The 115,968-nt window shown below is 38.9% G+C and overlaps 1 protein-coding gene across 2 annotated transcripts; it reads left to right on the forward strand.

The window, feature by feature from the left end:
* The first annotated feature begins 17,094 nt into the window (after positions 1-17,094).
* Positions 17,095-84,486, forward strand: LOC111156897 (meiotic nuclear divisions 1). 2 transcript variants are annotated; one of them, XM_022518034.1, is made up of 8 exons: positions 17,095-17,196; positions 24,655-24,720; positions 28,970-29,027; positions 32,647-32,795; positions 64,013-64,087; positions 66,872-66,986; positions 77,131-77,175; positions 84,279-84,486. In XM_022518034.1, the coding sequence occupies exons 1-8, from the start codon at positions 17,194-17,196 to the stop codon at positions 84,383-84,385; spliced, it is 618 nt and encodes a 205-aa protein (XP_022373742.1). In that variant the 5' UTR covers positions 17,095-17,193; the 3' UTR covers positions 84,386-84,486. The 2 variants fall into 2 exon arrangements, with proteins under 2 accessions (XP_022373742.1, XP_022373746.1); XM_022518038.1 differs by lacking the exon at positions 66,872-66,986 and having other exon boundaries at positions 17,167-17,196; positions 84,279-84,341.
* Positions 84,487-115,968: the final 31,482 nt, after the last annotated feature.

A 115,968-nucleotide genomic window follows, 5' to 3' on the forward strand; every position in this document is an offset into this window, starting at 1 on the left:
GCAAGCAAACAAGCAACTAAGCGATATGGAGTAACCACACTCCAATTTCAAGCTAGATGACAAAGCTGTTGTCATCAAAACCGTATGGTACTGTCAAAAAAACAGACACTCAGGTCAATGGAACACAACAGAAAGCTCAAAAACTGATAATCATACTACTTTTGGCAAAGATTATTCATTCTTATATTAAAGGTATGTTTAAACTTAGCTCTGATAGGATTATTAACTCTGAATGGGAATTAATAATATTTAATGTCCTGTTCCAACGTTTGTTTCCAATAGATGCATTTTTAAAACCCGCTGTTTTATATACATATATATTATAAAATAAGGATGATTTAGAAACCACACTTTTAGGAAAAATTAAATGCAGTTTAATAAACTTACCACAGAAAAGGAATATAGATATCCATCATCACAACTGAGATCATCACAAAAGAAGTCAATCAGACACAATCTGGTATCTGATGGAAGAATATAATACTACTTAAGTAGTTCTGCCCAAATATTCAACATGTTGAAAGCTATAGATCCTGCTACTCATTTACAAAAACACAGTTTTCAGACTTAAGTCCTAACAAAGAGTATGAAGATGTTGCCAATGAAGTCCACAATGCATATGACTGACAGGAAAAATATTTTCCAAACAAATAAACAGTAAGACCAAAAGGAAGGAAGGAGATAAAGAAGAAAAAAATAGAAATAATGAAAGAAAGAAAGAAAAGAAAGAGAGAGAGAGAGAAAGAAAGGGAGGGAAGGAGGGAGAGAAGGAGGAAGGAAGGAAGAAAGAAAGGAAGGGAGAAAGAAACCTCAGAAACTAACCCACACATGTATGGTCTTAACTTATGACACAGCAACAGAAAATATACAATGGGGAAAGGACTGTCTCTTCTGTGAATGGTCCTGGAGAAACTGGACACTAAATGCAGAAGAACGTGACTTTCTTAGACCATACATACAAATTATGAATGGATGAATGACTTGAACATAAGAACTGAATCCATAAACCTCCAAGAAGAAAACACAGGTAGTAAGTTTCTCAATATTGGTTTTGGGGAAGCGTCTTTTACATCAGACACAAAAAGCAAAGGCAACAAAAACAAAAACAAACAAGTGGAAGGACATCAAACTGAAATTTCTCCATGACAAAGAAACCATCAAACCCTAAAAGGCAACCTCCCCAGTGAGAAAAAATATCTGCACATCCTATGTGTGATAAGAGGCTAATATCCAAAATACACAAAACACTCCTTCAAATCCAAACCAAAACTGAATAAAAACTGGGGAGAATATGTGAATAGATACTTCCCAAAGATGGCGTACAGGTGGCCACCAGACACAGAAAAAGTTGTTCAACATCATTAATTGTCATCAGGAAAACATAAGTCAGAAGTGCAATCAGCTATCACCTCACAACTGAGGGAATGGCAGTCATACCAGAGACAGATACCAGGTGTGGTCAAGGGTGCATACACAAAGGAACCCTGTGCACTGCTGGTGGGAATGGAAATTGGTGTGGCCACTGTGACAGATGCTGCAGAGGTTCTGGGGAAAAAACAAACACAACTACCATATGACCCAGTAATTGCTCTACTGAGTATTACTGAGTAAACACTCCCTCCAAAAGAGAGATGCACTCTCATGTTCACTGCAGCATTATTCATAATAACCAGACATGGAAACATCGACCTTGAGAGCATTATGCTAAGTCACTCAGACACAGAAAGACAAACACCAGAGGCTCTCATGGACATTCCACATGTAATCCAAAAAGTACTGAATGCACACATACTGACAACAGATTGGTGGTTGCCAGATTCAGGGAAGGGGGGAAAGGGGTGAAGGTGGTCCAAGGTGCCATGTTTGAGTAATAAAATCTGCAAGTCATGGAATGTTCTGTGCAGCATAGATATAAAAGCTAACCCTGCAGGATGGGGTACAGACTTCCTTGCTACTTGAATGTACAGTGTTCCTAGGAAACCTTGCACAGCAGAAATGATGTACACTGAAAAGGGAATGACTATTCATTTCTACAGAAAAATGAGTGAACACGTCAGACATGAAAAGTTCCTTCTTTTTGGCCCTTCTTAGGCCTCAAGACACAACATCCTAACGGATACCCAAAATAAATGGAGATAAAGCACAGCAGATGCTCACAGACAAAATTCAAAGTTCTGGTGGCCGGTTGAGGAGACCAATGCCCAGGAAGGAGCTGGTTGGGTACACACCACCTCTGTAGTGGTTCCCCACAAAACAGATGCTGAATGCGATGACCACTTTTTGACTTTTTTCATAAGAGGGAAATCCTCTTCAGGTTTCTTCCTGATACTAGAGCTGGGTAATAACATATATCTTTTCAAAAAGCCAAGTGTCTTACCATGATCTTTGAGAAAAGTGTGAAGACTTGTACATGAAAGTTGCTGAGGGAGTAGAAGTTCAACGTTCTCCCAGACACAAACATCAGCATGTCCACTGTGAAAGGCAACTTCCTCAGCAGGTGGAACATGGAACACCTTCTACCCCCAGAAACCTCCTCCTTCACCTCGCTGGGGACAACCCACAGGAGCTGGGAGTTACCGCAGTTCCTCCTTTCTCCCATTCCCAATATCGAACCCATTGGCAAATCCTGTGAGTTCCATCTTTGACAGGTACCCAGAATAGGATTCACCCCTCCTTCCAAGGCCACCTGTCTGGTTCACACTGGAGCCCATCTCTTGCCCGAGTTCCTGGAAAAGCTTCATCATTGTCCTCTCTTGGCCATCCTCAACCCTTTGGCATCTGTTCTCAACACTGTAGCCAGGATAGCCCAGTGAAACAGCGTCCCGTGGGGTCACGGCCCTGCAATGGCTCTCTGTCACCCTACTGTCACCTCCCTGAGGTCATGTCCTAAGCTGTCTACTGTGGCCAGAGGGCCTTCCTGCTGCTCCTGGATATATCTGGTATGCTCCTGCCCCAGGACCTTTGCATACAATTTCCCTTCCATTTAGAAGGTTCTTGATGTGACATCACTCACCTTCTTTCGAAGCTAACTTAAGCTTCACCTCCTAATGAAGTCCCACCTGGACCCTTCATGAATAACAAGTACCACTGCCACTTCCCCATCAGCACCACAGCCCTGTCTCTTGCTTTCTATTTCCAGAGCAATTATCACAGTCACCAATCTATCTCGGCAAGGGAGAAATGGAGGCTTACTTGGGTGGTTTAACCACGAACTCCCTCCGATTTCCCAGACCAGAGCCCTGAGGGAAAATGTGATCAGAGCTCTTCCACAGCCAGGATGCCCGGGACAATGGGTCCACCCACAGAACCCTGAAGACCATCAGGGAAATGAGCCATAAGAGGAAACCACTTGCACATAAAACCTGAAAACACCTTCCTCAATTCCATGTGAGCACACACACTTCCTACCTTTGCCTGATGTGCTCATCTGATAAAGCTGAGCAGAGAATCATCCCAGGGTCCAAATCTCCCTCTGGCCAAGGAAGGGATGCCTGGGAAACAGACATTTCTCCTCCCTGCACCAGCTACCTGGGATAGGCATCTGGCATCCTCCTGGGGTGGGGTCAGAATGGTGCACCTGTCCCTCTTTCCTGGGATGTCATCAAAAACCAGGCTTTGCTGTGCATATTTCAGGAAGGAACCTGCAGCAGCAGCAGCAGCAGCGGGACTCCCAGGTTCGGTCTCAGTCTCACACGGCAGGCCCCATGTGGAACTAGAGCTTCAAGGAGACTGGTGTGCCATGTGGTCTTGGAACCTAATGGCAGAAGCTGAGATTTCAATTCCAAATGAAAAATGTCCTCTTCCACACAGCACAGGAAAGTGGAGGATTTCTCAGAGGTGTGGCTCTGGAAGAATTGCTTCTGCTGGCTGAATTCAAAAACACCAGACAGAGGACACCTGTGGTGCCTCATCTGAGGAAGCAAGGGGCACACTAGGCAAGAATCCATAATGCTGCCTGTGGGCTGCTTCCCACCAAGCCCTCTGCTGAGAGGCGGGCTTGAGAATCCAACAGGAAGCAAGTTTTGTATCACAGGGGCAGCAGAAGAGTTGGCCAGGGAGCAGAGCCCTGTCCCTGGAGCAAGTTGACCTGTGCATCAAGAGTGATGGCCCACTGCCATGGCCTCACAGTCTCCCAGCTATCTGATCTGACTACCCTGCCAGGCTCACACCTGATAACACAGTGACTCCTAAGATCCAGAGACTGCTTTCCACCCCAGCTCAAAGCTACTCACAGAGAAGCAAACTCCAGTCTCAGAAACATGTTCATCATTAGCTCCAGAATTCTCTGGGTTTGTCTACACTGGCCCACCCAGGTGTCCCTTCCAAATCATTCCTCCAGTGTCCTAGGGTTTCAAGCCACCTTGGAGCCACCTGCCCTTCAAAAGTCAGGAATGGGTCTATTTAGTCAGAGCAGCCAAGTGACTCTGTGCAGGAAACTCAGACAACATCCTACCTGAACACCAACGCTCCCAAGTCCAAGCTTCAAACCCTCACTCCCTGGGCACAGAGCACCACATCAGCATGAACCCTGCTCTTTTAAATTTCTTGTTTCCCATTCTTTAAAATAAGAAACAAAGCTCCAGTCACCACTCTATTTTTCCTTCAGAAAAGTAAGGAAAAAGACAGAATAAAACACTACATGTGCTCAGCACACTTCTATTCAAATAGAATTCCTTGTTCTTTCGCATATGGGCAGCCTGACATTACCCATACTAATGAGAGATACCACAAGTTCAGTCCTCATATATATATTGGACCTTATATTTTTCCTTTTGATATTGGTATCCCAAAGTCAATGTCTACATTGCTTTCTAAAATAACAAAAATAATAATGGCATGGTCACATAAATGTCTGGATCTCCATAACCAGGTGACATGGAACTGGTTCAGATAAGGATGAAGACAAAACCTCCTCCCATGAAGCAAAGCCCACAGCTTTCTGGACCCTGACACACCTCACAGGTGAAGAACTCCTTTGCTCCATGGAGTTGTCTGAGTGCAAAGAATACAAGCACCCTCCAGGGTTCCTTCTGTTTTCTTCATAAATTTCCCAGTTCAACTTCTAAGTGTTTTACCAGGTCAGGTTTCAGAGCCCAGGATGGGCCACCAGGTGAGCAGCAATCACTCCCTACCCCACTGCCAAGGAAGGCTAACAGAGGTTTGTGTTCCACTGGGAACAAAATGAGCCACTCCCCAGGCTCCTAAACAATGTACACTCCTCCTTCATTTCTCCCCCTCACAAAGGGCACTGCACCCTGTTACAGCTCTGAGGCTGTGCTTTTAAAAAAAAAAATTCCTTTTTAAAAAAGATTTTATTTATTTATTTGACAGAGAGAGACACAGCAGGAGAGGAAGCACAAGCAGGGGGATTGGGAATGGGAGAGGGAAAACCTGGCTTCCCGCCAAGCAGGGAGCCCAATGCATGGCTCAATCCCAGACCCTGGGATCATGACCTGAGCCAAAGGCAGATGCTGAAAACACAGTCACCCAGGTGCCCCTTAAAAATAATTTTGAATATCAGAAAGTGGTTCACGGAAGAGAAAAATATGAACCCCCACAAAGGATTCTTTGACTATTTCAGAAGGCTGTTTTCCCATTGTTTAATTAAAAGAGGAAAAAGAAACACACAGATGCCCCTTCCACTAGCAGGTCTGATCCACTTCAGTGACTGGAAGAAAAGCAGGAAATAAAAGAGGAACAGATGTTCTGATGACCTGTCATTTCCACCATCTAACTTTTGAAACTTCACCCACACACAAAGAACGAAGCACAAACCAACATCTTGGACTGGTAACATGGACAAGTCTGAATTGGAGTGACAGGGAGAGACGATGAGGTCATGTGTGTTGGCTGAGGCTGGTGGCACAGAAGAAGGTGCTCTGCCAACTCCCCACCTGTGCTTTACCTGTCTTCAGCCAGGAGCATACTTATAGCCCTAACCTGTCACAACTGTCACACAGAGGACACACAGCCACCCCCGGAGCCAGCCCTGCTCACTCATTACTGCAGAATGCATTCCACTCTCCTCCAGAACCCATCAGCTCTACCCAGACTTGGAACTCCCCTATCTGCTACAAAGCTCCAAGATCCTCCCCCCACTTCTTCCAAATTACCCTGGCCCAAGTCTTTCATGAGAAAGGGAGAAGGCTACCTCCTAAATAAATGGTTAACACCTCTATTCCTCTTCTGTCATATTTCTCTCCATTTAACTTTCTGCCTGGGCAAACTGTAAGTAACATATCAATGGAACATGAACACGCTCTGAGAGCTGAATCTTTCATTGCAGCTTTCTGAGGACTCAGTATGCAGTAAGACACTAATGTATCCTACATCACTGTGTTTGAAAACTATCATCTACATAATAGGAGAGTGAAAAATCACTCTATTTTTGCCTCACTCTTCATGAAACAGAACATCTTTTTCTTTTCTTCATTGACAAATTCCAGTTAGTTTCCATGCAGTGTTAATTCCTTTGCTTCAGGGGTAGGATTTCATGATTCCTCACCTGCATAGAATAACCAGAGCTCATCACAACAAGTGCCCTCCCTAATAGCCAGCACCCATTCAACCCTTCCCCCCCAACACCTGCCTGCTAGCAACCCTCGGTTTGTGCTCTGAGGTTGTGTCTGTTTTCTCATTTGCCTATCCTCCTCCCCCCGCCACTATATTCATCCATGTTCTTTCTGAAATGCCAGAGTAGTGAAGTCAGTGGATATTTGTCTTTCCTTACAGAATTTGATTAATTTAATCCACTCTGGATGTATCCGCATCCTTGCAGATGGTAAGAATTCATTCTTTGTGAAGCTGGGTCCTACTCCATTGTATATCTATCTCCCACATCTTCTTCCTCCATTCATCAGTGAACAGATGCTAGGGCTTCCTTCATAGTTTTGCTATGGTTGATAATGCTGCTATAAACATCACGGTGCTTGCTGGGTGGCTTAGTGGTTAGGCCTCTGCCTTTGGCTCGGGTCATGATCCCAGGGTCCTGGGATCGAGCCCTGCATTGGGCTCTCTGCTCAGCAGGGAGCCTGCTTCCTCCTCTCTCTCTGCCTGCCTCTCTGCCCACTTGTGATCTCTGTCTGTCAAATAAATAAAATCTTAAAAAAAAAAAAATCACAGTGCTTGGACCCCCCTGAATGTGCATTTTTGTGTCCTTTGGGTAAATACCTAAGAGTGCAATTGCTGGATCCTAGGGTTGTTCAATTCTTAGCTTTTGAAGGAACCACCATACTCTGTTCCAGAGTGGTTGTAGCAGCCTGCATGCCCACCAACAGTGCAGGAGGGTTCTGCTTTAAGTAGAACATTACCTGCCAGCAATTTCCTAAGGAGGAAAAGGAAAACCTGGGGGATAACCTGATTCACCAGCATCAGGCAAGTAGTTCCAGAAATTCACTCAGGGTTCCTGACGCCAAGCCCCTTGAAGCCACCAGCATGCCTCTATCAAGGAGAATTCTCAAAGATCTCCTTCTGACTTCACCACCAATGAAACTACAGAGAAAATGTGGCATATCCAACTATCTAGATGATCCATTTAGTGAAACTAGAAAGTCAAGCTTCACTTTTAAATCGTCAAAGGCTCCCTGGAATCATTTTGACTTTTGTCTCTGGCATCATTGTAACTCTTTGGATGAAAAGACTAATCAGTTAGGAAACTTCACCTTTGACAAATGACAAGACATCATCCAAGTCTCTATCGACCTCAAAAAGCCACCTAACTCTAGATGCTGGCCACTCCACCACAACCTATGCCCAGTGTAATAAACACTGTTAGATGAAAGAACACATTCTATGTTAAAAATACACAATAGTCAATCTCATCTTCCCTTTCCAATCAAAGTGATTTCCTAGGAAAGAGATGTTCCACATACCTTCATAAACCAGAAATGAGCAGAGAAAATGGGATCCCCTGTAATGTTCTCTCTGCAGGGAAAATCAGGAACTCTTGCACCCACTCTAAATTGCTGACAGCTACTTCAGTTCAACTTTGTGGCTCCACTAGAGACAAGAGAAAAGCCCAGGAGGTTTGGGGTGAAAGAGAAGTTTTACCTCCCATCTTGACATGGATATGACATTGCGTCCAGTGTACCTGCTGATTTCTCTGAATGTTGACGTCCTGTGACAAGCTGCATGACTGACTCAAACGCTGATGTTTAAAACTTTAGGTCTCATGAAGCCAGAGTGGAGAAGTGTTGTCAGGTGGGGATAAGAAGGTACCTCTGACCTAAGGCCTGCACACCTGCTCCAGTTCCTGGAGAAGGGGAGACACATGCTTGTTTCTTAAGTAGTAATTAGCTTCATTCTAAAGTCGACCAATGCCATTATCCTTTTTTGGAGTAGTGAAGCTACTCTTCCAAAAAAAAAAAAAAAAAAAACTCAACTCATCTGTTCCAAAGGCAACATGAGTCAGGACGGTTTCCTCCAGGCTCCAGACCCTCATCTGGAGGCCCCTCCTACCTCATCCTGACAACTCATTACCACCAAACTCAGGGCCATGGGGCACAATGCTGAGTTGGTGGATGGCTCTAGCTCACTCCTAAACTTGGGGAAACAGGATATAAAGCTCACCACTGCCTCCTGGAGAAACAAGCTCCAGCACATTGCCTCTCAGGGTCTCTCACCCAGCACCTCACCACTGCCCTCAGTGTGAACAGGCTGTACGGAATCATCTTTGAACATCTTTTGCACTGCAGCTCGCCACTGCCTTCAGTGGTGGCAAGCAGCATTGCCTTGCCTTCCAGTGACTATCTGTAGCTCACCACTCCCTCCAGTAACATGAACCTGCACTGTCAGACCTTCCAGCGTCCTGCAGTGCAGCGTGCAACATCCTCCACTGGTCTCAAGCCACACTGGCATGTCTTCCACCATCACTCAGACTGCAACTCAGCACTGCCACCAGTGGTGTAAATCCTCACTGCCTTTCCTTCCCACGTCTTACACTGTATCTCTCCACTGTATCCATTGTTCGGAAGCGCCAGTGATACATATTCCAGTGTCTCACCCACTGCAGCTCAGCACTGCCTCCCTTGGTGGCAAGCTGAACTGCCCCATCTTTCAGCATCTGTGGCAATGGAGCTCATCACTGCCTCCAGTGGTGGAAAGGTGAATTATTAGAGTTGCTTGATGGCATAGCAGTGCAGAATTATGTCACTGGAGGCGGTGCTGAGCTGCATTGGGAGAGCTGCTGAGAGACGTGCCAGTGCAGCTTGCAGGCACTGGAGGCAGTGTTGAGCCACAATGTGAGAGCCTGGAAAAAATGGAAATGTCGGTTCCCACCTGTGGAGGCAGTGGTCAGCTGCAGTGTGAAGGATGCCAGAAGGATTTGTAGCTCTTCTGACAGCCAGAAGAGGAAGTGCTGAGATGCAGTGCGAGAACATGGATGGTGTGCTTGTGTAGCTTGTTGCCATCGGAGGCAGTGTTGAGTTGCCACTGGATGGAGTGACAGTGAAGTACCTCGCCACTGGAGCCACTGGTGAGCTGCAAGGAGTGGCAGTGCAGTTTTCTACCACTGGAGGCAGTGGTCAGCTGTAATGCAAGGCAAGACAGAAGGTTTTGCAGTGCTCATTAACACCACTAGAAGCAGTGATGATCTGCAGTGCGAGACAATGAATGGCATGCCTGTGCAGAATATGGCCACTGGAGGCAGTGAGAGGGCTCCCACCTTGGGAAGAGTTCACAGGAAGTTTCTGGCCAATTCTCACAAGCTTTCTAACCAAACTGATATTGATTTGGCTAGAAAGCTCATGAAAATTGGCCCACATTATCCGGTGATTTGGGCGGCCCACTCAGTGTTTGGAATGAGTTCTTGAGAATTGGCTGAGACCTCACAGGATTATGGGCCAAGTCTGCGCCATTCCCCTAAGGGCCCCCACTTTCCGAAGAGAGTTCGCCTGAGGCTTCCGGTCAATTCTCACAAGCTTTCCACCTAAATCGATACCAATTTGGGTAGAAAGCTCGTGAGAAATGGCCCGCATTGTCCGATTTGAACCGCGTGCTTGCTTAATGTTAGGGTCCATGATCAAAGGAATGAGACTGATACAAAGCGAAGGTCAAGCAAAGCTTTATTTTGCGCCAAGCATCAAGAATCAAACTGACCGGTCAGGGCTGTCTCTTACAAAAAGGTGACGACGATGACCCCGGCAAGTCTGCTCCCAATGTGGCTGCTCTGGACGAGGCCTCTCTGCAGATGAGGCCACTCCGGACACTCCCAGGCCAGTCCCCGGATGAGGCCTCTGCTCGGTCGGAGCCGCTCCCAAGAAGAGGCCGCTCTGAACGAGGCCACTCCCAGGACGAGGCCGCTGCTAATGAGGTCACTCCCCAGACAGGGCCGCTCCCAAAAAGAGGCCACTCTGGAGGAAGCCTTTTCCCTGATGATGCTGCTTCCGCAGGGCCGCTCACCGAGGAGGCCTCTTCCAGACGAAGCCGCTCCCCAGAATGACGCAGCTCCAACGAGGCTGCGGCTCAGGGTGACAAGGCCGCTCGTGGCTCGGGGTGGCGAGGCCGTTCGCGGCGAGGTTGCTGGCGTCTAGGCCATTCCCCGTGGCATCGCTGCCAAGGGCCATGGTGTGTGGGCAGGGCCGCTGGCGTCCGGGCAGCTGGCGTCAGGACCGCTGGCGTCTCAGTGGTGGCGAGGCTGCTCCCCGAGGCACCGCTGCCAAGGGCCGCGGTTCTGGGTGGCGGGGCCACTGGCGTCTGCAGCGAGCGGCTGAGCTGCTCCACGACATGGCCGGAGACCCGCGGGGGATCGCCCATAGTGTCCTTGCCTGTGGCTGCCAGGCCCTGCGCCTTGCCGCCCGCCAGCCCCTCGCAGCGCTCCAGCGTATCCTTCTGCTGCATGATGGTCTCTGCAGCACCGCAGCCTGCAGCCCCTCCTCGGGGCTCAGCGCGCTGCCCTGCATGGGCAACGCGGGCGACGGGCAGCCGGCTTGCGCCGCCTCCAGGGGCAGTGCCGTGCACACAAAGCGGCTGCCGGGTGGCGGGCCGTCTTGGGCGCCAGCGGCCACGACGAGCGCCAAGCCAACGGCCAGCAGCGCTAGCATCCCGTCGCCACAGGGCTCACTCCAGCATCAGCTGTCGGGCGGGCGCCTTCGGGGTGCATGGTGGAGGCGCCTCCGCTGCGGGCTGAGGCCCAGCATGCCCCTCGAGGGCAGCTTGAGCGCGGGAGCTAACGGAACTACCTGCCTCCCGCAGCTCGCGGTCTCAGCTCCGCGTACAGCTCTGACAAGAGCTGTTACAGCTCTTATAGCTCTCCTTCTCTCTCCGCCGACTCTCCTTCTGCTCCCGCCGACTCTCCTTCTTCCTTCTTCTGCCTTCTTCTTCCTCCAACAGCTCTCCTTCTCCTCCCACAGCCTCGCAGACCAACCTTTATGGAGGTGGTTGAGCCCCACCCCTACACAGGCGGCCAGTTGAATCCCAATTCACCTCAGTGGATATACGCGCGCCCCACCAATTGGAGGTCTCCACCCGGCCTGCCCCGCCCCTACATCGGGGTGCACAAGCAAGTTCCTCTAGGGGAGGGGCAGGCCCTTGCACTTAGTGTTGGGAATGAGTTCTCAGGAGGTTCTGGCCAAGACCTCTCCGGGCAAGCCTGTGTTATAGCTCTGAGGACCCCCGCCATTGGAAGCGAGTTTGCCAGAGGTTTCTGGCCAATTCTCACGACCTTTCTACCCAAATCAATACCGACCCACATTATCTGGTGATTTGGGTCGGGAGCGTGGGGTGTTTGCAATGACTTCTCTTGAGGGTGCAGCAGAGACCTCTCGGGATTAGGTGCCTAGCTGTGCGATTCCCTTGAGGCCCTCCGCCATCGGAGGAGAGTTCGCCAAAGGTTTCCAGGAATTTCTCACGAGTTTTCTACCCAAATTGATAGCGATTTGGATAAAAGATTCATGAAATTTAGCCTGCATTGTCCCGCCATTCCGCCTGCGCACATTCACATCGGAAATGAGTTCTCGAAAGGTTCCAGAGGAGACTTCGGGGGATTACCGGTGAACCCGCGTGATTGCCAAGGGGTCACCCGCTGTTTGAAGAGAGTTTGTGGGAGGTTTCCTGCCAATTCTCCCGAGCATTCTGCCCAAATCGAAATCGATACCTATTTGGGCAGAATGCTCGGGAGAATTGGCAGGAAGCCACTGGCAAACTCGCTTCCCATGGCAGGGGCCCTCAGGGGAGCTGCCTGGGTCTAGACTGTGATCGAAGGCATTGCAACAAGAACCTCAGGACAAAGTGCTCCATACGCGCCCCCCACACCGCCTGCCAGCCCCAAATCGCCACAGAATGTCAGCCAATTCTGACGAGCTTTCTGCCCATATCAATTTGCGCAGAAAGCTCCTGAGAATTGGCCAGAAACACCCAGCGAACTCACTTCTGGCAGCGAGGGCCCTCCTGGGCACCACCTACCCCTGCCGGTAGTCCCGCCCAGTCATGCTGGAACCTCGTGAGAATACGCTCCAAACGCTGGGCACACGCTCTCACGGCCCAATTGCTGCAGAATGCCAGCCAATTCTCACGAGGTATCCGCTGATATTGAATTTCCGATATAGATATTCCAAATCGATATCGATTTGGGCAGAAAGCTGGTGAGACTTGGTTGGAAACCCCTAGTGAACTCACTTCCATGGGCGTGGGCCTTCAGGGGAGCCGCCTGGGCCCCACCGTGGTGGTCCAGTGCAGTCACGGCAGGAACCTCGTGAGAGCACGCTGTAAATACCACGTGGTCCGAATTTCTGCAGAATGCAGGCAAATTCTACGACTTTTCTGCCCAAATCAATTTGGGCAGAAAGCACGCGTGCGCTGCGCGCTTTTCTTCTTCTAATAAATTTTAATGAAACTTTGGCCCCTAGAAACAGTACTTACATGTGTGGCCTCTGCCGCCGGAAGCGAGTTCGCCAGGGTTGTCAGCCAGTTCTCTTTAGCTTTCTGCCCAAATCGATAGGCAAAAAGCTCTTGAGAATAAGTGCGCATGAGAACTAGAAAGGGACCGCACTGTAACTGCAATCTTTAGGGTCCAGAGTTTAATTAAAATTCATTGTAATAAACATCAAGCTGACGGCCAAGCATTTCCAACAGTATTCACAGCATCTAAAGAATATGTTGGACAGTCCTCTGGAGGTTCTGTTGTAAAAGAACCTGATGCTGGCTGTACAAATCATGGGTTATCACTACATCCTAGCTTTTCAAAGAGATTAATTTCTTTCTTAAGTCGAATAAAATTTAAATTGGTCTCCATTTATAATGTCAGATTTGTCATTTTAATGCCCCTTAGGCGCATGCCAGTAAGTTCCCTATGAGACTCGAGGATAGACAAGCTCTCAATCTTGAATGGTGTATGGATTTGGTATTTGGTCTTTGTTCTATAAAGGACCTTTGTCCTTCTTCATTGTGTAAACAAGTCATAGCCTTGCATTTATGTATACAGCTTTTTTTCCTGATGTATTTATAGGCTTTTTGATTTTTCATTAAGTCTGTGATTTATATTTTGCTCTGATGGAATGAATACTAAAATTTATCTTTTGAGTGTCCTTTCTGAAAACAATGGAGGGACACTAAAAATTTCTTGGGTTTGGGACGCCTGGGTGGCTCAGTTGGTTAAGCAGCTGCCTTCGGCTCAGGTCATGATCCCAGCGTCCTGGGATCGAGTCCCACATCAGGCTCCTTGCTTGGTGGGGAGCCTGCTTCTCTCTCTGTCTCTGCCTACCATTCTGTCTGCCTGTGCTTGCTCTCTCTCCCTCTCTCTCTGACAAATTAAAAAAAAAAAAAAAATTTCTTGGGTTTGGGTTTTTTTTTTTTTTTTGAGGATTAAAAATCTATAATAGGTTATAAGTCTAGAAGAGGACCCTCAATCAGTCTTGGAAGGAGAGCTGAAACAGAAATGAGAAATAAGCCAAATGGGACGCTACCAACTGATAACTGTGAATATTAGTATTTTTGAATCCTGCTTCTATTCTTCTATTTATTTTTTGTTTGTTTGTTTGTTTAATCAAGCAGGCACCATTGCCATTGTGGGCTCTTTGGAAGTTTCCAGAAGCAGAGATATGGCATTCTTGATATAGGCCAGTTGCCCCACATATAAGCATATTTCAAATTGTGCTTTGAGGACTCACTTCACGTAAAGCCAGACGCACCCTTTTCCAGAGCAGATAAGTTCAACTAAAGTTGTGGTTTATTATTGCTTAAGTAAAGAGGCAGGAAGGGCAGATGACATTCTATCTACCCAGCCCTAATGTCTTTTGTTATCATTGCTTTTGTCACTGAACAAAGGTCTAAGCACTTGCTATACACCAGGCTTTAGGGTAGGTGTAAGGATATAAGGATGAACCAAATCCTATAACCTCTAAGAGCTTACAGTTTGGTTAGTGAACCAGGCCAGGCAATTATAATACCAGGAGCTGCTTTTATATGTATTCACTGGCAAATATTTATAGAGTCTAATTGGCCACTGGGGAACAGTAGCAAACTAAAAACTCCCTGTTCTTATGGAGCTTTATTCTACTGGGGTGAGACTTAAATGAATATATATATATGGTTGGATATGTAACAATTTGTGGGGACTAGTGCAAAGTGGAAACACAGAGCCCTTCTTCAAAAAGAATGTTAAAAGGCTTTTCCCTTTTTCCTGTGGCCTCTTGACCTACGGTTACGGTTTTCATTTGCTATCTAATGTCACACACTCTTGGACATAGGGATACTTGCTAGGTAAGTAGAGACCCTCACCGGCACCTAGGGCCCCACTCAGACTCAACTCAGACTCTTCTGGGCTTGCACCCAGGTACCCTGCCAGGAGTGGAGGGTGGCAGAAGTTGCTGGGTGGTGCTGAGGAAATGGGTAGCTAAGAGCTCACCCCAGAGGAACACAGAGGAGGGGTGTTGGAGGCGGACCACTGATGAACCAAGGCTTGCTGAAAGAGGGCAAGAGAGCATAAGTTGTCTAGGGAAGAACAGATAGTTGAATGCTGTGAGACCAGAGAATGCTCAAGAAGAAATGAGAGATGAGACAGGATTACAAAGAAAAGGAAGTTACCTACTCTGCCTGTTCTCCCAGATGGAAAGATTAAAAGAGCATCAGTTACTCTGATACAGAGCAAATTAAGGTAAGAACCATTAAGTGTTATTAATATAGCACTATGGAAGTTCCAAGTTCTCACAAGATTGATGGGGACAATACTGATTTATGTTTGTTGTCCCCACATAATGGTAAATACAGTCCCTTTCGTCCAGTTTGGATGATAAATTATATACTTATTCTATACCAGTGTTTCTCGACATTTTTTTCCATTGTCATCCCTCTCAGGAGCTCTTGTAGACATTTTTTTATAATCCCTCCCACCCCTACTCCATAAAATTTGAATACCAGAAATATGTCATGTATCTGTTTAGGTACTATAGTCCTTTGGAGGGCCACAAACCATCTGATATTTTTTCATCCTCCAGGAACCAGTTTGAGTATTGTCCCTGTAGGGACGGCTGATCTGTGCGAATGACACAATAGCATTGCCATTTCTAACTCAGGGGATGCCATGTGACTGAAAAAAGTGATTATGTTGACTATTTCTTGTTGGAAAGTTTCTCCTCTCTTGGTTTTTTCATTTTCCTACTGGTTTCCCTACCTTACAGATTTTCCTGTCTCTTTTTAAATGGCTTTACCTTCTTTTCCTGCTTCCTAACAAGTTTCCTCTCAAGGACACACTTTCCAGAATTTCAAGGAAGAACTAAGAGAAGGTTCTTCAATTCGGGGTACATGTCCTTGATGGAATCATTCTGAGGTTTGGTACTCCAAAAACAGTTCTAAAATGAATGTGGTGTGCTATGATAAAACTGCAGAGTGCTGTAGGGTACCACAGAAGGGACCCTCTCTGCTGTGCCGTGGGAGTGGGAAAACAGAAAGATTCCTGAAGGTTACGTCTGAAGCGGGCTAAGAGTAAGCCAAGTGAAGAAGAACCACGTCTGATGGAGGAACAGGTATGGCAGTCTCAGAACCAAGACAAGCCTTCCCACAGACGTCACCTTTATGATTTTTGTCAAATCTAGATACCACCAGGGCAGTTAATATTTTTCTTAAATATCACTTTCATTTTTTCAGACAGGCGTGTTTCATTCATATCTGGAGGAATGTGTGAGAAATCTAGAGTATAATGTGTTGCTTATGTTTTTTCTAGTACATAGTAAAACATGTATTAAATGGCTACCCATTTACTATTTAAAATCACCTGACGTACCGTCGGTCATATAGTACTGTAATGCAATCTATAACAAACTAAAGTAATGGAATTCTATGCAATCAATATATCCCTTCTTCGCTTCCTTTTCTTAAAGAAGCAATAGGAGATACAAATTCCCAATTTAGATGCCACTCTTTATGCTTTCAGTAAAGTTAGAATATTTTTAAATGGTCCCCAATAACGTAAAATAATTTTCAAAACAATTGACAAGTCTGAGTTAATTTTGTAGTGACTTTAGGCAAAGGGGCCCAAGCTTTAGACCCAATCCCCATCTATTGTCAGGTCATGAAGGAGCGAGTTTCCCACAGCTTTCATTTGAAATTCATTCTCTTGGTTACTTAAAAAACAACAGACTATATATAAACAAGCCAAATATACAAAGGGATTTTTTTTTAAGATTTTATTTATTTATTTGACAGAGAGAGAAGTAGGCAGAGCAGCAGGCAGAGAGAGAGGGAGAAACAGGCTTCCCGCTGAGCAGGAAGCCCCGTGCGGGGCTCCGGGCTCGATTCCAGGACCCTGGGATCATGACCTGAGCTGAAGGCAGCCGCTTCACCGACTAAGCCGCCGAAGAGCCCCAAACCACCTCTTTATGTTATTTTTTTTTTTTTTTCTTTTTTAAAACAAACTTAGGCCGGCTTCTGCAGCGCGAAGAAAACACGCACTGAAGTGACGGCTCAAGACTTTCTCAGAGAGAGAAAAGGAGTCACGCACGTTCTACACAAGGAGAAGAGGTGGGACCAGTCGCGCCGCCGAACCCCCAGTCCGCCCCTCTCGGGCCGGCCTCTCGGAACCGCCACCAGGGGTCCCCGGGGCCGCGGGTCGGAAGTCAGCTTCGCTCCTACTTCCCTCCCACCTCGTCCTTGTAGCGGCTCCGCCCCGCTGCGCAGTAGGCGCCAAAATCAAACCCGCCTGAGCCCGCCCCGCCCCTCGCCTCCCGCTCAGGCCCGGCCACCGGAAGACCCGCCGCCCGAGCCATGGTAAGAGCTGAGGCCGCGCTCCCGGGTCCCGCGCCTCCCGTCTCCGGGCCGCAAGGCCCCTACGCAGCTTAGGGCCTCGGTGGCCTTGGGGTGCTTGGCTTCTCTATTGGGGCCGCCGGGCCGACATAGCTGGGGCCCGGGGTCCGCGACCCCAGCGACCCCCGCGACCCCTGGGCCTCTCCGCCCCCCTACCCCCGGCGCTGCCCTCGGAGCACACCCGAGAAGCGTTCGCGAACGTGGCCCGGTGTGCCTCACAAACTTAGCGACCAGTCAGAGCACGAGTCGCTTCAGAACCCGAGCCTCGGGCTCCCGGGGTTTGGCCGCCCAAGCTGCAGCCTCTTAGGAAGAACCGGGAAGGGTGTGAGCGGGACGGACCGAAGCCTTGGATCTTAATGGCTCTTGTGTTTTGACAATTGAGGGTTGCCATGTATTGTAGTTCTTAGAGCATGTTTCTGAATGGCTCACGATTTCAGCAGTAACCTAGCGAGTCTTTTATGCCAGTAAGATTTCTTTGAAGATCGCTGCTTTTTCCCTAAAGTTCAGGGGTCGATGTCCTTTTGTGCTTCGGATTGCTAGTTGTTTGGTCCCTTTATTAGAGAAGCACTGAGTTCGCCTTCCTTGCATACCATGATAGGTTAAAGTTCTGGTAAGATTCCAGATCGACCTTTTATCTTGGTGAATTTAATGTCTTACACCTCATCAAATCACTTTCATAAACCTTCGGTTTGGTGTCATTTTTTTTCTGCTTCTGTTGGCAGAGAATCAACATCTAATTAAATGGATCTAAGATTTTAATATCTTAATTTAGTTAAGTGGCCGTTATTTTGCTGGGCATGATCTAGGTTGTACGGTATTTATTTGAGGATACTTGCCCAGATGCGATTACAACTGATAACGGCTTCTTTGTGGTTAAACTAACAACGCAGCCACCTGGGCATAAAGTGGTCTCAGAAACAACAGGACCACAGTTAAATCTGTTGCCAGTGCTGCGTGATTGCATGTTTCTCATAGTTACTGGTCTAATACAACTGACAGAACTATGCAGCACAAATGCATTAACTTTATCCTTTACCTAATCTACCTTTACATTTGAATCACCTTCTAATACTAAATGGTAATATGCTGTTAACTATTTTCAGATGATTATCTCTGATAATGAAGAAACATGAAATAAATTAGAATAAAATTTTGAGATACATCCTATTTTTTATGTATGCTGAAGAAGTAAGTTTAGTGTTACCTTGATCAGAGACAAGACAAACCTTTGTTCTCTTTCCTGATTGTGAGTTAATAGCTGTTTGTTTTGATTTGGTTAGGCTTCGTGAATAAACAGTTATTATAAATCCAGTATATTTTTGGAATCGGAGAAATGCAGTGTACTCTCTGTTTTGAGGGCAACAGATATCCTCTATTTTAATTTTTCTAAATTTTATTGTAATTGGAAAACGGCGCTGATTTGAGGAATTCTGTAACTCCTAATTGGAGATTTCTTAAATGTATGGTTTTTTAAGTGGTTTAAAATACAGGTTTCCAGGGCACCTGGGTGACTCAGTGGGTTAAAGCCTCTGCCTTTGGCTCAGGTCATGATCCTGGGGTCCTGGGATCGAGCCCCACATCAGGCTCTTTGCTCCGCAAGGGGCCTGCTTCCTCCTCTCTCTCTGCCTGCCTCTCTGCCTACTTACGATCTCTGTCAAATAAATAAATAAAATATTTAAAAAACAAAATACAGGTTTCCCCCACTCTTTGAAACTAGCATTCCTATGAAGCCTTTCATAATCTGAAATGGCATGAGGTGAGGAAGCAATTATTAATTATTAATGGAAAAAATTTTTGAGCATTCCTAGACCCCAAAGAATAACTTCTTAGGCTTAAAAAAATTAATTTTTTTTCCTCTCAGGCTTTTGGGATACCTTAGGACAGAACTTGCTAACAGGGGCACAAAATAAATTGAGATACAGCCCACATTCTCACCGACACAGTTCAAAGCTGTGGTGGCTTATGCTTGAGGTGCTGAATGTGGTTCCCAGGGAAGGAACATGGTGGGCCCTTCGCAAAACAAATGCTCAACACTATTTTCCTATCTTTGCTTTTTGCCTTTATTCATACCAGTGAAAATACTCTTACGATTTCTTTTGATTAGTGAAAACAGGTACTAATGTAGGTCTTCTGAAAGGTGGGGATAGCTGTGTTGGTCAGCCCAAAGCTTTGCTGTCCTCAGGTCAGTTCTTGAGTTCCCTGACTTACTAATTTGAAAGCATCTCTAACTTACGTTGTCAGCATATTTTCTTTAATATTAAGTATTAAATGAGCCCCTGTTGATTTTTTGGAGAAATTTCTAAATATGAATTAGTATGGCATCCTTTTTACATTAGTTATTTTAATTCTGGCCATGATACTGTCCTACTGTGGTTAATTATAAAAACTATTTCCAGTCATGAAAGAGGCTAACAAATTAGCCTGAAAACAATTTAAATGGATGTTACAGCTCATCCATATTTCTTGAGTAACTATTTTAGCTACTGAACTGAATGATAAGAGCTTTCGCAAAACTGTGTGCTTCCAGGACTCTACACTGTCTCATGGTCTGTGTCTTGGTGGCAGATTCTTGTAGAGTCTGTGAGTCTCTCCAGGGAGCAGTTTAACAATACCAAAATATGTGGAGCTTTTCCTAAAGCTTTGGATCTGTCTTCCACTGATGCAGCCACAGACTAAAGCCCTAAAGGGATCCTCACTGCCCCACAGTGACATGACTCGCCTCTAGATTCTGGGGTGAGAAGAGCAGTATTCTCAATCCCAACACCAGGTAAAGTACCTGGAGAGGCTCTTAAAAACTTGCAGGCCCAGGCCTGGTCTCAGAGATTCTCTTTCAATTTCATAATAGCATGTGCCTTGGCATCAGTACTTTTTAAAAGCTCCTGAGATGATTCTAATGGCAGTTTGAAACCCACTAGACTAGAGAAATGAGCCAAAAGAGTCTTCTTAACTGAGTGTGAATTTCATGCTTGGTTATTCTGATACTGCTGAGGCCAGTGCGAAGGGGTACTAATTAAAGCAGGATTGAATGCTGGCTCTTGACTCTTGATTTAGTGACTAGGTCTATATGATTTCTTAGAGATTGCTTACTTGAGATTTCTGTGATTTATCTCTCCAAGAAAGGCACCAAGTGGTTATCACAGAATTTTTGTTATTAATTTACCCTGTATTGTATTTATGTGAGTGCAGTGGGTGTTACGGGATTTGGGAGATTGAATAGTCTCAAATTTTATGGTTAGGGCTTTAGATACATGGCCTTGAAGTCAAGGGCTGGCCTTTGTGTCTGCTCTAATCTAGCACTAAGCTCTAGGAAAGCATGGGTAGTGTGTGTTCTGAAGAAATTTACAGTCGGCTGAGTCGGTTGAGAAAGAGAAGTATACCAATTGATTTGATGAAGGTGTGTTCTGGGAACACATGGAATGACACTCAGACTGTCCTATGAGCTCACGGAAGCTCTTTTACAGAATAGTTGAACTAAGCCTTGGGAGACTTTGCAATTTTAAATAGGCAAGAGGAACAAGTGTTTTAGAACAGTTTTTTCTTTTTTTTTTAAAGATTTTATTTATTTATTGGACAGAGATCACAAGTAGGCGGAGAGGCAGGCAGAGAGAGAGAAAGGAGGAAGCAGGCTCCCTGCTGAGCAGAAAGCCTGATGTGAGGCTCTATCCCAGGACCCTGGGATCATGACCCCAGACGAAGGCAGAGGCTTTAACTCATTGAGCCACCCAGGTGCCCAGAACAGTTTTTTTAAAACACAAAGTTGGGAAAGAGCATGCTGGGAGTAGAGAATTACAAGTACAGATCTTCACTGGGATGCCTGGGTGGCTCAGTCGGTTAAGCTTCTGCCTTCGGCTCAGGTCATGATCCTAGGGTCCTGGGATTGAGCCCCACATCGGTCTCCTTGCTCAGTGAGGACCCTGCTTCTTCCTCTGCCTGCCACTCCCCCTGCTTGTGCGCTCTCTCTCTCTCTCTCTCTCTGGCAAGTAAATACATATAATCTTTAAAAAAAAAAAAAAGATACAGATCTTCCTCAGCCTACAATGGAGTTACATGGTGATAAACCCATTGTAAGTCAAAAATATCATTAAATCAAAAATGCATTTAATACACCTAATGTATGGAACATCATAGCCTGCCTTAACCATGCTCAGAACACTTAGACATTAACCTATAGCTGGGCAAAAACATCTAAGACAAAACCTGTTTTATAATAAAGTATTGAATATCTCATGTGACTTGTTGAAAACTGTACTGAAAAGCAGAATGGTTGTGTGGGTATGGAATGGCTGTAAGTGTATGTATGGGTTGTTTACATTATGGTCCTATGGCTGCCCAGCATCATGATAGTACCATACCACCTATTGCTAGCCAGGAAAAAGGTTCAAATTCAAAATTCGAAGTATGGTTTCTACTGAATGTGTGTCGCTTTCACACCATCACAAAGCTGAAAAAGTCAGATGATGGCAAGTCAGGGACTGTCTAGGTTTTGTATTACAGCTCAAGTTGCTTAACTCTCCATGTTATGGTAAAATTTGAGGTGGAGAGTGGTATTGGGTAGATTGGGGTCAGGTGGGAAAGGGCTTTGTGTATCACTGCAGAGTGATTGGATACTTCCAATGGTTCGGAGCCACTGAAGGCTTTTAAGCAAGGGAGAGGCTTGGTTAGATTTGGTTCTTGGCAGGGTGGAATTTGAACTTAGAGGGTGGGACAAAGTGTGGCCAGAGGGCTTGCCTACCGCTGGAGGCAGAACCCGTAATAAAGGCCTGAACTGAGGTCAGAGTTGTAGGGATGGAGCAGACAGGGTGGATTTGAGAAATAGTTCAGCACTGACCTTGGCAGAACTTGGTGACTGGTCTAATATGGAGTAAGAGGGATGAAGGAACCTGGGATGAGCGCCAGGCCTCTGGCTTGGCTAACAAGGTGGTATCTAACTGAGTTCAAGATCTAGAACAGCAGGTTTGGGGAGTAGATGTAGGAGAAGAAGAGTTCAGTTTAAACCCTCAGAGTTTGAAGTCTGTCCAGCAGGCAGGTAGACACTTGAGATTGAAGCTCAGGAGCATACTTCAGAGGCTGATGTAAAGATTTGAGGATTCATCCTAAGTGTTAGTTGAAACTGTAAAGGCAGAAGAGATTAAAGAAAAGGTGTGAGGAGATGAGGGGGGGGGATCAGTAGAGAACCCTGGAGGAACTGCAGTGTTTGAGAGCGGACAGACAAAAAAGAGAAATACCACTTTATGCCTCCTTTTTTTTTTTACCCATACAACTCATCAAGGAATGCCAGATAATTTTATTGCTGTGAAAATGAATTAGTGGAGGTACCTGGGTGGCTCAGTGGGTTAGAGCCTCTGCCTTTGGCTCAGATTATGATCCCAGGGTCCTGGGATTGAGCCATGAATCAGGATCTCTGCTCCGCAGGGAGCCTGCTTCCCTTTCTCTCTCTCTGCCTGCCTCTCTGCCTACTTGTGATGTCTGTCTGTAAAGTAAATAAAATCTTAAAAAAAAAAAATGAGTTAGTGGGTTTGTAGGTTGTATAAGTAGAATAAAGACTAATGTACCCTGGTATGTATTCAGAATGGCAACTTCAAATCCCTTTCCCCATCTATTTTAGGCTTTTCATTTTCTGATGGAGTATTTGGTTGGACAGGCTCAGTCTTTGTTTTTTATGTCTGCTTTTTTAGGTGATGTAAAGTGTTTCAGAGTTCTTACTAAACAGTTTATGTTGCCTCCTAATCTTCTGTGATTTTTGAGAAAGATGCAGGTCACTTAAACATTAGTGTGGAATTCTCCATTAGAGATGGGATTTCTCTCTTTTGTTATTTTCTGTGAATCTTCACCTTGAGAGAATTTGGCTTTTTTTTTTTTTAAGATTTTATTTATTTATTTGACAGACAGAGATCACAAGTAGGCAGAGAGAGAGAGGGGAAGCAGGCTCCCTGCTGAGCAGAGAGCCTGATGTGGGGCTCCATCCCAGAACCCCGGGATCATGACCTGAGCCGAAGGCAGAGGCTTTAACCCACTGAGCCACCCAGGCGCCCATGAAGGCAGAGGCTTTAACCCACTGAGCCATCCAGGCGCCCCAGAATTTGGCTTTTTAAAAAAAATTTTGTATTTCACCTTTGTGTATATATCCTGAATACAATATATAATAAAATTCATTATCAACGAATTTTAGTTATGTGTTAACTATCTTAATTTTCACTTGGCTAAACTATAGTTATAGAATAATAGTAAACTGCAATAGGCTTCCATTTTCTACTTGGATAGGTTTTTCCATTCTCCATCCTACACCCTCCACAATGCTACTAAAATGTCATCTTACTAAAATGTAGCTGTAATCTTGTCACTCTCCTGCTTTTGAGGTTGCTCAATAGCTTCTCACCATCTAGAATAACATACATTCCCTTGGGCTGGACAGTCAGCATCCCATGATCTGGCCCCAGACAACTTTTCCCCCTTACCTACCACTCCTTCTCTAGGCACCACACAGCAGTCATCACTGAGTTCTTGTCTTTCTGGAACATTCCACGTATTTCCATAACATCGTGCCTATGTGTGGTCTGCCCAGGACACCTACTCAGCATTTCTCAACTTGCCAAAATCCTTTTCATCTCCAGCCTTTCTAGAGAGCCCTCAGCCTTCCCCAGGGTAGAATTCATTCTGTCCTTGTAGCAATTTGTGCAATGATCTTTTCATCATTTATTAGTTATGTCTATTCTCTCCATGAGGTTGTAAGTCTTTTGAAGGTAAATACAGTGACATATCATTGGATCATTTGATAAATATTGAGTTTCTGTAAACTGCCAGACTTTACCTTAACCACAGTTCTTTTTGTTTGTTTGTTTAAAGATTTTATTTATTTACTTGACAGAGAGAGACACAGTGAGAGAGGGAGAAGCAGGCTCCCCACCAAGCAGGAAGCCCAATGCAGGGCTTGATCCCAGGACCCTGGGATCACAACCCGAACCAAAGGCAGATGCTTAACAACTAAGCCACCCATGCTCCATTTCTTTTTTTTTTTTTTTTTTTAAGATTTTTATTTATTTATTTGACAGAAAGAGATCACAAATAGGCAGAGAGGCAGACAGAGAGAGAGGGGAAGAAGGAGGCTCCCTGCCGGGCAGAGAGCCTGACGTGGGGCTCCATCCCAGGACCCTAGGATCATGTCCTGAGCCGAAGGAAGAGCCTTTAACCCACTGAGCCACCCAGGCGCCCCCCAGGCTCTATTTCAACCACAGTTCTTCTTACTACACAGGCAGCACTAATCACAAGTCTTGGCATGTAGTAGTTATAATGAGTCTTTAGAGTTATCAAACCCATTAGCAGACAAGACCATAACATTTCAGATAATGTTTCAGACCAAGTTGTTTTAAAATGCAGTCTTTTTTTTTTTAATGCAGTGTTTACTTTTTTACTTTTGTGCTATAGTCGAAGAAAAAAGGACTAAGTGCAGAGGAGAAGAGAGCCCGCATGATGGAAATATTTTTTGAGACGGTGAGTTGTTTTCTATAAGATTTTTAGCATTTTATGTAATTTTCTCCTTAAGTGTATGTCAGTGTTAAACTGTACCTTTTTCATTAAATATCAATGCTGATCAATTTCCTGAGGAATGGATAAAATTCTGCAAACATTTTTTGTTTCTGTGAAGCTATGGAGGAAGGAAGAACCCTACCCCAATGTTCACTTCTGTCCAGAATGATCTTTCTGAAGCGTATATTTGATTGTGTCCCCTTCCTGCCTGGAAATGATAATAGTTGACATCTACTGATTGCTTCCTAGGTGCCAGTCTTTGTTCTGACCACTTGGTGTATGTTATCTGATTCCTTCTTTCTTAACTCTATGATCCTCATTCTACAGATGAGGACCTCTGAGACACACCCAAGTGCATGGGATCTCAAAAATTAAAAGCGGTAGTACTAGGATTCAAATCCCGGGAGGACCATCTGATTTTTAGAGGCAGTGCTAAATGCTGCCTCTTTACATTGATAAATCTGTCTGTAGTGTAATATATATATATCATGGTACATAGGCTCCCTTAATTTATTCCAGATATTTGTGCCTGCCACTAAGAGGAAATGGGTTTGAAGTTTTAGGTCCTAAGTGGCAAAGCCAGGATTCAAACTCAGGCACCTGACTCTAGAGGCTGTTTTCTTTACCATGTTGCTTTATGTTGCTTTTTTTTTTTTTTTCTTTCTTCCAGGTTCAAGTCTAAATCTTTGGCTTACAAAAAACACTAACTTCAACTTCCTGTGTCTTAGCGTGATACTTGACTGTAACTTCAAAGTCTAGTCTGGCCCAAACCTATGGCTGCTTTCATTATATACAGGTGTAAAGAAGTTGGGAGAAAATGGCAAAGTATAATATGAAGTTAATAAGATAATTAGTGATAATACTTGACATTTTCATTTTGATAATGCAGATTATCAGTAGAACAAGCAAAACATTCTGGGGAGTATTGTTTTAAAAACCACCCTCTAAGTGTAATCTTACTAATGTTAACCGCCTGGAATGACTTACCAAAAGTCATTGACAATTCAGAACAGAGTGTCATATTAATAATGATGATTATTAATCATTAATGGTGGCTCAATCAGTTATATGTCTCTGACTCTTGATTTTGGCCCAGATCATGATCTCAGGGTCGTGAGATCAAGCCCAACATTGCTCTACACTCAGCTCCAAGTCTGCTTTAGATCCTCTCCCTCTCCCTTTGCCCCTCCCCCTGCTCACACACATTCTCTCTCTAAAATAAATAAATGGAATCTTTAAAAAAATAATGATTAGAAAGATAAATTGATGAAGTTTACATGTGAAGATTATGACTATTCTACTGAGTCTGAATATTTTTCCTATGATCTCAGCAAGAAAAGTAGACTTAATTCTTGCTAGGCAGTGGAAAGCTGGGAATAGTGGTGGGGGGAATGATTTTGTCCTTTATAATGTTGTTAATTTTCTCAAGTATCAAAATTGGCTGTTTCAGATTGAAAAATTTCAACCCTGAAATCAATTAATAACATGATACTGATGAGTATTAACAGCTTCCAGAAGTTCAGTAATCACTGAGTTTTTATGTAAAGCTAAAAATTGATACTGGTTTCAGTTCATTTATTCTTATATATTCATTTGTGTGTGTGTGTGTGTGTGTGTGTTTGAAGTTGCTAATGTAATAGAAAAACTGAAGAATGGCATGAGAACAATATAACTAAATGAGAAAGCACTTGCACCTGAAATCTATTTTACTGAATAGCTTTGTGAACTTAACCAAGAGCTTGACCTATGTCTCAGCTTCCTTGTTTATTAACGAGGATGGTAATAATTGTACCCAGCTCACAGTGTTGCTGTGAGGGTTAAATAAGATAATCCGTGTAAATCATCACAATGTCCAGGTCTTAAGTACTTAATTAAACATTATCTAGCTTTAAACTATGTGCCTTCCATGGTATCTTACACATGCTTTTATTTATTTACATATATAAGTTTTATAAATTATAAAAATGTGTGAAAAAATGTGTGAACACACACACACACACACACACACACACACATATAAAGAGCTAGAGCCCTTTCTGTTCATCTCTCCTTTATTACCTCTGTTTAATACTGTGGAGAACTAATATTTTCTTAAGGCCATTTTCTCTGTTCACTTAAGGTACCACATTTTAGTTCTGAGGATAGTACTCTGTAAGCCCACTTATTTACATAGTAACCCCACAGGGGCAGCCAGTATGTTCAGAGCTCTTCCTTGAGGACCACATATAGGCAGATATGTCAGTGAGTTCATGTTCTTTTTTCAGGAAATCTAAATGTTTGCAAATAGATTTAATTGATTTTTAAAAATGCATTAGAGGCCTGAAGGCAGTAATTTATTGCATGTTTTCTGAGATCCTGAAGTATTTTCTTTAAATGGTTTATTTATAGATGTGCAAAAATTGTTTTCACACTGTAAGAGCAATGACAATGTTTTTCTTAGTTTACTAAATCTTAAGTGTAATGAGATGAAGTTACTTCTTCCCATATTTTATTATGAAAGACGAAAGAATTTTACAGTTAATTCCTGGATGCCCAACACCTAGATTCTACCATTAACATTTTACTCTACTTACTTTACCACATATATATTCATCTGTCCTCTCCTTTATTCATTGGTATGTTCATTTTTGAGGGAGAGGAGAGGGAATACACTTTAAAAGAGTTCCTTATACATGCTGGGTACCTGTCTTTTTTCAGGTATGTTTCATGAATATTGCCTTCTGGTCAGTATTTGTCTTCAGTTTCTTTTCTTTTTTTTTTTTTTTAAGATTTTATTTATTTATTTGACAGAGAGAAAGAGATCACAAGTAGGCAGAGAGGCAGGCAGAGACAGAGAGAGGGGGAAGCAGGCTCCCTGCTGAACAGAGAGTCCGATGTGGGGCTCGATCCCAGGACTCTGGGATCATGACCTGGGCTAAAGGCAGAGGCTTAAACCACTGAGCCACCCAGGCGCCCCTTGTCTTCAGTTTCTTAACACGCCCTTGCATGAGTAGAACTTTAAATTTTTATGAAGTCTATTTTCTATATTATTGAAGTTACCTTTTCAAGTTTATTTTAGAAGAAATAGATCCTACATTTCCATTTAAAGCAATCACAATAATTCTGTTATAATTACTGAATACTTGAGTCTTTTCAAATATTTCACTTTGTTATTTAAGCTCTTTTCACCACTTCAATCAAGGCTTAGTACAAGAATAAAAGAGTGTTCGGGATGCCTGGGTGGCTTGTTCACTTAAGTATCTGTTTCAGCTCAGGTCATGATCCTGGAGTCCTGGGCTCTAGCCCCGTATTGGGCTCCCTGTTCAGCAAGGAGTCTACTTCTCCCTACAGGAAGAGTGCTACTCTGCCTGTTTGTGGGTACTCTCTCTCTCTCTGACAAATAAATAAAATCTTAAAAAAAAAAAAAAAAGAATAAAGGAGTGTTCTACATAGATTTTTTCCAACTACAAGTAAGATTAAATAGTCTACATGTTTATCTTCTCATAATTTTTTTTTAAGATTTTGTTTATTTATTTGACAGAGATAGCGCATAAAAGCAGGGAGAGCAGCAGGCAGAGAGAGAGAGATGCATGCGTCCCGCTGAGCAAACAGCCCGATGTGGGGCTCCATCCCAGGACCCTGGGATCATGACCTGAGCCCACTGAGCCACCCAGATGCCTCTCTTCCCATAACGTTTTGCTTTGCATGTGGTGCACGTGCCACCTGTATAGGTGAATCATTGATAGGCGCCCATGAATTGTATAATTTTCCTATTGTTTAGGTATAGCTCTTCCATGAAACCTTAAATGGAAACAAATCTTGACAGTTGTCTGTTTTGTTTTTATTTAGAACTGCTAAGTCTGTGGCATATGATATATGCTAAGCAAATCACTGTGTCTTAAAGTGTCAGAGAAGATGATTATCTCACGTTAAAGAATTCATTATAAGTAATTTTTATATTTCATTAGGAAGATGTTCTTAACATTCTGCTCTCCAGTGACTTTAAAGAACTGTATGTTCTTGCAAAATCTGTCCCTTTTAAGTTCTGTTGAAGCTATCAAACAGGATAATTGCAGTTTCTTCTAACCCTAAAATACTTGATTTCTGTTGCACTGTTCATTATCAGACACAGCTTTTATAGTACAATGTTTTATTAATATATGATGGTAAATATAAATATATGGTAGAAGATAAATACATGTTTTTCATCTCTTTTTAAACTTTTTTTAAACAGAAAGATGTATTTCAATTAAAAGACATGGAGAAGATTGCTCCCAAAGAGAAAGGCATTAGTGAGTATCAAAGACATGCTGAGACATTTTGGGAAATATTGGTCATCTCTTCTTCAATGGTCTTTCCTTTATGAAAATATAAATTTCTAGGGATGAAGACTGTAAAAACACTTCCATGATGTCCCTGGGCCATGGCCATGATTCACATGTATGAAGTGTCTGCTTTAGAAAAATTTAAATGGAGTATGCATGCATACTTATACCTACACACACATGGACACACACATCCATGCACAAATAACACACATTTATTTATAGGCAGAATTTACTTCAAAAGAAGTAAAAACTGTTCATGTATGTTCTGGTATTTCTTAAATGTGACTTCATATTTTTACATGGTGTATTAGTTTTCTATTGGAGTTTTACAAATTATCCCAACTTGGTGGCTTAACACAATAGAATGTATTCTCTCATAATTCTGGAAGCCAGAAGTCTAAAATCAAGGCTTTGGTAGAGTTGGTTCCTTCTGGAGATTCTGAAGGAGAATCTATTTCATGCTTTTCTCCTAGCTTCTGGTGGCTGTCAGTAGTGCTTGGCATAATAGACACATCATTCTTATCTCTGCCTCTGTTTTCACATAAACTTCCCCCTTTGTTTTCTCCCTTTCTATCTCTTATAAGGACATATGTCATTGGATTTGGGACCCACCCTAAATCTAGGATGATTTCATCCTATGATCCTTAATTGTACCCTTTCTCCAAGTAAGGTCACATTCACAGGTTTTGGGAGTTATCTTTTGAAGGGTCACTGTTAAACCCACTATGTATGATATATTTATTTTTTAAACCTTGTTTTCCTTGTATAAACTATACATGTTTATTTTAACAGATTTGAAAATTATAAAGTATATAATCAAAGTAAAATTTGTTCATAAGCCCTCTTTTCTGGGATCACCTCTATTAACATTTTGGTGTATTTTGATTTCCAATTCTTAGGTTCTCTGTGTCTGTGTATGCATTTATCTGTCCTTTTTTTTCCTAGAGGGAATCATGCTGCAAATGCAGTTTTGTGTTCATGTATTTTTTCACTTAACATTATATCATCTACATTTCCCTATGTCATTTACTTTTTTAAAAAAAGATTTACAACATCTGCATCTCTAATGTTTCATTCTGTGACCTCCTACTGTACCATAATTTGTTTAGCCTGTTACTATTATTGAACACCTAGATGGTTCCCAAATTTTGCTGCTAAAATTAATGTGTAACATGCTATCTATAATTTTTTTCTTAAAGAGCAGTTTTAGGTTTACAGCAAAATTGAGAGGAAGGTACAGAGAGGTCCCGTATGCTTCCTGCTCCCCCTCCTCACAGGCATAGCTTCTCCTGTTGTCAGCATCACTCATCAGTGGTACACTGCAGTTGACACATTGTAATCACCCAAAGTCTATGGTTTACATTGGGATTCACTTTTGCTGTCATACATTCTATGGTTCTGGATAAGTGTTTAATGACGCAGATCCATCATTATGGTATCATGCGGAGTATTTTTACTGCCCTAAAAACCCTCTTTGCTCCATCTATTCATCCCTTTCCCTCCTCACCCCTAAATTTTTTCCACATCTCCTATTATTTCATTAGGAAATGTTCCTAGAAATAGAAAATAGAGACTTGGGTCACCTGGGTGGCTTAGTCGTTAAGCATCTGACTCTGGATCCCAGCTCAGGTCTTGATCTCAGGGTCATGAGTTCAAGTCTCACACTTGGGGAAAAAAAAAGAAAGAAAGAAAGTAGGGCCTTGTGTAGTTTTAGGCATTTAATACGTACTCTCAAAGTGCCTTTAGGGAAGGTTATACCAAGTTATATTAACGTTCATTTCTTAGAACTGTGTTTTCATTTTTAGAATCCTTGATATTTCATTTCACTTTGTACTTTGCAAGTGAGGTTGGATGGTTTGCACATTTGGTATCAATTTTTTTAAATTTATTAGATCTTTAGTTTTCTAATAGATTTTATTATATTTGGGGATTTGCTGTAGGAAAAATTGAAGCTGACATTAAAATATGGATAATTTTGGGACGCCTGGGTGGCTCAGTTAGTTAAGCGTCTGCCTTCAACTCAGGTCATGATCCTGGGGTCCTGGGATCGAGTCCCACATCAGACTCCTTGCTCAGTGGGGAGCGTGCTTTCCTTCTGCCCGCTGCTCCCTCTGCCTGCTGCTCCCCCTGCCCCCTGCTTGTGTTCTCTCTCTTCTCTCTGACAAGTAAATAAAATAATAAAATATGAATAAATTCTTGGTACATAATAGAAAGTAAGAATAGGAAAAAAAAGAAAGTAAGAATAGTTTGTGAATTTCAAACATTTATGAAATGACTTCACATTTTTATGTTATTTTTATTTATTTATTTATTTTTATAAGCTTTTTTTTTTAACATTTTATTTATTTATTTGACAGAGATCACAAATAGCCATAAAGGAAGAGAAGCAGGCTCCCCACAGAGCAGAGAGCCCGATGCGGGGCTCGATCCCAGGACCCTGAGACCATGACCTGAGCCGAAGGCAGAGGCTCTACCCACTGAACCACCCAGGCGCCCCTATATGTTATTTTTAAAAGCTTTCTGATTTTTTAAAAGATGTTATTTATTTATTTGGCAGAGAGAGAGAGACAGTGAGAGGGGGAACACAAGCAGGGGGAGTGGGAGAGGAAGAAGCAGGCTTCCCACTGAGCAGGGAGCCTGATGCAGCGCTCGATCCCAGGACCCTGGGATCATGACCTGAGCTGAAGACAGACGCTTAACAACTGAGCCACCCAGGTGCCCCTCTTTCTGATTTTTTTAATCTTACTCCTACCCATAACATTCAGTTCACAAGGTTTTTTTCTTTTTTAGTTTTTTTTAGCAAAAAAAGGCAATACATGTTCATTTTTGGAAAAGAATTAAGAAAAATGAACAAAAAAGAAGGAAATAAAAACTGTCTCTTACCCACAGTTTAAAGATAACCACTGTCTAATTAATGCCTGTTGTCTTTTAACTTTATATTTTTTTATAATTCTACAAAGTACATTTTAATGCATATATATATATATCCATGCCATTAAATACTTTATAACATAAATTTAATGATTACATAGTATCCTGTCACAATAAAATACTTTGAAAAGTCCAGTTATTGGACTGGCTTCCGGATTTTTTTCTGTGGAAAACAGTGCTTTGACAAGCATCTCTGTGCATATCCATCATTATTTTCTTTGGCTGAATTTTTAACAGTGGAATTTCTAAATAAAAGGTATGCATATATCTAAGGTTTTAGATACATATTGCCAGATTTTCTTCCCATATTGAGAGTACCCATTACCCTGAATGTTTTACTATATTTTTTAGATATATTTAATTTAGTAGTCAAGAAATCATATCTCACTGCTTTACTTTGCATTTCTTCAATTATTAATGGAGTTGAACATTTTTGTTTATTGATTGCGTATTTTGTAGATGTCCATTGATATACTTTTGTTTTTCTGTTGATGTGTTTTGCCTTTTTTGTTGTTATTTTTAAAAGCTCCTTATTTGTTAATTTATTAACCTTTGATCTGTAATATTTGTTGCAAGTGTTATCTTCAGTTTTAGCCTTTTAATTATATTTATGATGTGTCAATATAGCATCTTTAAAAATGATCTCTTTTAGCTGCTATGTCAGTGAAAGAAGTCCTTCAAAGTTTGGTTGATGATGGTATGGTCGACTGTGAGAGGATTGGAACGTCTAATTATTACTGGGCTTTTCCAAGTAAAGCTCTTCATGCGAGGAAACGCAAGTTGGAGATTCTGGAATCTCAGGTAAGCCATCACAGTTAAAAATTACAGATCTGCTTTTTAGAAAAAGATTTTGTTTCATTTAATCTTCTTTTCATTTAGTGGTTTCCATTAAATTTTTAACATGCATTATTTGAGTCAAAATCTAAGGATAATCAAGATCTCTTTCTCTTAAACAGCACAAGCTGCTTAGAATGTTTTAACTTTCATCCTTCCATATGCCATGATATTTTTTATACTATTTTAGTTTCTTTTAGGGTTACAAATTGGATGGGAAGCTACAGAAAGTTCCCAAATACAGTTGATTCTTTAACAACATGGGTTTGAACTGTATGAGTCCACTTCCACATGGATTTTTTTTCGATACATGTAATATTGTAAATCTATCTTCTTTCTTATGATTGTCTTAACATTTTCTTTTTCCTACCTTCCTTTATTGTAAGAATACAGTATATAATACACATAGCATACAGAATATGTGTTAAACAACTGTTTATGTTATTGGTAGGGCTTCTGGCCTACAGTGGGCTATTCGTAGTTAAGTTTGGGGGGAGTCAAAAGTTATATGTGGATTTTTGACTTCACGAGGGTCACTCCTCACCTCTGCATTGTTCTGTGGTCAGCTGTTTAGTTCTCCACTAACCAAAAGTGGAGCATTCCTATGAAACCTTTTGTAAGCTAAAATGGCATAGAGAGAAAAAGCAATTACCAAAATCTATATGGAAAAAATTTGAGTGTCCATGACCCCAAAAGTAGCCTCTCTTAGGTTTTTGTGATACCTGTAAGACACCATCTTGCTAACAGATGCACAAAATAAATCAAGATAAAGCGCAGATGTTCATAGATACAGCTCAAAGCTGTGGAGGTTGACACTAAAATGCTGAGTATCATTCCCAGGGAAGGAACTTGGTGGGGCTACGCTCAGTGATCTGAGTATATGCTACCTCTATACTGGTTTGCTACAAAATGAACACTGAGACATTATTTTTGCTTTTATCTTTTTTTTGTAAAAGCAAAAATACTCTTCAGATTTCTCTGAATTAGCAAAATAGGTACGAATATAGGTCTTTCATAAAAGTAAAATGGCATAACATGAACTTTTGAAAAGTGATTTACATTTTGCATTTAGTGTGGTACATTTGTTACAGTTGATGAACCAACACTGATACCTTGTCATTAAATAAAGCCCATAGTTTACATTTGGATTCACATTCTGTATGTTATATGAATTTTGACAAATGCATAAACGTCATGTATCTGCACTTACGGGATCATACAGAGTAGTTTCACTGCCCTAAAAATCTCCCATGCGCCAATATTCATCCATCCTTCCCTCTCCCCTAATCCCTAGCAACCACTGGCATTTTTTACTATTCTATAGTTTTGCCTTTTAACTGGAATGTCCTATTGTTGGAATCATGCAGTCTGTAGCCTTTTCAGATTGGCTTCTTTCACTTAGTAATATACATTTAAGTTTCCTCCATGTCTTTTGGTGGCTTGGTAGCTCATTTCTTTTTATTGCTGAACAATATTCCATTGCATAGATGTGCTGCAGTTTGTTTATGAATAAACAAAACTTGTTTTGTTGCTTCCAAGCAACATGTATTTTGTATTCTTGGTTGCTTCCAAGAACATGTATTCTGTCTGCATTACGAGATTCCTCTACATTTGAATTTTATTTTTTTATTCTTTTATGCAACTGAAGGGGTGAATTATCATGTGGCATTTACAGTGTATGCAAAAACTGGAACTTTAGGGAAATGGGCTATGGACTTCTTTTGGGACGAGATAGGAAGATCTCTGATTTTCTGGAAGATAACAGGAATAGGAAAAGTTAATCAAGAATAGTAAAGGAGATGAATTTTTTTCTGTCTGGAAAGAATATGGGATTACATTTCTTCACAGGAAAATTCTGAAACACCACTTTTTTACAGTGCTGCTCCTGGGTTTAAGGTCAGAGTTTGTAGGCAGCCCTTGGTCAGTCTGTGTTTTTAATCATAAGCAGCACAAACTAAGTCTGGCTGCGTTTAGCAGAAAAGGAATTTATTGGAAGATACAAGAAGGACTTACAGAATCACTGGGAAGGCTAGAAACCCAGTTCTAGAAGTAGGCAGGAACTGAGGGAAAGTGCACCGCCAGGCCACAGCCAGAGTTACACCATATATCCTGTGTGGTGAGGATTCTGCTGCCCCAGAACCATGCCATGACCCCTGTACCTAGCTCTATTGACATTGCTGCCCTCAGATGATTCCACTGGTGCTCCTGACCCTGGCTAAAGAAGCAGATGTTGCTGCTGCCCCTCCCCCCTCAAAAAAACCTCAAAAAATTAAAAAAAAACTTCTGGCTTAGCTACCAGTCACAGTTTGGGGAAGTACGAGTGATTGGCCAACTGGGTTACAGGCCCACTCTCTAGTTGTCAGGGGAGCTGGGGAAATAAATAATTGGGGTTTCTAGTTTCTGTGATGGGCGCTAGCTCCCTCTTATTGGCCCCAGCAATTCCTGGAAATAGGAAGGGGTTTTGTATGCTGAGTAGCACTCTCTCTTCTACCAGGATAGATATTTGAAAATAAATCAAGGGAAAACACTGGAAAAGAGCACAGGACTTGGAGTCAGAATAACAACAAAATTACTGAATACCTTCTGTCTTCTGTGTACCAGATACTATTCTAGGCACTTGGAATCCATTAGTGGACAAAGAATGGAAGCAGGGAAACAGGTAGATTAAGTTATTGGAATAAACCAGTTGTGAAGTAATGGTAGTTTGGAGCAAGGTGGTAACAGCCCACCTACCCCTCCTTAACTGTAGGCAACTAGTAAGCTACTTCTTTCTTTCCTTTTTCTTTTTTTTAAAGATTTTATTTATTTTAGAGCACATGTGAGCAGGGGGAGGGGCAGAGGAGGAGGGAGAGAATATCAGGCAGCCTCGATGCTGAGTAGGGAGCCTGACTTGAGGCTCAGTCTCAGGGCCCTGAGATCATGACCTGAGTCAAAATCAAGAGCCAGACACTCAACTGACTGAGCCATCCAGGTGCCCCCCAGTAAGCTACTTTCTGTGTCTTGTAAATTTTGCTTGTTCTGGACATTGCAAATGAATGGAATTACATAATGTGTATCTTTCATTCATTTAGTGTAATGTGTTCAAGGTTTGTCCATGTTGTAGTATGTATCAGTACGTCATTCCTTTTTATGGCCAAATAGTATTCCATTGTATGAATATACCACATTTTATTTATCCATTCACCACTTGATGGCCACTTGTGTTGTTTCTACCTTTTGATACTTATATGCAATGCTGCTGTAAACCTCACGCACAAGTTTTTGTGTGGACATATGTTTTCATTTCTATTGGGAATTGCTGGGTCATTTGATAACATGATTAATTGTTTAAAGAACTTCCAGACTTCTAATTTGGCTGTACCATTTTACATTCTTACCAGCAGTGTGTAAAGCTTCCAGTTTCAGCACATCCTCACTGAAACTTATCATTACCTGACTTTTTTGACTCGAGCCATCCTAGTGGTTGTGAAGTAGCATCTCGTTATGGTTTTGCTTTCCATTTCCCTGATGACTAATGATGTCATGCAGCTTTTCATGTGTTTACTGGCCATTTGCGATCTTCCTTGGAGAAGTGTCTATTCAGATCCTTTTGCCCTTTTTTTTAATCTTTTAAACATGACGCTGCATTTGTTTTCTCTGCTAGGAAGCAACATGCATATTCATCACTCAGCGGCTTTTTTTTTTTTTTTAAGTTAGTCATAATATCAGATGCTTTATACAGGGTAATTTACTTTTAGGCCTTATTGCATTTTCCTGCCTTCATGGTTTTTGTTCTTTTATCCTCTTAGAGAATTCCCTTGCCTTTCTTTTCTACCTAGCCAATTTCTAACCATCTCTCTTCTCAGAAACCATCTCAAGCTCCCATAGCTTACATTGTTTTGGGCCTTCTCTAAATCTATTATATTTTTTGTTTTACCATAATATAATGTATTGCTTTAGCACATACTGCTGGTTTTCTATGTAATGAACATTGCCCCTTTCTTCTTTGCTAACAAAACACTTTGTTGAGGCAGCAGTGTGTCTTGTGGAAAAAATGCTCATCTTCCCACACTCCCTTTCAACTAAGAGTGGCAATGGAAAACAGTTCTCATGAGTGAGATGTAAGTAGAAGACTAGCTTTGAGGTTTGTAGGAAAGTGTTTACTCTCCTCATAAAGGCACAGTCTTTTCCCCTTTTCATGATGTGGACATGAGATTATATTGTAACCCTACAATAACAAACATTAGGAGGAAGACCTGTTCCTTAAGAATGTTAGAGCATGACTAAAAAGGGCTTGGGTTTCTGGTGGCATTTTGAGATATGCACTAGCCTTGGACTGATTAACCTTTGCTTAATCCAGTTTTAGTCAAATATTCTGTTATTTTATCAGAAAGTATTCTAAGTGGATACAATTGCTTTGAAGACTTCTTTTCCGTAAAGGTAACTTAGATTTTTTATTAGTTGTTTATCACTTTGTAACAAATTGTGTATTCCAAACCTTTGGGGCTTAAAGAAACAAATATTGATATTTCACAGTTCTGTGGATCTAGGCATGGCTTAGTTAGGTACCTCTGGCTCAGAGTCTCACATCAGGTTGTAGTCAAACAGTTGGGCAGGGCTGCATTCTCATCAGAAGGCTCATCTGGGAAAGGATTTGCTTCCAAACTCAATCAGATGGTTATTGGATTTAGTCCCCTGAATGCTGTTGGACTGAGTTTAAACAGAGACCTCCCTCATTCCTTATATGAAGGGCTTCTTCATAGGGCAACTCATGGTATGGCAGTTGCCTTCCCACAGAGCAAACAGGGGAGTCCAAGACAGAAGTTACTGGATTTGTTGACAACTTAATCTTGGAAATGACATCTTTTTACATCTGCTACATTCTATTTTAATGAAACAGTCATTAAACACAGCCCACACATAAGCAGAGATTGCAGATGGGCATACATACCAAGGAGCAGGAAACGTTGGGGCCATTTAGAGGATACAAACCACAGATTTTAAATTTTGTTTAGCCTTTAACGTGTTTAAGTCTTACCTTCTTGATTAGTTTTTAACAGCTTTATTGAGGAATAATTGACGTACAAAAACTGCTCATATTTAAAGATTATAAATTGGTAGGTTTGGGCATATGTATATGTCCATGAAACCATTACCACAGTCAAGATAATGAGCATATCCTTCATCCCTAAAAATTTCTTCATTCCCTTTTTTAATCTTTCTCTCTTACCTTCCCTTCCCTGCTTTCTCTGCCCCTATCCCCAAGCAAGCACTGATTTGCTTTCTGTCACTATACATTGATTTATATGTCTTAGAATTTTATATAAATAGAATTATACAGTATATACTCTTTTTTCCCGGCTTCTTTTACTCAGCATAATTATCTCGATGTATCCATGTTGCTGTATTATTCATTCATTTTTATTGCTTAGTGATATGCCATTGTATGGAGATATGACAGTCTGTTTACCTTTTGATAGACGTTTGGTTTTTTTGTTTTAGTTTTGAGCTATTAGAAGTAATGCTGTTATAAATATTTGTGTACAAGTCTTTGTAGGGACATATATTTTTATTTATGTTGGATTAATACCTGGGAGTGGAATGGCTGGATCATATGGTAGGTGTATATTTAACTGTTTTCTAAAATTCTATGGCATTTTACATTCCCACCAGTAATGTATGAGACTTCCAGTCCTCCCACATCCTTGTCAATACTTGGTATGAAACCCATTCAAATAAGTATATAGTGATATCTCATTATGTCTTTTTTTCATTTCCCCAAAAACTAATAATGTTGAGCATCTTTGCACGTCTTTATTTGTCATCCATATGTCTTCTTTTGATAAAGTGTTGATACAGATCTCTTATTTAAAAATTTTTTTTTTTTTTTTTTTTTTTTAGATAGAGCCCATGTGTGAGTTGGGGGTGGGGGGTTAAGGAAGAGGGAGAATCTTAAGCAGGCTCCACACTGAGCGTGGAGCCCAATGCAGGGCTCAGTCTCACAACCTTGAGATCATGACCTGAGCCAAAACCAAGAGTTGAATGCTTACCCAACTGAGCCACCCAGGTGCCCCTTATTTTGGTCTTTTTTAAAACTTGGTTTGTTTTTATTTTTGAGTTTAGACAATTCTTTATATATTCCGGATGAAAATCCTTTATTAGATAATTGTTCTCTGAACTTTTTTCTACCAGTCTTTTGTTCTTTTCATTCTTCTTCCAGGTAATTATTTCTTTATTAGTAGGTAATTAATTCATTACCTTCTTCCAGGTAATTATTTGTGCCCGAAATTGGGCATAACAGGTGCTGATTAAATATTTCTTGGTTGATTTCTTAAGCCAGAGAAACTCTTTATCTTTCAGGGAAAAAAAGGCTTAATGTACGTTTTTTATTTCGTTGCCTCTGGATTTTGCATGATATCTACTTAAAAGGGAAGGAGCTTGGCAAACCTTAGTAGAAGTAAGGAAGAGGTCTAGTTAGAATCTCTAGTTCAGTGAATCTGTTTTTAAAAAGTGAACTTTTTATCACTGCTCTGAATGTTTGAGGAATACGATGCTCTGATTAGTTACAATTAACATACTCCTCTCCCTACAGGTCTGAGAGTTGGCATCAGATGTATTTGTGATTCACCTCTCTCTCCACTCCCCCATTTACAAGCTGGAGGTCAAAGATTAATCTCACACACATGCTCAGAAATCAGGTCAAGTCAGAAGAGAACACCTAGACAGTAGTCCTATACCTTCTGTTCTAAGCACTCCAGAAGTAAATGAAAAACATGATTTTGATAAATGATACAATCATTTGATAAATGATTTGACAAATGATAAATCATTTGTAAAAGGTTGATAACCCTTGACATTTGCTATAAATAGTTATTTAAAAAACAAACAAAACTCAGTGCCTTTTCACTGACCTAAACCCGCTTTATTCTTTCACTAAAATTTGAGATGGCATGTCAATATCAGACGGTGCCCCTCAGCCATGGTTCTGAAGATCACTTATTTTAAAGAAGTAATGTGGCTTAATGGAAACAGAAGTAGTTCAAAGTGAGACATGGATTGAAATCACAACCTCACTTCTTACTAGTTGTAGGATCTTCCAGAAAATTTCTTAGACTCTTTAAAGCCTCAGTTTCCCAGTTTGTAAAATAGAGATTATATTCGAAAGGGTTGTGATATAGATTAAGTGATATGGTGCTCAGTATGTGGCAGCCAAAGATTCAGCTATATTTTATATTCTCCTATACCTAGGAGTATACACTCTAAGTTTATTCAGTTAGAACAAATATTTGAGGGTCTACCACATGCAAAACATTTTACCAAATACTGGAGGTAGCTTGTGGAAGTAAAAGTCAACATTCATGCTTTATAAGAACTTGTAACCTGTGCTAAAGATAAGATATATGCCCATGAAAGAGTGAAATTAAGAGTGAAAAGTATAATAGAGTTGTGATTAAAAGTGCTGCAAGAGATGTTGGGATTTATATAGGATAGAAAGTACTCACTTAGTGTGGCAGTGAATCAGATTCCAAATTCAAGGTTGCACTTGAAGGATTAGTTTATTTAGCATATTGCCAAAGTGAAAGTTTAGCTTCCTTTGAGTTTCTTGTTAATTACTTCCAGATTAGAGAGAGAGTGGAGGAACTCTAAATTTCCTTCTTTCATTTCTTTCTTGCTTGCTTGTTTTCTGGCTTTCTTTTTCATCATTCTGTTCGGCTTTGTTTCTGCCAGTGATTATGTACAGGAATGTATTCATCTCTTGAGAATGGACATTCTCGTAGTAGATCTGAAAATTAAATCAAGAAACACATTCTTTTTTCTTCCTTGCCTTTAGGTTGTATGCATTGATCATTATTAAAGACAGTCTAAAAGCCTCATGGTTATAATTTATGTTTCTCTTTAACATTTTCTAAGGTGCCAAATAAGCCATCAATTATGCAGTACAGTGTGCTAAGTTCTTTGGGCAATATAAAAATATTCAAATTTGTGTCTCATGTTCTGTACTTGGTAAGGCAAGTAATAAACTTTTTATGAAAGTTAAGCATTACATTTCGAAATCCACGCTAAGCTGTATTTCAGACACAGTGTGTTGATTTGGAAGACCCTAATAGATTATCTTATTGTAACTTAAAGATGCTGCGGTAGGCATTAAAACTGATGAGAAGGACATAATGATAAATTAGGTAGTTCCTGTCCCCAGAACCTCACAGTCTAGTGAGGAGACACACATGTCCACAAATCATTGCATGGTGGTGTGATATGTGTTATACTGAAGAAGATGTAGTATAAAAGGAGGTGAAGGTTAATTCTGCTGAGGATAGCCTTTGCAGTTAAGGAAGGAGACATTTAAGTTTGTTCTGAAAAGAATTACAGGAGCTCATAAGGGTCTTGAGGGTGAAGGGCATAGTGGGTAACAGAGACCAGTATGTTAAGGCAGTGGCCTAAGAGAGTAGACTCCAGACCAAGATTCTTTAGATTCCAATCCAACTTCTTCCATTTACTAGGGATCTCTTTTGCCTCTTTTTTTCTCATATGTAAAATGTTCCTAATGTTTCCTACTTCACAGGGTAGCTGTGATAATCAAATGTGTTATATATAGCTGCTTACAGCAATGACTAATACATAGAAATGTGTTTTGTTTAATGTAAAACTCTATGCCCAATGTTGGGCTTGAACTCACCACCTGAGATCAAGAGTCACGTACTCTACAGACTCAGCCAGCCAGGTGCCGCAATACATAGTAATGCTTTAGCTTTTATTATTTTATGCAAAGACCTGATGTGTATAGAACTAGATAATGTGTGACAGAATCTTTTTTTTTTTTTTTAAGATTTTTTTTTTTAAGTCATCTCTACACCCAACATGGGCTTGAACTTAAAACCCTGAGGTTAAAAGTCACATGCTCTAGTGACTGAGCTAGTCAGGCACCTCATGTATGAGGTGTTGTTCTGTACTGCTCCATTTTGTGTAAGGGATGAATGAACTATATAGCTGGTAGGCAGATAATAAAGGACTCTTTCTCAGTTGAAGGATTTTGAGTAGAGACATGAGATAATCAGAGCCTTATTTTATTTTAAATGTTTTATTTATTTATTAGAGCATGAGCTGAGGGGAGGGGTCGAGGGAGAGGGACAAGCACAGCCCTACTGAGTGGGGAGCCCTGACTCCAACTCCAACTCCAACTCTGGGCAGGATCCCAGGACCCTGAGATCATGACCTGCACCGAAGGCAGCCACTTAACCCAGCTGAGCCACCCAGGTGCCCTTCAGAGCCTTATTTTAGAAAGATGCTTCTGCTGGCAGAACAGAGGGTAAGTTGGAATGTCCACTGTAAAATTGTTCAGCTAAGAGACGATGAAGTCCTGAAATAAGACACTGGCTCTAGGGTGGAGGAAAATAGGCTGGGGAGAAGTTTAGGAGTAGAATCCATAGTCATGAGTAGTGTACACTTTGAGTCTACAAAGCTCAGATTTTTAAAAAACAGCATTTTTAACCTAAAAGTGGATTTCCCTTTTGCTGCTTGTCTGTGTATGTCGATGGAGAACACATGCTGTCTCTCTATATTCTCTGAAAGGTTCAGGTAGCATAAATGATGACAGTGATAATGTTTTTGGGTAAAAATATATACAGGATCCTTACATAGCCAATATAAATGCTCAACTTACAAACTCATATGGGCAAGAATTAAACCTAAGTTCAAATTTGAGCCTATTCCACCTGGTAGTAAAAAACGAAGTCACCTGAAGGATTTCTCAATAAACTGAGGTAAATTCAGCCAGTTTGGATTCTTCCCTCCCCAGCGGCCCACTTTCCCTTTGGGATGAACATCTGTATTCTGGCTTACATAGGAACGGTTTTGGAAGAAGTGTCTGGTCCTTAGCATTTACCCAGGCTGGCATCACCTAAAATACCAGTGTTCCTTCTTAGTTCTCTGCCTTGCAGCTGCGTCTCCTACTCAAGTTAGTGTACTCTTTCTCTTCCTTGGGCATGGGCACCCTCTCTCCCAGCGAGGTCTCCCAGACCACTCTGGGTCTGTAAAAATAAGATGGAGCAATTTGAAGCCCACTGTGCTCCTGAAGACAATAGGCCAGAGTGCTGCTTTGCACTTCCTGTGCCCTAATAGTGTGGACAACAGCTGTAGGTAGGTCAGGGTTATCAGAAATCCTCACCAATGTCTAACTTTCATTTGCTTCCCAGACTTTCTTCTTCCTTTCCCACCTTTCGTTGATCATTTGGGACGAAAGAGCAGGACTGGTCCTGGTTGGTCTTAGAGTTTTCTGATTTACATCTAGACTTTGAATTCTGCAAAAACAAAAAGAAAGAAAATCTCATGGTTCCCCTTTGCTATTATTGAAGTCTGTTCATGCTCTATTAGAGCATTTATCACACTTGTCATATTTATACCTCTCTCTTTCATATTAAGATTGTGGTTCAAACTAAGAGACTTTTTTATCTTCCAACTTCTCTCCCCCAAACCTAACATGAAGCCTGATAGAAAGTAGGCATTTAGCAATTTGAACAAATAAAGGAACACATCATACAACTGATCAGCTTCTAAACTCCATTCTTATTAGCTTTAAAGTTTTCTAGGAGGTTTGATAAAGTTTACTTTTGTCTGCAAGTAATTGAGTATCTGACTAATGGTGGCTGAAATGGAAGTTTATTTTTCTCACACACAGTCCAGAGGTAGGTGTGTCTTAGTCTTGATCAGTGACGCAGTGGTATCAGAGTCAGCATCTTTGTGATCCCCTTGGCCTTTCCATCATGATCATGACATGGCTGCCACAGTTCCTCTTGTCATATCTGAAGAATGGTATGGAAGAGGGGAAAGGGAAGTTGCTGGAATGGCTGTCTCTCTTAGCAAGAAAACAAAAGCTTTTCCAAAAGCTCTCTAATAGGCTTTTACTTAATTTTTATAGGTCGAAGTATTGTCACACTGCCACTTCTAGCTCTGCAGGGAACTGGGAATGGAACTGGGTATGGGAGGAAGGAGGTTGGAGGTAGATTAGATGAGTCAGTGAGCCAAAAGGGTTGGCCTCAGGCATAGTAACATAAACAGGACATTATTTTATGGGAGTATAAAGTTCTATAACTGTAGCTATCAACTATCAACATAATTGATCAGATAATGAAGTGTTTATTGATAATGTAGTCCATTTTCTATGAATACCTGAGTTATACAGAAAACACTCTGCTTTATCTTTGATTTTTTTCCCCCCTTGGGGTGCACTAGTAATGCTGGGCTAAACTGATATAATCAACAAATAATATTTGTGTTTTCATTCTTCCTTGAAATATGGTAATACTTGACCATTTTCTTGTATGATCTTTTTTTTTTGCTAGTTTTGCTGTACAAATACATTTTCATTGGTATATGTTTATACTTCTACAAATATTGTCTGCCCAAGGTTTTTCTACTTTTTTAAATGCCAGAGGGTCTTACTTATTGAATAATTTTGATTACTGCTGCATTGAAAAGTGGTTCTTTTTTTTTTTTTTTAAGTTTTATTTACTTATTTGAGAGAGTGAGAGAGAGAAAGCCACAAGCAGGGAAGGGGCAGAGGCAGAGGGAGAGGGAGAAGCAGTCCCCTAGCAGCCCGATGTGGGACTGGATCCCAGGACCCTGGGATCATGACCTGAGCCGAAGGCAGACACTTAACCAGCTGAGCCACCCAGGCACCCCTGAAAGGTTCTTCTTGACCAAAGATACCATTTTATTTTAATATGTTATTTCAAAAGATTAATCTTAGCTAAGTATATGCTATATAGCTCAAAATATAGTTTGTTTTTGAAGATACCTCATTTGAAATTGTTCTGGACATTGTTTTGTTTTTTGTTTTTTTTTTTTGTTTTTTTTAAGATTTTTTTTTATTTCACTGAGAGAGAAAGAGAGCACAAACAGGGAGAACAGCAGAGGAGAGGGAGAAGTGGTCTCCCTGCAGAGCAGGGAGCCAGATGCGGGGCTCGATCCCAGGACCCTGAGATGACTCAAGCCAAAGGCAGACGCTCAACCGAGACACCCAGGCACCCCTGTTCTGGACATTGTTTATTAGTATTTAAAATGTTGACAGATTTAACATATGATACCCACAAGGACAGGATTCTCTTTGGAAAGCGTAGATTTTGACATCTAGGTGACCTCATTTCAGCTAGCAGTATTGCCATTTACTACCTAGTCAAAATTACCTACTGTCTCTGGATTTCCATTTCTTAATCCGTAAAATGGCAATATTAAAATCTCCAGTGAGATCATGTGTATACTATGTCCCTTACAGGACCTGGCTTGCTGGAGGCCCTCATTTACCTAGTGTAACAGTTTAATGACTCTTCTAATAGCAGAAAGCACAGGGAGACTGTATGGCTCATTGTATTTATAATTTGTTGCTCTTGTCATTATTTTTACAACATGAAGGAAGAAAAAAGAAAGTGACAAAAGAAAGTAATAAATAAAATTGCTTGGAATGACATTTACTTGCTGCGTTAGTATTATCAACTTATGTTCAGTTTGTTAAAATGTTAGTTTTGTAGAATTCAGTGCAGCTATCAGTAAAATTTATATTTATCTCTCTCTTGTAAAGTCTTCTACTCCTTTGTTAATGAGGAAAGAAGAGTAATGCCTGTTTTTCCTGTAGTAAGCCAGAAAATCGTCACCTAATGGCATAATCACCTTATAAGCATCAATAATTATGCCTAATTAATGTTCCAAAATGGACTTCTTTTAGGAAGTAAAATCCTGAGAAGTAATATATCAAAATCAAGCTGGTTTTTCTCAGTGGAAGTTCTGTCTTTATTGTATTAGTCATTTTCTGTTCATAAGATGTTCAATAAGGAATAAAGTCCAGCTGGAGAAATTGTAATAATTCCATTTTTTTTTTTAAGATTTTATTTATTTATTTGACAGACAGAGATCACAAGTAGGCAGAGAGGCAGGTGGAACGAGACGGAGAAGCAGGCTCCCTGCTGAGCAGAGAGCCCAATGCGGGGCTCGATCCCAGGACCCTGGGATCATGACCTGAGCCAAAGACAGAGGCTTTAACCCACTGAGCCACCCAGGCACCCGTAATAATTCCATTCTTGATTTATCATTTTTAGTATTTCTTTCAGATAAGAAGGGACTTTGATTTTTGTGGAATTTGGTTTCTTTAAGATCACATTATATCAACAAGGTAAATAGTTGGCAACTATTTCTCCTCTTTAGTAAGCTAAATTACAAAGCTACTTAACATTTGTAGTTCCTAAGTAAAATTCAGTCTTTCAGGAGTTTGTTTTAAGATTTTATTTATTTATTTGAAAGAGAGGGAATGAGAGAGCATGAGATGGGAGAGGATCAGAGGGAGAGGCAGATTCCCCACCTAGCTGGGGGCCTGATGTTGGACTTAATCATAGGACTCCAGGATCATGACCTGAGCCAAAAGCAGTTGCTTGACTAACTGAGTCACCCAGACGCCCCTTTCAGCAGCTTTGATAATTGCATTCTACTTGATGGAGAAGATTGAGAGCATCAGGTCTTACTTCCCCAACTTTCACACGTGGAGATACTCGTTTATTGTTCATGTATCACATCCCTTCTTTCTTCACCAAGGCCATCTGCGCTCAAGCATAGCTATGGTGAGTCTGTATGCTTTCTATTGGCTTCCTCCTTACCAGCTTTCTCTTCCTGGGCTGAACTTTTTCAATATCTGGATATGATATATCCTCAAAGACAGTGTTGAAAAAGCTTCACCACACCTTCCAGAAGACTCACTTTCTGTCTCTCCCCATGATTCATCTGTTCATTCATCCAAGAAGTATTTATTGAGCTTCAGCTCTGAGCCAGGCACTGTTTTGGGCTCTTGGGACATGTGTCGGTGAGTAAAACAGATAAAGATTCCTGCCTTTGTGGAGCTCATTTTCTAGTAGAGGGAGACAGATATCAAACAATAAACATAGTTACCATAATTACATGCAGACTGTGTATTATATGAATAGGTGATGGGTATATGAAAAAAAAAGAGTAGTGCTAGAGTTGGGGGGCAGGGTGCAGATTTAAAAATCAAGTGGTCAGAGTAGACCTTACTGAGAAAGCGAAGTTGGAAGGAGAGGGAGTTAACCTGTGATATCTTGGGGAGGAACATCCAGAGAGAGAGACCTATCTAGACAATGAAATCAGCAGGTGCAAAGGCCTTATGAACACATTAAATTTACAAAACATGAAAGAGGCCAGTGTGACTAGAGTAGAATGACTGAAATGGACTGATAGGACCTTAGGGAGTTAAAAGGGGACAATGGCCAGACAGTGGAAAGCCATCCACCCGATTGGAAAGCCTTTACCATAAGAAGTGGGGAGCCATTCAGTCCTTCAAAAAGTGTTGGTGCGCTTTCTCAGTCCTGTAACACCATGCTAACCATGTCCTTGCAAATTCATATTTTGATTCAGAAGGAAACTAGACCATAAATGAATTGCATGTTAACATGTTCAGCCAAAGAGAAATGATCAGGTACTATTCCATAGTAGCAGAGAGGGAGCAAACTCTTAATTCATTATACTGCTGCCTCAGTTTTTTCTGCTGGATTTCACTGCTTCTGGTGCCAGTACTTAATGCTTTCAGTGCCTTTCTGCTGGTTTGCTCTCTCTTCATAATTTCTTCCTTCTACCAGTTCTGACAAGGTTGACTGCCTTGTAGAGCTCCTTACTCCTGATAATTAAAAGTTCTCTGGCCATTCCATGGTGGTCCCCCCCCTTATCAGCAGTTTTGTTCTCCATGGTATCCGGAAGCTGAGGAATCTCCTTCTGACGTGTGGTCACGGGGCCCACAGCAACCTAATGCCATGTCACGGTGTCTGTGTCCTTCACCTCACTTCATCTCATCACTCAGATGTTTTCTCATCTCACTTCATCACAAAAAGAAGAGCGAGTATTGGTGCCATAAGACATTTTGAGAGGGGTAGCGAGCACATTCACGTAACTTTTATTATAACATATTGTAATTGTTTTATTGTTGCTGTTGTTAATCTCTTCTTGTACCTAATGTATTAATTAAGCTTTATCGCAGGTATCTATGTATAGGGGAAAACAGTATATGTAGGGTTCAGTACCACCTGAAGTTTCAGGCATCCACTAGGGGTCTAGGACTGTATCCCCTGCAGATAAGCAGGGGGTACTACTCTATTATCATTTATTCCTGTTTTCTTCTCTTCTCTCTCATGTCCTTCGAGATTGATTCTAAAGAATGTTTTCTCCTCCACACTTAATCCCTTAGACTTCAGTTTTAATCTGTATAACCAATATCTGAGTAAAATCTGTAGCTCTAAAAGAAACTTCATATTCTTTACAGACTTCAAATTTTAACTGAGCATGTCTAAGAATATAGAAAATGGAGATCATCCTGGCGTCTGTCACTTCCATAATTCTGGTGCCTTCACATTGGAAGTTTAATTTTGGTTCTATTTAACTTTTATGTAATCCATTACCAATTATTGTCAGTTACCTTTAGTTAGTTTAGTGTTTCTTGTACTTGCCCTATTTTCATTCCTGTAATAATCTTAGTCTGGTGTTTTCCAAATTATTATCAAGGCCCTGTTTTAGATTCATGACTATTATTTCATTCCTATTCCATTTTGTTTTTCATTTTTTCAACCAGAGATCTAAGTGACACCAGTAAGAGCTCTACAAAATTGATGTGAAATAACTAGTGCTAACATATTTAGCTGATATAAATCTAAGCTTTAAAATAGTACTTCAGTCTCCCTAATTGTAAGGAAGAGTTTGCATATTCTTTTTACCCGAGTCTCATTTTTGAAGGACTATCATTTAAGACTACCATTCATGGGACTTTAGCCTAGGTGGCTTCTGTCTTAGGATACAGGTTTTCTGTGAAGATTTTTGAAATAGGGAAAAATAACTCAAATTCAAGCAACTTCCTTGACAAACTAGGGATCCCTAGGCTGGCCCACAGCATTCTCTCCTCAGTCCCTCTCCCTTCTTGCTCTGAGCATTCTTGGGAAATCTTATCTATTCCTGTGACTTCCATTGCCACCTGCATACCTCTTATTTCCCAGTTTTTATCTCCTGCCTATACCTCTGCTTGGAGCTCCACACTTGCGTGTTCAGCTACTAACTAGACCTCTCTCCCTGAATGGCTGACAGGCAAATCGCAGTCCTATGTTCACAGCTCAGTTCATTACCCAAACCTGCTTCTGTATCTCCTAGACCCTGGAACTACTGTCCTCTTAGTTGCCCAAACCTGGTAGTTATCCAGCTCATGCTAAAACCTCAGTTGATTCTACACAGTGATATCTCAAATGTCTCTGTCTCCAGCCCCATTGCCACTTTTTGGGCTTAGATTTTCATTATCTCTGGCCCAGAATTTTGAATTATTTTCTTCACCAGTCTCCCCGTCTCCAGTCTTCACTTTCTCCTATCTGCTATAGTTGTTATCTTTAACGTCCTTTATATTTTTCTCACTCTTGAATAATAAAGTCCAGATTCCTCAGACTGGCTTAAGGCTCTCTGTAATCTAGCTCCCGCCACTAGCCAGCCTAATAGCCTTCTATTACCCCTTTGCTAGCCCTACAGACCAGTTATACTGAATTGTTTATAGCTTCCTAAGTGCTACTCATTTTATATCTTTGTGTTTTTACATGCTGTGCCTGGCTGGCTTTTTTTACTAGTGCAACTAACAGACTCCGACCTGCACAGCAACCAGAGACATATATCCACTAGGACCCACCTTAAGAATCTTTTCTGAGTTTTATCCCTTCCTCCTCAATAGTTTAGAACTTCTTTGTGCTTTGACCATCTTATATATATTCCTTTTATAGAGTGAAGTATTTATGTGCCTTATTTCCACAGCAGACGTTCTTTGAGGGCAGAGATATCTTAATCATGCTTTCTCCCTAGCATTTAATGCAATTATTGAGACAGGAAGAGACATAATAAATGTTGAATGAAAGCTTAAATCAATACAGCTCTATTCAGTTTCAGTCCCTGATACTGTGTTCTTGGTCTAGGAGCCTTCCTTCTTGGCCTATAGGTTTTCTTTGTCTTTCAGTCTACAACATATAGCAGTAAAGATGATTTCCACTACTTAGTCATGATTATAGTAATCTCATCATGGGGAAGATTTAGCCTCAGAAGTATCATGTATATGAATGATTAAGCATGAATTTTAAACTCCACACTTTCTTTTTACCACTTTTTACCATACTTTCTTTTACCACTTTACCTGAGTTATGATTTGCGGGACACTAGCTCATCATTACCCAAAGTAATTCTGTGGAATGGATATATAATAGGTGTTAGTTAAAAGGAAAGTTCTATAATGAAAAGTATTGGGGGATCCTGGATTAATAAAGATAAACTAGTTTATTTGAGTTCTCAGATCCTATAATATGCTGGCATATGCATTGTGAATCTTACTTGACCCATTTTTTTTAAAAGATTTTTATTTATTTCATTTTTTTTTAAGATTATTTAGTTATTTGAGAGAGAGAGCATGAGCATGAGAGAGGCCAAGAAAGAGGGACAAGCCGACTCCCCACAAAGGAGGGAGCCTGACATGGGGCTCAGTTCCAGGACCCTCAGATCATGATATGAGCCAAAGTCATGCTTAACTGACTGAGCCACCCAGGTGCCCCTTAATTGACCCATTGTCATGAGGGATTAATGTTCCATTGGGAAATGCTGCCCAACATTATGGGTTTTTTTATAAACATGAATCAGGATATTTTCAGCCACAAATAACAGAAAAGTAGATCCAAAGTAGGTTAAATAGTAGGGGTTCTTATATAAGAAGTTTGGAGATGGGCTGTCAGGATTGGTCACTCTAACCGTGGATTGATGACTAGCTTCTCTGCCATTTTTTGGCTTTCCCCTTTTGGATCCAGGTAGCTACTGCACCTACTGTGTCTTCTGTGACAGGGTTCAAAGCTGAAAGAAAGAAAGATGGATTTGCTTCTTGTACATCTCTTTTTTTTTTCCGGGAAAAAAATCCCAGAATGCCCCCTTTCCCAACTAGGCTTTTCTTAATGTTCCTCTGTCAGCTTTGAGTCACATGCTCACGCTGGAAGGGTAAGCCATCATAATTCATCCTCTGGGATTGGGAGGGGACGCATTTCTCTCTGAGCATACTAGTACCCCAATCTGAACAAAGCTGGAGTTCTGTTTACAGAGAAAGGCTGTAGAGAAGCAACTAACAGGGGCACCTGGGCGGCTCAGTTAGTTAAGCATCTGCCTTTGGCTCAGGTCATGATCCCAGGGTCCTGGATTCCAGTCCCACATTGGGCTCCCTGCTCAGAGGGAAGCCAGCTTCCCTCTCACACTCCCACAGCTTGTGTTCCCTCTCTCACTGTCTCTTTGTATCAAATAAATAAATAAAATCTTTAAAAAAAAAAAAAAAGAGGCAACTAACAGGGTCTGCAAAATTATATCTATAGGCACTTAGAAGTCATGTCTTTTACATTGAATGTTCTTATTCTCCTCATCTCAGATAATTAAGAATAAATATATGTTGTTGTTTTGTTTTGTTTTGTTTTTTTAGGATTTTTATTTGACACAGAGAGAGAGATCACAAGTAGGCGGAGAGGCAGGCAGAGAGAGAGAGAGGAGGAAGCAGGCTCCCCACTGAGTAGAGAGCCAGATGCGGGGCTCGATCCCAGGACCCTGGGATCAGGACCTGAGCCGAAGGCAGAGGCTTTAACCCACTGAGCCACCCAGGCGCCCCAAGAATAAATATATGTTTGCTGAGTTTGAGTGACTAAAAAATTCGGAGTGGATGGAGTATATAAACTAAGTATTTTTGTTGGTAAAGAATTTAATAATTACAATGGGTAATATTACAGCTTCAAACTTGCATGACTTTTTCCGTAGAATTCAGAGATTTTTGATAAGATTCATGATTTCTCTTTTATATTTATTTATGTTTTCTTTAGTAGTAGGTAGCTTTGGACTAGGCTTTTTAAACTTTTCTTCAAGAATTATTTTCCTTTGTTATTGGAGCTAGTTGCTGGATATTTGAAAAGCCTGACTCTGGAGCTATAGAATTCTCTGTACTCTTCTGTGCTTCATGTGAGTTACAGGTTTGTGACCTCCATTCTTCATTCATAACTATCTTCTCCACAAATCAGCCAACCTGGAAGAGATTGACTCCACAAAAAAACTGAGCCTACAATTTTGATATCCTGCCACCAGGTGGTGGCAGTGTCAAGATAGAAGAATATATATATATTAATTTCTTGGGATAGCCCTAAAATTTCAATTAGTTTGACTTGCTTTACCCATAAAAACATCAATATTTTATACATTTTAATGTTTCAATATTTATAATGTCTGTGGCTGCTTTATCTATTTAGAAGTTTCACCAGAATGGCCCTGTTAGTTGGGTGTTTTTTGTTTAAGTATGTTTCTTACTTGACCAAAGGTGTGGTTCAAACTTCCAGGCCTATATTTCATCAGATTCAAATATAGGGCTTTGGTCATGCTCCCTATTATTTGTATTTATTGTAAGTGTTGGTTTAGATTAGATGCAAAACAACCTCAATTTTAAATTTTGTTAATTATTACCTTTTTTTTAAAGATTTTATTTATTTATTAGAAAGAGAGTGAGCGAGTGCAAAAGCAGGGGATGGAGGTGGTCAGTGGGAGAGAATCTCAAGCAGACTCCACACTGAGCACATAACCTGACATGGAGCTCCATCCAAGGACCCTGAGATCATGATCTCAGCTGAAACCAAGAATTCAACACTCAACCAACTGAGCTACCCAAGCACCCCTAATTATTATATTTTTAAAACTTATATCTATCTCACCTTTCAATAATTTCTAACACTTAAACTTGCTGTGAATCTTAGTTTGGTTGACTATTCTTGACTCTTTAGTTTACCATCCAAATGTGTTGGGTTGTTCCCTTTACTCTGCTAAAGCTATTTTGGCTATGGAAGAGAAAGTTTTAGGTTACCTTTTTAATCCCTTGAAATCTAAGTTCTTGTGAATCTTTCTACCATAAGAGGCAGAAGTAGAAAAAGAAGAATGGACTTTATTTTCTTAAAAAGATGAAAGCCTTTTATGAGCAGGTCCTCTAATCACTTTCTCAACACTGTTGTCTCTTTATGACTTGTTCTTCGGATTTATAAATTTAATGTGGAGTTTATTATAACATGACTGGGGCACCTGGGTGGCTCAGTCTGTTAAGCATCTGCCTTTGGCTCAGGTCATGATCCCGGGGTCCTGGGATAAGCCCCACATCAGGCTCTCTGCTTGGTAGGAATCCTGCTTCTCCCTCTCCCACTCCCCCTGCTTGTGTTCCCTCTCTCACTGTCTCTCTCTCTGTCAAATAAATAAATAAAATCTTTTTTAAAAAAAGTAAATCTTTAACATGACTTAAATAGAAATTTGAGGTTTTACATTTAACATCTGTATTTAAATTAAATAGTACTTTGAGCTTAAACTCTTTAACTGATGCTTCTTAGCAAGTAATTTGTTGTATTTTAGATTGGTAGCTTCTAAAGAAACTAAATTACTTAAAGAAACTGAGTAAGTTATTGGATCAAAAACATTCTAAATAACATTTCAGCATATTTTTATTAACAATTTTAATAGTGGACAATCTTAATTCTTACAAATATTCAGAAATGGTGAGAGTAAAATTTGGGCATATTATTTCACAGTGCTCTTGAAAGACTGTACGAAAATAGCCAATTCCTCATGTAAAAATAATTTTGCTCATTTTACCATCTATGTATTGTTTGATTCTGTCAATTATTACATGAAAGTATGGAATTGGCCAGCAATCCTGGAGTGTGTTGGGTATAAGTGTCTCCATGGGCAACATGTGAGCCATAGTCAAAAGTGAGAGAGCAAGAGGCACTGCAGCTGCGTTCAATTCCACCCACAGAGCACTAGAACCTAGCATAAAGTCTGTGTGGAACGAACTTCTGAAAAAACAGACTGGAAGGGAATGAGGGGCAAGCTAGAGAAGGGAGACGGTGAGCCAGTGGACTGTTGTGTAGCCCTCAGAGGAATGTACCTTCTGCATTGTGGGGATTATGATTAGGAGGATGCAAAAGGGAAGCCTACAAAGAACCCAGGAGTGTAGCTTTGCAAGAGTTTAGCTTAAACATCTGTTAAGCCCAGAGAGCACTGAGACATCTTAGCAACAGTACCTAGTCTATGCTATTTTCTATCCCTTTACCTTTTTTCTTTCCCCTTCTCCAGGCAGTGGACTGGAGGGAGAACAGAAACTCTAGTCCAGGAAAGAGAGGAGGACATTGTCCTTCTTCTAGCAAAAGACCCACTGGCAACCAGCTGTGGCTGAAAAGGGAAATCTTACCTTTAAATCAAGATTGAAAGTATTATTTTGTTAGTGTAATTTCCGATTCAAGGCTTTGCTTCACAACTTAAAATCACTGTAGATAGTAAGAGTCATCAGGGAAGTCATGGACTCCTACCTCCTCATCCAGTGGCAGAGAAGTACTTCCCACATTGAGCTGTTTTTAAAATGGCATTTGGGGGCAGAATTAAGTTGCTTTTATGACTTTACCCCATGAGTACAGTGCAAAATATGTATAGAGGTTTTTTTAATACAAAAATATTAATACAAATCTCATCTTTATTATTTTTTTTAAAGATTTATTCATTTGACACAGAGAGAGAGAGAGAGAGACAGTGAGAAAGGGAACACAAGCAGGGGGAGTGGGAGAGGAAGAAGCAGGATTCCCACCAAGCAGAGAGCCTGATGTGGGGCTCGAACACAGGACCCTGGGATCATGACCCAAGCCGAAGGCAGACACTTAACAACAGAGCCACCCAGGCCCCCCCAAATCTCTATACCTAATTCTAAGTCTCTCCTTGATCAAGAAAGAAAGAAAGAAAGAAAGAAAGAAAGAAAGAAAGAAAGAAAAAGAAAGAAAGAAGAAACTCATCTATTGAAGAAACAAGTATGTCATTCCAAATAATTTTAGGCTTGCCCTTCCAAGTGGATTTTGGGTTTCCTTCTCAAGCAGATAAGTTTCTTAATAGAGGTTTCCTATCTAGGAGATATTCTTGCTCACCCCACTGACAGACGTACTAATTTGCATTTATTTTCACTATTCACTGGGGTCCTCTTACAAGGAAGAGAGGATGTTGGTAGACAGTAACCTCTGCTGCATACCGCTTATCTCTGAGTTTATCATATTAGAACCCAGTTCTCATGTCTGAAGAGTCTAATCCTCTGTAATTTTGTATCTAACTTGATTCACTTTGTCAGTTGGATTTTTCATGTTTTTGGCCTTCAAAATATCTGAGGGACTTTTAATTGGATTCTGACTATAGTTACAACTTCTAAGTCTGTTTTCACTACACTATATAAGGCTTCTGTTAACAGGACTTGTTTTTATCTTCCACATCTTTTAACTACTTTTTAATTTTTTATCACTTCCTAGAAATCAAAAATAGTTCATTTTCAGATAGTTCAGCTTCAAGTAGTTCATTTCCAAATCTTCTTGCTTTTTCCTTCTTGTAATTTCTTTAGTTTTCCATTTCTCCTCTTATTACTTAGTCTTATTGAACATACATACTCCTAATACTCCTAATTGAAAGAATGCTTATTTCCTGTTTGTTGTGCACTGCTCTGATTCATAGTTCATTTCTTCACATCTTCAGCAGATATATTATGTGTGAGAGTTTGAGTTCCTTGGGTTCTCAAGTATGCACTTACCAAGTGGCTTCATTTTCCCTTTATGTTGCTTTCTTTTCTTTCTTTTTTTTTTTTTTAAGATTTTATTTATTTATTTGACACAGAGATCACAGGTAGGCAGAGAAGCAGGCAGAGAAAGAGGAGGAAGCAGGCTCCCTGCTGAGCAGAGAGCCTGATGCGGAGCTTGATCCCAGGACTTTGGGATCATGACCTGAGCCAAAGGCAGAGGCTTTAACCCACTGAACCACCCAGGCGCCCCTGTGTTGCTTTCTTAATGGGATCCTCACTGTTAGTTCCTAAGTCCGTTATTTAAAATTTCTGGTATACTTTTCTCATTTCCAGGTTCTTTAGTGTGCTGCCCAGGTTGGATTGCTGGAAATGTGATCTCCCTGTTAAGTGGAGTACTGATTTGCTAGCTTCACAGAGTGTTGTTGTTCTTTTTTTTAATGAGCAACTATCTTATTGCATAAGGAAAAAATTCAAAAATACTCAACAGTCAGTGCTCACTACATGCCTTGAGTTATTCGTTACTATATTAATTTAGTGAAAAGATTCAAGCTCATATTTTTCAAACTGTATATAGTGGGCACTTTATAAAAGCTTTTTGAATGAAGAACTTCCTGGTATATGTCACTTCATTCCACCCACTCTTATTCTTTGAGACTTAGTTCTATAACCCAATATAGAGGAATAAGAATGTTTTAAATCTGATATCTTCCAAAATAATTCACAGCATTCATTGCTAGCCAGCAGTAAATGAAATAGACTATTATTAAAGCTTTATCTGTTGTAATAGTTAAGATGTTTACCGTGGTAATGGCAGAACACTTAAATTTACTTGGCATGAATGATAAAGGTGGAATTGACTTAATGACTCATTTAAATTAAATTTTTTCAAAAGTAGAACATACTTTAGGCATCGTTTAATCAAGATTGTGACTCTGTTTCTCTGCATTTATATTAGCTTTGCCTTTTTTGTGATACGTCCTAAAGTTGGCTTTCTAGACTATTGTGAAATGGCTGCCGATAGTGATCTGGGCTCTTTGCTTCCTTGTAGCCTTGGAGTTTACAATCCAGACGGCAGGAGAGAGTTTTTTCCTGTAACCATTAAAAAAAGACTGACTTTATTCAGATTCAGTAACACTTGAGATCAACTTCTGTGACAAAGAACATTCCATACAGTGATAGACTTAGGCAGGGGGTCATTAGCTTCCCTCAGTAGCACCCAAAACAATATTAAAATCTAAAAAGGAATGGTCAAGACATACATGAAGAAGACTACAAAACTCTACTGAAGGACATGAAAGAGCTCTTTAAAAAATGGAGCAATAAATTCACAAATGAGAAAACTGTAAAAATGTCAATTTATGTCTATATAGCTAATGTGGTCATCAAAATCCCATTAGATAATTTTGGATGATACTCAAGTTCATGTGGTAGAGAAATTGTAGGAAGGAACAAGAAAGTATTAAAGAACAGTGAGGTGAGGGATGCCTGGGTGGCTCAGTCAGTTAAGTGTCTGCCTTTAGCTCAGGTCATGATCCTATGGTCCTGGGATAGAGCCCGTCGGGCTCTTGGCTTAGCAGAAAGTCTGCTTCTCCCTCTGCCTCTGCCCTTCCCTCTGCTTGTGCTCTCTCTCTCTTTCTCTGACAAGTAAATAAATAAATAAACTTTAAAAAAAATAAAAACAATGAGGTGGGATTCTCCCTACTAGATATCAAAACAAATATATTGCCATAGTAATTAAAACTTGCTACTTGTGTAAGAATAGACAAACATAAGTATAGCAGTAAAAAGAAACCTTAAACAGGGTTATGCATGCTTGTTTACTTTATAACAAAGATTCTATACATCTTTATCAATTCAGTAGAGAAAGGACAGACTAGTAAATGAGTTATAGGAATAATTGGATATCTATCGAAATGAATTGAATTTAGAGCCCTGGCTCACATCATTTCCAAAATAAACCAGAGGCCTTTTACAAAGTGAAAGATCAAAAGAATACAAATAACAGAAGGAAACTATTTGTACAGTATTAGATTGAGAGGCTTTTCTGTGTAAGACACAGTATCTGGAAGCCAAAAGATAGATGATTTGCCAAAAAAAATTAAAATTTGTACATTGAAAGACATTAAAAGTCAAACATATATAACCAAGTGATTACCATCTATCACACAGTTTCTAAAAATATTTAAGCAAAGGATAAACTGGGGTGCCTGGGTGGCTCAATCAGTTAAGCATCTGCCTTTGGCTTAGGTCATGATCCCGTGGTCCTGGGTTTGAGCCCCGTATCTGTCTCCCTGCCCAGCAGGAAGCCTGCTTCTCCCTCTCCCACTCCCCTTGCTTATGCTCTCTCTCTCACCCTCTATCAAATAAATAAATAAAATCTTTCCCCCAAAAAAGGGTAAAAAAATGCAATAAAATAATGATCAAAGGGTAATAAGTCGTTGAAAAAATACATATGATCAGTAGATAGATGAAAAGATGCTAAATCTTGATAATCAAAGACATGCTATTAAAACAATAATGGAATATTATTTTCAGGCATCAGATTATCAGATTTAAACTACCAGTAACCACTTTGGGGAAAACTGCAGGGAGTAAGCTTGTATTATACTACCAGTGAAGGGCAAAATGACTAAATTCAAAGTTAAACACTTACTTCACATATGTTATGTAAGAAAAAATTATAGATAACAAATGTTGAAGAAACTGAAGCCTTGTGCACTGCTGGTGGGAATGTAAAATGGTGAAGCTATTGCGGAAAACAGTCTAATATTTTCTCAAAAATTAAAGCTTGGAGTTACCATATAATCCAGCAATTCTGCTCTGAAGCACATGCCCAAAAGAACTGAAAGCAAGGAAGGGACTCAGATACTTGTATGCCAGTGTCCATAGCAACATTATTCTCAATAGCCAAAAGGTGGAAATAATCCAAATGTCCAACAACAGTTGAATGGATAAACAAAATGTGATACATACATAAAATGAAATATTATTCAGCCTTAAAAAGGAATGGAATTCTGACATGTGTTACAGCATGGATGAAACTTGAATACATTTTGCTAAGTGAAATAAGTCAGACACAGAAGGACAAAAATTACATGATCCACTTAAATGATGTACTTAGAATGGGCAAATTCACAGAGACAGAAGGTAAAGTGAGGTTACAAAGGGCTGCATGGAAAAGAGAATGGAGAGTTATTCTTTAATGGGTATAAAGTTTCTGTTTGGGGTGATGAAAAATTCTGAACATGGGTAATGGTGATGATTGCTCCACATTGTGAATGTACTTCTACTGCTGAATTATACACTTAAAATGGTTAAGATGTTTAAGTTTAATGTGAATTTTCCACAATAAAAAGTACTAACAGAAAGTTACATGTTTGTGTCTTGAGCCAGCAATTTTGCTTATACTATACCTCACAGAAAGACTTGCACGTGTGCACAGAGGTCTATGTCAAATGATGGGAGTGTTGGAGCCTTGCCATAATGGAAAAGGAGACATTAATAAAATAGATATTGACAAGAGAATAATAAGGTAATAGTATGTAGACACTAGAGAAAGAAAGAACCTACCACCAACTACTAGTGAGGATGTGGAGCAATAGGAATTCTCATTCATGGCTCTTGGGAATGCAAAGTGGTACAGCCACTTTGAAGGAGAATTTGGCAGCTGATTATAAAACTGAACAGACTCTTATGATCCAACAGTTGCACCCTTTGAGATTAACCCAAATGAGTGGAAAACTCATGTGCATGTCAATTTTATAGTAGCTTTATTCATAACTGCCTAAATTCAAAAGTGACCACAGTGTCATTCAGTAGGTAAATGCATAAATAAGCTATGGTACATTCAGACAATGGACTGTTATTCAGCAATTTAAAGAAATGAGATATCAAAACATGAAAAGACATGGAGGAGCATAAGTGCATATTTATGCATTCATACTAAATTAAATTCATACTGAATGAAAGAAACCTGTCTAAAAAGATTACATAATGTGTGAATCCAACTATATGGCATTCTGGAAAGACAAAACTATATAGACGTGAAAAGGATCATTGGTTGCCAGAGGTTGGCGGGAGTCAGAGATAAATAGGCAGAGCACAGAAGATGTTAAGGGCAAAATACTCTGTATGTACCATACCGATGAATACATATCATTATGCATCTGTCACAACCATAGCATGTACAACACAAAAAGTGAACCTTAATGTACATGGACTTTGGGTGATAATGATGTGTCAATGTAGGTTCAGTGGATCACTTTGGGGGCGGGTGTTGAAAATGGGGGGTTTCATTTGAAAATGAAAATGAATCTGGTACTTGTGTCTGTGGGGGCAGGGGTTACTTGGAAAACTCTCTGTGCCTTCCATCCAGCACCTAGAAGTACTCTGATAAAATCTATTAAAAAAAATTTAGGGGCACCAGGGTGGCTCAGTCAGTTAAGCAATTGACTCTGGATTTCAGCTCAGGTCATGATCTTAGGGTGGAAGGATTGGGCCCTGAGTCAGGATCTGCATTCAGTGGGTACTTGGTTTGAGAGTCTCTCTTTCTCCCTCTGCCGCCCCCCCACCCCCGCCACTTGTGTGCACACGCTGTCTCTAAAATAAATCTTGAAGAAAAAAAAAAAAAAAAAAACTAGGGGTGCCTGGGCAGCTCAGTTGGTTAAGCGTCTGACTTTGGAAGGGGTCATGATCTTGGGGTCCTGGGATGGAGCCCCTCATTGGGTTCTGTGCTCAGCAGGGATTCTGCTTGTCCCTCTGTCTCACCCACCCTCCACCCCCTGCTTGTGCATGCTCTCACTCTCTCTCAAATAAATAAATAAAATTTTTAAAAAATTAAGTAGACCTATGTATGTATGTTGACATGGAAGTTTCGATAAAAATAGCAAGTTATAGAACATAACGAAAGATAAACCTGTATGTGTTTGAGATATTCTTTATATTGACCTATATCCGAAAATAAAGCAGAGGAATGGGAAAAGAAGGATGCCCTCTAGACTTTACAGGAGTCACCCGTAGAGAGGGGATTCTGGGGATGGTGCAGAAGTGGGAGTAAAAAGACACTGTTTAAATTCTTCTGCACTGTTTGAGTCTTTTAAAATAAAAATTATTCATTTCTTGAGAATATTCAAATATTGCTTATAATGGGAAAATTTTTTAAATAATAATGATGTTTGCTTATTATATAGAAAGTTTAAAAGTATGTTCCATGATACAGAGGTAATCATTTTTAAAATTTTGTGCATTTTATTGCAGTTTTTTTTGTCATAGACTCTGAAATGTATTGATGATTTTGTTTCCACCTTTTTAAAAACTCTATTCTATATTTCAAAGTGTCATTTAAAAATTCTTCCAAAACATTTCCTTTAGCTACATAATCGTGACACATTCATACCATGAAATATTGATTTAAGATTTCTCTATTGTGGCAATTGCATCTTTATATATATAAAGGGAATTTACATATATAGAGAGGCAATTTTTTATATATATAAAGGCTATATATATATTTTTATATATAAAGGCAATTTATAAGGCAATTTTCATTATATATAAATGTCTTTACTGTTCATAGTTTCCTTATGACTGATGCCTAAATGAAATATCACCTTAAAAAGTGAATTTTAAAGTTGTAGATACTCTAACAAAATTTTTTAAATATATAAAATACCAAAATAAATGATACTGCTTTTTTTTTTTTTTTTTTTAAATTTGTCAGAGAGAGAGAGAGCACACAGGCAGGCAGAGTGGCAGGCAGAGGCAGAAGGAGAAGCAGGCTCCCTGCCGAGCAAGGAGCCCCATGCGGGACTCGATCCCAGGACGCTGGGATCATGACCTGAGCTGAAGGCAGCTGCTTAACGAACTGAGCCACCCAGGCGTCTTTTTTTTAAGGAGGAACAAGACATAGAACTTATTTTTCCCTACATAACTGTATGTGAATTTTGATAAAGCAGTAGACTCATCTGGTTTCTCTTGCTGTTACCTCTTTTCCACATTCCCTGTTGCCTGACATTCTTTCCCACCTATGAGAACTTCTATATTCCTCTGCAATGCTTGAAATTTTTTTATTTCTTAAAAGGAGCAAATGAGAATTCCAGTGCAGACAGCTTGAATCAGTCTTTCTGTTCTTATGAACAGGCAGTTCCTCCAGGCAGTGAATTAGCCCTTTAGAAAACATTGGCATTATGTTTCTTAACCCTGAGTGTCTGTATAGGTGGTCTGGAATGCATTAAAGAGCGGCATTGTATCAGATCCTCAAATCTAAAGATGAAATCCTCTTCTTACTAATTATAAGTCATTTTTTTGTTGCTTGTTCTGAATCACTGGGTTTTACCAAATTATTTAGTGAAGGTTGGAAATGGGTTTGGTATAGTATATAGTTGGCTCTTGTTTTATTCATGAAAATGTATATAGAGAGTTCTTCAAAGGAATTTTATGGTGAATAACGTTCTGGACAAACCAAGTATCACTTGTTTTTCTCTATTTGTAAATGCAGACTTTTGTATTTCTTTTAGTGGGAGACTTACTAAAATATTTTGTTTGTTTCTAGTTCAGGCTACAGTACTTAGCAGTAATTCATTTTTGCTGAGCTAGAAAATATTCTCCCATATCTTAATATCTTGTGTATTTGTAGTTGGGTTCGTTATTGTAACAAAACAGGTTTTTGTTAAGGTCAGTAGTTCTCAAAATCGTGGTGCCCATGAATGCAAAGCATCAGCATCACCCATCACCTGTGAGCACATTAGAATGCAGATTACTAGGTTCTACTCCAGAATACTGGGGGGTGTAGCCCAGAAACCTGTGTTTTAACAAGCCCTTCAGGTGATTCTGATATATGCTAAAGTTTGAGGACTGGTTTAGATAATAACTGCACAGTGGCTACAAATCTCAGTGTTTATCCCTTGAAAGCCTGGGTTTGGTTGAATTCCAGGTGCCTGTTAAGAACTCTAGTGGTGGGGCGTTTTATTTTATAAATGAGAACTGTTGTGTTAAATTTAGGACTTTAAAGCTTTATTTTGACTCCTAAATGTATAGCAGTTTTGTTTTGTTTTGTTTTTTTAATTATTAGGAAGGTAGTTACCCTCAGAAGAGGTATAACTGGTTTGGTGGTGTTGTCTTCTTGGCATCACAGGTGGATCTTGTTCATGGTATGGATTAGAATCAGTGACTAGAGAACAATTAAAGGAAAGCTGACAGCATTTCCTTTATGCATATTGAGTAATGGAAGATTTCCTAAAGCCAGGGTAAAGCTAACTTTTTGAAGATACTGTTTGTGATTTTTTAATCTATGACACATAGTATTATTTACCCTATACATATAACTAGGTCATACTATAAAAGGTCAGCTTCTTATAATCAACTTAGAGAAATCATTCATCCAATTATTACTTTCCAAATGTTTGTAACTCAAGAGTGAGGAAGGAGTAATTTATATTTTAAGGAGGTTCTTACCCAATCATATGAGTCTGAAATTTCCAACTAGCAAAAGATGTGGTGGAGAATTTAATACTGGGAAAATCCTGTTGTTATTTATCTAGTCATGGGCCCAGGAGAGATTAATAAAATTGAGAAGCAGGGGGAGTGATGTTCTGAAATTAACCAGTCCTATTTGGTGTGGGCTCAGCCACGTGCTAATGAATATCCTATATTTATGGTCTCTTTATGCTGGTTTTATTTGATCCATTTCTACATAAAATTTACTACTTTCTAGGATTAGTACAGTACTTGAACTGATCACTTTTAAAGTATGTAAAACATGCCTAAAATCAACAACAGGCTTATAGATTTTTTTCTTCTTTAAGAATTTAGTATATCGGGGTGCCTGGGTGGCTCAGTGGGTTAAAGCCTCTGCCTTCAGCTTGGGTCATGCTCTCAGGGTCCCGGGATTGAGCCCCGCGTCGGGCTCTCTGCTCAGCGGGGAGCCTTCTTCCTCTCTCTCTCTGCCTGCCTCTCTGCCTACTTGTGATCTCTGTCTGTCAAATGAATAAATAAAATCTTTAAAAAAAAAAAAGAATTTAGTATATCAAGTATGTAATTCCTCATATTGTACCTGATTTAAGAATAATAAGTGATGCATTATTTTTAACTCTATGTTAGTGAAACAGGCCATAATACTACAAGCCTATAAGAAACAGTCTAAGATGTTTTCAAAAGACTTAGGCAGAAGTGAAATGAAATTTGAAGAAAGAATTCATATAAAAATTTTTTTGGAGTTTTCAAATTCAATTTCTAACTAAATAATATACCTCAAGTTACTTGACATGGAATTAGGGGACTTGATAAAGATTGCAGATAAATAAATAAAGATTGCAGATAAATCTGATGGGATGAGAGGAAACGTTTTTGAACTTTTTTTTTTCCATTCTGCCCTAATGATTCATGGTACTTGGCTTTCTTCAAATTAGAGAAGTTAGTTTCCATTGTAGTCTTGACTTGTTTGTTACACGGCCTTGGACTAAAAAGTCAAAATCTCATTTTGACTTCTTCACTCATAAACTTCATGTTAAGCAAGTTTATCTTAGAAAGCCATTTTATTTTAATTTTCCAGGTATCTGAGGGAAACCAGAAGCACACAAATCTACAGAAAAGCATTGAGAAAGCTAAAATTGGCCGACATGAAACAGTAAGTTTGTCTTTAGAGTCTTTAATAGTGTCAATTCTAAATAGAAGAGTAACGGGCACCTGGGTGGCTCAGTGGGTTAAGCCTCTGCCTTCAGCTCAGGTCATGATCTTGGGGTCCTAGGATCGAGTCCCACATTGGGTTGCTCAGTGGGGAGCCTGCTTCCCCCTCTCTCTCTGACTGCCTCTCTGCCTACTTGTGATCTCTCTCTCTGTCAAATAAATAAATAAAATCTTAAAAAAAAAAATAGAAGAGTAAGAATTTCGAGCTTCCTGTGAGGAGTGTACCATTCCTACCAGAAGAGAGATGAGCACAGCAGAGGACATGAACATTGGACCTGGTAGGATTCACTAATTGTAATCTAGGCTTATTTTCTATTACTGTACTATATTGTGTATGGCAGCATAGCATAGAAGCATAAACCCTGGAGCTAGACAGCCTGGGTTTGAAAGTCTCCTAAATTCTCTGTTCTTAATTATCCCAGCTGTAAAATAGGGGATAAAATCTACCTCATTAGGTTATTGTGTGGATTAAACTAGCAAATATTTGCAAAGTACTCAGAAGAGTACCTGGCACAAGGTAAGCCCTTATAATGTTTATGTAATAAAATTTTAAGAGTCATGCTTTTTAAGTCTTTGGCATAGAACAAATTGAAAACTATCAATTATTATCTTTGGGGCTTTGTAACATTTCTAAAATATTTAAGTGAATATTGACATTATTTCACAAAGTATAATGTTCTCTGAAGTATTATGTTAGGGGTTTTTTAAGAAATCACTTTACATTCTAATTTCCTCATTAATCTCCAGTATGGATTTATGACCTGAAAAAATGTTAAAGATCTAAATGCACCACTAAGCATTCTATCTAGGCCTCTATTTGTACCACTTAATTGTGAAAGACTCAAAAACAGTCACAATGTAGAAAAGAATACACCACAGGCTTATCGTGGCTTTTCAAAATAATTTCACATACCTTCTTTTATGTGAATAATCAGCAGTCACAGATAAGAATTAGAGAATGGTAATTTTTTAAGAATTTTTAAGGAAAGATAAGTTCTGGGCATAACCTGAAGCTGTTATCTTTCTTTAACGGACCGTAGCAAATACCCTTTCTTTATTTGATCCTTTTTTTCTTCCTTAATGTTGGCAATAAATTATAGATGCACCTTCAACTAATATCCATGCCCAAAAGTTGTCTGTTGAGTGTTACCCAGTCCCCTGGCTCCATTGCACCTGGGAAAAATCCTTATGGATGCTGCAGCGCTTGGAGGAGTACAACAGTTTAAAAAGGCTCCTGAGAAAGATGAACTCTTGTGTTCATCCTGAGCACACCAATCAGGATCTTCCAGAAACACCTAGCCCCCATTTACTAGGCATTATTCATGGTCACGATGATGCTGCTGAGAATGAAGGAGAAATAGCTAACATACATAATCTGCTTACTGTGAGCCAGGCAAGTATATCCCAGTGTGTTTTATATTCATTGAATCCTGCCAACAGTGCAAGGAGGTACCCACTATTACTATTTCCATTTTTAATTCAGATAACCAAAGGCACAAAAAATTAAAGTAATGTGGCACAGATCTCAGTGCTAGTAACAGTCTGAGGTGTCTCCTAGTTCAGGGTGTCTAGAGTTATTGCCTTCACACAGATTCTTCACCATTTTGCTACTTTTCTCAATTTTCATAGTGGAGCATGTATAATTTTGGGCGTGGATGGTAAATAGCCATCTTATATTGTAATTATTTTTAAATCTCTTCTGAGTTATGTTAATACAATATACACTATAATTGTATGTGGCTATTTACATTTGAATTAGAAATAAATGCAATTAAATTCAGTTTTTCAGTAACAATAGCCATATATCATATACTCAGGAGGTCCATGTGGCTAATGTTTCCTGCATTAGAGAACACAGATCTAGAACATTTCTATCATTGTAGAGTTCTGTTGGACTCTGCTGCTTCAGCCCATGCTGCTCTGTACAATGCTCTGCATTCCCTTGTACAAATGCTAGCAAAGGAGCCTTTCTTCACTTTGGAACAAAAGAGAACAGTTAAAGCAAAAGGCAAAAAATACAAGTACCAAAATATAAGCTAGCAAGGAACCTTAAATAAATCCCATCAAGGCAGCTTAAACTCTGCTTGGCTTTGCTTCAGACTTATCCTATAAGTTTGTGTCATAACCATTCACACATATGAATTGAAAACTGTGGCACGGTGACTTCCACCTGTTAGTGAGAACTATGGCTAGAAATTTCAAATGTGTTTATTGGATCCTGTTGTTTTAAAAGCTTTATTGTGGTTTACCTTTAAAGGAAAGTGATAGGAGGCCACAAGCAATAATTTCTTATTTCTGATATCTTTAAATATTTTTAAAGGCTAATCATCCTTAAAGGTTGAAAAATTGTCACACTTTTAAGGAAAATTGCATAATGATGATGTTGCCATAAAATATTACTTATATTGACACAATCTTATGAAACTACCCAAGAGGCAGTATCTTTTCCAAACATTTGATAATCAGTGATATGATAATCGTCTATTTATGACTGGTCGATTCTACATATTAATTCCCATTCAACCAGTCAAATTATATGAAAGATGCTTGAGATATCAGAGAAAAATGTGAGTTGAGTTTGTTCTTATACTGTGAATATAGGTATGTGTCTGTATAATACTGTCCAAAAGCCTAGTGCACATTAGTTATGAGAAATAAAATGTATAACCTTACAACATATGGCATTTTGCTTGCCTTAATTTACATAAAACTATGTTGAATGCAGGAAGAGCGAACCATGCTAGCAAAAGAGCTTTCTTCACTTCGAGACCAAAGGGAACAGCTAAAGGCAGAAGTAGAAAAATATAAGGAATGTGACCCACAAGTTGTGGAAGAAATACGTAAGTTTATATCACACCTAGAAGGTTTTTTAAAATTCTTTTTTAAGTTTTAGAGTGAGGGGAGGAGCAGAGGGAGAATTCCAAGCAGGCTCCATGCCCAGTGTGGAGCCAATCAGGGGGCTTGATCTCACAACCCTGAGATCACGACCCAAGCCAAAACCAAGGGTCGAATGCCAAACTGTCTGAGCTACCCAGGCACTTCCTTTTTTAAAAAAATTTTATTTTATTTTATTTTATATTATTCATTTATTTATTTTTTGATAGGGCACACCTGAGGGGAGAAGCAAAGAGAATCTCAAGCAGACTCACACCTTGAAAGTTTTTGATTTTGTCAATGAGACTTCGTACTTCTAGTTACCTGGTAACCATTCTCCATGTATATGAGAAAATCAAGCCATGAACAGTTTTAATATTGCATTAGTGTTTCCATCCAAGAGTCTTAAGGCATTGAATAGTGATAACTCTGAAATTATAAGCATTTTAAGAAGAAGAACGGTAGAGAGGGTAGGAGGATAAAGACAAAAACTGAGTTTAGGAAACTGAGAAGTCAGAGGAGTTTAAGTTGCCCCCAAGTATATTGACTTGAGAACAAAACCCACCATTATCTTCTAGGCGAGATAATACCAAAAATATGATGTTGCAAGTTACAGAAAATCAGTCTGTGCATTGACTTGTCTTTTGAACATACCAGTGATGTTTTCCTCTACTTTAAAACCAATCTCCAAAGCTTTATTTTGAATGATTTTAATATATTTATGTAAAGATATAAATTTGAACATTTAAGAAAGTAAAAGAGTACATTATAAGGATACTTCATCTAATTGCCTAGGAAAATATGTATAACTTTCATCACATTTTTCTATCTTGTCCTGATTTTCATTTAGGGAACTCTACCTAGTGAAATGTTTATAAAAGAAAAACTAATAGTATGTGATTGAAAGCTTTGAGAGAAATCTAAAATATTTGGTACTTTAAAATTAGCTTGAGAATAATTGGATTACAATTAAGTTGTTCCTGATGGTCATCTTTGCGATTAAAAAATATTTAAGCAGTTTAGTTCGTGTAATCTGAAGTTAAACTCAGAGACAGGTCACCGGTTTGCACATCTCCATGAGGCATTAATCCTGTACATGCAGTCCCCTGTCTAGATGTGGTATGTATTGGCCCTGGTTCAGCCAGGGTGACTGAGAGGTAGAGTCAGAAGAACCTCTCCACCCCTGAGCCAATCATTTTCTGTAAATCAAGTATTTACTATTTAGAGAGACATGTTAGCTCTTTCATGCTGCCCATAGATTAATTCATTTATCATTTATCAGCATCCTTCAGAAAAAGGTGCTAACCAAATCTGCTACAAAATTAACCAGTTTAATCAGTCTTGAAGTTTTAATTAATATCAAATGACCTTCCGCAAACACAAGTACTTCAAAGCAGCAAGAGGCAATTAGGAGTTTACTATGAGAAAGCTGGCCTGCTCATGAATCATCTTTAAAAGGAAGTGTATACTGCTTGTTAAAGAGGACATCAACTGTGTCATGAAAGAAAACTTTGAGAACAGTTTTCTTTCCCAGATTGAATGCCTTCAGGTAATTTAGTTTTAGGATCAGCGTGTCTGTGCCCTCTAGCAGTTCATCATGAAAATTCTGTTTTCATAGTTATCAAATCTGATCCTATGTATATTACTCTAACTTGGTTCTGCCTTCCTTTGTGATTTCAGTGTTGTGTAGTTAGGGGACTTTTTCCTTGATGATTCCAATTCTTTGCTTACCCAGTTTCATTCTCTTTTCTTTCAAGGACTTAAAACTCACAGCCATACCCAGTCAAGGCTCTGCTTTTCTACTTTGTGGCCCCCATTATATTGCCATTGCTCTTTCCCTGGGCACATGACCATGACTGACATCACCTCTCCTTATGACCTCCTATTTTTACAGTCCTTTTCATAACTTTGGTTACTTCTGATCCCTGAGGAATTGCTAAAACTTACTTAGTCTTACAAAACTCCTCTGACCTGCCCCGATGGTGATCCTCAGCCAGTGGATCGTCTTGAGGTGCAGGAAATCCACAAGGGCAGAGAACTGTGCCAGACTGATTCACTGAGAGGGAAGATATTTATTTCAGGCATGTGATTTCAGGTGTTGCCATTCCTTGTATCTCTGAATCAAGCAGCAATTTTGGCATTTGCCTCACCTCTTAGAGAGCTGATGAAATTTGATGGAAGAAATTTCAGGTTATATAAAGGATGATGAATTTTGTGGAGAGTAGCATAGCATAGTTGAGTAGGAAGTTCCAGCTGTAATTTATACTGGTTGCTTGACCTCTATTCTCCATCTTAACCCTTATGGTTGGTAATTTATTTCTCAACCTAAGGAAAACATGTCAGTGTGTATGAGTATTAAGCAGGCTATGAGGTCTAAGTCAGTGAGAAGAAAACGTTTTCTAGATAACAGTGAGTTAAACTTTACCAGTTTTCATCAACATCAGACCTAGGTTATCTTTTTCTATTTGATTATGTAGTCACATAAAATGGGTCTGTATTTGGATCCTGTAGAATTTTGTAATGATGAATTCATGTGTATTAATTTTTGACATTTTTACGTTGTGCATGTCTGATATTTATAGAGGAGTGAGAGAATAAGGGTCCTTCCCGGCTTTGTATTTTATTTCACTCCATTAAAAATTTATCTATTTTAATAAAATACATTAATTATAGAGAATTTCAACTTATTTAGTAGATAGAGTTATGTAGGATAATTTTCTTATTCCCTAAATATATTTTAGATGTGAAGGTAGGATATTTTTTCCTGTGGAAAGCTACCAAACTATTATCAGAAGGAAAAAAAATCTTATCAAAACCTGTAAACCTAACTTTAGACTAACTTCCGTTCATACTTTTAGAGAGAAATGTCTATTTCCTCTGTTTTAAAATTCAGAACAGCTAACAAATAAAATTTTATTCAAATGTGACACTTCTACTTCCAGACAAAATAGAGTAGTAATCGATGAGATTTATCTGCCCACCTGAAAAACAACATGTAAAATATATGAAATATGTGATATCAGACAATAACAGACAATGATTCTTAGAGAAAGGGAAGCAGACAAAGTAAGTCTTAAAATTGTGTCAGCTTGTTTTATTGCATTTCTAGGCTGTGGCACAAGAAAGGAGAACCTAGGCAGAGCCCTGCAAAGGGTACTGAGGATCAGGGAGACCAGTGTGGCTAGAGTTCCCAGGACAGCATACTAGAGAGAAGTTTCAAAGAAAGAGATCCCTGGGTATCCACAGAGGGTTCCCCTCAATTATGCGGTGAATGCTAGTGAAATAACTACACAAAGCTGGGGAAAGAACAATTTCAGAGAATTAGAGGGAACAAGTGCCTGACACTCACATGGGGCCAAGAATAATGCCTATTCTCACCAGGCAAATTGGAAAAATTTACAGTTCACAAGGCATTAGGTGGAGCACTCCAGAACATCTTGCCTCCGTTAGCAAGCATTAATTACTCCTCGACTGAACTTTGTTCTCCATTCAGCTCATAGACCATAACAGCTAAGTCTTGAAAACATCCAACTATTGCAAAGTAACTTAAATGCACCCCAGAATAAAACTAAGGAATATTTATACGAATACAAACATACCCAACACCCAACAAAATAAAATTCATAATGTCTAGCATATAATGAGAGATTACCAGGCATGCAAAGAGGTAGGAAAATATGTTCCTTAATGAAAAGAATAATTCTTCAATCAAAACTGACCCAGAACTGACACAGATAGTAGAATTAGAAGACAACAACATTAAAAACTGTTATAAATGTATCATACAGGGGCACCTGATTCTTGATTTTGGCTCAGATTGTGATCTCATGGGTTATGAGATGGAGCCCTTCATCAGGGCTCTGTGCTCAGTGGGTATTCTACTTGGGGAGTCTCTCCCTCTGCCCTTTCCCCTTTTCCCTGCTTACATTCTTCCCCTATCTCGAAAATAGATGACTAAGTCTTTAAAAAAAAAAAAAATGTATATGTTCAAAAAGTTAAGTAGAAACATGGAAGATATAAAAAAGATCCATGTTAAACTTCTGGAGTTGAACACTACAATGTCTGAAATAAAAAATACACTGGATTGGGTTTAATAGATTAAACTTTGCAGGAGAAAGGATTAGAGTATTTGAAGACATAGCAGTAGAAACTATCCAAAATGAAACCAGAGAGGAAAAATAAAATTTTTAAACGAAAATAGCATCCATGACATGTAGGACAACTTCAAGTGACCTAATATATTTGTAATCAAAGTCCCAAAAGGAGTGTATGCTGGGGGTGGGGAGGGTGTATATGTGTGTGTGTATCTTGGGAGTGTGTATGTGTGTGTGTGCATCCAGGCCTGAAAAATATCTGAAGAAATAACTATCAGAAGAAATAAAGACTATTTTTTTCAAATTTGATATAAACTGTAAACCCACAGATTCAAGAAATTTAAACATTTAAGTAGTAAATGGCAACGATCTCTTTATTACTAAAGCTAGAGAATTTTTTTAGATTTTAACCCCTATTCCCCCAAATGAGATTATTTCCTTTTCCCAAAGAGATTATTGTTTTTAAAACATGCTTTTTGATAATGAAGGGTTTCAGAGGATTTTGGTTGTCATGTTCTTGCAGAACAGATTACAGTGGATTAAAGGATTATGAGTTTCACAAATTGATTTTAATAAGATTTGTTTCTTAATAGTGTGGTTATAGCACCCATGTCACAATAATCAGGCTAATCTCTAAATCTATCATGATTTATTTTGAAACAGTTTTTCTGCAGAGAAGAGCTGTAACATTTATATTCATGTAGACATAGCTATGTATAATCTTTTACTTATTTCTCACTTATTCTTGCAGGAAACATATTTCATCAGACAAGTTGACTTATTGATATCTATATTAAATAAGTTTTAGCAAGATTGGTTGGAAATATCTAAGAAATGAGAAGTCAAGCAATAATATATAAAAAATGAAATTTAATTTTAACTACTTTGACCATTATTTAAGGTCAAAATAAGTTGTGGTAAAAATTGAATCCTACAAAAATACTTGAAAGTAAATCTTAGAAGTACTTAAGAAATTTTCTTAGAAATGCCAGGATGACAGTGAAAATGATGTAAGGACCTCTGAAATTTTCCTTCCATGAAAGCTGGCAAAAAATGTCGCAACTTTTCCAGAATTCTAGAAATTCACCAATGGTTTGCCTATTCAAGAAAAAATGGCTGTATCTCAGCAAGAATAATAAGCCCTATGGTGTTTTAACTTGTCCTATTGTCATCCCCTACTCTCTAGCTCAGCACTAACCTTAAAAAATAACAGCCATGCATTCCTGGTATCAGAGGGAGTAAAATGGAACTGGAGTTCTTTAAGACTCTCATTTCCCCCAAATTGTTACTATTTGACATCTTCGGTGGTTTTCTAAAAGCCACCAATAGGAAGGATTGTCCTTATTTGATCTGACTTGTAGTATGACCAGTGCTAACAGCCTCTTTTTGGGGAACATTAGTCTAAAACAATTACAGGCAAGAGTTTTAACTTCACAGCTATTTTAGCTGGCTTAACAGTTAAGCCAAACAGTAGACTAATCAAAGAGCTTAGAAGGAGAGGCTGGAAGAGATGTTCATATGTGCCTTGAAAAGCAACATGTTTTTGGAAATATAGAAGGCCATATGCATCCATAGGGCTGTGCACCTTCTCAGGAAAGTCCTGGGAAGTTCCTAAACTCCCCCCTCTAGCAGACTGTAGCACTCTGCATACAAGAAGCAAAGGCCAAGGCAAAGTTATAAATTGCCTAGCTGAATGTTGAATCCTGCCCCAACCACATACAAAGCCTCTCAGCAAACACTTCGAGTCTTAGTTCAGGTGTTTAAGGAAACCTCTATTCAATTATTAGCTGCCTGGTAAGCAAATTAGAGACTTTAGTGGCCATACATAACAAAGAATACAGACTTTACAGAATTAGTTCAGAGAAATCACTGAACAAACAAGAATAACAAGTACCAAAAACAACAACCCTGGGAAGGGGCGAGGGAAGTATCTGATTTCCAGAGTTGCCACATTATATTATTTAAAATGTCCAACTTTCAACAAAAATTTGCGAGATGTACAAAGGAAGCATGGTTCATGCACAATGCATGATGTTGGACTTGCTAGACCGAGAATTTCAGTCAGCTATTTTAAATATGTTACAAGAGCTAAAGAAAAACATGTCTGAAGAACTGAAGGAAAGTCTGAGAATGAAAACTCACCAGATAGAAAATATCAGCAAAGATACAGAAATGAAAAAGAAATCAGATGAAATGCTGGAGTTGAAAACCATAATAACTGAAATGAAAATTTCACTCGGGATTAACAGCCAATTTAAGCAGGCAAAGGAAAGAATTAGTAACTTGGAGACAGTTCAATAGAGGTAATTCAATCTGAGGAACAGAAAGAAAAAAGAATGAAGAAATATTGACAGAGTCTCAAGAGACCTGTGGCACACTATCAAGAGTACCAACATATACATAAAGGAAGTCCCAGAAGGAGAGGGGAGAGAATGGGACTGAAAGAATAGTTTTTAAAAAATAAATAAGGGGCACCTGGGTGGCTCAGTGGGTTAAAGCCTCTGCCTTCGGCTCAGGTCATGATCTCAGAGTCCTGGGATCGAGTCCCGCGTCGGGCTCTCTCCTCAGCAGGGAGCCTGCCTCCTCCTTTCTCTCTGCCTGCCTCTCTGCCTACTTGTGATCTCTGTCTGTCAAATAAATAAATAAAATCTTTTAATAAATAAATAAATAAATAAATAAGAGCTGAACCCTTCTCAAATTTGATGAAAAACAATCTATACATCAAAAAAACTTAACAAACTCTAATTTAGGACAATCTTAAAAGATCCACAGAAAGGCTCATCATAATCAACTTGTCAAAAAGTAAACAGAGACTCTATAAAGCAGCAAGGAGGTGACTCATCATACAGAAGGAATTTTCTTTTTTCTTTTTTTTTTTTTTAAAGATTTTATTTATTTATTTATTTGACAGACAGAGATCACAAGTAGGCAGAGAGGCAGGCAGAGAGAGAGAGGAGGAAGCAAGGTCCCTGCAGAGCAGAGAGCCCGATGTGGGGCTCAATCCCAGGACTCTGAGATCATGACCCGAGCCGAAGGCAGAGGCTTTAACCCACTGAGCCACCCAAGTGCCCCAGGAATTTTCAATCATATTAACAAGTTGTTTCTTATTTGAAGCCATAGAGGCCAAAGGCATTGAGATGACATATTCAAAGTGAGGAGGGGTAGAATAACTGTCTACCAAGATTTCTATATCCAGACATATTTTTCTTCAAAAGAGAAGGACAAAGTAAGATAGTCCCAGGTAAACAACAACTGGGAGAGTTTGTCACTAGCAGACCTGCCCTAAAAAAATATGGGAGTCTTTCTCATTGAAGGACACTAGATAGTGACACAAAAAAATAAAGCATACTGGTAAAGTCTGATTCATAGGTAAATATAGAAGACAATATATATGTATTTTTGTTTTTATCTCCTTAGCGTTCTCCTATTTGATTTAAAATACAGCTGCATAAAAATACAATAAGCTATTTTGTTGGACACACGATATATAAAAAGTAATTTGTGACACTAACAACATGATTGTCTCATTAGACAAAGTAAAATATTTGACAAAATCCAACGCCCTTTCATGATACAAACACTCAACAAACTAGGAAAAGAAGTGAATTTCCTCAATTTTTTTTTCAAAGTGAGTTTTCCTTTTTTTTTTTTAATTTTTTAAAATTTATTTATTTATTTATTTGACAGAGAGAGAGAGATCACAAGTAGACAGAGAGGCAGGCAGAGAGAGAGAGGGAAGCAGGCTCCCCGCTGAGCAGAAAGCCTGATGCGGGGCTCAATCCCAAGACTCTGAGATCATGACCTGAGCCCAAGACAGAGGCTTAACCCACTGAGCCACCCAGGTGCCCCAAAGTTCTTCAATTTTTAAAAGGGCATTCATAATAAATTTAAAGCTGATATCATATTGAATGGTAAAAGGCCATATGCTTTCTTCAAGTCTGGCCTCCCTAACACTTCTATTCAACATTGTACTAGAAGCTCAAGCCAGGGCAATTAGGCAAAAAAGAGAACTAAAAGTCATCCATGTTGAATAGTAAGTGAGGTCAGCAGGTTGTAGGGTACAAAAATCAATATTTAATATCACATGTATCTTATATATTAACAATGACCAATCTGAAAATGAAATTAAGAAAAAATGTATTTACAGATGAACAAAAAATTAGTCAAGGAAGTGCAAAACTTATATGGAAAACTACAAAACACTGAATGAAACTAAAGACATATAAACAGAAAGACCTTCTGTGGGGTGCCTCCATGGCTCAGTTGGTTAAGCAACTGCCTTCGGCTCAGGTCATGATCCTGGAGTCCCTGGATCGAGCCTGCTTCTCACTCTGACCTCTCCCTTTTCATGTGCTCTCTCTCTCTCTCAATCTCTCTCTCAAAAAAATTAACTAATTCATTAGTTAAAAAGACATTCTGTGTTTATAGAAAAACTAAAATAATTGTTAAAAGACAATATTGTTAAGATGAATCTCTGTATCCTTGGATGAGGCAGCAGTTTCTTGGTTAGGACACCAAAAGCTCAAACAACTGAAGGAAAAAACAGATCAATTTGACTTCGTCAATATTAACAACTTTTGTGCATCAAGTTACCTTACCAAGAAAGTGAAAAGAAAACCCACAGAATAGGAGAAAATATGTACAAATCCTGTACCTGACAAGTGTCCAATATCGAAAATGTGTATATTTTTAAAAATTACAGCTGAACAATATTTAAAAACCCAATTTAAACATTGGCAGATTATTAACTTTTCCAAAGAAAATATACAAATGGTCAATAAGTATAGGAAAAGATGCTCAGTGTTATTAGTTATTAGGGAAATGCAAATCAAAACCAAAATGAGAAACTATTTCACAATGCATAGGATGGCTATAATAAAAATAATGGAAAATAATTGTTGGTGAGGATGTGGTGAAATCGGAACTCTTAGTTTGCTGGTGGTAGTGTTAAAATGATATAGCCACTTTGGAAGACAATTTATTCCCCCAAAATGTTATAGTAGAGTTACAATTTGAGCCAGCAATTCCACTCCTAGATATATATATCCAATTCAAGAGAATTGAAAACATGTTCACAGGGGGTGCCTGGGTGGCTCAGTTGGTTGAAAACATGTTCACATAAAAATTATTAAATTATTCATATTAGCAATAAACAACCCAAATGTCCATCACCTGATGAATGACTAAACAAAATGTGGTATATCCATGCAATGGAATATTATTTGATAATAAAAAGGATTGAAGTATTGATACATGCTACAACATGATGCTAAGTAAAAGAGGCTAGTCACATATTGTATTGTTTCATTTATATGAAATGTCCAGAATAGGGAAACTCATTGAGATGGGAAGTAGATTAATGGTCTCCAGGGGCTGTGGGGAAAGAGAATGTAGAATAACTACTCATGGGTATCGGATTTTCTTTTGGGTGATGAGAATGTTTTGGAATTAGGTAGTGGTGATGGTTTTACAACTCTGTTCTAAAACCCACCAAATTATGCACTTTAATATGGTGAATTATGTAGTATATAAATTATCTTTCAATAAATAAATGCCATCATAATAAGTAGTATTTGTGCTCAGCTGATCATGGCACTGTTATGTGCTATGTAGATTAACCTGAGAGGCATAGACATAGAAAATTTAATAGTAAGACGTATAATATATTTTTTTAAAGTCAGATTCATTATAATCTAATACATATACTCTAAAATTCTTATCATTAAATTTAAATTATTTTATCCTCTTGATGTTATAATTATTTGAGAAACACATCTCACACTTATCTTTAAAGGAACAAGTACAATAATAATGGACATTTAAGGGAAATTCTTTACATTGACTATTCATGACTAATACAATTGAAACTAAAATCTGAGAAGTTAAGTAGGATTGTCGGATGTAATATGTCACTATTTGAACTTTTTACATAAACTCTTATTTGTATAACATTTTGTTCATGTTTTTAAAAATGTATAAATGGATGAATATGACTATTTATAAAATTTTTTTTCAGGTCAAGCAAATAAAATAGCCAAAGAAGCTGCTAACAGATGGACTGGTATGTGTTATAATGGTACTGATAAGCTATAGTTAAGCTTTTTCCACACTTACTGTGATATGAAATGCAGAAGCTATTGTGCCTAGTTTTGTTCAAGAAAATACCTATCCAGAAGTGTATGTATTAAGTTTTGTTTTTTGTTTTTTGTTTTTTTAAGATTTTGTTTGTTGGGGCTCCTAGATAGCTCAGTCAGTTAAACATCTGCTTTAGGATCAGGTCATGATCCCAGGGTCCTGCTCAGCAGCAAGCCTGCTTCTCCCTCTCCCCCTGCTTGTATTCCCTCTCTTGCTGTCTCTCTCTCTCTCTGTGTCAAATAAATAAATAAAATCTTTAGAAAAATAAAAAAAATAAAGACTTTGTTTATTTTTAGAGAAAGAGTGCACACAAGTGTTAGCAGGGGGAGGGACAAAGGGAGAGAGAGAGAGAATCTCGAGCAGACTCTGCACTGAGCCTGATGTAGGGTTCAATCCCATGATGCTGGGTTCATGACCTTAGCCAATACTGAGTTATACATTTAACTGAGTGAGCCATTCAGGCATCCCTGTATTGAGTTTTTATTAAATCATTATATTAAATCATTTTAGTTACTTAAGTTTTTTTTTTTTAAGATTTTATTTATTTGACAGACATGTCACAAGTAGGCAGAGAGGCAGACACAGAGAGAGAAGGGAGGAAGCAGGCTCCCCGCTGAGCAGAGAGCCTGATGTGGGGCTCGATCCCAGGACCCTGAGATCATGACCTGAGCCGAAGGCAGAGGCTTTAACCCACTGAGCCACCCAGGCACCCCTACTTAAGTTTATTTTTTTAAAAATCGTACTGTGAGTCATTTTGTATGTAAAATACAATGTATTTTTGTAAAACCAACGACTGCTTACAGTTTAACTTCTGTGTAATTTTTCCTAGATAAGTCACTTGGGCTAATTACTTAAGCTTTATGATTTTAGTATAAGATAAAACTTCAGGAATTTTATGAATCCTAAGGATTTGTCTTCTTGTTCATAATAATAATAGCTAACATTTGTTGAGGGCCGGACTATAAGTCAGGCATCACAAAGAGTACCTGTGGTGCATTCTCATTTTATCTCTGCAACAATCTTGTGAGTTAAATAGGATTATCATCCCTAATTTTAGCAATGGAACTGAGGCCTTTGGGAGCCCATGGCGACACATGGGCTAGGCAATGAACAGGAATTAGAATCCAGCTTTTCTGATCCCAGAGTCCAAGCTCTTACCACTACATGATATTGTCTTCTCTGTATACCTGCTTTCATATAAATACTTCATTAATCCATTTGCCAATGGATATACACTCTGGTCTACACCAGAGATGTTCTAAGAAATGAGAATTAATAAGGTATTTTCTGCTGTGTCTTAAAGTGCAGAAGACAATTAATAAGGATTGTTATCAAATATATACAGGTGTGATCAGTATTGTTAAAACATGTCTACAAATTACACTGACGTTTTTCTAGTGTTCTAAAGTAATGGTAATTGAACTTTTACCATCCTGGTAAGAGTCTGTAATACCTTCACATGTACCATTCATCATCGTTCTGTTTGTCTGGGAGAATATGGGTAAAATTCTATTGACACAGAGACGCAGAAAATTAAAGTGACGCCTTGAGTCAAAGGTAATTAGTCACTGGATGTACAAAGGTTTGAGCCAGGTTTCCTGACTCTGTGTCGAGGCTTCTGTATGTCACACAACATTCACAAATCACGTGTCCTTGTCTATTTTAGAATTAAGTAGGTTGATAAAATAATTGTAATTGTCCTTTTGTTCTGATAAATTTGCAATCTTATTTATTACAAAGTAATACATTTCATAAATATTCTAATGTTTTAGTGATAAGAACAGACGAGGGTAAAAACAGCAAGCTAACATTGACTAAAAGAGAAAAATGAGATGTGTGTCCAATAACTATAATTAAATAATAAATACATTGATATCAATAGAAAATTTGAGAAATACAAAACTTTGGGCAAGGAAGACAAGTGGACTCATAGGTTAAAAATAAGACAAAGTGATTTCCCGCAATAGCTCTCGGGAAAGCAGCTCAGTAAGCAGTAGGAACAAGCAGCCTTTGTATATGGTGAGAAGAACTTCACTTTGAAAGGAATGCGGCTTGTGTGCTTTAGCTGCTGTATCACTTACTGAACTTCTCTGAACCTGCTTCCTCCGTGTAGATTATATCTACCTTACATTTTGGGAGAATTAAATAAAACAGTTTATAAGCCCTTTCACGCAATGTTAGATACATAGATAAACAAATACTCCCCTTTCCCGTTCTTCTCTTAAAAAATCCTTTCATGTTTTTCCACTTGATCATAAACGTCCAGTTATGAAAAAAGGAATAATTTGAACTTTTTCCCCTTATGTTATTAGTTGAGAAAGAACCAGAAACTGTTAAAATCATGTAGGAAGGAAGATGTTTTTAGCACAGCAGAAACAGCTGTTGGGAGCCATATTTCCATTTGAAGTTACAACTTGATCCTTCCAATTTAAAAGTGTTAAGAAAAGCATGGAGTTTAAAACAAATTACACCTCAGAAAACCAACCTGTCTTCAAAACAAAAAGAAAACATCGGTAATACTTGTAACCAGAGATTGTTACCTACTTATTAGTTAAGGTTTTGCTTTCTTTTTATCTAAAAAGTTTCTTAAAATGTGTTTAGAATGGAAGATAGTTACTGTTCAGTAATTCATTATTTCAGTTTTATAAAATGAGAGATGACCTTAGGGTATAAATATAACTGGAAATATCACATCTAAATGATTTATGGCATTAAATACACCTTATTTTTTTTTAAGATTTTATTTATTCATCTGACAGAGACCACAGGTAGGCAGAGAGGCAGGCAGAGAGAGAGGAAGGGAAGCAGGCTCCCTGCCAAGCAGAGAGCCAGATGCGGCTTGATCCCAGGATGCTGGGATCATGACCTGAGCCGAAGGCAGAGGCCTTAACCCACTGAGCCACCCAAGAGCCCCTTAAATACACCTTAAATGTCAGTTAACAACTTATATAAAATCTTGCATAATAATTAAGATAGTGGAGTTTTTATGACTTTGTGTGAGAGACATCTCTGTGAGTGAGGAGGGGGATAGGTGTTGTGAGGTCCTAAACACATATTTCACGTTTATGATTTTGCCCATCTTTATTTCTGCATATATCCTGGGGATGCCACCATGGAAATAAACAGAAATCCTACTACTCGTAAGGCTGTTTCTTTAAAGGAAAAAAAAAAAAACTATTTTTTATCCATTTATAAAAATTTCCACATAATAGAAAAATTTTATTTGACAGGGAATAAATTATCAAGATCGAAGGTAACATTGTCTTGAAGGCAGACATCCAGCAGGCCGAGACAGGTTTAGTCAGTCTTTTGGAGTTGGTCCATGAAGCGTTGTTGTGGATAGGCTTTTGTTTGGTCTTCTGTTCGTTTTAATCTTTGGAGATTTAATCACTTCTTGGCCTTTTGGCAAAGATCGAGTGTAATCTTTGGATGTTTATAATAAAATGGTTCCTTGCATTCATGTGAACCAGCAACTCCTTCCTGCTAAGCCTGTAACCTTACTGTGCTGCCTTAGTTTTCTCTCTCCCAATCCAGGTTTGAAGTCTGTTCCTTCATGCTTCCTACAGTGTTACATCTGTTCTCTCATTTGCTGGCAGTCTTTCTGTGCTCTTGGAGCCTGTTCTGGAAGCTATATGCATAATACTTTCTCTTTTCTCTTTAACATACATAACCCTTTGGAATTATCTAGTAATAAGTTAATACTTCTCTCTCAACTCTTGTGTCAGCTTGAAGGTGTAGGCTGTCTACCTTATAGGTACCTGTAATAACTTCATACCCGTCTCACGCAGCAGTGGGCCCCATGTAAGTATTTAACTGACTGACAAGAATGTATGGTTATGTAGACTCTAGGAAAACGAAACAAATCATTCTGGAGTGCCTCATGTTAGTAGTGGTCTCTCCTAGGTCCCCAGGAAAACTAAAGATTTGCTTTAAATTGTTACATAAAGATTCATTTTTTAACATCTGCTGATATTCCATTACAGTTTAATTTAAAAAACTGGGGATGTTTTGTTAACATTCTATTTGATGGAGTAGTAGTCACTTGAGAAACAAACTTCATCCCAAACATGTAATTATTATTCGGTACTTGGAATTAAATTTCCTAAAATGATATATTTAAAGGTGATCAAACTTTAATCTGTTAAAGGTAACAAATTACCCTTAATATGTTAAGGGTAACATAACAAAATATAGACATAGCTCAGAGATATTACAGGTTCAGTTCCAGACCACTGCAGTAAAGTGAATATTGCAATAAAGTGAGTCAAATCAATTTTTTGCTTCCCAGGACAGGTAAAAGTTATGTTTTTACTATACTGTAGTCTATTAAGTGTACAATAGCATTATGTCTAAATAAGTAAGGCACATACCTTAATTTAAAAATAATTTATTGCCAGAAAGCGTTAACTATCTGAGCTTTCAGTGAGTTGTAATCTTTTTGCTGGTGGAGGGTCTTGCTTCTAGGCTGATGGCTGCTGACTGACCAGGGCGGTGGCTGCTGAAGGTCATGATGGCTGTAGCAATTTCTTAAAATAAGACAACAAAAAAGTTTGCCACATTGATTGACTCTTCCATTCACAAACAATTTCTCTGTAGCGTGTGATGCTGTTTGTTAGCATTTTATCCACAGTAGAACTTTCAAAATTGGAGTCTGTTCTCCCAAACCCTGCCCCTGCTTTTACAACTAAGTTTATGTAACACTGTAAATTCTTTGTTGGTCATTTCAGCAGTCTTCATAGCATCTTCACCAGGAGGAGATTTCATCTCAAGAAATCACTTTCTTTGCTCATCCATGAGAAGCACCTCCTCATACCTTCAACTTTTAACCTGAGATTGCAGCAGTCCCATTCAGGCTCCACCTCGAATTTTAGTTCTCTTGTTGTTCCCACCACATCTGCAGTTACTTCCTCCACTGAAGTCTTGAACTTCTCAAAGTCATCCTTGAGAGTTGGAACCCACTTCCACCACACTTGTTAATGTTGATATTCAGACCTCTTCTCATAAATTATGAATGTTCCTAATAGCATCTAGAATGGTGAATGCTTTCCAGAAAGTTTTTAATTTACTTTGCTCACATTCATCAGAGGAATCACTCACTATCTATGGCAACTATAGCTCTATGCAATGTATTTCTTAAGAAGATTTGAAAGTCAAAAATACTCTTTGATCCATGGGCCACAGAATGGATGTTGTGTGAGAGCACAGGCAGAGTCGATCCTTCAGGGCTTAATTTGAACAGAGTCCTTCAGGGCTCTAGGATTTTTAGAATGGTAAATGAGCACTGGTTTCAAGTAAAAGTCACCAGCTGTTTTTGCCCCTAACAAGAGAGTCAGCCTGCTCTTTGAAGCTTTGAAGACCAGCACTGACTTCTCCTCTTTAGCTATGAAAGTCCTAGATGGTGTCATCTTTCAGTAGAAAGCTGTTTCATCTATATTGAAAATCTGTTGTTCAGTGTATGATCTTAGCTAGATCTTCTGGAGAACTTGCTGCAGCCTCTCCATCAGCACGTGCTGCGTCTTCCTGCATTTTGATGTTATGAAGATGGCTTCTTTCCTTAAACCTCATGACCCAGCCTCTGCTGGCTTCCAACTCTTCTTTCTGCAACTTCTCCAACTCTCACTTCTCAGCCTACAGAGTACTGAGGAGACTTAGGGCCTTCCTCTGGATTAGGCTTTGGTTTAAGGGACTGTTGTGGCTGGTTTGATCTTCTATCCAGACTACTCCAATTTCTCCATATCAGCAATGAGGCTGTTTCACTTTCTTATCATTTGTGTGTTCACTGGAGTAGCACTTGTCATTTCTGTCATAAACTCTTTCTTTGCATGTACAACTTGACTGCCTGGCACTAGGGGCCTAGTTTTCAGCGTGTTTGGCTTTTGACATGCCTTCCTCACCAAGCTTAATCATTTTTAGCTGTTGATTTAAAGTGAGGGATATGCAATGCTTCCTATCCCTTGAATACTTAGAGGCCGATGTAGGGTTTATTCATTGGCCTAATCTCAATATTGTTGTGTCTCAGGAAATAGGGAGGCCTGAGGAGAGGTACAGAGATGGGAGAACAGCCAGTTGGTGGGACAGACACACAAAACATTGATTGATTAAGTATGCTATCTTATATAGGTGCAGTTTGTGGTGCCCCAAAATAATTACAATAGTAACATCAAAGATCAATGCTCATAGATCACCAGAACAAATATAATAATATTAATGAAAGAGTTTCAAGTATGTGAAAATTACCAAAATGTGACATAAATACATGAAGTGAGCAACTGCTATTAGAAAAATGGTGCTAATAGACTTCCTCTATACATGGTTGCCACAAACCTTCAATACATAGAAACTGCACTATCTTTGAAGTACAATAAAGTGAAGTACAATAGATGAGACTAGATAGTTATATTCTTTTTACTTTTTCTTTTATTATATTGGAATAAAGATTTAACCATAAATCTTTGTACACAATTTACTTTGTTTCCTTGGGATAAATCCTTGTAGGTAGATACAATACCTCTTCTGTGGCAAAATGCATTTTAAATTCCCCTCAGAGGACACGAAAGATTCCTCTGCTCCTATCTTAGTCTTAAGATAGGAGAACTACCTTCTATTCTCCTCTCCCCTTCTCCTCACACTGACCTGATTATCTGGGAACCATCATTATCTGTGAAAAAGTCTAGAGAGAATGTGTACCCTTTGGGAACAGGAGCAATTTAATTCCTGAGCCTCTGCTGTGGAAATGGTGGAAGAAACACCATTGTTATCCTTTCCCTGTTTTTGGATTATTTCTAAATTGAGTATTCTTTAATGGCAGCTAATCTCCTGCATTTTTAAATATGCAATCTCATTGCTCAAAATACTAATTAAAGAATATTCTTTCTTCGGAAATGAATTGCCATTACTTTTGAAAATAAAGCACACTTCCTATGTTGACACTTCTGAAGGTAATAGAAATAACGAAAAAGAATATTATATTTAACATGTTTTATGATTGTGTTTTTAATTCTTAAAAATATTTCTCAATTTTCTTTATAGATAATATATTTGCAATAAAATCTTGGGCCAAAAGAAAATTTGGTTTCGAAGAAAATAAAATTGATAAAAACTTTGGAATTCCAGAAGACTTTGACTACATAGACTAAAATGTTCAATGTTGGTAAAGGATCTATGTACTTGTGAATATGTAATTTTTAAAATGTTATTCAAATGTACTGAATTGCCATTTACCTATAATTGTGTTTATCATTTAATTAATTTTAAATAAAGTACAAAGTGGACATGGTTTTCTCTTTTTTTGATCTATCAAAAGCAGGATTATGACCATATTCCCAGGTGGTCATCAAAGTAGGATAATGCAAATAAAATAATCTACTTTACAAATAATTTTTTAGGGATCACAGACATCATGACATGATAACATTTTTTTAGTTTCACTCAAATATTAAACATTGAGAACTAAGGGTACCTTTGAAGGTCCTATTACAGACATATACCCACACATAAATACTTGGGAAAAAACCTTTAAAACTTTAATGGATTCTCTACTATTTTTCATTATTTAGTGGAAAATGTATGTGGTTGATTTTCACTATACTGCATCATGTTTGTGAATTTACTATAGAAAAAAATACGAAATGTTGGTGTACTCAAGTTTAGAGTTAGGTAGTAATTTCTCAGTCATGAAAACTTCTTTTGACTTTTTGATGCCCTTTTACTGTAAAGAACATGCATGGGACCCTTTGTCCCGTTTTATGCACTTTTTATAAGATACAGTGGCATTAGCCTGCCACACATCACCTACTAGAGTTCGGGGATTTTCTTTTTTTCAACTACATTTTAAAAAAGCAAATTAAAAATAGTTTGTTTTGCGCGTATAACTTTTTTTCCAGTTCAGCTTGGGTATTTAGAGTATGGGCAGGCACTCTAAGAAAAACTAAAAAAAAACTAAAACTAATGTGTGTAATGCTCTTTACTCACATGCCTTAATTTTGTCTCATACTAATTTTGATGTTCTTTTAAGTAACTTGAATAAGATACCCCATATGTCTGAAATGACCACACCATCCAAACCATTTGTTGGTGAATCTGGCCTTTGTATTGCATGGAGTCGCTCTGCGCCTTCTTAATTACTTCCTGGAGGTTGGGGGGAGCAAATTGGTCCATCTTTGTTCTTTGTTCTCAAGGCTATTTTATGTTGCCTTAGGGCAACAGCTCTTTTCACAGGAGAAAGTATTTGAAGTGAGAGACAAAAGGACAAAAAATAAAAATAACTAGTCATAAGCCTTTCCCAGAAACACCAATTGTGGAAATTCCAAAATTTCTTAGATACAGTTTGCTATTTATTAGAAAATATACTTCTTTGTTTAAAGAGAGTGTATGTATCTTCCAAAAGGAAGCCATTTCTAATGATCCTTAAAAGATTTTAGGTACCTTTGTAAAACATGAAGTATAATTAGCATATAGTATTATATTAGTTTCAGGTGTACAGGGTAACAATTGGACATTTGTATACTTTGCAAAATGATCACCACAGTAAGTCTAGTTACCATATAAAGATATAGAAAAATTTTTCTTATGATCAAAACTTTTAAAATTTACTCTTAGCAACTTTTAAATTTGCAATGATGTTATTAGCTATAGTCACCATGCTGTGCATTACATACATTACACCTCCATGACTTATTATTTATATAACTGGAAGTTTGTACCCCTTGATCCCCATCGCACATTTCGCCTACTCTCCACAGCCTCCCCTCTGGCAACTACTAGTGTGGTCTCTGTATCTATGAGTTTAGTTTGGTTTTGTTCTGTTTGCTAATTTTTTTAGACTCCACATACAAGATTCCATGCATTTGTCTTTCTGTCAGACTTATTTCACTTAACATAATACCATCTAGGTCCATCTACATTGTTGCAAATGGCAAGATTTCATTCATTTTTATGGCTGAGTAGTAGTATTTTGTACCACATCTTTATCCACTCATCCGTTGATGGATACTTAGGTTGTTTCCATATCTTCACTATTATAAATAATGCTACATTGACCATAGGACTGCACATATCTTTTCAAATTAGTGTTTTCATTTTCTTTGGATAAATATCCAGAAGTGGAATTACTGGATTTTTGTTCATTTTTACCTTTTTTAGAGAACCCCATACTGTTTTCCATGGTGGCTGCAGAAATTTACATTTCTATTAATAGTACACGAGGATTCATTTTTCTCCACATTTTCACCAACACTTATTATTTTTTGTTTTTGATAATAGCCAATCTGACAGGTGTGAGGTGATATCTCATTATGGGTAATGATGTTGAGCATCTGTTCATGTGTCTGTTGGCCATCTGTATGTCTTCTTCAGAAAAATGTATATTCAGATCCTCTGTCCATTTTCTTTTTTTTTTTTTTAAAGAATTTATTTATTTGACAGAGAGAGATCACAAGTAGGCAGAGAGGCAGGCAGAGAGAGAGAGAGGGAGGAGGAAGCAGGCTCTCTGCCTAGCAGAGAGCCCGATGCGGGACTCGATCCCAGGACCCTGAGATCATGACCCGAGCTGAAGGCAGCGGCTCAACCCGCTGAGCCACCCAGGCGCCCCTTCTGTCCATTTTCTAATTGGATTATTTTTATATTGTTATTGAGCCATATGAGTTCTTTATATTTTGGATACTAACCTCTATTAAATATGTGATTTGCAAATATCTTCTCCCATTCAGTAGATTGTTTTTTAATTTTTTTAACTTTTTTTTCTGTATAGAAGTTTGTAGTTTGATGTAGTTCCATTTGTTTATTTTTGGTTTTGTTGCCATTGTCTTTGGAGTCCAATCCAAAAAAATATCACCAAGAGCAGTGTCACAGGGCTCACTGCCTGTATTTTTTTGTAGGATTTTTATGGTTTCTGATCTTACATTCAAGTCTTTAGTCCATTTTGAGTTAATTTTTGTATATGGTATGATAGTGGTCCAGTTTCATTCTTTTGCATGTGGTTGTCCAGTTTTCCCATCACCGTTTATTAAAAAGCCTTCCTTACCCCCATTGTATATTCTTGCCTCCGTCATCATAAACTGATTGACCATATATACTTGGGTTTATTTCTGAGCTCTCTACCTGTTCCATTGATTTATGTGTCTGTTTTTATGCCATTTATCATTTTGTTTTGATTAATATAGTTTGAAATTAGGAAATATAATACCTTCAATTTTGTTCTTTCTCAGGATTACTTTGCCTATTTAGGATTTTTCTGTTAGTTAGTTTATAAAGATGTAAAAGATTTTTATATATTAGTTTTGTACCCTCCAGCTTCACTGAATTTGTTTATTATAATGTTTTTTTGTGGAGTGTTTAGAACTTTCTATATATAAAATCATGTCCACAAATAGTGATAGTTTTACTTCTTCCTTTCTAAATTCAAGTGCCTTTTATTTATTTTCCCTTCTTAATTGGTCTTGTTAGGACTCCAGTACTGTGTTGAATAAAAGTGGTGAGAGTGGGCATCTTTGTCTTGCTTTTGATCTGAAAGGAAAACCTTTCAGCTTTTTTGCTGTTGAGTGTGATGTTAGCTATGGGCTTGTCACATATGGCATTTATTATGATACGTTATGTTTTGTTTATATCCACTTTGTCAAGAGTTCGTGTCCTAAATTGATGTTGAATTTTGTCAAATGCCTTTTTTACATCTGTTGAAATGATCATATGATTTTTATCCTTCATTTTGTTAATGTAGTGTATCACACTGATTTGGTCTGTAATGTGTGTGCGTGTGTGATGTCCTTCTCTGGTTTTGTTAGCAGGGTAATGCTGGCTTCATAAAATGAATTTAGGAGCATTTCCTTCTCTTCAGTTTTTTAGGAAGAGTTTGAAAAGGGTAAGTATCAAATCTTCTTTGAATGTTTGGTAGAATTCACTGGTGAAGATGTCTAGTCCTGGGCTTTTGTTCATTGGGAGTTTTTTACTACTGATTCTCTGTTCTTACTAGTAATCAGTCTATTCAGATTTTTTATTTCTTCCTGATTCCATCTTTGAAGATTGTATATTTCTAGGAAATTTTCCAGGTCTTCTAAGTTGTCCAGTTTGTTGGTATATAATTATTCATAATAGTCTCTTATGATCCTTTGTATTTTGGTGACATCAATAGTAATTTCTCCTCTTTCATTTCTGATTTTCTGAGCCCTCTCTTATTTTTTTTTTAAAGATTTTATTTTTAAGTAATCTCTACATTCACTCTGAGGCTCAAACTTACAACCTCAATATCAAGAGTCACATGCTCTATCAAATGAGCCAGCCAAATGCCCCAGCCCTCTAAGGGCTTATCAATTTCATCTTTTCAAAGAACCAGCTCTTAGTTTCACCGATCTTTTCTATTGTATTTTCTAGTCTCTACTTAATTTTTTTTTTGCTGTGATCTATATTATTTCCTTCTACTAACTTTGGCCTTTATTCGTTAGTTAGTTAGTTAGTTAGTTAGTTATTTGACAGAGATCACAAATAGGCAGAGAGGCAGGCAGAGAGAGGGGGAAACCAGGCTTTCCACTGAGCAAGGAGCCCGATGTGAGGCTTGATCTCAGGACCCTGAGATCATGACCCGAGCCGAAGGCAGACGTTTAGCCGTCAGAGCCACCCAGGTGCCACTTTGGCCTTTATTCTTTTTCTAGTTCCTTTAGGTAAAGTTAGATATTTATTTGCTATTATTCTTGTTTCTGGAGGTAGGCCTGTATGGTTGGTTATAAACTTCCCTGTTAGAGCTGCTTTTGCTGCATCCCATAGATTTTAGTATGTTGATTTCCATTTTCATTTGTCTCCATGTGTTTTTTTATTTCTTGATTTCTTTGTTGTCCTTTGGTTGTTAAATAACATGTTTAATCTCCATATATTTGTGGTTTTTCCAGTTTTCTTCTTATAATTGCTTTCTAGATTTAAACCATTATGGTTCAAATCGATGCAATTTCTGGGGCACCTGGGTCACTTAGTCAGGTAAGCATCTGCCTTTGGCTCATGTCATGATCCCAGAGTCCTGGGATCGAGCCCTACATTGGGCTCCCTGCTCAGCGGGAAGCCTACTTCTCTCTTTCCCTCTGCTGCTCCCCATGCTTGTGCTTTCTCTCTGGCTCTCTCTCTCCAATAAATAAATAAAATCTTTAAAAAAGAAAAAAAAAGAATTGATGAGATTTCAAGCTTTTTAAACTTACTGAGACTTGTTTTGTGGCCAGCATATCTATTCTGGAGAATTCTCTATGACATTTGAGAAAAATGTGTATTCTGCTGCTTGGCACCTTTTTTTTTTCTTTTAAGTCCATATTATGGGGCTAACAAAAATGATTGAGATGGGGTCTGTATATGAGCCAACCAGAGACTAGGCTACCCTCCCAAGCCAGTAATGTGCTTTTTTTTCTTAAGATTTCATTTATTTTTTTGAAAGAGACAGCACTAGTGGAGGTGGGAAAGGCACAGCAGGGTAGAGGGAGAGAGTCTCAAGCATATCATGCTGAGTGTGAAGCCAGATGCAGGTCTCAATCCCATGACCATGAGATCACAACCTGAGCCAAAACTGTGGATGCTTAACAAATTGCGCCACCTAGGCACCCCCCCCCCCCAAGAATATGGTTATTTCTTTCTTTCTGGGTTATTTATTTATTTATTATGGTCAGTTAACCAATATACAGTAATTTGGTTTTAAGTGTTTAAACTAACTCTATAGGAGGTAAGATGGGACCTGATTTATATTATTTGTCCATCTGCATGGTATAAATATTTCTACCATACAGATATAATAGATGCAAATGTCAAGAATACAAAGAAGGATAAAATGTAAAATAATTAGGGAGTGATGAGTTGTTACCTTCAATATTATTGTTTTTAATATATAAGGGTTCATTATAGTTCATGTAATTTAATCTTTAGTGATGGCTGTATTTAACAGGTGGTTCACTGCTACTTAACACTTGGCTTGCCTACCCTAGCACATCATTGTTCTTCATCTTTAAGAGCTGCTTTTAAGGAGTGCCTGGGTGGCTCAGTGGGTTAAAGCCTCTGCCTTTGGCTCAGGTCATGATCCCAGGGTCTGGGATCGAGCCCCGCATCGGGCTCTCTGCTTAGCAGGGAGTCTGCTTCCTCCTCTCTCTCTCTCTGCCTGCCTCTCTGCCTACTTGTGATCTCTGTCTGTCAAATAAATAAATAAAATCTTTAAAAAAAAAAAAAAAACTGCTTTTAAGCTTGCTTTTCCCTGGAAATAGAGATACTGACAAAGAAGCACAGGGCATTGGTCCAGCTAATCTCTAGGAAATCCTTCATCCCAGGCTGGTTTTTTTATTGATGTGAAGACTGTGTACAACTGGGGTAGAACAAGAGTCAAATTACTAGTGATCCATGATCAAATTTGGTTTGGTAAATAATACTATAACTGATACTCCCAGTATCTTTCCAAATGAGTTGTGAAGTTTAAAAGGTATTTGAGAGCTGACATCCGTCTCTAATTAGTCTTCTTCACATGTAGTTATTTTTATTTATTTTTTAAAGATTTTATTTATTTATTTATTTGACAGACAGAGATCACAAGTAGGCAGAGAGGCAGGCAGAGAGAGAGGAGGAAGCAGGCTCCCTGCCGAGCAGAGAGCCTGATGCAGGGCTCGATCCCAGGACCCTGGGATCATGACCTGAGCCGAAGGCAGAGGCTTTAACCCACTGAGCCACCCAGGCGCCCCTGTAGTTATTTTTTAAATCTCACTATCCTGTTTTTAAAGAATACTAGGAGAAAGATTTTATAGTCTCCTAATAAGTTTCACAGTTGTTCAGGGCCAGATTGTATCACTGATGTCCCTTCTGAGGTTGGTCCAGGACCAAAACAATCTGTAAGGATGAATTGGATATGACTTTTCCCCTGATGTTTGCCATATCATTAGTCTAATGGGATTACAAATTTCTTGGCCTGTCTCAGAAATAGATGCTATTATCCAACTTTATCAAACATGCTTCTTTTTAAGGGATTAAAAAAGGAAATGAATACAGTTGGCCAGCCAAGAAATAAGAAACCACCCTTATAATTCTTGAACACAAAAGTCTAAATTGTAAACCTGATAAAACTGTTGGTTTTTTTTTTTTTTTTTTGAGAACCTGATTGGAATAAAATAGGAAACATTTTCAACCAATATGGCATCATTTGTAAGAGCAGTTAAAATGTGACAGATGGTAGGACTGTATCTTAAAATCACACGTAAACTCATTTTCAGGATATGCCTTCTGAATATTTTCCATATACCAAGAGAAAAATATACTGCATTATGAAATGTCCCACAGCATTGAATTTAAATATACTTATTTCAGCTTAATTAAAAATATATATATTTGTGAGAGATGGAAGTCAGATAACATGGCTGCCTTTAGAAGTATTCGTTGAATCTCAAAGGCAATGATTTCTATTAACCAAGATAGGCAACTTACAACCCCTAGAGCCAAATCCAAGGCCTGATTTTTACAGCCCTTGAGCTAAGGATGTCCTTTTACATTTTTTAATGATGTAAAAATGGACAGGAATATGCAACAGAAGGTGTTTATGGCCTGCAAAGCCTAAAATTACTAACTCTCTGACCCTTTACAGAAAAATTTGATCAAAAAGGTCAAAAACTGACAGCCTGTGGGCTGCATATGACCTGCAAGGTATGTTTTATTTTGCCTAACCTGTATTTTATTTTTTAACTTAGATTACTTGCCAACATATCCCCATGGAAGATGTCACTTGCAAATTGAGATTTTTGAGCTTCTTTTGGAAACTGGATGACTTAGTAATCTTAAGTCCTCGTTACACATGGCAACAAATCAACTAGAGGTAGTAGGACTAACTCAATGGTAATGAGTTTTTTTCTTGGAGGAATGCCAGCATATAGCTTGCTTGCTTGCTTTTTTTTTTTTTTTTTTTCATTAAGACTTTTTTATTTATTAGGGAAAGAGAAAGCACATGCATGTGCACACACAAGCAGGGGGAGCAGCAGAGGCCGAGGGAGAGAATCTTAAGCACACTCCCCACTGAGTAAGGAACCTGAGGCAGGGCTGGATCCAGGACCCTAAGATCATGACCTGAGTGAGCTGAAATCAAGAATCAGATGCTTAACTGACTGAGCCATCCAGGCGCCCCACAGCTTTCTTCTTTAAGTCACAGTTTTATATCAGTTTGACAAACTGACCTGAGATCAAACTTTAGTTTCAACTTTTCAAACTGCAGAACAAAAATCCTGGTGCTATTTTTTAAAATTGTATTGTATTAGTTTATAAATTAACATAGAGAGATTTGATATCTTCATGATGATGAAGCATCCTATTCAAGAACCAAGAGCAGGTGATACCTTTCCACTTGCTCAAGCATACCTTTGTGTTTTTCTAAAGATTGCATAATTTTCTTCACATGGATTTTTCACATTTCTTAAGTGTATTCTTTTTTCCCCCAGTTTCAGTTTTCCAGTTTTTTTCTTTTTCTTCTTCTTCTTCTTCTTCTTCTTCTTCTTCTTCTTCTTCTTCTTCTTTCTTCTTCTTTTTAGAGAAAGAGAAAGAACATGAGTGGGAGGAGGGGCAGAGGAAGTGGTAGAAGCAGACTCCCCACTGAGCAGGGAGCCTGATGTGGGACTTGATCCCAGGACCTTGGGTTCACAGCCCGAGCTAAAGTCAGACACCCAACCAACTGAGCCACCCAGGCACCCCTATTTTTTTTTTTTTTTAATTGGAATAGCGTTGACATACAATGTTATATCAGTTTCAGGTATACAACATAGTGATTCAGCAATTTTATACATTAGTGTTCAGTGCCAACATTTTTTTAATTTTTTGTCTTTTTGATACTATCCCTTTTGATTGGTATGAGGATATTTAATTGTGGTTTTGGTTTTCATTTCCCCTGCTGATTAGTGATGTTGAGCATAAGCAAAGTCATCATCTGTCACTATGTAACATTATTACAATATTATTGACTATATTCCTTATGCTGTACTTTTCATCTCCATGACTTGTATATTTTATAACTGGAAGTTTGTACCTCTTAATCCCTTTCACTGACTTTGTCCACCGCTGACTTTGCCAGATTGTTCTGGCAATCACCAGTTTACTGTATGTATTTAGGAGCCTGTTTTTTTGTTTGTTCATTTGCTTTGTTTTTGAAATTCCACATATAAGTGAAATCATATGGTTTCTGCCTTTTTCTATCTAACTTACTTCCCTTGGAATAATGCCCTCTAGGTCTATCCATGTTATAGGAAATGGCAAAATTTCATTCTTTTTTGTGGCTGAGTAATATTTCATGGAGTGTTTATATACATCTTTATCCATTCATCAGTGGACATCGGGTTGCTTCCATATTTTGGCTATAGTAAGTAATGCTGCAGTAAAACAGGACAGCAATAACTTTTCAAATTAGTGTTTCATTCTTTTTGGGTAAATACCCAGCAATGGAATTCCTGGATCGTATGCTATTTCTACTTTTTTTAGAGTTTTATTTATTTAAGTAATCTCTATACCCAATGTGGAGCTTGAACTCACAGCCCTGAGATCAAGAGTTGCATGCTTTCTCTCTCTCTCTTTTTTTTTTTTTTTTTAAAGATTTTGTTTATTTATTTGTCAGAGAGAGAAAGAAAGCACAGGCAGACAGAATGGCAGGCAGAGGCAGAGGGAGAAGCAGGCTCCCTGATGAGCAAGGAGCCCGATGTGGGACTCGATCCCAGGACGCTGGGATCATGACCTGAGCCGAAGGCAGCTGCTTAACCAACTGAGCCACCCAGGCGTCCCATCTCTCTCTTTTTTTTTTAAGATTTTATTTATTTATTTGACAGAGAGGCAGGGAGAGAGGGACACAAGCAAGAGGAAGTGGGAGAGGGAGAAGCAGTCTTCCCGCCAAGCAGGGAGCCCAACATGGGTCTTGATCCCAGGACCCTGGGATCATGACCTGAGCCAAAGGCAGACGCTTAACAACTGAGCCACCCAGGTGCCCTTAGAGTTGAATGCTCTTAAAAAATATGGAAGAAGAGGGGTTTCATGCTCTTCTGACTGAAGAACCTCCACACTGTTTTTTCTTTTTAAGATTCTATTTATTTATTTGACAGAGAGAGAGATCACAAGTAGGCAAAAAGAGAGGGGGAAGCAGGCACTCTGCTGAGCAGAGAGCCCGATGTGGGCCTCGATCCCAGGACCCTGAGATCATGACCTGAGCTGAAGGCAGAGGCTTAACACACTGAACCACCCAGGTGCCCCTCCACACTGTTTTCTACAGTAGCTATCTACATTCCCATCAACAGTGCACAAGTGGTCTCTATTCTCCATATCCTTGCCAATATTTTTTATTTCTTATCTTTTTGATACTAGCTCTTTTGATTGGTGATATTTAATTGTGGTTTTGGTTTGCATTTCTCCTGATGATTAGTGATGTTGAGCATCTTTTCATGTGTCTGCTGGCCATCTGTATGTCCTTTTTAGAAAAATGTTCAGGTCCTCAGCCCATCTTTTAATTGGAGTGTTTGGTTTTTTGGTGTTGAGTCATACAAGTTCTTTTGGATATGAATCCTTTTGGGGTTAATTTTTGAATACTAACCTTTTATTAGATATATCTTTTGCAAATATCTTCTCCCATTCAGTGGCTTGCTTTTCTTTTTTGTTAATGGTTTCCTTTACCATGCTAAAACTTTGTATTTTGATGTATTCCCAGTAGTTTATTTTTGCTTTTATTTCTCTTGCTTGAGGATAGGTATACATAAATATGCTGCTAAAGTTAATGTTCAAGAGATTACTGCCTGTGTTTTCTTTTAGGAGTTTTAGGGTTTTAGGTCTCACATTTAGGCCTTTAATCCATTTTGGTTTATTTTTGTATATGCTGTAAGAAAGTGGTCAGTTTCACTCCTTTGCTTGTAGCTGTCCATTTTTCTCTATACCACTTACTAAAGAGACTGTCTTTTCCCTGTTGTATAGTCTTGCCTCCTTTGTCATAGATTAATAGACTATACAACACAAGGTTTGTTTCTGAGTTCCTTGTCTTGTTCCATTTAACTATGTGTTTATATTTTTGTGCCAGTACCTTACTGTTTTGATTACCATAGCTTTGTGGTATATCTTGAAATCTAAGATTATGATACCTCCAACTTTGTTCTTTCTCAAGATTGCTTTGGCCAGTTAAGGCCTTTTGTGGTTCCATAGAAATTAGGATTATTTGTTCTTGTTCTGTGAAAAATGCTATCGGTATTTTGATAGGGATTACATTGCATCTGTACATTGCTTTGGATATTTTGGATGTTTTAACAATGTGTGGTTCTCCCAGTCTATAAACATGGTGTATTTTTCCATTTATTTGTATCACCTTCAGTTTCTTTTATCAGTGTTTTATAGTTTTCAGGGTATAAGCCTTTCACCTCCTTGGTTAAATTTATTCCTAAATACTCTATTCTTTTTGGTACAATTGTAAATAGGATTATTTTCTTAATTTCTTTTTCTGCTATTTCATTATTTATAGAAGAGCAACAGATTTCTGTGTATTAGTTTTGTATTTTGCAGTTTTACTGAATTCATTTATTCTTATAGTTTTTGTGTGTGTGTGTGTTTTCTGTATATAGTATCATGTCATCTGCAAATAGTAAATGTTGTACTTCATCTTTGATGGCTTTTAGCTCTTTCTCTAGTCTGATTGCTGCAGCTAGGACTTCCAAAACTGTGTTGAATAAAATTGGTGACAGTGGATGTGTTCATCTTATTCCTGATTTTAGAGGAAAAGATTTTCTCTTTCCACCATTGTGGGTTTTTCCTTTATGGCCTTTATTCTATTGAGATATGTTCCTTCTAAAACCACTTTGTTGAGAGTGTTTTATCATGAATGGATGTTTTATTTTATCAAATGCTTTTTCTGCATCTATTGAGATTGTCATAGTTTTTATCCTTTCTCTTATTAATGTAAGGTATCACATTGATTGATTTGTGAACATTGAACTGCCCTTGTATCCTAGGAATAAGTCCCACCTGATCTTGGTAATCAATAGTTTTAATTTGGTTTGTTAATTAGCTAATTGCTAATATTTTGTTGAGGATTTTTACATTTTTCATCAGGGATATTGACCTGCAGTTTTGGTTTGATTTGGTTTGATTTGGTTTTGGTTCTGTATTGCTTTTGTCTGGTTTTGGTATTAGGATAATTCTGGCCTTATAGAATGAATTGGAAGTGTTGCTTCCTCTTCTATTGTTTTGGAATAGTTTGAGGAGAATAGTATTAACTCTTCTTTAAATGTCCTGTGAAACCATCTGGTCCAGGACTTTTGTTTGTTGGGAGTTTTTTATTACCAGTTTACTTTCGTTACCAGTAATTGGTCTGTTCAAATTGTCTATTTCTTCTTGATTCATTTCTGGAAGATTATATATTTCTAGGAATTTATCCATTACTTCTAGGTTGTCCAGTTTGTTGGCATATAATTTCTCATAATATTCTCTTATATTTCTTGGTGCCAGTTGTTATTTCTTCTTCATTTCTGATTATGTTTGAGTCCTCTTTTTTTCTTGATGAGTCTGGCGAAAGGCTTATCCATTTTGTTTATGTTTTCAAAGAACCAGCTCTGGGGCCTGGGTGGCTCAGTGGGTCAAGCCTCTGCCTTCTGCTCAGGTCATGATCTCAGGGTCCTGGGATCGAGCCCCACATCGGGCTCTCTGCTCAGCAGGGAGCCTGCTTCCTCCTCTCTCTTTCTGCCTGCCTCTCTGCCTACTTGTGATCTCTCTATCAAATAAATAAATAGAATCTTTAAAAAAAAACAAAACAAAACAAAACAAAAAAAAACAAAGAACCAGCTCTTAGTTTCTTTGATTCCTTTTCTTTTTTTTTTTTTTCATTTTCAGTTTCATGTGTTTCTGTTCCAATCTTTATTTTTCTCTTTATTCCACTAATTTTCGACTTTGTTCTTTTTCTAATTCCCTTAGGTGTACGGTTAGATTTCTTGAGATATTTCTTGTTTCTTGAGGTAGGCCTCTATCACTATAAACTCTTTTAGAACTATTCTAGTTGTGTCTCAAAGATTTTGTATTGTTGTGTTTTTGTTTTCATTTGTCACCATGTATTTTTTATTGTCTCTTTGATTTCTTTGTTGACCCATTGGTTATCTTGTCTGTAGCACTGTTTAACCTCCACGTGTTTGTAGGTTTTTTTTAAATTTTCTTTTTCTTGTAATTGATTTTTAGTTCCATACGGTTGTGTTCAGTAAAAAATGCTTGGTGTAATTTCAATATTCTTAAATTTATTGAGACTTGTTTTATAGCCTAAGATCTGATCTCTCCTGGAGAATGTTTCATGTGAATTTGAAAAGAATGTGTATTCTACTCTTTAGGGTGAAGTGTTCTGTATATACTTGTTAGGTTCATGTGGTCTTACCTGTCATTCAAAGCCATTGTTTCTTTGTTGAATTTCTAGTTAGATAATCTAGTCATTGATATAAGTTGGTTGTTAAAGTCACCTACAATTGTAATACTGTCAATTTTTCCCTTTATATCTGTTAATATTTACTTTGTTATTTAGGTGGTCCTATGTTGGACCCATAGATATTTAAAATTGTTATATCCTTTTGTTGGATTGATCATTATGTCATTATGTAATTCCCTTCTTTGTTTCTTTCTGTAGTCTTTCTTTTAAAGTCTATTTTGTCTGATAAAAGTACTTCTACCCTTGCTCTTTGTTTTTTGGGTTTGGTTTTGTTTTGTTTTGCTTTTGCTTGCAGGGAATATCTTTCCATCCTTTCATTTTCAGTCTGTATATATATTTAGATCTGAAAGGAGTCTCTTGTAGGCAGCATATATGAGGGTCTTCTTTTTTTATCCATTTAGTCACCCTATGTCTTTTGATTAGAACATTTAGTCCACTTATATTTAAATGATAGGTGTGTACTCTACCATTTTGTTCATTGTTTTCTGGTTGTTGTAGTTTTTCTCTGTTCCTTTTTTCTCTTACTCTTTCCCTTGTGATGTGATGGATTTCTTCAGTGTAATGCTTAGTTTCCTCTCTATTTTGTGTGTAAGTATTATAGGTTTTTGATTTGTAGTTACAATTAGATTCATAGATAAAGTCCTATATGTATAGCAGTCGATATTAAGTTGATGGTCACTTAAGTTCAAATACATTCTAAAAGTACTAAATTTTTACTCCTTCCTGTGTGTTTTATGTATATGATGTCATAGTTCACATATTTTTATTTTGTGTAACCCTTGACTAGTTTTTGTAAATATGTTTTCCTACTTTTGTATTTTGACGTCCATACTGGCTTTATAAAATCTATTATTTTGCTATATATTTGCTTTTAACTATAAAATTTTTTCTTTTCATAATTTTCTCCTAGTTATTGTCTTTTCTTTTCCCTTAAAGAATTCCCCTTAACATTTCTTTTTTTTTTTTTTTTAAGATTTATTTATATATTTTGAGAGAGAGAGCATGTGTGAAAGCTAGAGGTAGGGGCAGAGGGAAAGGATCTCAAGCAGACTCCCTGTTGAGCACCGAGCTCTACCTGGGGCTTGATCCCATGGCTCTGAGCCTATGACCTGAGCCAAAATCAAGAGTTGGATGCTTAACCGACTGAGCCACCCAGGCCTCCCTGCTTTAATGTTTCTTATAAGGCTTGTTTAGTGGCAATAAACTCCTTAAAATTTTGTCTGTAAGACTAGCTCTCCTTGAATTCTGTATGATAATCTTGCTAGGTGGAGTATACTTGGTTGTAGATATTTTTCCTTTCAGCAGTTTAATGTATTAAATGCCATTTCCTTTTGCCCAGCAATTTTTGCTGAAAAATCAGTTGATAGCTTTTTTGGATTTGCTTTGTATGTAACTGTTTTCTTTTTTCTTGCTGCTTTTGAGATACTCTCTTTATCATTACTTTTTGCCATTTTAATTATTACACGTCTTGTGTCCTTGAATTCAACTTGTGCTCTCTCTGTGCTTCCTAGATGTCTGTTTCCTTCCCCAGATTAGGGGAGTTTTCAGCTATTATATCTTCAGATAAATTTTCTGCCCCCTTCTCTCTCTTTTCTCCTTCTGGTATCCCTATCATGGAAATGTTATTATGGTTGATCATGTTGTAGAGTTCCCTTAACATATTCTCATTTTGTATTATTCTTTTTTCTTTTTGCTCTTCAACTTAGGTGCTTTCTAGTACCCTGTCTTCCAGATCACTGATCTATTCTACATCTTCTAATCTGCTGTTGATTTCCTCTAGTATATTTTTCATTTCAGTTATTGTATTCTTACAGCTCTTAGATTTTAAAGATATTTTCTATCTCTTTGTTGAAGTTTTTAAGTATATTCCTAAGTATTTTATCCTTTTTGTTGTCATTGCAAATGGAGTCTTCCCTTCGATCTTATTTTCTAACTGGTTATTATGTATCCAAAGGCTATTGGTTTCGCATATTACAGTTGGTCCTTAAACAACACAGAAGTTAGAGATGCCAACCCCCACACAGTCAAAAATCCACATACAACTTTTGACTCTACAAAAACTTAGCTACTAATAGCTTCCAGTTGCCTGGAAAACACTGATAACACAAATAGTCAATTAACACATTTTCTATGCCATACATATTATATACTGCATCCTTACAATAAAGTAAGCTAGAGAAAAGAAAATGTTATTAAGAATATCATAAAGATCATAAAATATCATTAAAGAAATCATAAAAAAACATAAAAAATGTTATTAAGAATATCATAAAGAGTATCATAAAATCATTAAGAATATCATAAAAATATTTTAAAAAAATCACCCACTGGGTGGCTCAATGGGTTAAAGCCTCTGCCTTCGGCTCGGGTCATGATCTCAGGGTCCTGGGATTGAGCCCCACATCGGGCTCTCTGCTCCATGGGGAGCCTGCTTCCTCCTCTCTCTCTCTGCCTGCCTCTCTGCCTACTTGTGATCTGTCAAATAAATAAATCTTTAAAAAAATATATCATAAAGAAGTGAAAACACATTTATAGTATTATACTGTATTTGTTGAAAAACATCCACATATAAGGGGACCTGCGCAGTTCAAACCTGTGTTGACAAAGGTCAACTGTAATTTACATCCTGCTCTCTTCTTTTTCTGAATTTGTTTATGATTAATTCTCTGAAGTTTTCCAGGTATCCTATCACATCATGTTCAAATAGACATAGTTTTGATTCTTTTTTTCTGCTTCTTACGCTTCTACTTGTTTTCTCTTATCTAATTGCATTGGCTAATACCATTCATAAAACTGTGGTGGAGATTGATGACATCTTTTTTGTTTTTTTGTTTTTGACCTTAGCAGGAATGCCATTTGTATTTCTATATAATAAAAATGCTGGCTTTTTATAATTTTATAGTATATAATTTAAAATGTTAAGTATTCATCTAGTCCTATTTTCTCAAATATTTGTATAAGGAAAGGTTGTTGAATTTGTCAAAGTCTTTTTCCCCATCTATAGAGATAAGTATATTTCTCTTTAAGATTATTAATAAGGTGAATGATATTAATACATTTTCTAATGCTCAACCCTCTTGGCATAAAACCTACTTGGTTATGCTGAACTATTTTCTTAATGTGATGTTAAAATCTATTTGTTAACATTTCCTTTAGAATTTTTTTATCACTGTTTATGTGAAACTGATCTTTAATTTTTTCTTTTATGTGTTATCTTTACAGATTTGGATAAAAGATGTGAATGTTTTCCTTCATTCTATTTGCTCTGAAACAATTTATGTTTGTAACATTGGGACTCTCTGGTCTCTAAAGATAGTCAATTATAACTTTTTTAAAGATTTATTTATTTATTTTAGAGAACATGTGCATGTGAGTTGGGGGAAGGTCGAGGGAGAGAATCTTCAGGAAGATTCCCTGCTGAGTGTGGAACCTGACCCAGGACTCCATCCCACAACCCATGAGATTATGACCTGAGCCAAAATCGAGTCAGATGCTTAACAACTGAGCCACCCTGATGCCCTTACTCGATTAAAATTTTAAATGAGCAAAAACAAAAATTAGACCGTTCAGTACATATAGATAAACAATATTTTGTTTTTCATTTAAAAGTTTGTGAGGTTTGTTTTCAAAAAGTTTGTTTTACTTGCTATGTAGTGTTTCTTTATTAAGCTATACTGAAATTGAGGGGCACCTGGGTGGCTCAGTCGGTTAAGTGTCTGCCTTCAGCTTAGTCAAGGTCCCAGGATCCTGGGATCAAGTCCCACATTAGGCTCATTGCTCAGTGGGGAGTCTGTTTCTCCCTCTCCCTCTGCCTTCCACTCCCCCTGCTTGTTCTATCTCTCTGTGTCAAATAAATAAATAAAATCTTTAAAAAAAAAAATATGCTGAAACTGACATATATTTCTCAATTTTTCTGTTTCATGCTGTTTCCAACAATATTTTCAGAAAACATTTCCAAACATATCTATTTGCACATTTGTGGGAGTTTTGAGGATAAATCCCTTGTGAAGAAAGAAAGAAAGAAAGAAAGGGAGGGAGGGTGGAAGGAAGGGAGGGAGGAAAGGAAAGAAAGAAGGGAAAACTCCCTACTCATGAAGAACTGATCCTCTAAAAAGAATGAAAAATATAAGACAGTTGAATTTTATAGAAAAGAAGAGGAAGGGTAATAGCTTTGAAGACTTTTTAAACTGCTTTTTCCATGGGTTTTTAGAAATGAACTCTATGTAATTTTTTATTAAACAGATCTGTATAAAATGAGCTGGGAATCTATTATCAAAAACAGATTTGTAAAATCTGTTAGAACCTATTAATAAAAAGAAAGTTTGTAATTACTATTCACATGTCTTTAGGTTAAAGATTGGCTTTCGAAAGGCAAAGCCTAAATGCTTTCTAAACAACATCTCTAAAATACAACTTACCAATTTGGAGACTGGATTTGCTGCAGAAAGGGTGAGTTGTTTTGCAAGCCTGAACTTGGAAGGCATCGTGTTTCTCATAACATTTGGAAAAGTCACTATGGGAACTTTTTATTTATTTTTTTTTTTTTACTATGGGAACTTTTTACACATTTAAATTGAACAGATGTGTAATTTTTTTTCTGTCCAGTTGTTGTTGTCACCATGCTTAAGTAAGTGTATTTCTTGCTTACATGTGTTTCCTGTGTTATATGAGCTCTGGGGACCCACACATAACTGAGTTTAACTTGCTTAGCAATTTCTATCTGAGCAGATTTGGTTTGATTCTTAGGTTAAGGGGAACAAATATCTTGCCATAAGTCCCCTAATAAAATCAGTTTGTTATGGGATTGAAATGGCCTGTTTGTTTGCTTATTTGTTTGTTTTTAACAGATAAAAATGTACTCTCTAACAATTCCATTCGTGGATCCAGAAGGATAACTTCTTTTTTAGAACAGTGTCAGCATTGGACAATAGCACAACTTCAGGGAATAAAGTACCACGATATCAAAATTATTTTGCATAACCATAACTGAAAGTATCTAAGAGGTTGCTTAAGTTTTCTCACGTATGAACAGAATAGCAGCAGTGACAGCCACGTTATAGTGCAATGTTATAATAAGATCATTTTAAGAGTAAGGTGTAGGGGTGTCTGTGTGGCTCAGTGGGTTAAAGCCTCTGCCTTCGGCTCAGGTCATGATCCCAGGGTCCTGGGATCGAGCCCCACATCGGGCTCTCTGCTCAGCAGGGAGCCTGCTTCCCCCTTCTCTCTGCCTGCCTCTCTGCCTACTTGTGATCTCTGTCTGTCAAATAAATAAATAAAATCTTAAAAAAAAAAAAAGAGTAAGGTGTAATGTTGGAACCAGATATATTTGGAGGTATTGGACGACCTTCTCTGGTACTAGACAAAAGCTCCACGACAGCATGTTGATTTTTCCTTTCTACAGGCCCAGAGCACTCACAGAGAATTTGGCACAAAAGACTTGCAATTTCATCATCTCTTGCCCCAAATAGACACAGAGTATTGCTTATCAATGCTTTTACTCAAAGTTATAATTGGCCTTATTCCAGAAGGCACCTGTTGCTTTCAGTCAGTCCTTCCTCTCAGTCCCTACAACTATTTTAGACATTTGCCACCCCAGCCTCTCTGCTCAACCTCACTTTACTTAATTTTATCCATTTAAAAAAACAAAAACAAAAATAGGGTGCCTCAGTGGCTCAGTTGGTTAAGAGACTGCCTTCGGCTCAGGTCATGATACAGGAGGATGAGCATCGAGTCCCGCATTGGGCTCCCAGCTCCATGGGGAGTCTGCTTCTCCCTCTGACATTCTCCCCTCTCATGCTCTCTCACTCTCTCTCTCTCTCAAATAAATAAATAAAATTTAAAAACAATCAACAAACAAACTTAAATTTGAGCCCTTTTTTTTTTAAAGATTTTATTTATTTATTTGACAGAGATCACAAGTAGGCAGAGAAGCAGGCAGAGAGAAGGGGGAAGCAGGCTCCCTGCTGAGCGGAAAGCCCGATGCGGGGCTCGATCCCAGAACCCTGGGATCATGACCTGAGCCGAAGGCAGAGGCTTAACCCACTGAGCCACCCAGGTGCCCCAAATTTGAGCCCTTTAAGCATAATTTCAGCTCTCTGACCATCCTACCTCCGGTTATTTTCACACCCATACTTCCTATGTAAACCATCATCTCTCTTGTTGCCCATGATCCAGCTCCTTCCTGGTGGTTCAAAGACCTACCTTCATTTTCCCTCTTCCTCTTCCCATGAATCTATTCCCTCTTTTTCTCTACTGGCTGATATTTCCTAACACATCTCTCCAGAGTTTCATCAAACTGTATTCCTGTATTACTGTTCCTTCTTATATTCTGATGCCCTAGGATTTAGCTATGTTGTTTAAGGCATTCCTTGAACATATTATTCACATTCATCCAACATACCTTTTCTCCACTCATTAAATCATTTGAACATTTATTTTAAGTACTCTTATTTGCCAGGCATTGTATTAGATGATGATATAAAGATAAATGAGTCCTATAGTTTATTTGCCTCAAAGAATTCTAATCGAGTGAGGTAAACACATAAACAGTCAATTATAAAGCTATGAAGAAAGCTTAAGGAGAGGAGTATACATGGTGTTACCTAAACCCACTTTTCGCATTTAGTTCCATAGATACAAAGTTGACTCAGTCCACCTCTGGATATCACTGTCCCTATTCTGCATCCCAGTTCTTGATATTTGTTTGATAAATCCACACCAGGAAATAGCATTATATTTTAATAAGTAAACAGAATCATATTAAATAATAAGAATATATCAATGTAAATAATGTAATGGCTTATCAAAATTTACAGGTCGTATGCTACCTTTTAATATATATACACACACACATACACATTCCTGTGTTATGTGAGGATATATCTATATATGCGTTGTCGATATACTATATGTATAATAATATATAATATTTTTTTAAAGATTTTATTTATTTATTTGACAGAGATCACAAGTAGGTAGAGAGAGAGGAGGAAGCAGGCTCCCCGCTGAGTAGAGAGCCCGATGTGGGGCTCAATCCCAGGACCCTGGAATCATGACCTGAGCCGAAGGCAGAGGCTTTAACCCACTGAGCCACCCAGACACCCCAATATTTTTATAATATATATTTATAATTGCTTGTATATGCACAAAAATATCTGGAAGAATTCACAGGATACTTGTGGTTAATTCTGTGAGAGGTAGAGATTTTTCCTCTGTTCCTTTTTATAGATTTGAACTATATATTGCTTGTTCAAAAAGTTAAATTATAACAGAAAAAACCTAGATGTCTCCACACTGTCTAGCCCCAACTTTTTCAATCTTATTTTCCACTTAGTAGCAAGAGGTAAATCTAGCTAGTTTTGTCTCAATCATTAGTATGCAAACTTTGCTCAGCTGAGCCCCTCATCAGGCATACTCTCTATCTAAAGCCATTTTTCTAAGGTCTAGTCCAAGTCAAACATCTTTCATGAGTCTTCTGAGACTGCCAGCTCCAGGTGACCTCTCATAAGTCTCCATATAACGAATTCAGGTACGTCCATTCTTGTGGCACTGGTCTTCTGTTGTTATGCAAAGTTATCTAAATGTTCATGTTTGGGGGCGCCTGGGTGGCTCAGTGGGTTAAGCCGCTGCCTTCGGCTCGGGTCGTGGTCTCAGGGTCCTGGGATCGAGCCCCGAATCGGGCTCTCTGCTCAGCAGGGAGCCTGCTTCCTCCTCTCTCTCTGCCTGCCTCTCTGCCTGCTTGTGATCTCTCTCTGTCAAATAAATAAATAAAAATCTTAAAAAAAATAAATAAATAAATAAATAAATAAATAAATAAATAAATAAATGTTCATGTTTGGATGTCTAGCGACATCCTCCGCATAAAAAGCACTTCATATTTTTTGAGCCATTAACTCAGTCAATTCCTTGAGGGGTATAGTTACTGACTTAATTAAATTGCTACACGGAAAACTTAATGATAAGCTGTTGGAATTATTCCCTAAGTCCTTGGAATACAGAATAGTGGATTTGGAGTCAGACAAACTTGGGTTCAAGGGCTGGCTCCAACTGGATGAATTTAGGAAGTTATTTCAAGTCCCTGAGCCTTTGTGCCCTCTTTCTTAAATGTGGTAAAAACAACTGACCTCATAGATGTTGAGTTCGGAGAATTGTGTGAAATAATGTAGACACAGAAATCAACACTGTGGTCAATCAAATGTATTTATATCATTCTGAGTATTTAGGAAGTTCTTGCTAGGAGAAAATAAAATACCCCTCAATGCAAATATAATGACAGAGGTCATTGTCACAGGTGCACCATCTTCCAGTGCCCAGACCCCACCAGACCTCACTCTCTCCTTGGAGTCCTTACTGTTGGTGCTGGAGAAGCCTACGTTTCCTGGCATTCTCCCTCCCTGACTTCACACCACCACCAACTCTCAACCAGCTCTACAATCAGGGCATTCCCCACCCCTTCCAGGACAAGGGAAGATGAGTTACAGGAAATCCCAAGTAGAAAACCAGAAAACATTTTCTTATAAAAAAGCATTGTTATACGTGGTGGTTAGGGTCTTGAGTAAAATTACTTATGGGCAAATGAACTTCTTTTGGCCATATCTGGAAATCCAAACTACCCCATCTAAAATTGTTTCTATGGGAAACTATGTTCCACGTGCCTAACAACTTAGAAATGAGCTATTGGAATGCAACTTGTTTGGGGACTGTCTGTAGGTCAACATTCATAACTCATTGTCAATGAAAAAGGAAATGACTTTTATTCTGCTATTACTGAAACACAATGTACATATGTTTCTATGACTGTTTCTTGAGGATACCAAGTATCTAATGTATTTAGAACAACAGCCACAGAAACCCATCAGATTGAATTGATATTCTAGGTCTTAATTATATTTAATCTACTAACTCCGGCAACTCAGATGTGCTTGTTAGGTATCTCTTAGACATTTTTAGAATTTAATATTTTAAAGGAAGGCAGAGAGAACCTTTCCTTTTGCAGCGCTCCCTTTGTGGTTGTATAAGCACCACGCTGAAGCGAGGGCTCCCTCCCCCTTTCCCTCCTAGAAGACTTCTCTGCCCAAGTATGGTAACTGTCTCAAAGCAGTTCATGGGACTCAGGGGAGCAAGCTGAACCCTTATTAGGATCCAAGCTTACAAATTAAACAGGCCAGGGACTAAGATTAAGAATCCCCTGTGTGTAGAAGCTGGTAGATACTGTGTGGAGCAACTAAACTGACTTTGGAATAAAGTCGTTGGGGGAGGAACAGGCATGAGTAGAAATGATCTCTATGAGGTTGTTATTCTAACAAAAAAACAATTCTTGTCCTGTTTTGAATTCATCCTGTCCTAAGTCCCAAGAAAACATTTTTCTAACTCTCTTATTTTTCCATCCTCAAAGAGCATCAGGTGTGTCTTTTCTTACCTTTTTCTTCTTTCTTTTATCTTCATGTCTACGTACAAAAGCAATTTCCATGTACTCTTTGCTACAATCCCAGGTTTATACTCAGTCTCTGAGTTACTCACCCTCTCTTTTAGTTTCTCTAAGAGGGAGAAGAAAAAATCAGCAGTAGGCAGAACGTTAGTTCTCTTCCCAACCCTTTAACAAAGCCAGTTCTCAAGATGGGTAAGATGGAAACATTAAATGTGTCTTGATAAAAGTTGTGGAGATACCCAGAGTGTTTGGCTTGATCTAAGGGATGGTTGTAACTTTTCGAGAATTAGGAAATGAAGCCAGCTGAAACTTTTTTTCTACAGAGTAAGTTCTCTGAACACCTGAGATCTCCAGTCACTTATGAAATGCCTCCTTCACACCTATGACAAAGAGGAATGATGAGGTCCAAGTCCTGAAGGTAATCCTGGCACAGAAAAGGAAATAGGTAGAAATAGGTACACACTGAGCACTTTAATAAAGCTTTTCAGAGGGTGCTGGGGAGTCCGGGTAAAAGAATAATTGTCCAGGGGCATCTCAAAAGTCCTGATAGAAAAACAAATGGTTAATCAGGGCCGAGTCTTAAAGATAAGGTATTCTGGAGTGGGGCAGATGAATGCAAGAAAGGCCAGAGGTTCTGTGAGGTGATGTTTATTATTACATAATATTATGTCTATTATAAAATTCAGAGACAGTCATTTTAAAGGATGAGATAAATAGAAGTCCTAGGATTTTGTTTTTAAATTCTCACAATTTGCACTTTTTTTTTTTAAGATTTTATTATTTATTTAACAGAGAGAGAGATCACAAGTAGGCAGAGAGTCAGGCAGAGAGAGGGGGAAGCAGGCTCCCCGCTGAGCAGAGAGCTGATGCGGGGCTCCATCCCAGGACCCTGAGATCATGAGCTAAGCTGAAGGCGGAGGCTCAACCCATTGAACCACCCAGGCGCCCCCCACCCCCCGAAGTCCTAGAATTTTCTTTCCAGACCCCATAGCTCATCCTATGCCTTCTGTAGGTGCAGGACCCTTTTGGGAGATACTGGTGTGGTGTGTGGAGGGATAGCAAGACTGGGAGAGGGGATACCTATATGGTTACCATGATAATCCAGGTAAGAAGTGGTGGGAGCTGGGTTAGGGCAAGGAAGGTGAGATGTGGACAGATTTTAAACATTTTTTTTTTTTAAGATTTTATTTATCTGACAGACAGAGATCTCAATTAGGCAGAGAGGCAGGCAGAGAGAGGAAGGGAAGCAGGCTTTCCGCTCAGCAGAAAGCCTGACTTGGGGCTCGATCCCAAGATCCTGGGATCATGACCTGAGCCGAAGGCAGAGGCCTTAACCCGCTGAGCCACCCAGGTGCCCCAGATTTCAAACATATTTTACAGGTTGAATAGAGAAGACTTGATGAGTGGTTGGATGGCACAGAGGAGGGGGTGAGGGTGAGGAAGAAGACAATGTTAAAGGCACCACCCAGTTTCTGGTCTGAGTAACTTCTCAAATGAGAGTGGCAATTTACCCTTTAAATGTAGCCTGGTGAAAAACTCTGCCATTTAAATTTTGGAGGGGAAAAAAAAAGACAGGAAGAACTCTTACGGTCATTTCAGCTGTCTGTGTGTGTATTTGTGGTTTCCTGTTGTGACAGGGATTACCTCTAGCCCTCATATTTTCTGTTCTTGTCTTCTCTTTCTCTAAGGGAAGGAAATTCCCATAGAAAGCCAAGACTCCTAAGGCCCCAATTTTCTGTTGCTTCCTCTCTCAGATACTAAATACATTCTAGGTTGTAAAAGTTACAGGAATACCTTTATTACTTGCAATTTTGATTGTGATATATATATATAAATTATATATAAAATACATATAAATTATAACCTTTTCCCATTGATCCATTTTATGACTTCTTCTTAGTACATTTTCAGAAACACTTGAGACTTTCTCAGCATACACATACACTAGAAGTAATGCTATTCACAGGTGTCTACAAAAATAAAGAAGTTGAAGGAGTTATGGTTATTCCATACGTGGGGGGCAGGCATCTTTTGCACAACTCCAGAGCTCTGGCTGGGAAACCCCTCATTAAGGGAGCCCTTGGGCTTAGTACTTATCTGTAGGCAAATGTCAGCTACAACTACTGTTTAAAAAAATCCTTTCAATGGCACAGCCACTTTGAGTGATTCTGAGGATCCAAAAAGATAATGATAATGATAATGAACATAATGGAAACATTATGGAAACTCTTAAGTTCATATAGGAATGTGTGTTACTATCTTTAAAACAAAATCATTTTTAAGTGCTCCTGGAGTAGCAACCTACATAGAAATTGAATCAATCAATCAATCAATGAAATGTGAGAAGCTGTCAGACCCACAGTCCTGTTCCATAATCAAAAGTCTGCTTGAATGATTTTGAATTCGGAATGAATTTGAGTGACTTGAAGTTTGGAACATAGAAGAAAGCAAGATGTTTCTCTTACATGCATACTGAGCAAAAATGGTTTTTTAAATATCCTGTTGAATGCTTGTAATTACTTCTGCTTCACTCTCTTAGTTTGAAAGACTAGTAAGTAAGACACACATCTGAGCCTGTTCAGTGATCCTAACGTCTAAGGGGAAATGTTATCTATAAATTTAGAAATATCTTGCTAATTTTCTCCACAAGAGAGAATTTGCATAACTCTTGAACTAATTTTGAGACATGCAGTTTTGTACTCTATAGGTACAAGTTTATATAAAGACTTGACGACTACTTTGGGGAGACAAGGGTTTTCTTTAATCAGTCAGATATCTAAAAGTCATTTGTAACTATCACAATCATTGTTTGTGTTCAAAAACTGCTGCTGGAAATGGGACCTGAAGTTAGAGTCGGGCTCTTCTTTATCTTACTTTGCAGGCGTGATGGGTGCTCGCCATTTCAGTGATAGTCCCAGAGAGCAAAAATCCTGAATTCTCTTCAAAGGCCTAAGCCCCAGAGAGGGTTGTGGATTCCTGCTTGTAGGTAGACTGTTGGTCTAAAGGCAGGGGGAAGCAGTGATGGTGAGTGGGCAGAGTCAAAATGTCTCCGCCAAAAACACGAAGGGAAGATTTCCTTGCTATTAGAAAAAAATTACTCCAGGCCCGAAGAGGAAAGAGAGGGAAAGTTGGGGGTCCTAAAAATGCATGGGACCCTTGCACTGCTTCTTAGCTGCACTGCTAAGGACAAGGCAAGCTCCAGAGAGATATGGCCCTGAAGTACATAGGTGGGCAAGAATTCCACGTCCCAAATATGGCCCTGAAGTTGTCAAGAGCCCTTGGATCTGAGTGGACCTCTTTGCAGCAGGTGACGTCTATGAACAGAAGATCAGAGGCACAAGCCCTTGATACTATGTAAGATCCCAGGGCTGTGGCAAAATCTTGGGAAATGAGGAGAGAGCCTCAAAAGGGACTCAGGTTCAATCTCTCATCCTGCAGGATGGGACCTTAAAATGGGAAACAATTTGATATAGAAAGTAAAGTACACCGACATGTTTTCCTTACAAAAATGGGTTTATGGGCTGAGATTTAGGAACATTACAAAGGACCAACTTCTTTTCTATATAAAGTGCAGAAAGACACGTCAGTGTAGCATGTCTAGGTAACTGTACTCATTCTGGAATAGGAGGACGTGAATAAATGAGGCTTAACCATGCCAGCACTCCAAAATGGAACTATATGGAAAGGATTCTCAGTGCCAAGTCCAAGTCATTTACACAGGGTCAACGGACACAGGACTTAGACATTTATATAGGTTAGAATTTCTGAAAGGGAGCAAAGGGCCTGATGACACTTGAGGTTTCAGAGCTGGCTTACCCAATGAAAACTCTCACATTTCTATCCTTCCAGAAGACACCATTGATGTGAAATGGGGACGTGTCTCTGAAAAAGGGTGGGAGGTAAATCCTTCCCTATGAAATTCCTCTTTGACTAGTCAGAGAGCAGCAGGCAATATCACATGCAGAGGGTGGGTATCTTCCCTGTCAGCCCAGATGTCTGGCAGGAGCTAGAAAATGGAAGCACTCAGAAGGCAGACCCTGACTCCCATTAGCCAATGTTTGTACTGGGAAAAAGCACCAGGAAGAGCCAGCCAGGCTTGCAAGTATAAACGGTGTTACTGAAAGCAGAGCATTACATTTGGTATAGAAGTGGCCTGCCAGTACTTTGGGGGAAATGGACCCCAAAATGTGAAGACAGAGAAGGTTGCAGTAGCAGGGAGGCGGGGCACAAACCCAGAAGTACTATCAGGGGAGATATGAAAGGCAAATGACAGGGAAGGGAGAGAGAGAGAGGAGAAAGCACCACTGCGTGGGGATTTCTGATGGGACAGGAAGTGAAAATTATAGAAATCGAAAGAGGAACTTGGGGACCAGAAAGCTGTATTTCCCAGAGCACTCCCTGACTCCTCTCCCCACAAAGAAGAAACCATATTAGGGGAAAGATAGACAGGAAATGTCCCTTTGCACCCTAGTCTCTGACTCTGTGGCTGGATAAGATAACCAGCTCCATAATAGGGTACCTTCTAGGTTGAAATGAGGGATGTTCCCAGAGTGGAATGTAGCCTGTTTGCATTCAAAGAAGAATGAAATTCCCATCCAATGTTAATGCTAACACTTAAAAAAGAAGAAAAAAAGATTACAAACTGTTGCTTTTTATGTGGTGTTCATGAGGGAGGGATGAGGGTAGGAAAGTAGGAGGAAAGCAATACCTTCTAAGAATTTATTTTATCAAGCATTCACTCAGTTCTTGCTCCAGGCTAATTGTAAAAATAAATCATGTGGCAGGCAGCTTGCAGCCCACAGGTGCGCTGGGGGACATTACTGTCAAGGTCCCCATTGTGATTCAGAAGATATTTACTGTGAGCTAAATCAACTCTATGAGTCTCACACTATGTTTTGGGAAGCAGATGTAGACTGCACTATGTTGAGACATCTAGAAAAGAGCCAGCATGCAGAACTGTCATTAAATAATTTTAATGTTTTAAATTGTGATGAAATAGAGGTAACATTACATTTATCATTTGAGCCATTTTTAAGGGGACAGCCTCTGGCATTGAGTACACTCACGTGGTTGTGCAAGCCTCACCACCACCCATTTCCATAACTCTTTTTACATTATCCCAAACTGAGACTCTGTATATCAGGTATTAAACAATAACGCCCATGGCCTCTCTGGTAGCCCGTGGCAACTGCACTCTCTCACTCTCTGTGTCTATGAATCGGCTCTTCGAGGTGCCACATGAAAGTAGAATCATAGTGTCCTTTCATGACTGGTGTATTTGATATAGTATAATATTCATCCCTATTGTAGCCTGTGTCAGGATTTCCTTCCTTTATAAACCTAAATGGACCTACCCTTCTTAAGGGGGATACAAAGGATCTCCTCTTTCTAAAATAAAAGAAAAATGTATATATCCATATCACTTTTTAAAACCTGCCACAGTTGTGACTAGGATTTTTTATAGTATTTATTGGTTTGCAAAAGAAGACTGGAGGTAGATTTCAAGGTGGCATTGGTTAAGGTCCTCTTGTTTCTGGGATGGGTTCTTTTTTTTTTTTTTTTTAAGATTTTATTTATTCATTTGACAGAGCACACAAGTAGGGGGAGCAGCAAGCAGAGGGAGGAGAAGCAGGCTCCCCACTGAGCAGGGAGCCCAATGCAGGGCTTGATGTTGGGGCTCAATCCCAGGACTCCAGGATCATGACCCAAGCCAAAGGCAGCCACTTAACTGACTGAGCCACTGAGGTGCCCCATGGGATGGGCTCTTTTTAATCTCAGAGACAAGAGCCCAAATCCAGACTTTGTATCTCCATTAGTGAATGAAAGTGAGCACTCAACCAGTCTTCAATCCCTTTGAGCATTTCTTCCCTTCTACCTCTCCTTGGCCTTCCATCCCCATAATGGTTTTCTGGGTAGAATATATGGGGGCAAAAATAGGAAGAGGCCTGTTTCCACCCTTTTGATTAGCATTCCTTATACAGGAATACCATACCTGGATCCAAATTTTGGACACTTTTATGATAAGTGTTGAGTGGGGTTCCAGTCTTTAGATAAAGTGGATTAAATAAATTAATAACTGTCTCCTTTCAGCTCTAACCTTATTTTCAAAAGTCTATGCTTTTTACTGAAATAAGAATCTCCTTTTCTGCTCTAAAATTGCCATAGGGGTGACTTTTGACCTTATTCCCCAAAAGCAAAATGTCCTCCTTCCTTAATTCACTGCAGGGTGTCTATGTAATGGCTGATGGGAGGGCAGGATCAGTCTCACCTGGCATTTTGAAATGACCAGCTGGTCATTTCGGAGAAAATAATCTCCCAAACAGATCAGGCTCTGAACTTTCTGTTGTTAAACACAGTACCAGTACCAAGGCAGAACTAGGAACAATCAACAAAACTCATTGACCCATCTAGCCATGCCCAGAGTGGGATCCTAAGAAAATATGAACATTTACTTAAAGGCAATGCACAGATACGATTTCATGAAAATATCACAAGAGAACTACCAGAAGGAAATGGTAGATGCCTTTTTAGGCCTTTAAAAAGTTTTAAAGGTTTTCAATGTAGGGATGCCTGCGTGACTCAGCCGGTTAAGCAGCTGACTCTTGATCTCAGCTCAGGTATTGATCTCAGGGTCATGAGTTCAAGCCATGCTGGGTTCCATGCTGACCGTGGAGACTACTTAAAAAAAAAAATATTTTTTTAGATATATTTTCTTTTAAGAGAACCTTTTCGGGACGCCTGGGTGGCTCAGTTGGTTAAGCGGCTGCCTTCAGCTCAGGTCATGATCCCAGCGTCCTGGGATCGAGTCCCACATCAGGCTCCTTGCTCAGCGGGGAGCCTGCTTCTCCCTCTGCCTCTTCCTACCACTCTGTCTGCCTGTGCTCATGCTCTCTCTCTCTCTCTCTAAAAAATAAATAAATAAAATCTTTAAAAAAAAAAAGAGAGAACCTTTTCATGTTTCTTAGAAGTCATTATGAGTTGCTTTAATCTAAATTTATTTTCTAAAAGTTGAAAGTAAGTGAAGATGTCTATTTTCAGGTGGGACAATCAAGCAGTGCTTCATCTACCTCTTTAGGATAGTCAAGGAAAGGAACAGTATGGCTCCCTGCAGTTTCAGTTCACAAGTTAGTTGCCCACTGATGCTTTCATGAATAAAGCTGGAAGAAGATCTAACTTTGGGAGTAGAGTAAAGAGGACCTGGAAGGGGAAAAACCAAGAATGAAGAAGCCCCAAGAACTCCTATTTCAGGACTCCGTACTTTGGGACATTATTGCCTGATATAAAGAAACATTGTCCCACCCAACCAACTTTACTGCTGTGCTCCTCCCCAGACTTAACTGGAATTCCATATAGAAGCAGCCAAGAGGGCATGGATTGTCCATTACATCCTATCACTCTGCATCTGAATTCAAGGCCAAGGTCTATCTCCTTACAGCATCCATTTCTCCATTATAAGAATGCTTTGTTTTTGCAGGAAAACTAAGACTATTATCTGAGTCTTAGAAAAGCAGGCACGTGAGTATGAATTTTCCTAAAAATGACATTATTTAGCATCATGTTAACTCCAGCTTTCTTCCACGGATTTTGTGTGTGTGTTTAAAATATAGTAATATAAATCTATGACCATTTTGACCATTTCTAGATGTAGAAACGGTGGCATTAAGGACACTTAATGGTTATTTTAAAAGTTAGGGGTGCCTGTGTGGCTTAGTCGTTATGTGTCTGCTTTCGGCTCAGGTCATGATCCTAGGGTCCTGGGATCAAGCCCTGCATTGGGCTCCCTGCTCAGTGGGAAGCTGGCTTCTCCTCTCCCACTGCTTGTGTTCCCTTTCTTGCTGTGTCTTTCTGTCAAATACATAAATAAATAAATAGTCTTCCCCTGCTCTCCATGCAGAGGCTCCTACATACTTTTTATATAAGCCAAATCTTATGGATAGTATTTAGAAAGCCTTTATTTCTCAACTTCACTTTAACAAAATTATGAGTAGTTTATCATTCCTTTTAAAAAGAGAGATTCTAAAAAGGAGTACCTAAAAGAGTATGTCTTTTTCTTACTGGTCCATTGCTCTTCTGACCTTTTTATCCACTAAAGATAGCACTTGGGTTGATCTTAAACTTGATCTCCCTCAAGCTAAGTGATTTCAATTTCTTTATCTATTAATAGGTATCATTGCCCTCACTTTAGTCATGGTGGTTCTCACAGTGGTTCTTCCCTGAACCCTATCCAATGTTATTTATATCTCTTAAGTTTTGAAATCTAGTAGTAATAGCTATAAACTCAACTTAAAATAAAATCAAACAAAACTCACTGAGGGGTTTACCAGAATAGGCTTCTGGACTGGGATCACTAGTATGAGAAGGAATTACTGTTTCAATAGGGCTGTTGAGTTTCACCCTTTCTCTTCCTGTGGTCACTCTTTCTCAGCCCGTCTGTCCCTCTGCCACTTTAGATCCAGTCTTATCTTAAAATTCCATCCCGACTGAGAAAAACTCTTCTTTCCTTAATTCCTCATGGTTGAAACAATACGGCAGTAGGGTACAGAAAATGGGAGTGTTAAACTACATTTTCCAGAGTAACTGGATTGAAACTTTCCTGAGCTGTTTTCATATCTCATGTCAGGTGGTTGATTTGGTTTTTTCTTCAGAAAGTGTTGGCCTTGCTGGACACTGCATCTGAAACTAATGATGGCTATACTAATGATGAAACTATATGTTGGCTAATTGGATTTAAATTTAAAAAAAAAAAGGAAAAGAAAGTGTTGGCCAAACTATGAATAACACCTTAATGGGGGAAAAGTCACCCAAACAAGAGCAAGGTTGGTGATATCTCAGTGTTTACTGGTCACCCAAACAAGAGCAAGGTTGGTGATATCTCAGTGTTTACTGGT

Source organism: Enhydra lutris, unplaced genomic scaffold (assembly GCF_002288905.1).
Source record: "Enhydra lutris kenyoni isolate GAN:26980312 unplaced genomic scaffold, ASM228890v2 scaffoldscaffold3, whole genome shotgun sequence".
Taxonomy (NCBI): domain Eukaryota; kingdom Metazoa; phylum Chordata; class Mammalia; order Carnivora; family Mustelidae; genus Enhydra; species Enhydra lutris.

What these genes read in the sequence shown, in the direction of transcription:
- LOC111156897 (XM_022518034.1), top strand. An exon ending in TGGAAATATTTTTTGAGACG is followed by an intron (nt 24,721 to 28,969) that starts GTGAGTTGTTTT and finishes TTTTTTAAACAG; the next exon opens with AAAGATGTATTTCAATTAAA. An exon ending in TGGAGATTCTGGAATCTCAG is followed by an intron (nt 32,796 to 64,012) that starts GTAAGCCATCAC and finishes TTAATTTTCCAG; the next exon opens with GTATCTGAGGGAAACCAGAA.